General features: G+C 40.1%; 2 protein-coding genes, 3 long non-coding RNA genes and 1 pseudogene across 6 annotated transcripts; all 6 read left to right on the plus strand.

Annotated features, from left to right (window-relative positions):
* Positions 1–9,000: 9,000 nt before the first annotated feature.
* Positions 9,001–10,820, plus strand: LOC131736196 (uncharacterized). Its single transcript, XR_009328000.1, has 3 exons — positions 9,001–9,407; positions 9,509–9,605; positions 10,048–10,820. It is a non-coding gene; the product is annotated as an uncharacterized LOC131736196 (long non-coding RNA).
* A 22,074-nt stretch (positions 10,821–32,894) lies between these two features.
* On the plus strand, positions 32,895–38,793 carry LOC117399991 (TBC1 domain family member 2A-like). Its single transcript, XM_059021830.1, has 5 exons — positions 32,895–33,125; positions 33,738–34,012; positions 36,522–36,911; positions 38,369–38,479; positions 38,722–38,793. The coding sequence occupies exons 1-5, from the start codon at positions 32,915–32,917 to the stop codon at positions 38,725–38,727; spliced, it is 993 nt and encodes a 330-aa protein (XP_058877813.1). The 5' UTR covers positions 32,895–32,914; the 3' UTR covers positions 38,728–38,793.
* On the plus strand, positions 38,720–100,564 carry LOC117408671 (TBC1 domain family member 2A-like; annotated as a pseudogene).
* LOC131736193 (TBC1 domain family member 2A-like) lies at positions 43,468–46,836 on the plus strand. Its single transcript, XM_059021831.1, has 4 exons — positions 43,468–44,626; positions 44,856–45,041; positions 45,413–45,535; positions 46,796–46,836. Exons 1-3 carry the CDS (start codon positions 44,411–44,413, stop codon positions 45,527–45,529), a joined length of 519 nt encoding a protein of 172 aa, XP_058877814.1. The 5' UTR covers positions 43,468–44,410; the 3' UTR covers positions 45,530–45,535; positions 46,796–46,836.
* On the plus strand, positions 56,725–64,358 carry LOC131736194 (uncharacterized). 2 transcript variants are annotated; one of them, XR_009327998.1, is made up of 4 exons: positions 56,725–56,988; positions 61,528–61,703; positions 62,123–62,224; positions 62,507–64,358. It is a non-coding gene; the product is annotated as an uncharacterized LOC131736194 (long non-coding RNA). The 2 variants fall into 2 exon arrangements; XR_009327997.1 differs by lacking the exon at positions 56,725–56,988 and adding an exon at positions 60,957–61,256.
* A 32,783-nt stretch (positions 100,565–133,347) lies between the features above and the next one.
* On the plus strand, positions 133,348–138,232 carry LOC131736195 (uncharacterized). The gene is made up of 4 exons (XR_009327999.1): positions 133,348–133,492; positions 133,664–133,848; positions 136,981–137,100; positions 138,015–138,232. It is a non-coding gene; the product is annotated as an uncharacterized LOC131736195 (long non-coding RNA).
* The last annotated feature ends 5,947 nt before the right edge of the window (positions 138,233–144,179 follow it).

Below are 144,179 nucleotides of genomic sequence, written 5' to 3' on the forward strand. Positions count from 1 at the left end.
GATCCCAAGCACAATAGAAAGAAAGAAATGCTGATGTACAGGTAAGTAAGCTGGGCTGGGTTGAGTGGGGGACGGAGGGGGGTCATGCTGGGACGCCAGACTCACCGTCGAGCCCTCTTGAAGTGTCGTGGGCTAGTCGGCGAAACACTGAGGATGGAAGGTGCCCACTTGATAACCCCAGAGATGTACCCTACTTAGCTCAATCCAGACGGTTGTCATGCTGATGCGCTGGGGAGGCCGCACTTTGGTTGATCCCCGGAGCCAGCATCGCAGCCGTCGTGTGTGCTGATGCGCCAGGGAGGCAAAATAAGATGATCCCTGGAGCCAGCATTACACTTCAGCCATTTACACTTTCTTTAACCACTGGACCACACAGCCTCCTCAGCAAGTAAATGTTGTCCATTCATTCTCAGACCAATTTTTGTATCAAGATGGAAGGGGTTTCCCCAGATAATGACAGGTGTGGGAGTTGTAGGGTCCTTAAAAAATAAAAAATAAAAAAATAAAAAACAGAAAAATAAATCACTTACACTGTATTTTAAAAATAAAATGCTGACGCAGCATCTTACGTTATATTGTGATCATCTTTATTTGCATATTCCCATTCCCTTAATTCTTCAATTTCAACACCATCCCTCTCCCCTGATGTAATAATTTATAGCTGTTAGTTTTTAATACTTTTCATGTATTGTATTTGATGCCATGGGCTAGAAGAATTGGAGGTAATTCTATTTATAAATTCACTGTTTGGCAACAGCAGTTCAAAAAATATATATATATATATATTCCGAATGTTTTCGTTAGAGACAAAAATCCAAAGTTTTTAATACAGGTGATTTATTTATTTACTTATTTATTTATTTATTAATCATTTTCAGCATCTTTAAACAGCTTGTTCAGTGGTAACCACGCACTGGATACTGAAGTAAACTGCAGCTACGTTCCAGCATGAATGAGACACGGACAGTGCGCCACGTTCAACCTTGACCTCTGTACACCAGAAGCAGTTTAAAGTAGATTTATGTACATTTAAAGCAACATTGTCTTTGTTCATGATGATATATGATAAGTGTATTAGTTTGGTTCTCAAACAAACAAACAAAAAAATCCTTGCATGTTTTTTGCCCCGCCCCAAGTGTAAAAACAAATATTCTCTGACAGCATATAGACAGTACGTGTTTTCCGCAGCAAACAGATTCTTACGGTCTCTGTTCATGATGACAAAGAGTTTAACTGAGTGCATTGTTTCGATATGTTTGATTGGTCTCGCAGCAGTATGGGTAAAAATAGACTGAATGGCCTTGCCCTGCTAATATGTGCGGACATGTCCCAGGAGGAAGTGTTACAGCGTTTCGATAGATCAGGCCATAGGAGGATTAGCAAACCCTGATTTAAAGTAAAGTCTTCTAAATCAGTTTTTAATTGTGGCATCATACAGTCTCAGCAGTCCGATCAGTCTTAGCATTAGTATCAGCAATCTTACCAGTCCCAGCAGTGTCAGCACCGGTCTTACCAGTTTCAGCACCAGTCTTACCAGTCCCAGCAGTAGCAGCACCAGTCCCAGCAGTGGCAGCACCAGTCTTACCAGTCCCAGCAGTGGCAGCACCAGTCTTACCAGTTCCAGCAGTAGAAGCACCACTCTTACCAGTCCCAGCAGTAGCAGCACCAGTCTTACCAGTCCCAGCAGCACCAGTCTTACCAGTTTCAGCAGTAGCAGCACCAGTCTTACCAGTCCCAGCAGTAGCAGAACCACTTACCAGTCCCAGCAGCACCAGTCTTACCAGTTCCAGCAGTAGCAGCACCTGTCTTACCAGTTCCAGCAGTAGCAGCACCAGTCTTACCAGTTCCAGCAGTAGGAGCACCAGTCTTACCAGTTCCAGCAGTAGCAGCACCAGTCCTGCCAGTCCCAGCAGTGTCAGCATCAGTTCCAGAAGTAGCAGCACCAGTCTTACCAGCTCCAGTTGTAGCATCAGTGTCATCAGTGTCAGCATTAACTTCAATAGCAGTGAACCAAACGCATGTCTCTCAATGAAGGTATAAACCCATCTACGTGTTCATATCTATAACTTCTATTCTTCTTGTCCTTTTAATATCACATATTTCTAACAGTGTGAATAGGGTAATTTTAGGAATTTGTTGTATCGCTTTGCAGTTTGCATTAATAGTCTCCAGGCTTTAAAATATGATAAATTTCACCTTCGTAACATGAACAGGATATGCACAGGGTTTTGTTTTTTTTTTTAGACAAAAATTTGATTTTTGCCTCAGTAAAAATCTATTCCTAGCTAAGCCCCTGGTAACATTAAACTGGTAAGATGGACCATGTCTAGGCAAAATGATCACATGCTTGACATGATAAAACAAGCCCCACCTTGCCCAGACTTAGAGCCAAAGGATTGTATGAACATGTGCCCATACTCACCTTGCCCAGTCAAGCAAAAGGATCAGCTGTTTAATATCATACAGCATAATGCATCTTGACCAAACAACATGGTCAATAAAGTCTGCTATGTGAGCCAATTAATATATATATATATATATATATATATATATATATATATATATATATATATATATATTATATATGTTTCTCTACAGCAGTTGAATTGACAGTAGAAAGTTATGTAAAATAGTTTTTGAAAGAAAACCTTTTTTTCATGAAAGAATATTTGTCTGTTAGTTAAAAGGACGGCTTGAAATTGTGTTTAGTTTTTCCTGAAGCTTACAGTACTCCCGAAAACATTTGTGGATCACTCACTTTTTTCCTTTGCACTTTAAGATATATGCTGTTTGTTGGCAACTGAAACTGCCCCTCCTCTAAAGTGATCAGATTGATTAGAGGTACAGTATTTATAATGTATTTATGTATTTATGTATTTATTTATTTATGTTGTATTGTGTTGTGCAGGGGAGTTTTCCCTTCTCGTCGGGTCAGGCAGCATCCTCTGGCTGCTGGGCAACGTAGAGAGGGAGACATGAGAAGAGCAAAGGATTAGATATAAACACTTTCCGCCGGGTCAGACAGCATCCTCCGACTGCTGGGTGACGTAAAAGTGAGAGAGAGAGCAAAGTTTAGACATATAACATACAACAAACTGACTCTCGCTCCCGACGGGTCAGGCAGCATCCTCTGGCTGCTGGGCGTTTAGTGGAGCAAGAGACAGGAAGGGGACGAACAGGACAAAAGGACAGATCCTTCGCAACTCAGTGCAGCATCCTCAGGCAGCTAAGCTGGCAGCTGGGCGGCGTGGAGAGCTTAGGAAAAAGTGTCTCGGGTCCGTTTAGGAGAGACGAAAACAGAGAACCCCCCCCCCCCCTCGGTCGGGGCCCGCTCGGCAGGTGGAGGCACGGCCTACTGCATGAGGGGGCTGAAATGGTCCTGGACCTGAAATAGAAGAGAGGAGATGGGACAGCAAGGTTGAGGCCTGGAAGGCTTAGCGCATAAGCAGCAGAAGAATAGGATGTGGCCGGGGGTCCCCTCAGGCCGGCGAGGAACAGCCGGGCGGCAGTGGTTGAGACGAGAGGCCGACCCGGACAGCCGGGGGAGTGAGACTCACTTCCCCCCCTGAGGGAGTCCTGTACGGACAGTGCGATATGGAAAGGAGCAGAGGTGGGGAGGAGGAGGAACAAAAAACAAACACAGACAAGGAAGCGGAAATAGTGCTGGGTTAAAGTAGAAAAAGAGAGCGAGATAGACAGGAGGGGCAGCCAATAACACATATGTGGAGCAGTGCTGGCCATGCCCTAATAATTGACGAGGCGAGCGCTGCATTGTGCGATTGGCTGGAAATACTAAATGAGGCTGAACTGGGATCAGCTTCCACCCGGAAGAGATCGCGGACGCTACCGGGCAGGATGCCACGGAGGGAAGGTAAGATAGGCTAAAGAAAAGGAAATAGGATAAGAAGAAAAAAGGAGCGCAAAGCGGGAGAGCGCCCTCTACGACATCCCCCGAATTACGCCTAAAGGCTAACATTAAACTACAATACACATGTTATACATACATATACTATTATAAATTCTATTTAAATATTTGGCAAAATATTATCTGCCCTTTGATTTCCTCTCAATACCGTGTACACAATTATAACCATTTATGGTGTTTACCTTTTTATGACAGACTTTTTCTCTCATCATGTATTGTGTATTAAAAATTGCGATTTGCACATCAATATTGTAGAGCACAATTTACAATGTATTGATATAAAGAGTTCTAAGATTAACCCTTTGCAATATTATATTAGACACAGCAACCAGAGGTTCCCAAACGAACCCTTACTGTGAAAAAAAACTTGCAATAGAACCCTAAGGTTCCCTGAGGAACCCTCAAAGAACCCTTACTTTTTAGAGTGTAGTTTTGAATGTTATTTCCGAATCTCTCCATTAACATGTCTGAAGGGGACACTGTATTACTTAAACGTGAATTAACGTATTAAAACGTGTTAACAGTGAGCAGTTACCTTGGGATTACACACCAGGTTCAGACGCATTGATTGGACTAATGGTATCCGCAGGCGACCTAAGACTCACCGTTTCCACGGTGTCAGTAGTGCTCAACAGAAAATAATGCATACAGAAAAATATTGTATACTGGCCATGGGCTTTGGTTTTGCCCAGCGCCGTAACTAAGCATTTAGCTACAGGGGCATCCAAATATATATATATATATATATATATAAATTGCATGCACCTCCGGAATGAAGCAACCGGAGGTGGATGGAAAGACTCCATATTGTAGCTACCGGGGCATGCAAGACTCCATATCGTAGATACCGGGGCATGCAATTATATATATATATATAGTATTGTTATTTTTTTTCTTTTTTCTTTTTTTTTTTTGATGTTAAGAGTTAGGATTGTATTTACTCGCACATAGTTTTGAATGTTATTTCCGAATCTCTCCTTTAACATCTCTGAAGGGGACACTGTATTAATAAAAACGTGAATTAACGTCTTAAAACGTGTTAACAGTGAGCAGTTACCTTGGGATTACACACTAGGTTCAGACGCATTGATTGGATTAATGTATCCGCAGGCGACCTAAGACTCACCGTTTCAACGGTGTCAGTAGTGCTCAACAGAAAATAATGCATACAGAAAAATATTGTATACTGGCCATGGGCTTTGGTTTTGCCCAGAGCCGTAACTAAGCATTTAGCTACCGGGGCATGCAAATACATATATGTGTTGTTCGTAACATTCTGAACTACAGAAGAGTCAGGTTCGGTTTCTGTTGATGTCTCTGGCGTTGGAGGTTTAGCTTTTTTGTTGTAGAAAAACTCCAAACGTAGCTGTCTTTTTGCCATTTTAACAGGGCTCAAATTCACTCCGTTTTAGCACATATTTTCGCTGACTGAAAAAGTGAAAGTCTCACACGAGAACAAATATAACGGTGAAGGGTCTTAGACACTCTTTGTTATGTTATTATGTTTTGAAAGTTTGAAATAAACTGCGCATTTTTAAATAATAAACCCTGGCAACAGTGGCGTAGACAGGATTTTTTTTCGGGAGAGGGTGGCAATGGTAACTTTTTTAAGGTGAATAGTCACAGTGGTGAAATTGGCAACCTGATTTCTTATTAGTGCATTGACGTTTTATTGTCGAAAACTAAAGAACTTTTTTTTAAAAAAAAGAAGATCCAATAACCAAATACACTGTTGTGCAAAATAGTTAAAAAGAGAGATTCAGTTCAGAACACTTCCGTTTAAAAACAAAAAAGGAAATACGAAGCAAAGGACTTGAACTTTTAACATGCGCATCAGATTTCAATTTCACATTTTGATAATAAGTAACTATATATAATTTCATTCGTACTTATGGTTGTTTATTTCACATTTGGTGTTCAAAGCAAAGCAACCCATTTTATTTAATTTCACAAATCCTGACTAATGTAATTACTCTTTGACTGACGCAGGACTGCCGATGGTACCTAATCTTCTGGAGGTTCGGGAGAGGAGGGACTTGTGCACACAGTTGCATTAACTACATTGTATAACTACAGCGCCTTTAAACACAAAAAAAAATGTACAAACAGCTGATCCAACAAAAAAACTTGGGTTGATTGACAGCAAATCCAACCACTCTTTTTTTTTTTGGTATCACACTGCACTGACATTCGCTGACGGACACGTTGTAGCCTAAACAAATAATCAGAATGAAAACAAGTAGGTAACCGAACTCAGGAATTGAAACAGTTTTGCCGGTTTTCTCTCAGCAGCGTCCAGAACTGTTTTCATTCTGATTTATTTCTTTAGTTATTCAATTAATAACAGGTTGTACATTTACCACCACTCCATCTCCAAGACCTGGATGGACTTGGTTACCGTCCCTTGATGAAGCTGGCTGCACAATCCGTGAAAAATGATAATCTTATTAGTAGGCTGGCTGCTGGAGAGGTCAGCTGGCAATAAGATATGTCATGAGGCGAGTGCATTCTATGTAAATACATAGGCTACTCATTACAAAGTAGATGTCCTCTACCACATCTATATGTGTAGTAGCTAGGCTACATAGCATATACAGTAATCATAGCCTATATGTTTCATGCATCTGTGTTTGGGGTTGAGCAAGTACAGCTTGCTTATGTATTCTCATTGGTTGATAGCAACGCGGTAAATAAAAAGTTCTTTCCGTGAGCGAAAAGAAAAATCAGCGCCGCCCATGCCACGTCCGCCCCGCTATAATGGGAAGCGAAAAATATAACAATATTGGAATTTCTTACACATGTTTCAGTGTGAACGATCCTAACACAGTGGCTAAGCCACTGCCTGGCAGAAATCTGGGGGGGCACGTGACCAGGCGTGCCCCCCCTATGCGTCGCCACTGGTACTGGGAACGAGACTGAAGAGAAATCGGGACGTGAGGAGTTGAAGACGACCAGCTGAGCGGCGTTGGTTGGAGAGAAGTGAAAAGCACGAGCATTTTGAGAGAGAGAGAGCTGCCCGAGACGCTGGATTGGGAGTTGTGGGTCGTCATCCATCAGCTAAGTGTTTTGTTGTGGTGCATTATGCTTGAACTATAGTAGTTACACACCTTCTCATTGAGTTATTGTTACTTTTTATTATAACTTATCAGCGGAGTCTTTTCCCTGTTCCCTGCTTTACATTACAGCCAGAATTAAACTGATGCAGGGCTGTATTTTACTGCTACAAATGCTGGTAGATTATACTTGGCTGCTACACTAGACAATGCTGCTAAATTGTATCTGCTGCTAAAAATATATAACGTTTCAGGACTGTATCTGTTGCTAAACTACATAAAGCTGCTAGGTTGTATATGCTATTAGGTTATATCTGTTGCTAGATTATACTGTGCATTTATATATAGATCTAGATATCTGTGTATTGGCATATGGTTATAGATATGTGTTTGTGATTAATTTTAACTAGTAATTTGTTTAATAGTAACCTCTCTGGTTTTATTATACTATTTTAATTTGTTGGATAAAGCAGTAGATGAATTGGAATGTCTTGAAGTGCACTGATCTTTTGCTTTATTTTTATTAGGAAACCTGTGTCGTGTGCAATATCTTTTAGATCGAGACTGGAGGCCTTGCTCGGTTGCAGATTGAAACGTTCTTTCTCCATTCAATTGATTCTGGGGAAGGCTTGGTGCTATTAGTCTGTTGGCTTGGACTCGGTGGTGGAGTGGCGCCCCCTGTTGGGAAAGGGATAATTGAGCAGTTTTGAAATTTGGGGTGGCAGGAGATTGGAACCACGTCCCCTACCGACAATCCAGCCAGGGCAAGTGCAATATTGAATAAGGACTGGTCATGCACATTTTACTGTATTACTTTGACTTTTCTTGTTGGTGACGAGGTGTGCTATATTAATGCCAAGTTTTGACTATTTCCTGTTTTTAATAAAGAATTGCATATTGCTACTTCTCTGTGTTCTTTGATGTGGGCTAGTTGCTGTCCCCCTTTGTTGATAATTCGAACCTGTGTCAATGAAAGTAGAAGGTAATTTATAATAGAACAGAATTCCTTATTTTCTTTAAACATAAGGTGGCGTAGTCTGGCTATATTTATTTCGGGGGCGCGACACATGCCCCGGTAGCTGCGATATGGAGTCTTTCCATCCACCTCCGGTTGCTTCAACCAGAGGTGCATGCAATTTATATATATATATATATATATATCTATATTTGCATGCCCCGTTAGCTAAATGCTTAGTTATGGCTCTGGGCAAAACCAAAGCCCATGGCCAGTATACAATATTTTTCTGTATACATTATTTTCTGTTGAGCACTACTGACACCGTTGAAACGGTGAGTCAGGTCGCCTGCGGATACATTAGTCCAATCAGTGCGTCTAAACCTGGGGTGTAATCCCAAGGTAACTGCTCACTGTTAACAGGTTTGAAGACGTTAACTCACGTTTTAAGTAATAGTGTCCCCTTCATACATGTTAAAGGAGAGATTCGGAAATAACATTCAAAACTATGCGCGAGTAAATACCATCCTAACTCCTAATATCCCCCAAAAAATAAAAAAAACTGCTTTTGCTCCACAGATCTTGACACTGACAGTTGGAGTTCGTTGGCGCCATCATACAATTGTAATCAAATCATTTTTCTTTTTACAGTACAAATTTGTAATACTGTGTTTTTTCCCCCTCAGAAAACTACATTTATCAATCGATATGGATAACTTGAGAGCGGTATATCGCTACCTCAGCACAGGTGAGTATCCTGAAAAAGCCACCAAAGAAGAGAAGAGGGGTATCAGAAAGAAAGCCATTACATTCGTTTTTGAAAGGTAAAAAAAAAGAAATAAATATCGAAAATTAATATTAATACATTATAAGTTATTGAAGCCGTCCTGTATTTTTGAAGATGTACATAGACATTTAAATAAATGATAAACGTGTGTGTGTAACATTATATATATATATATATATATATATATATATATATATATATATATATATATGAAAGAAAAAGGTTTAAAAGATTAAAACATCTCTCTATATAACTAATAGCAGAAATGTGAGTACCAGAAAACAGAATTTGCATTAAATAAGAATATATATATATATGTAACTTAAGAGTCTAAGAAATGACCATTATAAAGGGCAGAGACAGTTTTCCACATGTCAGTATTGTCAGTGGTTCTGATTCTTTTGAATAGGTTTTAGCTCATTCTTTTTAAAAACATTCATTTAAAAACCTCCACTCATTGAAGTATTTATTGTAGTATTATCTTTACTTTTGTTTTATCTGTCAGGTAAGTACCTGTATGTCCCTGAGAAGAATGGAGAGTGTTTCCGTAGGGTTGTGACCGATGAAGAGGAGAAGACTGCCATTCGCAATGAAGTTCACACAGGACACTTTGGGATGAAGAGAATGATGGGGAAAATCATTCAACGATTTTACTGGAAAGGGATTGTAAAGGACGTGGAGCAATGGGTACTTTTTTATTTTTTAAAAACCTTATTTTTTTTGCTTTTTGTCGCTTTTCCATTCATGATTTAAGTATTACTTGTTTCATCATTACTGTTTCCCTTAAGATCCTGAATTGTGAAGCATGCCAGAGATTTGAGAGGGTGAAGACTGTTGCCCCAGAACTGAAGCCAATCAAAGTTGTTTCTCCATGGTACATGATCGGTGAGTATTACATCATTAAACTTTTATAGTGAGGTCAGACAAAGAATGGAAGAACAAACAGAATTTAAACACAGTCTGTAATATGTAGAAAACTAAGAGCTTAGTCTGGTAACAAACTTTCTTGATAGCCAGTTAAACAGATTGTAAGCACGTGCTCTCAAAACATCATTTGACAACAGGTTGCAGTTTACAGACTAATTAGAGCTAGTGTCACATTGTCACATGACATCCATCTGTAATGTGATTAATGTGTCATCCACAGGGGGTGGAAATCTGCTATGTTTTGTACAGATAGGTGCATCAGGACAATTTCCAGTACAAAAAGATGCAACACCCATTGACAACAATGACTGCCCCCCCCCCCCCCCCAAAAAAAAGGGTGCCCCATTTAAATGTGTTTGACTCTTTGGGAATTAATAATAACCATGATTTCTGTTCCCAGGTTGTATCACTGCTGCAGTACAGTGGAAAGACAGTTTGGATCGTGTGGCCACATGTACAGCAGCAGCAGGGATGTAGTGACTGTGGACTGTTTACCATCGCAAACAGCCTCGCACTCTGCATGGGTGAAGAGCCAGGTAAGTTATGTTATGATCAAAAGCAAATTCGTGATCATCTTTTTTCTTGTTTTGTAGCTGGATCTCTTACTCCTTTCCCGAGCTGTGAGAGAACTCCCCTCCCAGAGGTACATTTCTGTGATGTGGAGGTCTACTGCACATGCAGGAGACCATACAGGATTGGACTGGAGCTGCTGGTGGAATGCGGGAGGTGTGGCGAATGGTTCCATGGCCAGTGTGAAGATCTACAGCGAGATGACCTCATCAGTATGGAGGAGTATATGTGCTCCATTTGCAGAGTTACACACATGGGTAAGCATGGTAAGTAAAGGTGAAACAGATTTATTATTTTGTTTTTTACTATATGTTTTTTTGAACATTTTATACTAAGCATTCCAGCTTAGTATATTATACTAACACTAAAATTTGGTAATGCCTGTCATAATTTATAGCTATTTACATATGTACAGTAGGGCATTGTTAATAAGGCTCATTGTCTTCAGTGTTTATTTTTCATGAGCACACAACTACTTATTTTGAAGACTTTTTTTTTTCAGGAGACCTTGATTCTATATTGAGACGTTTTTATTTGGAGAAATATTGCAGATGCTTTTGCACTTTCATTTTTAATTGGTATGGTAGTCTTAGTTCCCTTTCAAGTCGAAAATAACCATCAAGGTATGGGACATTGCCGTCAGGCAGTAGGGATTGGCTGAGCTTTATGTCAAAGCTGCCGATAGGCCTCCGCGCAAGCTGCCGTGTAAGCCCGCCCCCTTGGGAGCTTACTATACGCAGCGCGCGGAGAGTCACTTCCTCTTTTGCCTTCAGCATCAGTAGCGGTAGGACTTAGAGCTAATTTAACTGATTGTACTCACTAAGCTTAGGCTTGAGAAGCTGGTTTATCCCCTTCTCCGAGTTTATTTCAGTTATTATTGTTATTATTGTGTATTTGTATTATTTTAGGATATATTTTGTGTTTACATTATATATTCCTTTTCGCTTTGCTTCGGCATTGCGTTCTTCGTGGTCTCCCCGTCTTTCCTCTGTTCTTTTATTATTTACTGTGTGGTTTTTTTTTATATATATATTCTATATATATTGTATTATTGTGTAATTATATATTTATTATATATTACATTGTGTGTCGGACGCGTGTTGCGTTGGCCTTGGCCACGCGCAATTGCATCCTCGGTCAAGCTTAGGCTATACCGTGTGTGTGTGCGGGTAGTCTGCTCTGCAGTCGTCCCCCCCCCCCCCCGCGGCGCGTTCCCGCCACGTGGTATTGCACTACACTCCCTTTCCCTTTGCAGCGTCCACAAGAAAAAAAAAAAAAAAAAAAAAAAAGTTTTTCCCTTCACTATACAAAGGAAGACAACCACCAACGTGCAAAATCCCCAGCACCTTCAGGTAGGTATTGCACAGCACCAGACACTGTACCAGCACTTTGCGTCTCCGCTTGGCGGGTCAGCTGACGCTTAGGCGTCTGTGCTTGCGTTCCACGCTCGGTACTCGCGCTTCGGCGCTCGCGCTCCGGCGCTTTTGGTGTCAGCGCTTGTGCGCTTGGTGCAGCGCTTCGGCGCTTTGTGCAGCGCTTCTGCGCTTGGTGCTTAGTGCTTCTGCACTTGGGGCTCAGTGCTCGACGCTTCGGCGCTCGGTGCTCGACGCTCGGTGCACGTTTCCATCAACGTCGGTGCTCGACGCTCGGTGCTCGACGCTCGACGCTCGGTGCACGCACCCTCGACGCACCTCGGTGCTCGACGCTCGGTGCTCGACGCTCGACGCTTCGGCGCTCGACGCTCGGTGCTCGGCGCTTGGCGCCTCGACGCACGCACCCTCGACACTCGACGCACGCGCCTCGACGCTCGGCGCTCGACGCTCGGTGCACGCACCCTCGACACTCGGTGCTCGGTGCTCGACGCTCGACGCTTCGACGCTCGACGCTCGACGCTTCGGCGCTCGACGCTCGACGCTCGACGCTTCGGCGCTCGACGCTCGACGCTCGGCGCTCGACGCCTCAACGCGCGCACCCTTGACGTCGACGCACGCACCTCGGTGCTTGACGCTTCGGCGCTCGGTGCTCGACGCACGCACCCTCGACGCCTCGGCACTCGATGCGGCGGCGCTCGACGCACGCACATCAGGTGCTTGACGCTTGGTGCCCAGCGCTTCGGCGCTCGACGACGCGCACCTCGCTCTCGTCTTTGACGTCAATATGTCTGGGTTCCACCGTTGTGTGACCTGTCAGGCCAAGTTGCCTGCCAGCGACCCTCATGAGGACTGTGTCGCATGTTTAGGGCCGGACCATGCAGCATCTGCCCTGGCAGACAGGGCATACTGCCAGCTATGTGCGGGGTTTCAAACACGCACCCTACGCCAGAGAGCTAGGAAGGCGGTGGGAGGTCGTTCCCCATCTTCGGGCTCGTCCCACACCGTCTCGGCCCCACCATCGTCTATCGTGTCGCTGCCGGCGACGTCTCAGCCTATGAGCCCATCTTCCCAGCTTACAGCTGGTCAAAGGTCTCCAATTAGGCGTGCTCGGGAACGTTCCCGCAGCCCCTCCTCTCGCGGGGCTCGCCCCCGTCGAGAGTCGCGATCCAGATCTCGATCGCCTCGCCGGAGAAGACACTCCCGCTCCCCTCGAAGGGGTAGACGGCATCAAGACACATCTGGGGTGGCTGAGCTCACCTCCAAGATGTCGCAGTTCATGGAGCTCATGATGGGACAACAATCCCTCCTCATGACTCTAGCGAACGTGGTGCCTCGGGCCCCAGAGATGGTTACCGGACCCAGCGCTAGTCAGCCGATGGTTCCTCCACCAGTTCCCCAGGAAGTAGAGTGGGACGCCGATGCTGTCTCAAGGGACGCATCTGATGCAGACCCGCTCTTTGAAGACACAGAGCCTGAGGTGGCATCCCAGCACTCTGGGCAGGACGACCCCGAAGTGCTGGATACTAATGACCCTATCTGGTCAGTGGTGGAGAGGGCAGCCCGCCATCTAGGCGTGGACTGGCCCGCATCAGAGCCAACACGTCGCTCTCTGTTTGAATTGCCATCGGCTCCGCCCCTTCAGTCCAGGATGCTCCCGGCATTCAAGGATTTTATTAAGGAGGTGCAGTCCACCTGGGGAGCACCGGCCTCCGCCCCTGCGACTTCTCGCAAGGCTTCGGCCTTCACCATGCACGGGGCGAGCGAAGCTGGGCTGGCGTTGTTTCTGCCAGTGGGCGCCGCGTTCGCCGCACTAGTAAAGACGCCGACACTTTCGGGGCTGGCTAAGGACCCTTCCTGCCCTAACAGGCAGTGTAGGATTACGGAGGCCCACCTAAAAAAGGGTTATGCCGCGGCTACAGAGGCAGTTAGACTGTCCAACGTGGCCAGCCTCCTGACAGTCTACCAGGCAGCGCTGATTCGCGACCTGCCTGAGTCCCCACCCGTCGGGCTCAGGACCGAGCTGGGTGCAGTTGCACAGCTTTTGGTCAGGCTGGCTCAGCTAAATGCGCGAGCACAGGGCAGGAGCATTGCTTCCCTAGTAGTAGCAAGGAGGCAGCTATGGCTCTCACAGGCCAGGGTACAGGAGCCTGATAAGGCCCCGTTGTTAGATGCTCCTATATCCCCGGGGCACACGTTTGGCCCAGCGGTGGAGGAGATGCTGCAACGCTCCGTCAAGGCGCGTGAGGCGTCGCAGCAGTTGGCTAAGATGTGGCCAAGCAAGCCTTTCCAGCCAAGGCGGCCGCAGGAGCGCCAATGGCGCAGGGCGCCGCCGCAGCAGCAGGCGCACCCACAGGCGCACCCACAGGGCAGTAAAACCGCCCCCTCGGGGGTTGCAGCACGCAGCCAACCCGCATTTGCGAGACCGCAGCGCGGAGGGTGGCGCCCCAGAGGAGGTAGCAGACCACGTCCTCGTGGCTCTGCTCAGGCCCCTCGTGAGCGAGCGCAGCCTAAGCAGCCCTGAGAAACCCCGGCAGCCGTTAACCCACCCCTACACTGTTCCACAGCTCCTGTTCTGGCAACAATGCACCAACGACATCTGGGTGCGCAAAACTATAATCACCGGGTACACCCTTCAATTCCGGTTAAACCCCCCCCCCCTTCAGGGGAGTGGTGGTAACTGCAGTGAAGGACTCGGTTCAGTCCTCAGCTCTAAATGCAGAAATACAGGCATTGCTCAAGAAGCGTGCCATTCAACTAGTAGACCCTGCTCTGACCGACCAGGGGTTCTACTCCAAATACTTCCTTGTGCCAAAGAAGGACGGCGGGCTCCGCCCTATTCTAGACCTGCGTGTACTGAACAAATACCTACGGGTGTTGTCGTTCAAGATGCTTACGCACAGGCACATTGTCCAGTCTGTCCGGCAGGGCGACTGGTTTACCACCGTAGACCTCACAGATGCGTACTTTCACGTTCCCATCTGTCCGGGTCACAGGAAGTACCTACGTTTCGCATTTCAGAGCAGGGTCTACGAGTTTTGTGTCCTGCCATTCGGCCTGTCTCTAGCTCCTCGAACCTTTTCGAAGTGTATGGACGCCATTTTAGCCCCCTTGCGGGTTCAAGGCGTTCGACTGCGACTGGCTCGTCTGCGCGCAGTCAAAGGAGCAGTTGGCACAGCACACAGTGATGGTTACAGACCATCTTCAGCGGCTAGGTCTGAAGGTCAATCCAGACAAGAGCCGCCTCGTGCCCAGCCAACAGACCGAGTTTTTGGGTCTGCATCTGGACTCAGTGTCCATGGAAGCGACCCTATCGACACAAAGAGTTGCCTCATTAGAGCGGTGTCTCTCCCTATTCAGGTTGAGAGAAACAGTCAGCATGGAGCTCTGTCAGCGCATGCTGGGGTTGATGGCTGCCGCCTCGCAAGCCCTTCCTTTGGGCTTACTACACCAGAGACCTCTGCAGGCCTGGTTCAATGCCTTCGCGTTGCACCCGCGGAGAGACAAGCACCGCAGGCTGAGGGTATCCCGAACCTGCTGGGAAGCATTACGCTGGTGGAGAGTTCAGTCGAACATCCGCCAGGGTGTGCGCTTGGGTCCCATCTTCCGAAGGGAAGTTATCACAACCGACGCTTCCAACCAAGGTTGGGGAGCAGTCTGGAACGGGACAGGGACCCGTGGAGTGTGGTCAGGACCCTGGAGGTCAGCCCACATCAACGCTCTGGAACTCAGAGCAGTGGACCTCGCCCTTCGGCACTTCTTGCCAGTGCTTCTAGACAAGCACGTGTTAGTGCGGTCAGACAACACCACAGTAGTGGCGTATATCAATCGCCAGGGCGGATTGCGGTCCCCAGGTCTTCACCGGATGGTAACGCGGCTGTTGCTCTGGGCTCAACCGCGGTTAGCCTCTCTGTGTGCAGTTCATCTGCCGGGCAGAGTCAATTACGCAGCGGATCTCCTGTCCAGAGGAGGTCCTCTTGCGGGCGAATGGCGTCTTCACCCTCGGGTGGTAGAGCGCATTTGGGACTGGTTCGGCACAGCGCAAGTCGATCTCTTCGCTTCGCGAGAGACCACGCACTGCCCCCTATGGTTCTCGGTGAAGGACCTCGACAGCCCCCTAGGAGTCGATGCACTGGCTCACGAATGGCCGCCAGGGCTCCTGTACGCATTTCCACCGATTTCGATGCTCCCCGCCTTCTTGGAGAAGGTCAGGGTAGAGCAAGCGACAGTGATTCTGATCGCTCCTCTGTGGCCTCGGAGGATTTGGTTCCCGAGTCTGGTGCAGTTGTTGCACGGTCGCCCGAGGGAGCTCCCTCTGCGAGCGGACCTGTTGTCCCAAGCCCAAGGAGGGCTATGGCATCCGAACCCCAAGCTCATGCAGCTATGGGCTTGGCCCCTGAGCGGGAGCGCCTGTCAGCCTTAGGGCTTTCGACGGCGGTTATATCGACCATTCAAAGTGCGAGGGCGCCCTCCACTCGGTCGCAATATACGTATAAGTGGCAATTATTTCAGAGTTGGTGTCTGGCTGAGGGCCATGACCCGGTCTCCTGCCCTATGGCAGTGATATTACAGTTTCTGCAGAAGCTGTTAGACGAGGGTAAGTCTCCCTCTACACTTAAAGTGTATTTGGCCGCTATTTCGGCTTGCCACGTACGCATTGACGGGTTATCACCTGGTTGCCATTTTTTGGCATCTCAGTTTCTGAAAGGCGCAAGACGCTTGCGGCCTCCAAGAACGACCAGTTTACCGTCGTGGAGCCTTGATGTGGTGCTGGAAGCCCTTGCCAAGGCGCCGTTTGAGCCTCTCCACAGCGTGGATATGAAGCTCATATCTATTAAGACTGCGTTTTTGCTGGCTGTGGTATCAGCAAAACGCGTGAGCGAGTTACATGCACTGTCAGTGCATCCTTCTTGTACTCGTTTTGCAGGAGACGGTTCTAAGGTCTCCATGCGCCCTAATCCGGCCTTTTTACCAAAGGTTATATCCCCGTTCCACATGAACCAGTCAGTCGAGTTGATGGCGTTCCATCCTCCTCCTTTTTCTTCCCCAGAGGAAGAGCGGTTACACATGCTCTGCCCTGTGAGGGCATTGAGGTGTTATATTGACCGCACAAGGACTGTGAGGCAGACAGAACAGTTGTTCATATGCCATGGTTCTAGATCTTTGGGTCAGCCGCTGTCTAAACAGCGCCTTTCCCACTGGATAGTGGATGCTATTAAATTAGCGTATGAATCTGCAGGCCTTCCTCCACCAGGGCAGTTGAAGGCGCATTCTACCAGGGGTATGGCGACATCCTGGGCCCTCTTTCGAGGGGTGCCGGTGTCTGATATTTGCGCGGCAGCCAGTTGGGCTACGCCGCATACTTTCATGAGGTTTTACAGGCTAAATGTGCTGGAATCCTCTGCTCCGTCATTTGGAGCATCTGTGTTGCACTCTATGACGCCTCAGGTTGCGGACGTCTAGAGTAGGTACAATATGGTGTGACTATTCCACCTTGGGACAGGTGTCATTGCGAGCATAGACGCTGAGGCGCAGCTCCGCATATGTGTAGATGTACTGCCTACGCAGTTGCGTTATGACGTAAGTCTGTCCTACTGCCGAGAATCCTCCCTCGCGACGGCTTGGGTACACTGTTCCCATACCTTGATGGTTATTTTCGACTTGAAAGGGAACGATAGGTTGCGGATGCAACCCCGGTTCCCTGAAAGAGAAAATAACCATCAAGCCGTGAGGTCGCTCTGGAGGCCTTCACGGCCTGAAGGGCAAAAGAGGAAGTGACTCTCCGCGCGCTGCGTATAGTAAGCTCCCAAGGGGGCGGGCTTACACGGCAGCTTGCGCGGAGGCCTATCGGCAGCTTTGACATAAAGCTCAGCCAATCCCTACTGCCTGACGGCAATGTCCCATACCTTGATGGTTATTTTCTCTTTCAGGGAACCGGGGTTGCATCCGCAACCTATCGTTTCTGAGCTACTGAATTATTGCCTGACTTGAGTATTTCCAGGGCAGAGATATCCAAAGTAAACTGGATGTCAGTTCTAACACCCACCTTGTTTAATGTAGTTATTGTGAACTAGCTGGGGAGGGGTTGATTCACTGTATTGAAGTGAAATTGTGCCAAATAAGGTGGGTGTAACATGATATAAAAGTACAGTAAATGTAATTCTGAAGTAATAAACAATTTCACATTTTACATGTACATGTTTCAGACAGTACATGTAATGCTTCAATTTCAAATTCAATTTCCATTCCTATTAAATGATATTAGACAATTACATACTATACAAGTTAACAGTATGAAATATCATTTTTAGACAGACAGCCTCTTTAAAGTCCTTCTTTTTTTGTGTATTATGTGAGAAGGCATTTTAAAGTTCTGTTAAACCTGCTCCTAACACCCCACTCCATAGGTCAGGACCTTGAAGTGGTGAGTGGGCTTTTTACCAAAGCTGACCTACAGTATAGCTTTTTTTTTTTTTTTTTCACCACTGCTTACGCATTAAGTCCTGGATAGCACTTTACAATGGAAATATGCAATCTGATCATGTACTGATCATGTTTTATTGTGAAGAATACAGAAAATAAAGTTTGTTACATTTTTCAACATGTTGTGCCTTTTTTTGTGAATGTCTTTCTGGTTCTGACTACTACAACTGATACACAACTCACTAAATGATTGAGTTCAGATTTCTGCTCGCCATGCAGTGCTCTGTTAAGGGTTCACCAGCACTAAGACTGGACAACTCGGATCTAGATTGACTTCTACTCTAGCATTTACACAAATCTGACATCCTCTATGCTTCATTAGTTAAGAGCCTGAATTATAGACACTAAAGTCAGGGACAATATGTAGTGGTTAACAATCACATTGCTTCTAGTTCCAAATTTGTACTTTTGAGTGTTCGAAGTTATGGAAGAAACATTCTTATTTTATAGCATATGATATAATTTGGCTTCATACATATTTAACAAATGCATATACAGTATTACTCATAACAAAGGAACAACAACCAATCTGCAGACCTGCTTTGAGAAATGATAGGCTCCATTCCAGGATGATGCCAATGATCTGACAAACACTGTAGGAAGTGGCAACACATACAATGAGGGTGTATTACTTCATTTTTTTATGACAAGTTATATGGTTAAACTAAGAGAAATTTGTTTGCAGATTTAGTGCAAGACCATGCATGAATAATGCTAAATATTAAACCTTTTGACCTGTTAATTCCTTTAATTTTTAACATCCCCTAAATATATCTCACAATATACACTGAAGCTACTGTATAACCTATATTAATCATACTGCCTTATTGGAGTAAATAACAATATTTGTTGATCACAAACTTATTGGCACATTTTCAATTAAAGTATGTAAGTTAAGGTTAGTCTTAATTGAGTTAGTCACTATTAACACAATGCATCAATTAGAAACCACTACTTATCAATTTAGCAATATTATTAAAAAAAAAAAAAAAAACATTAGCTGTAAAACACGCACAGAAACTGAAGCAAAATAGTTTGTGCACTTAGCACAGCATGGTCAAAACAAAGGAGCTGGATCTAGATGTGAGAAAAGCACTTGTTACAGTAACTACTACAGCAGAAGGGGAATCGATAAAGAGCGTTGTGGATAAAAAAAATCGTAATATAAAAATCCACAATAATCAAGAATTATTTGAAGACTAATTCAACTGAAACGATGGAAAGAAGTGGACGTCCCAGGAAAATTACGACTATAGCATAAAGAATTGTTCGAGCAGCTCGCAAAAATCCACCATTAACAGCCAAGGATTTAAAGAAACATCTGGTATAGCAGTGTATGAAATAACTATACAAAGTCATCTAAACACAAAAGGCTTATACGCGACCTTAATGGTAACCACATTTGACAACAATTCAAATAAAAAAAATAAAAAAATAAAAAGCTTCTTGAATGATCTTTAGTTAAGGGTGTCAATAATTTTGTCTGCAACTGTATGTAATCATGACAACTCCCTGATTGTGATCCATAAGTATAGCAAGACTAAACATCAACATGACTACCCACTAATGTGTAGAAATTATTACCAGTCTATACTTCTAACTTATTGTTTGTTATAAACATTTTATTTGAAAAGTTACAATTTTAATATAACGTTTGCGTTACAGTTGTGATCATTTAAGCTGCTCTACTTTATTATTATTATTTATTAGCATATATATATGTAATTAAACAATATTTAATGTATGTTATATTTACTGTAAAAGCTCTTATGTAATCACGTGAAGAGCAATCAAATAAAATACAACCATTTATGATACAAAAACATTGTTAAATATTAAAAATAATTATAATAATAATACGAATAAATGTAAAAAAAAAAACACGCAAACGTAATTTTCAGTAAGTAAAACAAAAGCAATCAAATTAAATACAACCATTTATGATACAAAAAACATTGATAAATATAAAAAAATAAATATAATACGAATAAATGCCAATAAAAAGCAAACGTAACTTTCAGTAAGTAAAATGCCGAGATGTTTTACCCTATCCTCCCTTCGCATCGCGAAACTTAATCGTCACGTGACTCGTACGCTAATATGTCACATGACTCAGGGGGGGGACAAATTTGGCTGGGGGGCGAAATTTGCCATGACACCTGTCGCTGCGATATGGAGTCTTTCCATCCACCTCCGGTTGCTTCAACCAGAGGTGCATGCAATTTATATATATATATAAATTTTGCATGCCCCGGTAGCTAAATGCTTAGTTACGGCTCTGGGCAAAACCAAAGCCCATGGCCAGTATACAATATTTTTCTGTATACATTATTTTCTGTTGAGCACTACTGACACCGTTGAAACGGTGAGTCTTAGGTCGCCTGCGGATACATTAGTCCAATCAATGCGTCTGAACCTGGGGTGTAATCCCAAGGTAACTGCTCACTGTTAACAGGTTTGAAGACGTTAACTCACGTTTTAAGTAATACAGTGTCCCCTTCAGACATGTTAAAGGAGAGATTCGGAAATAACATTCAAAACTATGCGCGAGTAAATACCATCCTAACTCCTAATATCCCCAAAAAAAGAAAAAAAAAAACATTTTATGCCCCGGTAGCTGCGATATGGAGTCTTTCCTTCCACCTCCGTTTGCTTCAACCGGAGGTGCATGCAATTTATATATATATATATATATATATATATATATATATATATATATTTGCATGCCCCGGTAGCTAAATGCTTAGTTACGGCTCAGGGCAAAACCAAAGCCCATGGCCAGTATAAAAATATTTTTCTGTATGCATTCTTTTCTGTTGAGCACTACTGACACCGTTGAAACGGTGAGTCTTAGGTCGCCTGCGGATACATTAGTCCAATCAATGCGTTGAACCTGGTGTGTAATCCCAAAGTAACTGCTCACTGTTAACACGTTTGAAGATGTTAATTCACGTTTTAAGTAATACAGTGTCCCTTCAGACATGTTAAAGGAGAGATTCGGAAATAACATTCAAAACTATGCGCGAGTAAATACCATCCTAAATCCTAACATCCAAAAAAAAAAAAAGAAAAAAAAATAACATTTTATGCCCCGGTAGCTGCGATATTGTGTCTTTCAATCCACCTCCGGTTGCTTCAACCAGAGGTGCATGCAATATATATATATATATATATATATATATATATATATATATATATATATATATATATATATATATATATATATATATATATATATATATATATATATGCATGCATGCCCCGGTAGCTAAATGCTTAGTTACGGCTCTGGTAGCTAAATGCTTAGTTACGGCTCTGGGCAAAACCAAAGCCCATGGCCAGTATACAATATTTTTCTGTATGCATTCTTTTCTGTTGAGCACTACTGACACCGTTGAAACGGTGAGTCTTAGGTCGCCTGCGGATACATTAGTCCAATCAATGCGTCTGAACCTGGGGTGTAATCCCAAGGTAAGTGCACACTCTTAACAGGTTTGAAGACGTTAATTCACGTTTTAGGAATACAGTGGCCCCTTCAGACATGTTAAAGGAGAGATTCGGAAATAACATTCAAAACTATGCGCGAGTAAATACCATCCTAACTCCTAACATCCAAAAAAAAAAAGAAAAAAAGAAAAAAAAAAAACATTTCATTTCCCTGTAGCTGCGATATGGAGTCTTGCATGCCCCTGTAGCTGCGATATGGAGTCTTTCCATCCACCTCCGTTTGCTTCAACCGGAGGCGCATGCAATTTATATATATATATATATATATATATATATATATATATATATATATATATATATATATATATATATATATATATATTTGCATGCCCCGGTAGCTAAATGCTTAGTCAAGGCTCTGGGCAAAACCAAAGCCCATGGCCAGTATACAATATTTTTCTATATGCATTCTTTTCTGTTGAGCACTACTGACACCGTTGAAACGGTGAGTCTTAGGTCGCCTGCGGATACATTAGTCCAATCAATGCGTCTGAACCTGGGGTGTAATCCCAAGGTAACTGCTCACTGTTAACAGGTTTGAGGACGTTAATTCACGTTTTTATTAATACAGTGTCCCCTTCAGACTTGTTAAAGGAGAGATTCGGAAATAACATTCAAAACTATGCGCTAGTAAATACCATCCTAACTCCTAACATCCAAAAAAAAAAAGAAAAAAAGAAAAAAAAAATAACATTTCATTTCCCTGTAGCTGCGATATGGAGTCTTGCATGCCCCTGTAGCTGCGATATGGAGTCTTTCCATCCACCTCCGTTTGCTTCAACCGGAGGCGCATGCAATTTATATATATATATATATATATATATATATATATATATATATATATATATATATATATATATATATTTGCATGACCCGGTAGCTAAATGCTTAGTTACGGCTCTGGTAGCTAAATGCTTAGTTACGGCTCTGGGCAAAACCAAAGCCCATGGCCAGTATACAATATTTTTCTGTATGCATTCTTTTCTGTTGAGCACTACTGACACCGTTGAAACGGTGAGTCTTAGGTCGCCTGCGGATACATTAGACCAATCAATGCGTCTGAACCTGGGGTGTAATCCCAAGGTAAGTGCTCACTCTTAACAGGTTTGAAGACGTTAATTCACGTTTTAGTAATACAGTGGCCCCTTCAGACATGTTAAAGGAGAGATTCGGAAATAACATTCAAAACTATGCGCGAGTAAATACCATCCTAACTCCTAACATCCAAAAAAAAAAAGAAAAAAAAATAACATTTCATTTCCCTGTAGCTGCGATATGGAGTCTTGCATGCCCCTGTAGCTGCGATATGGAGTCTTTCCATCCACCTCCGTTTGCTTCAACCGGAGGCGCATGCAATTTTTATATATATATATATATATATATATATATATATATATGTATATATATATATATATATATATATATATATATATATATATATTTGCATGCCCCGGTAGCTAAATGCTTAGTTACGGCTCTGGGCATAACCAAAGCCCATGGCCAGTATACAATATTTTTCTGTATGCATTCTTTTCTGTGGAGCACTACTGACACCGTTGAAACGGTGAGTCTTAGGTCGCCTGCGGATACATTAGTCCAATCAATGCGTCTGAACCTGGGGTGTAATCCCAAGGTAAGTGCTCACTCTTAACAGGTTTGAAGACGTTAATTCACGTTTTAGTAATACAGTGGCCCCTTCAGACATGTTAAAGGAGAGATTCGGAAATAACATTCAAAACTATGCGCGAGTAAATACCATCCTAACTTCTAATATCCCCAAAAACAGAAAAAAAAATAACATTTTATGCCCCGGTAGCTGCGATATGGAGTCTTGCATGCCCCGGTAGCTGCGATATGGAGTCTTTCCTTCCACCTCCGTTTGCTTCAACCGGAGGTGCATGCAATTTATATATATATATATATATATATATATATATATATATATATATATATATATATATATATATATATATATATATTTGCATGTCCCGGTAGCTAAATGCTTAGTTACGGCTCAGGGCAAAACCAAAGCCCATGGCCAGTATACAATATTTTTCTGTATGCATTCTTTTCTGTTGAGCACTACTGACACCTTTGAAACGGTGAGTCTTAGGTCGCCTGCGGATACATTAGTCCAATCAATGCGTCTGAACCTGGGGTGTAATCCCAAGGTAACTGCTCACTGTTATCAGGTTTGAAGACGTTAATTCACGTTTTTATTAATACAGTGTCCCCTTCAGACTTGTTAAAGGAGAGATTCGGAAATAACATTCAAAACTATGCGCGAGTAAATACCATCCTAAATCCTAACATCCAAAAAAAAAAAAAAAGAAAAAAAAATAACATTTTATGCCCCGGTAGCTGCGATATTGTGTCTTTCAATCCACCTCCGGTTGCTTCAACCAGAGGTGCATGCAATATATATATATATATATATATATATATATATATATAATATATATATATATATATATATATATATATATATTTATATATATATATATATATGTGCATGCCCCGGTAGATAAATGCTTAGTTACGGCTCTGGGCTAAACCATCCTAACTCCTAATATCCCAAAAAAAAAAAAAAAAAAAAACATTTTATGCCCCGGTAGCAGCGATTTGGAGTCTTTCCATCCACCTCCGTTTGCTTCAACCGGAGGCGCATGCAATTTATATATATATAGCAATTTATATATATATAGCAATTTATATATATATATATATATATATATATATATATATATATATATATATATATATATATATATATATATATATATATATGTATGTATTTGCATGACCCGGTAGCTAAATGCTTAGTTACGGCTCTGGTAGCTAAATGCTTAGTTACGGCTCTGGGCAAAACCAAAGCCCATGGCCAGTATACAATATTTTTCTGTATGCATTCTTTTCTGTTGAGCACTACTGACACCGTTGAAACGGTGAGTCTTAGGTCGCCTGCGGATACATTAGTCCAATCAATGCGTCTGAACCTGGGGTGTAATCCCAAGGTAAGTGCTCACTCTTAACAGGTTTGAAGACGTTAATTCACGTTTTTATTAATACAGTGTCCCCTTCAGACTTGTTAAAGGAGAGATTCGGAAATAACATTCAAAACTATGCGCGAGTAAATACCATCCTAACTCCTAACATCCAAAAAAAAAAAAGAAAAAAAGAAAAAAAAATAACATTTCATTTCCCTGTAGCTGCGATATGGAGTCTTGCATGCCCCTGTAGCTGCGATATGGAGTCTTTCCATCCACCTCCGTTTGCTTCAACCGGAGGCGCATGCAATTTATATATATATATATATATATATATATATATATATATATATATATATATATATATATATATATATATATTTGCATGCCCCGGTAGCTAAATGCTTAGTTACGGCTCTGGGCAAAACCAAAGCCCATGGCCAGTATACAATATTTTTCTGTATGCATTCTTTTCTGTTGAGCACTACTGACACCGTTGAAACGGTGAGTCTTAGGTCGCCTGCGGATACATTAGTCCAATCAATGCGTCTGAACCTGGGGTGTAATCCCAAGGTAAGTGCTCACTCTTAACAGGTTTGAAGACGTTAATTCACGTTTTTATTAATACAGTGTCCCCTTCAGACTTGTTAAAGGAGAGATTCGGAAATAACATTCAAAACTATGCGCGAGTAAATACCATCCTAACTCCTAACATCCAAAAAAAAAAAAGAAAAAAAGAAAAAAAAAATAACATTTCATTTCCCTGTAGCTGCGATATGGAGTCTTGCATGCCCCTGTAGCTGCGATATGGAGTCTTTCCATCCACCTCCGTTTGCTTCAACCGGAGGCGCATGCAATTTATATATATATATATATATATATATATATATATATATATATATATATATATATATATATATATATATATATTTGCATTGCCCCGGTAGCTAAATGCTTAGTTACGGCCTCTGGGCAAAACCAAAGCCCATGGCCAGTATACAATATTTTTCTGTATGCATTCTTTTCTGTTGAGCACTACTGACACCGTTGAAACGGTGAGTCTTAGGTCGCCTGCGGATACATTAGTCCAATCAATGCGTCTGAACCTGGGGTGTAATCCCAAGGTAAGTGCTCACTCTTAACAGGTTTGAAGACGTTAATTCACGTTTTAGTAATACAGTGGCCCCTTCAGACATGTTAAAGGAGAGATTCGGAAATAACTTTCAAAACTATGCGCGAGTAAATACCATCCTAACTCCTAATATCCCCAAAAAAAGAAAAAAAAAAATAACATTTTATGCCCCGGTAGCTGCGATATGGAGTCTTGCATGCCCCGGTAGCTGCGATATGGAGTCTTTCCTTCCACCTCCGCTTGCTTCAACCGGAGGTGCATGCAATTTATTAATATATATATATATATATATATATATATATATATATATATATATATATATATATATATATACATATATATATATATATATATATACATATATATATATATATATATATATATATATATATATATATATATATATATATATATATATATATATATATATATTATATATATTTGCATGCCCCGGTAGCTAAATGCTTAGTTACGGCTAAGGGCAAAACCAAAGCCCATGGCCAGTATACAATATTTTTCTGTATGCATCCTTTTCTGTTGAGCACTACTGACACCGTTGAAACGGTGAGTCTTAGGTCGCCTGCGGATACATTAGTCCAATCAATGCGTCTGAACCTGGTGTGTAATCCCAAAGTAACTGCTCACTGTTAACACGTTTGAAGATGTTAATTCACGTTTTAAGTAATACAGTGTCCCCTTCAGACATGTTAAAGGAGAGATTCGGAAATAACATTCAAAACTATGCGCGAGTAAATACCATCCTAACTCCTAATATCCCAAAAAAAGAAAAAAAAAAAAAAAAAATAACATTTTATGCCCCGGTAGCTGCGATATGGAGTCTTGCATGCCCCGGTAGCTGCGATATGGAGTCTTTCCTTCCACCTCCGCTTGCTTCAACCGGAGGTGCATGCAATTTATATATATATATATATATATATATATATATATATATATATATATATATATATATATATATATATATATGCATGCCCCGGTAGCTAAATGCTTAGTTACGGCTAAGGGCAAAAACCAAAGCCCATGGCCAGTATAACAATATTTTTCTGTATGCATTCTTTTCTGTTGAGCACTACTGACACCGTTGAAACGGTGAGTCTTAGGTCGCCTGCGGATACATTAGTCCAATCAATGCGTCTGAACCTGGTGTGTAATCCCAAAGTAACTGCTCACTGTTAACACGTTTGAAGATGTTAATTCACGTTTTAAGTAATACATTGTCCCTTCAGACATGTTAAAGGAGAGATTCGGAAATAACATTCAAAACTATGCGCGAGTAAATACCATCCTAAATCCTAACATCCAAAAAAAAAAAAAGAAAAAAAAATAACATTTTATGCCCCGGTAGCTGCGATATTGTGTCTTTCAATCCACCTCCGGTTGCTTCAACCAGAGGTGCATGCAATATATATATAATATATATATATATATATATATATATATATATATATATATATATATATATATATATATATATATATATATATATGTATATATATATATATATATGCATGCCCCGGTAGCTAAATGCTTAGTTACGGCTCTGGGCTAAACCATCCTAACTCCTAATATCCCAAAAAAAGAAAAAAAAAACATTTTATGCCCCGGTAGCTGCGATTTGGAGTCTTTCCATCCACCTCCGTTGCTTCAACCGGAGGCGCATGCAATTTATATATATATATATATATATATATATATATATATATATATATATATATATATATATATATATATATATATATGTATTTGCATGACCCGGTAGCTAAATGCTTAGTTACGGCTCTGGTAGCTAAATGCTTAGTTGCGGCTCTGGGCAAAACCAAAGCCCATGGCCAGTATACAATATTTTTCTGTATGCATTCTTTTCTGTTGAGCACTACTGACACCGTTGAAACGGTGAGTCTTAGGTCGCCTGCGGATACATTAGTCCAATCAATGCGTCTGAACGTGGGGTGTAATCCCAAGGTAACTGCTCACTGTTACCAGGTTTGAAGACGTTAATTCACGTCTTCACAGACGTTAATTCACAGACTTGTTAAAGGAGAGATTCGGAAATAACATTCAAAACTATGCGCGGGTAAATACCATCCTAACTCCTAACATCCAAAAAAAAAAAGAAAAAAAGAAAAAAAAATAACATTTCATTTCCCTGTAGCTGCGATATGGAGTCTTGCATGCCCCTGTAGCTGAGATATGGAGTCTTTCCCATCCACGCATGCCCCGGTAGCTAAATGCTTAGTTACGGCTCTGGGCAAAACCAAAGCCCATGGCCAGTATACAATATTTTTCTGTATGCATTCTTTTCTGTTGAGCACTACTGACACCGTTGAAACGGTGAGTCTTCGGTCGCCTGAGAATACATTATTCCAATCAATGCGTCTGAACCTGGTGTGTAATACCAAGGTAACGGCTCACTGTTAATACGTATGAAGACGTTAATTCACGTTTTATGTAATACAGTGTCCCCCTTCAGACATGTTAAAGGAGAGATTCGGAAATAACATTCAAAACTATGCGCGAGTAAATACCATCCTAACTCCTAATATCCCAAAAAAAGAAAAAAAGAAAAAAAAAATAACATTTTATGCCTCGGTAGCTGCGATATGGAGTCTTTCATGCCCCGGTAGCTGCGATATGGAGTCTTTCCATCCACCTCCGGTTGCTTCAACCGGAGGTGCATGCAATTTATATATATATATATATATATATATATAAATTATTTATATATATATATATATATATATATATATATATATATATATATATATATATATATATATATATATTTGCAAGCCCCGGTAGCTAAATGCTTAGTTACGGCTCTGGGCAAAACCAAAGCCCATGGCCAGTATACAATATTTTTCTGTATGCATTCTTTTCTGTTGAGCACTACTGACACCGTTGAAACGGTGAGTCTTAGGTCGTCTGCGGATACATTAGACCAATCAATGCGTCTGAACCTGGTGTGTAATCCTAAGGTAACTGCTCACTCCTTAACATGTTTGAAGACGTTAATTCACGTTTTAAGTAATACAGTGTCCCCTTCAGACATGTTAAAGGTATATATACAGACGTGCTCAAATCTGTTGGTACCCTTACAGCTCTTTGAAATAATGCTTCATTCCTCCTGAAAAGTGATGAAATTAAAAGCTATTTTATCATGTATACTTGCATGACTTTGGTGTGTCATAGAAGCAAAGAAGTTGTGAAAAGAGATGAATTATTGCCTATTCTACAAAGATATTCTAAAATGGCCTGGACACATTTGTTGGTACCCCTTAGAAAAGATAATAAATAATTGGATTATAGTGATATTTCAAACTAATTAGTTTATTTAATTAGTGTCACACATGTCTCCAATCTTGTAATCAGTCATTCAGCCTATTTAAATGGAGAAAAGTAGTCACTGTGCTGTTTGGTATCATTGTGTGCACCACACTGAACATGGACCAGAGAAAGCAAAGGAGAGAGTTGCCTGAGGAGATTCAGAAAAAAAATAATAGACAAGCATTGTAAAGGTAAAGGCTACAAGATCATCTCCAAGCAGCTTGATGTTCCTGTGACAACAGTTGCAAATATTATTAAGAAGTTTAAGGTCCATGGAACTGTAGCCAACCTCCCTGGGCGCGGCCGCAAGAGGAAAATCGACCCCAGATTGAACAGAAGGATAGTGCGAATGGTAGAAAAAGAACCAAGGATAACTGCCAAAGAGATACAAGCTGAACTCCAAGGTGAAGGTACGTCAGTTTGTGATCGCACCATCCGTCGCTTTTGAGCGATAGTGGGCTCCATGGAAGAACACCCAGGAGGACTCCACTTTTGAAAGAAAAACATAAAAAAGCCAGACTGGAATTTGCTAAAATGCATATTGACAAGCCACAATCCTTCTGGGAGAATGTCCTTTGGACAGATGAGTTAAAACTGGAGCTTTTTGGCAAGTCACATCAGCTCTATGTTCACAGATGAAAAAATGAAGCTTTCAAAGAAAAGAACACTGTACCTACAGTGAAACATGGAGGAGGCTCGGTTATGTTTTTGGGGCTGCTTTGCTGCGCCTGGCACAGGGTGCCATGAATCTGTGCAGGGCACAATGAAATCTCAAGACTATCAAGTCATTCTGGAGCGAAATGTACTGCCCAGTGTCAGAAAGCTCTGTCTCAGTCGCAGATCATGGGTCCTCTAACAGGATAAATGACCTAAAACACACAGCTAAAAGCACCCAAGAATGGATAAGAACAAAACATTGGACTATTCTGAAGTGGCCTTCTATGAGTCCTGATCTGAATCCTATCGAACATCAATGGAAAGAGTTGAAACTTGCAGTCTGGAGAAGGCACCCATCAAACCTGAGACAGCTGGAGCAGTTTGCTCAGGAAGAGTGGGCCAAACTACCTGTTAACAGGTGCAGAAGTCTCATTGAGAGCTACAGAAAACATTTGATTGCAGTGATTGCCTCTAAAGGTTGTGCAACAAAATATTAGGTTAGCGGTCCCATCATTTTTGTCCATGCCATTTTCATTTGTTTTATTATTTACAATATTATGTTGAATAAAAAATCAAAAGCAAAGTCTGATTTCTATTAAATATGGAATAAACAATAGTGGATGCCAATTACTTTTGTCAGTTTCAAGTTATTTCAGAGAAAATTGTGCATTCTTCGTTTTTTGTGGAGGGGTACCAACCAATTTGAGCACGTCTGTATATAAATGTAATTTATACACACATACAATTCCATTAAATTAGCCATTGTATGGTCTCATGTTATGCTTTACCTAAAATAAATACATTCATCCTAAACTGGTATAGAAATGTATTCCCTGTATCTACTGGCATACATTTCATCAAATGCTCTTGTCAAATGCTCTTGTCAAATGCTCTTGGTTGTGAACACAAAAATAAGCATTACTGTTCTAGCTTTGTTGTTCTCAGTCTTTAAAATGTATATTAACAATCTAACAGCTTGCAGCTAACATGCTTAACACTGTGCGTAATAATGATCTACGGTTAAGCTTGATCAATTATGAAAGAGATTGTTGAATTAATTTGAAGCAGTAGCAATTTTATATATAATATATGTTCCGTTCTAATATCCCAGTATATAGTCACTTATAAGTTACGTTGCAGTACTCCACACCATTCTTCCCATGGCCTGAACTCAGAATAAACTGTCCAGCTAACAAGTTAGAAATTGTTCATTGGCTATGAAAGAAGGGTGTTCTTACTAACTTTTCACTTGTAATCTTAAATGAGCATCATCCAGCCAGTTGTGCAAGAAAAGGCTCTGATTGTTGTATGATAATGTGGGGGAGGAATGTATCCAAAGAAAAGACAAAAACCTAGTGTATGGTGTATTGAGGGTTTAGTAAGTTGAAGGTAAAAGATTAAACTTCAAAGTATATTGAATTTGGTATTTGACTGCATTGTGACCACTTTAAAATCCACAGCCTTCCTTTATAGTTTGAGTTAAGCGAACAGAGCAAGGCTATCATTTTAATCTTTTTTTTTCTTATAAAGCTATAAAATAGCAGCTCTGTAAGTGTTTGCTGTAAAAAGGTTGTCAGTATAACAAAGGGGATCCTTTTCAGATGCTGCTTTGATAATACACAATAGCATCCCCCAAGCAGGTTTACCTACATCTAAAATTTTTGCAATGATAAAAATGGATTACTGTGAAGGAATGGTTTGCAGTGTGCAGGTGTAGTGATGATGCAGTGCTCCAGAACAAACACACACAAGACAGTTCACAATTAACAGCTCTTTATTTTCAGCTGGGTTGCGTGCCAACAACACTTTAAATAATAAGCATGGGCTCTACACATCAATGTGTATTGTGCCATGCAAAAGGAGGGTTACAGTCCCGAAATAATAAAAACACTTTTTAAACACACAATACACAGACACAGACATGTCTCCTGACAGTGGGTGCTCTAGTGCAAGTGAATGGTGAAAGACAAACACAGAGGTAACAGTAGGTCAGTGTAGTCCGGGGTTTGGTGCTGGCGTGCAGCGACAGCTCCCGGTTCGTGTTAGCTGTCTAGCCAAACAAACAATGACAGTTAGCTGACAAACAAACAAAACACAAAACACTCACAGTACTTTTAATTCTCCTGTGCATACGGTCCTTATAGTTTAACCATCAAAACTAAGGAACAGATCACTGGGGCCACTTCCCCTTAAAACCCTCCGTCATGCCCTCTTTCGGTGGCGCGGCCAATCACGTCTCCTCCAATCCGTGACTAGAGCATATGGAATCTTCCTCTACTTCTCTGCTATTCAAATCTGAAATCAAAACAGAAATAACTTTTAACAATCAAGAGATACAGTTGTTTTAGTAACCTCATCAACTAAAATTTGACCACTTTCCCAACAAGTTAGACAACTACTTAGAGCAAATGAAATCTTCCTCTACTTCTCAGCTATTCAAATATGAAATCAAAACAGGAATGGCGTCTACCATTCAAGAGGTACAGCTGTTTTAGTAACCGCGTCAACTTCTTTCAGTAGGCTACTTCCCACTGTTGAATTAACTGTCATAGAACTTTGAGAAATATCAAATTCTAGCACATTCTAAGCATGAGACAATTAATAAACAATGTGACTTTTGACACAAATCAGCTACTTTGACCACTTTCCCAATAAAGCAAGCCCCACAACTTGTAAAGTTACCATCTAGTTTGTTTTGTTTTTGTTTTACAGGCATTAAACAGCCAAACCATGCTGTATTGGTTGCAGCAGCTGCAAATAAAACGGTGGCAGCACAATACCAGCCTGGTGAAAATACCTGCAGAGCCCTCCACTACCTCCACACAGCTCTGCCAGCTGCCTTCTGCACCTTGGGAAGGTAAGCTCACTGACAGCCCAGTTTTAATTCTAGCTCAAGTCGACCAAATTGTGTGTGGGGTGGGGTTCTTCAGTTTGTGATCTGATGGAGAAAAGGGTTCCAGGGTAGGTGTTGTGTGCATGCAAAACAAAACAGCTGAACCGGAATAACCCAATTTAAATTATTTATTCTAAACGCTTACAAAGTGTTGCTATACTCTTGTAACCACCACATATTTTTTCATGTTCTGCCCTTTAACCTGTTATGTAAACTAGTCAGCCCTATCCAGGCAGCTGCCTGTAAGCAAGAGAAGCAACCAGTTGAGCTTTGGATTTTGTTATTTGTTGTGTACTACTTTAGTTTGTGTGTGTGTGTTTGTTTCTATGCATTTAGTTTCGTTTTCTCTGTACTTTGCCTTCAGAAGTCAGTTTGTGTTTCCTCTGCCTTGCCCTTACAGGAACACAGTCCTCAATATCTGTGGAAACAAGCCAGCTCAGGAGCTGAGGCGGAGTGTGTTCAACTTTGACAAGATTCAGCAGTCGGAAGACTGTCCCTGTGAGGATCCTGTGACACAGAAACTGGGGGAAACAACAGGTGCGTCCTTCAGTTGACAGGAAACTGCCCTGCAAAGTCTGTGTCTCTGCTTAGTTCATGTCTGGATCAGTTCAATGCAGGGACCACCACAGTGGCTCTGAAACTATTACATTCTTCTCATGCAGGGTAAGAACTCTTTCTGCTGTTATAAATGTGCAGAGGTTTCCTGTTCCTAAAAGGTGAACCATGCAGGAGTAAAGCTTGTTAATAAGATAAAGAATGAGTGTCAATAAAGCCTTTTTTAAAGAAATTTCTAGAAAACTCACTAGATAGCTCACAATTTCACCTTTCATTGAAAACAACAGCTCTTTTTAACAACTATTTTCTTTTGCAGCAAATTGTAGTTTTGGCTAGGCACCCTAGAATTAACATCGGTACTATGGGTTCTATGATGATTTTTGTGTGTATAACAAATTTGAATTCCAGAAATAATCATTATTTTCTTTTTTTTGTTTAATGATTATGAAGGGTATATTGTCAGGTAGGTGGCTCCAGAATAAAATAAAGAACCAGCAAGTTTAAGAAAAAAAAAAAAATATATATATATATATATATATATTAAATAAATATTCATGCATTTCAAATGCTTTCTTTGCTTGCTCTCTTTCCTAGCACCTCCAGCACCGCCTGTACCTCTGACACCCCCAGCACCTACAGTCCTTTCAGCTCCTTCAGTTTCTTCAGTTACAAACGAGTCTGCGCAGGAAGCAAAGACTGGAGGAAAGAGTTCTCCATCAAGCAGCATGAACAAGAGGGAGAAGAAAATGACCAGTTCTCTTCAGCCTTCTGGGGAGAAGGTGTCAGGAAAGGAGGGGAGCCCCGTGGACAAACTATCCAGACTCCAGCACGAGGTGTTCACGCTCACTGAGGGGCTCAAGTCACAAAAGGTATATGTTTGGTTTGGGTGACTGAAGTATATTTAAGCACATAACAACTGATAACTGAGTTATTAAATAATATGTCTTGTGAGGCACTTGTACAATGAATGATTGAACCTTATAAATGTTTCCCATAGTAAAATCATAAAGCATAGTGGTACAGCATAGGTCAGCATTGTAAAGACCAGCTAGGTATGGTAAAGCATATTAATAAACATGGAAAGCCAGGGTACACTGTGGGAAAATAACAGTCTAATCACAGGGAAAGCATGGGAAAACTGTAAAAAATACTGTGCAAAAACACAGTGGTAAACCTTTATAAAGTTGTATGATAGTATTTAAATATGATGTTGTATCTATAATAAGCATGGTATGAACGATCATAAGACAGAAACAGTGGATTAAGTCAAGCAGTTACATGAAGTAATACAAACTCAAATCCAAGACCAGCAATAATTTTGCCTAAACTGATTAAAGTACTGATCTACTGTATTGACTGTGTGATGTCTTAACTCTTTTTCTATGCAAGTCAGAAACCTGCATGCTGACCACAAATTGGTTGCTTTACTGTGCATTTTCTTTCCTCTTTGGCTAAGGTGTCACTGGGTGTGAAGGCAAACGCATTTAGCAGAATAACTCATGCATTACCTAACAGGAGAGCTGATTGCTGATAATCCAAATTGTTATAAACATGGTGGTATGATGTTCTATAGTAGCTGTGTATGTAAAATAGGGTTGAAGGGCACTTCTGAAACAGTGAAGAGAGTCTGTTGTTGCTTCATTGTCTGTAACTGAAACTCTTGTGCTGTACTACTGTTCCTATGAATCCATAAAGGTTACAATGTAGATTTTTTTTTTATTATTTTGTCATCAACACATAGAGTACAAGTGTATTAAAATACAAAATCTCTGGGGCCCCCGAAGGGCTCAGCTGGTAAAGGCATGAGTGCATGGTGTGCAGGGTGAGTCAGGAAGTCAAGGGTAATTTTGTGCCCTGTGCAGGGACTGTTTCTGCAGGGCTAGATCTAAACAGTCACAATAGAGCTCCTGAATGCAATTCTGGGTTTTCGCTCATGACTCCTCTGTATCTTATGATGATAAAAAGACAGCTTACATTTTTGCCTGTATGGTCACAAAACTTTCTTTTACATTTTTATGAGCTTCAATAAGCATATTTTATTGCTTCCCAAACATAAACTTTAATCTTGCATCGCCGCCTTCTTGTTTCCTGTTAGTAACCCATACAACTTTTAACGCGGTGCTCAAATGCACCTGATCTGCAACATGCAAGAGTTTGTAGCTAATTGTATATTTGATCTAAAATTAGACCAACAGACACAATCTTTATTTGTGCACAGAATTTATTGTGCATGTGCATTTTGACTTATTTTATCATTAGTTTTTGTGTCTTGATTAAAGACACGGTTATCCTGGACCTTATGAAACCACTTTACAAGACACCATTGCTCATTATTATTGTAATACTGGGACAGTATTTCCAGTGTTTGGTACTTTTATTGCATTATCATTGTTTTCTTCTTTCAGAGTACAAAGAACAGAGCTGCAAAAACAAGGTCTTTTTTGAGCCTGTTAAAAACACACAAGTTAAGCTGATCTCCTGAATGGTTTGAAAAATGACCACCAGCAGGCAGTGTGCAGGATTTTCAGTCATTTTGCTGGTCTTTTCTAAAAACACTTCACTGAATTCATCTTTTATAATTGGTTAAAAAAAGGACATTGTTATTGAAATAGTAGGCTGTGTGGTCCAGTGGTTAAAGAAAAGGGCTTGTAATCAGGAGGTCCCCGTCTCAGATTCCAGTTCAGCCACTGAGTCACTGTGTGACCCTGAGCAAGTCACTTAAACTCCTTGTGGTCCGTCTTTCAGGTGGGACGTTGTTGTAAGTGACTCTGCAGCTGATGTATAGTTCACACACCCTAGTCTCTGTAAGTCGCCTTGGATAAAGGTGTCTGCAAAATAAACAAAATAGTAATAATAATAATGTCTGATAATTGGTTTTAAGGCCACTGACGTATAATATAGGGCAGAGCTTCAGAGCCTTTTCTCATATGCACTACTAATAAATACTGCAACAGGCTGTTTTTTAGGGAAAATTGCATTGTACAGTAGACTATTGCATTGTACAGTAGACTATTTGAATTTACCTGTAGCCATAACTGTAATTAAATGCATGGTGTTAACAGCTGTTCTTACATGATAAGTAAAACAGTATTTTTTTATTCAAAGGGATATTACAGATTTTTCAGGAAATGCAAGAATCAAAAACCTAAAACAAATACTATACCAGGCATTTTTAGTATGGTACAGTTTATTATCAGTACTCTAAACAAATCACTAATCTGAACAGGTCTGATCCCACCTGGTTCAGATTACAAAGAAAGTACAGGTGCATTATTCAGGGACCACCTACAGTATAATTTATTTACGGGACCTCCAACACAGCTCATGAAGCTTCACCTTTAAGAGTAAATGACCATAGTGTTTTTGTTTTGAAATCAGGAGCTGGTGCAACTCCTTCACAAGGCCCTGGAGGCAGCAAAGCAGGAGAAGAGGACCAGCAAACAGTTCCTGGCAGCAGCAGGGGAGCAGGAGCGGCTGGAACTGGTGCGGCACAAAGAGAGGTGTATCGCGGACCTGGACGGCCGCCTGGAGGCCCTGCTCAAAGACAAGGAGGAGCTGGAGCAGCGGCTGGCCATGCAGGACTGCCAAGTGAATGAGCTGCAGCAGCACGTGCAGCTCATGATGGAGAAGAACAACGCCAAGCAGGAAGTCATCCTCAAGCTCTCCGAGCAGGTGGCCGCCTGCATGGCTGACCCCCAGCGTACCGTAGCCAACTCCATGGGCACAGAGACCTTCTGCAGGCTGCAGGAGAAGATTGAGCACCTCAAGGTTATTTTAAAAGTTACTTTTACATTACAGCCATGGGAAGTACGTCAACTCTTGTTTCAAGAAACACGGATAAAACCACACTCTTTTTTTGGTTTTGTTTGACCACCATGTAATCCTGCATGATGTGAAAAAGCAGTAAAGTAACTGATCCATATTTTCACTGCTGGGGTGTCACATACGGTATTCTGCACCTTCTCTGCATCCAATAAGCATTACAAACATGACATCTTAACTAGCTTTTATTAGCATTGGAGCAGACACACAATTACTGTTTGCCACTCCAGTCTAAGAATGATTCATTTATAGTAGAACCGGTCCAGGGGTCCAGTGAATATATACTAATATTGTATCTCAGAGGAAGTCGTTTTAGTATATTGTAGTTTCTTTATTAACGTCGGGGCATTATAAATGAACAACGTCAGGTACATCAGTGTGCCTAAAACACCAAAGTATGACACAGCATGTATTCTATACAAAAAAATCTGTGAAAATGACTGCACAAGCACTGAAGTACAGTATTTCTCAGTTTACAAAACAGCATTCCAAACAGTTCTTAACGTGCTTTCTCAGTGTATGCCAAAGTAATCTGACAGGTTTTTTTTTTACATTGTGTGTGTGTTAACCTGAGACATAAACAACAACAAGGATGCACACTTTTTAACAGTACATTAATTTTATGAATCCTTTACTTTTCTTTTATTTACTATGGTTAAACTGGGCAGTTATGTGAAGTGACAGCGTGTACAAATTCTGACCTGCTAAGAGCTGAATTTACTGTTTTAGACCCATAATAAAATGTGCATTGGTCAGTTTCCATCAGCACCATTCAGTTGGTAGCAGCATATGTAAGTCACACATGGCACAGGTCCATTGGGTAATGATGGTGTCATATCTTACAGGATCAGATACGACAGGTTCGACTGTACTTTGTATCACATTACTGTGATTTTGTACTCTATAGGTCAGGCTTGCACAGTGTTAAATTATTATAATAACATAAACATACTGTATAAAAAAAAAAGATCCCTGTGTAACCCCAGGCTACTAGGCATGAGGGGGTACACTGCTCTCTGATAAAAGTTAGGAGACCAGTTATCTGCTTATTAGCAAAACTTAAATCCACTAATATAAAGTCAAATAATAATTCCAGACACGTGATCAGTTGGCCAACTATTTTTTTCTTCTATTTCTTTGTTATTAGAACAAAACAAGTATATTGTTTTTGTACAGTGTATTAATTGACATTAGTTAGCCACACTTTTTTTTTATGTATCCCAGCGATTTTCAAACAGTGTTTTATAGGGTACAAATGAGTACAATTATGAAAGCAAAGAAAAGCAGTGATCAGTCAGGACTAGGTCAAACCTGTGCTCTTAATAAATAGAGCTCACAGTAGAAATGTTTTAAGTACAACCACAGATTGTGTTCTGATTTCATTCGTTTACTCTGTTTACTAGGACGATATAGAGGCGCACAAGATGCAAAACAAGTTCCTCAACTCTGAAATCTACCAGCTTACTAAGCTGTGGAGGAACAGTTCAGAAGAGGAGAAGGGCCTCCTGATGAAGGTATGTGCTTTACAGCTTGCTGTGTGACAGATCTGTACCCATTTAACCATTGTGAAAAAACATATATGTTCAAAAAATATATTATCCTTACCTACAAGTCTTTAATGCAGTATCGTCACTGTGTAAGGCTAATATATAAGTGACTTTATTTAATACTAAACATCTTATTTTCAGCTTTTATAGCGTAGGCCCCAGATTAATAGTAATAGTAATGAGTTTCGTTTATTTCTTTTTTCCTATAGCTTTAACCACAAAACCACAATGAGATCTGTGATTTCGCCTAGAGACATCTCTGTCTGCACTAAGAAGCCAAAGTAAATTAAAGAACAACTAGCATGCTGGTACATTATGATAAAGCAAACTGCTTAGTGACACATGGATTGCAAGTGGTTCTAATGTAGTGACGCAAGCTGGTGACCTACTGGGCACTATTCTTACACAGTCGAACGCAAAAAACAAAACAAAATAAAAAAAACAACTTTAGATTCACTTTGTATCATTTTCACATCCTGGTAACTTTTTAAAAGTTTAAAGCATTCATTTGGCCTCCTGTTTAACCACAGTATTTCTGCAGTTTTACCCATGCTTTTCCCATGGTTATACAATGCATTTATAATAATTTACCTGGGTTTACCATGTTTATTAATATACTTTTATTATTAATTATTTCTTAGCAGACACCCTTATCTAGGGCGACTTACAATTGTTACAAGATATCACATTATTTTTACATACAATTACCCATTTATACAGTTGGGTTTTTACTGGAGCAATCGAGGTAAAGTACCTTGCTCAAGGGTACAGCAGCAGTGTTCCCCAGCTGGGATTGAACCCACGACCCTCGGGTCAAGAGTCCAGAGCCCTAACCACTCCTCCACATACCTTCTTACCTTGTTATTGTAGTCTAGTATCTGCATAAATAAAGACATAGGCAGTCAGTATTTTTGGTCAATGATTTGCTTTTTTTGCAGAGATACTTCCTCTGTTATGTTTCTCTTTAGTAATTTGTGGTTTTTCTTTTTTCATTTTATACTGTACTTCCCTTATTTTTATAATTTTCTTTGTACTCCTACTTGGTTTCACTCCTTGTTTCTTCTTCTTAGTTGACTGTCATAGTAGTTCTGACTGGCTGGCTGTTAGCCTGGTCAGCAACCTCGGGTGTGTTCATGCATTACTAATTAAAACCACAGAGAAGTTAGCAACTGAGCCAGCTCCAGTCTCCCAGAATGAACAGATCAGACTGACTGGGATGTTTCCCTTTCATCTCCAAATTTAGGTCTTCTCTAGATGCAGAAAGCAAATTGGAAAGATATGTAGTGAATTCTAAATACAAGTACAGTGCTGTGAATGTAGGGCACTGTTCACAAAAACACAAATGCCTGGTTTGCAAATTAAATTAATGTTTAATCTTGTTGACCCCAATGTGTTCTTTGGGGTGGGTCAAGTTGTAGCTGTTTCTGTATCAGCTTGATCTGTCCTAGTGCCTGCGTCATGGCTCCATATAGTGATATCCCCTGAGTGCACTGTGCAATGAAACAGCTACTGGCTGGTATGATTGCAGCAAATTAGATGTTTTATCTATCTGGTCTGATTGGCAATGGTTTTAAATTATTTTAGATATATTTAGGATCAGACCATTTTTGTGACATGAAAAACTATTGTACTACAGTAGAGATGTTTCAGGATTTCTGGGAGCACTTGAATTAATAGGTATCACATTTGATACCAGGGTGACTCTGGTTTAAAGAAGAACCAAATGGCAAAAATTGTAAAAATAAATAAATAAATATAATTACAGTTGCAGGTTATGCTAAAACTGCTAAAATTGCCAAAAACATAAACGCTTTGATTTCCGAATCGTAATCGAAAAAAAAAACATGTATTGTACACAACAGTTTAACTTTCAAAGAAATGACCCTTCACAGCCACAGTGTCCATAAGCACTCGGGTGACACACATATTGCACTGTAGGAAATAGCAGTCTTTTAATTAATATAAGCAGCACAAGGGAACAAGTGAACACTGCAGCGAAGAGGATTTTTAAATAAAATTAATTTAAGGAGCAGAAGCAAGATTATAATTGGAATGGCTCCATCAGAACTGTAAAATTAGTTATTTGGAAATGTACTAGGTTCATTTTTACATTTTAATAAACAAGTTCAACCCAGTTAAAAAGTAACAGGGTGTAGAAACCCTCTGCCTTTGGACTGCCCTGTCTTGGAAATGAGTGGGAGGTTGTGGGAGGGTTACTGCTTTCACCAGCTGCTGTGTTTTGTTTTAATCCTAACCCTAAACCTCTCTTTTGTGTTGCAGTGTGCCTACCTGGAGGCCAAAAACTGCCAGATTGAGAGCAAGTACCTGGTCGTGCTATGCAGGCTGCAGGAGAGCAAAGGGCTGGACAGCAGTCAGCAGGAGATGGTGAAAAGGCTCATTGAGGACGCACTGCAGGGAGACAAGAAGGATGTCTTTAAACTCAACCCTGTCAGGTAAGACAGTACTGACATTTCCATACCGGGGTTTCACAGCGAAAACTTTTTTCCCCCGGTTACTTTCTTGTTTTTTTTGTTACTAAGTATATTCAAATATTTAAAATGCAATTCTATTGCTAAACTGATGATGTGATTGCAAGCTACACCAGTTCCATTTTCATATAATACCCTCATATCCCGAACTGAAATACCAAAACAAGCAAAGGATCAAAATGTTAATGTTGGTTTGTTGCAATTGTGATCTAATAGGTGCGCAAATGAAAAGCCAAAAAAGAGCTGGAACTTACAGTAGTTTCTGGGCTTTGCTGTCTATGATTTTCTATGTCATGTGCCCTGCTCTTTTAATGTGATAATTTAATAATTGAAAAAAATACATATTTTGTTTATGTCACTTCTTTAAAACAAAACAAAACAAAAACTCTTTTTATAGTATTGATTGTAAATTGAACAGAAAATGTTTGTTCTGCTGTTCGAGCGATTGATGCAAGCAGCTGAAATGAGCTTGCTGTTAACTGTATAGTAATCCACATCACAATACCACTGCACACCTTAGCAGGCAAAAAGAAAGGTCAAAGATTGGATTGACATTGAACTGCTCCCTAACCAACCACATAAAGAGCAATGTGCGTCAATAAACACTGCAATTCCAGGACCATATATAAGGATTGATGTTAGGCAGTGAAGGTGTATATATGCCCAAAAAGCAGTCAGAGGCTGCAGCAAGTCTACAGTTTATTTAGAAAACTCCAGGATCCTTTGTTCATACATAAGGCCCTGTGAAAATAGTGTGTTTTTTTTTATTTTTATTTTTTAATTCAAGGCAGTATCACGGGTAGTGTCTTATTTTGCAGATTGTGCACAGAACTATTTTATAAATTATGTGTACAGATTATTATTATTTTTTATACAGCAAATAGATTGATAAATGCACTGACATCTTCAAAATCAACATCAAAGTTATTCAAGCACTTTACAATAGCTTGTGAAACGGTGTTGTCATTAACAGCCTGTAGGTAAAGTGTATCTGCAAGGACAGCTTTCAGTTCTATGTTCACCATTTAGGCCCTGCAAAACAAATACAATGTGAAACACATATTGCTATTGGGCATCAGTCGACTCGTCAGTGACCATTGACAAGCAACCATACTGTTTTACTAATTTAATAATCTCCTGCTTGTGATAGGCAACTTTAGGTAAGTATTCACGTCTCAGCTGGGCTGATGAAGGAATCACTCCACCATTTGCTACACTCAGTATGAAGAAATTATGTAACTTTTGGTTGTCCAGTTTTTCAAGAGGGATATTTGCGCAAACAAACATCCCTGTCAGGTCAAAATTTAATGTGTTTCGTGCTTCACGGTTTTCAGTGGACTTTTGGAACATGGAAGTTCACGTTTTTGGTTTCTTGGATTTCCGCCTTTCTCTTTCAGTGAATACTTGAATCTAAATGCCTGTCAAGAGATGATTTGCAGTAACATTGCAGGACATACAGAATAGCTTACCTCCATCGTATGAAATACAAATAATAATTATAAGAATATTGAAAAAGTTCGCAATTTCTGTGCAGTTCGTGAAATCTCGATTTACACAGGGCCTTATACATAACCCTAGGCAGGTTAGTTTCAGGCACATATACCATTTACACATAACCCTTTCCTGGTTCTTGTACTGGCTTCCAAACACATTTACCTCCTCCTAACCGTCAAACTTCAGCCCACTCCCTTCTCTCCCTTTGTCTCTCTCCGCCAACTGTTCCAACTCAACTAACTAACTCAATGCTCTCCTGCAGCGATGGGGAGGAATACGCTGGCAGAGGGGACTGATTAGAAATATAACAGTACAACTTAACATAGAGGTTCATTACACATAACTAAATCACAAAAACCTGGACCATGCACCTACTATACAATGTTGTATGATAATTTAGGGAATATGTGAATACTGCATGTTACCAACATCCTTGTTTAACTTTCTGTTCCGTCCCAGTGAGTACGACGACTATGGATTCAAGACCATTCCTGATTATGAAGTAGAGGACGTGAAGCTCCTGGCCAAAATCCAGGCCCTGGAGATCCGTTCCAACAACCTGCGCAACAATGAGATGGTGGACAAGCCTTTGCGGACCAGGTGGGCTAACTACCTGGCCAGCCGTCCCTTGGACCAGCTGGCTCCATCCCCGGAGCTGAAGGGCCTGATCCGGTGTGGGATCCCTGTGGAGTACCGGGAGCAGGTGTGGCGCTGGATCGTGAGGACACGGACGCAGGTCTATAGGAAGCGGAATCCCAATCACTACCAGGAGCTGAGGAAGCACTGCGAGGTGTCGGAGCACCCGGCCTCGCGGCAGATCAGGCTGGACCTGCACCGCACCCTCACCAGCAATAAGCACTTCTCCTCGCCCACCTCTGACGCAGTCCAAAAGCTGCAGCGCATTCTGCTAGCCTTCTCCTGGCATAACCCCACCATCGGCTACTGCCAGGGCCTCAACCGGTACAGTACCTTTTGTATTGAAAGTTCTTAATGCCATTCGCTCATTTTAAGTAGTAAAAGGTGTTGCCAAAAAAGACAAAACACTTTCTTGTACTTCTTGGACATGGACTAGCATAACTTATCCTTTTCTAAAACAGAGAATAATGCCTATTACCGGTAAGCAGTGCCACAGGTAATGGCAGCATTACCGGTGTTTAACATTTTAGAGCACTTCGTTGGAGGTAGCTATGCCAGGACACTATACTAGAGCAATGTGTTGTTGTATTATAAATAGCAATAAGAATACACATGCAAACAGTGTTTATTTATTAATTTGAGAAATTATGACACCTAGTGGTTGTTAACTGTGTTGTGTATTCTTAGCTACTCATCCCTCCCCTGTACAATATATCTTTTTCTGGAATCACAAATATACTGGCCCAGATATGTTCTTTAATATTCTACACAACTGTAAAGACAACTGTGGTGGAAAGCACGAGTGGCCATATTCAGGCAGATTAAAAATAATTCCGGCGCCTCCTCAAGACTCACCTCTTCAGACAGCACCTGTAGAAACTCCTCTTTTCCATCTGGACACTTATCACTCTTCCTTAAATGCACTTTACTTGCTCTTATCTGCTCCCTATTTTACTGCATTTAACCCTGTACTTTAGAGTACTGTAATCTGTCGAGTGTCATTTAATCTGTAGTATTTTGTATTTAATTATATCCTGATGTAACTATCACTGACACTGTTATCTGTTCCGTTATTGAATCGTAATCGTATTAATACTTATACTGATTCTTGAAATGTATTTTTGTCTACGACTGTAAGTCACCCTGGATAAGGGTGTCTGCTAAGAAATAAAATAATAATAAATACAAATAAGTGTATAATTTACATAATTTCTTGCTAGTTTCATACATCAAATTCCTCTGAAAATTTATTTCAAAATAGGGCCTAAAATGTGTAAAAATGTGGCTTGGCACACCTATGTGTCCCCCTTTTCTTCTGAATATTAGCAGCACACTTCCAGTGGAGTCATGTGGTATGTGTGTTTCCTCTTGCAGGTTGGCAGCTATTGCACTTTTAGTTCTGAAGGATGAAGAGGATGCCTTCTGGTGTCTGGTGGCTGTTGTTGAAATCATAATGCCACAAGACTACTACAGCAAAACCCTCACTGCCTCTCAGGTTCCTGTTATGGAAATTGGCTAATTTGTCCATGTCTCTCCGTTATTACTAAGAAAATGTTAAAATATTTGTGACATTGCTTGTCAGCCTATAGCTGAGTTTTAATGCTATCCCCTTTGCTTCACCAGTAAGTACTGTGGATGTGTTAATTCAGGCAGTCATAGTCCCTATTTGTTCTAACAGCTGAGCAACTCATGCTGCTCTAAGCAGAGCTCTTTGTTCCTTGCAGGCTGATCAGAGGGTGTTCCGTGACTTTCTTGCTGAGAAGATGCCTCGCCTGACGGCCCACTTCAAGGAGCACAGCATCGATCATTCCCTCATCACCTTCAACTGGTTCCTGGTGGTCTTCGTGGAAAGTCTGGTCAGCGACATCCTGCTCAGAGTGTGGGACGCTTTCCTCTATGAGGGCACAAAGGTACAGCGCTGGCTGTGTTAGTAATTGATCCTTTAATACCCACCCCCCCACCACCAACACCACCCACACCACCCACACTTACCCAACTGTGTTGAAACGTGCTTAATACATTTTTCAGCACAAATTGTTGAGAAAAATTGTCTTAACTTGCAAACATGTGCACAGTATGTCACACTTACATTGTAACAGCTTATCCAATTATTTTAAATTATAGTAATGACATTTTAGAGAGTTATAGAGAGTAAAAATGAAAAACATGGAAATAAGTTAAATATAATTAATTATAAAAGGGCTCAGTCCAGTGACGACTTGATGAGCGAAAGTATCCTTCTTTTTTAACCTGAACAGTATTTCCTTCTTTCTGTTTCCAGGTGATATTTCGCTATGCACTGGCCCTCTTTAAGTACAATGAAGAGGACATTCTAAAAATTCACGACAATCTGGAAATCTACCAATACCTCCGTTTTTTCACCAAAAACTATCTCTGATGGCAGGTGAGGCAGAATGAGGATGATGATAAGACGCATCAGACCAGTTGCTGTCAATCACAGACTGTATAAACAGTTCACACTCATCTCACTCACTCCAGTGACCATGCTTTTAACCACTAGTAAAGTTAGTGATTTCAATAAACTGTCTTGTACCATTTTGATGATGGTAAATGTGAACAGTGATTTTGCAGTTTACTGAGCTTTACCATGCATCCACTATGAAACCGTAAGTCCTTCTTTACCATTCACTTCCTACAGGTAATGGAGCCCCCACCTCACAGACCCACATAATGTCCTCTTTGCAGCTTAGAAAACAGATGTACTGTATGTATAGCTGTTTAATGAACAGTTTGCAAGCAGATTATTAAAGTGTTGAACAATTTAACTGGTAGGTCAATTGGCTGGTTTCACAGGCCCTGATTAGCACTAATCCTGGACTACCTATTGTTATCTTAGGTAAGGTAGTCCAAAATTAGTACTAATTGTAGTTTGTGAAACCAGCCGTTTAAGATCCTATTAAAAACAGAATTTTCTTGCCATTAGGTCTTAGTAGTAAAAATAAGTTATCCTAAGGATGAATAATTCTAAGGTTCTGTTGCCTTTTATTTACTGAAAACATTTATTTTCTGTTATCCTGTAGCACGGAACTGGATCAATCAGTCTGCTTCTCTTGATTTTCAGTGAAATAACTGGGATTATATGATAATAATTTGGCAGAGCTTTCTCACAATGACTGTAAAGCAGCAGAAATATGTTTCCATTTAGTTCTCAAAGCCTTTTCATTGGAATTATTGATCCAATCACCATGTTTCTCCTCTGTCCAGCCACTAAACCTGAAATACAAACACATTTATTTAGATGCAGCCATTCATGCTTCAGTATTAGACAAGAATCCAGGCAGTGCCGGCTGTGCAGAGACAGGGGGCCATTGACTGATTTGGACCACCTGAAGATTGATACACTGTAGAAGTTAATGGGTTCAATATCTAAACAATTATGTTAGAAAATTAGCAAGCAACAACTTTGTATGTCAGACTTACATTTTTTGTTCCTGTTAGAACTGTGCATTGTTTCTCAAGTGTGTATGTTTGTCTTTTTGTGTCTTTTTATGAATTTAATTTTGGCAGGCCCATATGTTGTTGTTTATTTATTTATTTATTTATGTATTTTTTGAAAGGGAAAAATGCAGAGTTCCCAGGTCCTTTTAACTTTGCAGTTGTTTCATCAGTGGCATTTTGTTTTCTCTGTATCTTCTGTCATTAGGAAACTAATGAACATAGCATTTAATGATATGAATCCCTTCCCTATGAAGCTGCTGAAGAACAGACGAGAGTTTCACATGTAGAGCCTGACAGCCGAGCTGCTGGAGCTGGAGAGGATACAGAAGGAATTTGTGAAAGAACAACAAGTGGAGCGCAAAGACAAGGACCTGGACACTGCTGTCAGCGAAGACGAAGAAGTAATACAGACTGCAGTTACCTTGCATCACACGTCCTGACGTTATTGAAAAATTACACATCACTGATACTATTTAAACTAATTTGTTTGCCTTATTATTCCCTGCTGTGGAATATAGTGGGGCTTACATACTGTGTATGTCACACATACATCTAACTGTTATCCTTTGTCTGTTGTTGAGTATATAGGTATGTCAGACTTACATTTTTACATGTACAGTTCGGCTCTTATTTTGTAATGGCGCGTGATGTACCGACATACTTGTTTTAGAGTCAACAAATTAAGTTTACCAAACCTGTCAAAATGCAGAATATTAATGGAAATAGGTGTGTTGGTAATACACACACACTACATCTCTGAATGCTTGACTTCAAATCCAGTTTTAGTCACACATGAAAGGAGTATGGTGGTCCTAAGCCCTCGGCTTCCACAAACACAAAACCAACACACAGTGCAGCACAATTGGCACAAAGGGCAAACCTGTTTCTTATCTCATAAAACAGCCTTTTACTATAACTGTCATCTGTCAGTCTCTGAATTTCTTCAATCAGCAGTTCCATTCCACTCAGATCAATTTAGTAAATTAATTATTTTGTAGTTTCCCAAGAAAACAAAAACTCATTAGAGATCTTGAAAATTAATGTCTTGAAATGTGATTAATTTAGGCCAGGCTAATCTGAACAAGTACAGAGATTCCAGTTATTTTTCAGACCGGCAACCAGATTCCAGATTTTCTAAACGAGACTATCTCTGAAATAAACTTATTTTTTATGCATTGGTTGTTTGTTTATATTCCTGTAAATTGCATAGTTCAGTTATTGCTAAGTTAAGAGAAAGATGTTGCTTTGTTTAATTATGTTAAATTGTATGGCAATCCTTCATGATTTGCATGAATTCACTTAGGTTTAGAGGTACAGTTTTAATTCATGGCCCTCTGATAAACCTAAACTAAGTGACGAAAGCAAAAACACAAACGTTTTTTTACTGAAGCTTGAAAAGAAAAAAAAAGATGAATACAGTGCTATATATACTGTGTGTGTGTGTGTGTGTGTGTGTGTGTGTGTGTGTATGTATATATATATATATATATAATTGATCGCTACATATAGATTTTTCAATGCTGGTAAAATGTTGAATTCAGTAATGATTTTAAAAATGTTTATTTTTTAATTTTTTAGGGATGCAAGACATGTAACAACTACGTGTCTAAAGTTTTTAAATACCAACTGTTAAATAAATAGAATTATGGATATTAATATGTTGATAGTAGGGATAGCTTTTGTTACTGGAGCATGGCTGCATTGTCTATTGCGCTGAATTTTAACCAATTTTAACAGATTGTTCCCATTATTCTTATTTTTTATTTTAGCTTTTCTCTTCAAATATTTTTTAGAAAACAAAAAAGCACAAACAAAATTTCAACGCGTTTCGTCTTATTCATGAGTAGACTTAATTTGATACAGAGGAACATCCCTTTTTTATTTTCCACAGGTGATTAATCACCTTTTAAGAGATGGCTCACAACAAACAACACAAACAACTCTTGAGAAGGGAAACTTTTGTGATATTTTTTTTAATTCTGTTCCACCACATGGCCTTAATGAAGACTTTAAATATGGGTATTTTTTGTAGAATGTATGTTTGTATGTATACAGTATATACCTCTGTTCATTATTCAAGTTGCAGAGTAAAAAGAAAAAAGTAACTTAGTAAAAGAATATTTAGTGGTATGAAACGTACAGATTGAGTGTTTAAAATAATATAAAAAAAGTATGGTCTTCTGCCTTCTGTTGTCATTTCTGTACCTAATTACTTATTAATTTCAGTTGTTTTTGATTGTTCTGATTGTCAATTGAAGGTTTGTGACGTAAGGTGATTAATCGCCTGTGGAGAATTGAGTGTAAAAAAAAAGGGGTGTTCCTCTGTATCAAATTATGTTTATTCATGATTAAGACTCTGTCGAAACACGATTTTGTTTGTGCTTTTTTTGTTTACTAAAAAATGTGAAGAGAAAAGCTATAATAAAAAATAAGAATAATGGAAAAATGTGTTAAAATAAATTATTTTAGTGAAGAATGGGTTGTCTTTTGCACTCGAATCAATGTATAAGGGCCTGTTGGCAACCAATACAAGCTGCCTTTATTTTCTCAGGTGTTGCCAGGTTGATTACCTGGTCAAAGACTAAACACATACATATAAAACATTTAGAACATATTTGTATTCTGTATTTGTATATTATGATATTTGATTGGATTTTATATGTACGTATTATTGCACAATAGGGAGAATTAACGAGAACATTTCTAATATTTAGGCGTTCATTTTTGTATTGCTGTTTTATAATGTGATAGCAATCTGAACTATAGTCAAAGTCTCTCAAAGTGAATTATTATTTTAGGAAAGTATTACGGCACAAGCACTTATATATTACCAGTGTCACTCTCCTCACAAGGTTAAACTGTGAAACCCAGAACATACTTTAACTGGCTGAGATGAGCCCTTTTCAAGGCATTTTCTCTGCTGTATAATATAACAGAACTTGTTTTTTGATGAAATGGTGTGCATTTTTTTTGCATCCTTTGTGTAAGGTATTTGAACTGAATAAACATCAAATACTGGTATTATCATTGTGTTGTTTTAGATTTGTTAAACAAAATCTTATTCTACTGAAAATATTTTTATTTTGTTTCTATAAAGGTTTATATAAATACAGTAATAACATTTGCTGACACTGCAGTGGAGAAACACTTCATTTATTAATTTGTCCCACAGCAAATTCAGAAAAGATTGTTCTACAACAGTGTTAATATCTCCCTTTAGTTTACTGATAATAAATGTTAATAAAAAACATTAACTAATATTAAACTGCTGAAACGTCTGTATTTCTTTTCCCCAATATATTTCTGTTTTACTCAATGACATTCCAGTTAATTATTCAACAGCCAAGCTTTTATGTTGTATATCCGGATGCAGTCAACATTTTAAAATCATAATTTTTTCATCTATGTTTGGAAAAGGAGACCGTATAGAAAAAAGGTAGTCGAGGATCAAATGATGATATATGAGCCTCTAATACAATCACTAATAATATATATTGTAGCAAAAGGCTGTCACTGGGACTTTGTGCATGCGTCTGTGCTTGAAGTGCTTTGCAGAGCAAAGTTGCATGGTCTGCGAGCGTGCTTCCCATGCGTAGGAGCGCTTACCCTGCTGCAGACACTGTTCTCCTATACTGGATTATTGGTGCAACCTTGCAGGATCATTATATGTACCTTGCAGGAGCCAGGGGGAGTGGGGCTGATATTGGCCACTGATTGGTCGTGGTTAACCTACAATGTTGTACGGGTTGTGGGCTGTAAGAGGCAGCTTGCATGCTAGACAGGAGTGGAGAGTTGGAGAAGTAACCTGTCTTGCTAAGAAGTATGTAGCCTGTTCTTTAATGCAAAATAAAAGTGATTGCTGCTTTTGAAGAACGCCTGTTTCACACTTCCATTCTTACCAAGTCATTACAATATATATATATATATATATATATATATATGTTCTAGTGCACTGATGGTGAATTAGGATCACTAACCACATTGTCATACAGGTTATACAGCAATAACGATCCATGATGTGGTACGGAACAGAAAAGCCAGCGCTCTTCCTGCAGTGATTTAGAGGACAGATCTCAAACCCCAGTGCACTAGAGCGACCATTTTTAAAAGAGCTTTGAAACAGACTTTAAAGTTATAAGTGTAAAAAGTTGTCAGGATGTTAACAATGAAAACAAAAATTAGAGGTACCTTATTTAAACAGTTGTAGCAACAAGTGGGGACATATTTTTTCGGAATACAGTTACTCTTTAAGATTGAGCTTTATGTTAATTAGCCATGAGGTTTTTGAATGCTCTGTACTCCCAACACAGAAGCACATGTGTGTGCAAATATATTTTTCTTATGTGTTTACTTTTCTACCTTAATAGAAAAGTGTGTAATGTGTAAATGTGAAATGATCTTCAATGACCAATTGAAAGGTATTGTTTTTTCTGATATTCATTTATTATACCAGTATTTTTTTTTCTTTACATGGCCCCAGACATCGTTTAAATGGTGCTGTTGAGTTTACCACAGGTTATATGCACCTTTACAAAAGAAAATGTAAAAGTAGCAGCCTTAATATAGAGAGGAGTGTTCTCATTAATGGTTTAAGATTGAGTACTTAGTTTTGGTTTGTATAAACAGGGTGCAAAACGTACAAAAAGATCTGAGACCTGGGTGCTGATTTTGATACTTGTGAGGGAGACGGTATTCAGTTCTGGGCACATATTGTATCAAAGATCCCTTCTATGGGCCGTTTCTATTTTTATCCCCCCCCCCCCACCCCCCCTTTGAGTCGACCAAGGTTCAGCTAATTGGTACATGAACAAAGCACAATCTCGTTGGAGATAATTGCTTCAAATTACAGTCACAGAATCTAATAAGTAAATCACTCCCTACCCTAGTCTTAAACATCTGGTATAAAGAAAAACTTCAAAATGAAATATGAATGCCTCACAGTCAAGGGCACTGTATATTGGTCCTAATTCAAATTCCTTTTGCCTCTCTTACTAAATGACATTCTTCATTACATGTGACATCTTGGCCACTCATTAATGAGGGCATTTAACAGCTCTTTCAAGAGAAGAATGGCCGAAGGGTTACCTACATAGTTTCAGAAACAAAGGTCAAACGAGGGTTAAAGGATTTTGCATTATAGCAAGGAAGTGGACCAATCTTACTTTCTAATAAGGAGATTTTTTTTTTTACTATACATTTTCCCAACATACAATTCCACTTCATAAACAGTGCTAATGTGGCACATCTTTTCTTTCATAGCTTTCAAAACGGATGCAACTAATTGCAGAGTACCAAAATGTAAGGAGCCTCCACCCATGCCAGGTTTCTGTCTCCAGTGAATTGAGTATTGAAAAATTATGCAGTAGGTCTAAAGTATTACTCATTTCTGCCAAGGCCACACCATATAGACTGCAGATCTCCCTAAAGTTTTTATTTTTTTTTATTTTGATTACAGCTACAGATTACAACGGCGTCTACTTGTCCCGTTATGAAAAGATTCTTTAAGTATTTCAGTGAGTGACATCACAATAGAGGCATCTCATGTTACAATACTACATTTATAATTCTAAGTTCATTATGCAAAGCGCCATACCATGATCAATGGGTAGGTATTCCATTGAAATGGACGGGTAGCTGGGAAAGTGTAGGGCATCAACAAATCTTCTTCACAGGCACCTGGAGAGCAATCGTGAATATGAATTGCAGAATATGAATATGAATTACAGATTGTAATACTTCATTAATACTTAGAAACAACAGCCATCATAGAATCAATAAGGGACAGGGCCGCCATGGGCAGCCAGGATGACATTGGACCATCCACAATGATTAGTTGAAGTTCTTGAGGAAAGCTGGTGGTGAAAATCTACTGGTCCTGAATGACTCATCATTTTTTTTTTTTTCAGTTTAGTAGTCACCAATTGTTTTTATTTTTTTCTCCCCAATTTGGAATAGCCAATTATTTTTAGGCTCAGCCCACCGCTTTCTCCACCGCGCTGACTCGGGAGCGGCGAAGACGAACACACGCTGTTCTCCGAAGCGTGTGCCATCAGCCGACCGCTTCTTTTACACACTGCAGGCCCACCATGCAGCCACCTCAGAACTACAGCGTCAGAGGACAATGCGGCTCTGGGGAGCTTACTGGCAAGCCCGCAGGCGCCCGGCCAGACCCAAGCCCTCCCCCGGGCGGTGCTCTGTTAATTGTGCGTCGCCCCCTGGGAGCTCCTGTCCACGGTCGGCAGTGGAATAGCCTGGACTCGAATCGGCGACGTCCAGGCTATAGGGCGCATCCTGCACTCCACGCGGAGCGCCTTTATCAGATGCGCCACTCAGGAGCCCAAAAATGACTCATCATTTCTGAGACTTCCTTATGAAACATAAACTTGTGCAGTCTTTGGAATATAATTGCCTGCCAGTTAAATACTTGTTCTCAGGCCTCTATCAAAGTCACTGACATGTATTATGTATGAAAGCAAACCACCATAGTATTAAACCACCGTACTTTCATTTCTGAAACCTTTTCTTTCAACACACTAAGCCCAATTAAAAGTGAAAATTATATTTATTTTCCCCAACAATAAGGTGAGATTAAATATTGTAATGTCCACTAGGTGGAGACATAATTCAGTTTCTAACACACCAGAACGTTCTTTTTATACAGTATGCACAGTCTTAAACATAAATAATGTTATCTGCAAAAGTGGATTACCATTGTGATATCGTAATCAATATTTCTTAATGAAACTGTTCTTGTTATAAAGTGTATTCTAATAATATTTGTACTTCTTTTTCACATTTTGTATTGTACTATGTTTAGTATTAGATAGTAACTTTGCCTTTGCCACTTGTGTGATATTAGGCTAGTCTTGAGTGATAGTATTATTCCATAATGAACCATGCAGTATCTGCTGTTTATTTTATAGATACTACTTGGGTAATAATATAATTTATTGAACAACTAGGGGACACATCTTTTGTCAAACAAAGCAAACTCACACATAGTGGAACACTACAGCCACCAGCTGCTACTGGGAGCGACTAAGCTGTAGCATGCACTGTAGATAATGGCTGTTCCAGGTTTCCCCCTGATTTGGGATTCTTGGGATATAAAAAAGTCATTTTTAGTCACAATGAGCAAGGCTTATCTGACAGCCTGCTAGAGGCGGATAGGCGCTTAGTTGGCAGGTGCTTCTGCATGGTGTTTCACAGAGAGCAGTTTCAAATGTGCTGACTCTGGAGAACACACTTTACTGCAGATTTCCAACTCTCAACTTCCCTTCCCTTGAAAACAATTTAATTATCTTCACCACAGTAGACCCTATTGACAGTATTGTAGTGTTTCAACAGGAGGCAGAAAACAGGAGAGGCACGCTTGGTTCTTGGTTCGATGCTTTTATTTCCAGACGCTATCTCACACCTACCAGAGTCCACTGCTCTGTCCGCTTCTCTGCATTCTGCTAAATTATTATTATTATTATTATTATTATTATTATTATTATTATTATTATTATTATTATTATTATTGTTATTATTATTTATTTCTTAGCAGACGCTACATTATTTTTTTTTACATACAATTACCCATTTATACAGTTGGGTTTTTACTGGAGCAATCTAGGTAAAGTACCTTGCTCAAGGGTACAGCAGCAGTGTCCCCCACTGGGGATTGAACCCACAACCCTCCAGTCAAGAGTCCAGAGCCCTAGCCACTACTTCACACTGCTGCCCTATACTCCACACTGCTAAATCACCCCAGCCCCCCGCATCTCCTGGATAATCCCCGCAGCCACCTTGTGTCGGAACAGGGGCAGCCGGTGGGGTGGTTCCCGACTGGGTGGGGATCGGCCAGTGTCGATCTGGTGTTGGACCATCCCAGTCCGTCCCCCATCCTCCGGTCTGACTGCAAAGAGGTGCTCAAACTCCTTCTTTCACCCCTCTGTGTTCTGCTCTCGGATCGCGCCCATTGCAGGAGCCCTTGAAAGGGCTGGCATTTACCAGGGTTCCTGCAGTGACTGTTGCGCTGGGGATGGTAATGGTCATCTAGGAGGAGAGACGGCCCAGCCCCGGTCACTGTCCCTGTCGTCCGTTGAAGGAAGTTGAGCCCCAGGATGCACTGATCCTGGACCCAGACCTCCTGGTCGAAGGCGGTCTCACCCAGGTTATGGTAGCTGCCCATCTCTTCCTTGACCAGGTTCAACAGCACCATCTGGGCACCCCCTCTCAGTGCCACCGTCAGTTGCTGTGCCTTGTCGCCCTCGCTCCACTTGCACAGCTTACCCAGCACAGTTAGTTGAGCGTGGAAGGCCTCTCAGTTCGTGGTGCCATCAAAGCTGGGCAACTTTGCGCTCTGCCGTCCTGCTGTACCACCAGCTGGGCCCCATGTGCTCTACAGCTGGTGACCACCGTCTTTTTTGGTGACTCGTCTCTCCTCACTGAACCTGGCCTGTTCCTCCATCAGGCCGAGCTCCTTCTTGCACTGGAGCAGCCGCTCCAGCTCATGGTACATCTCTCCATCTTTTAACCTCTCCTGCTTGATGCTCGGGGGTTCCATCTCAAATCCCGCTCTGACTGTAGCGTTTCAACAGGAGGCAGAAAACAGGAGACACGCTTGGTTCTTGGTTCAATGCTTTTATTTTCGGACGCTAGCTCGCACCCACCAGAGTCCACTGCTCTGTCTGCTTCTCTGCATTCAACCACTTTACTCCATACAACAACAAGATGGTGTCGCAGCGCCTTCTTATAACATTAGCAGCATCCCCCTTATGCAAATAGGGTATCAGGGCTCAGGCACATATCCCATTGGCCCTCATCCACACACTAGGATCAATGGGGACAGACTAATAAAAAACAATCTTAACAGACCAGGGAAGACAAACAGACAGGTTACATTATCATAGGAACACATACACTAAAGGTAAACAAAGCAGCTGAGGAATACAGCGGGAGGGAATAAACACACGTAAACATAGACAGCGGGGATTACAGAACACAAACACAACTGCACGGACCGCTCCGCAGTGGTGGAATGACCTTCCTACAGATGTCAGGACTGCCCAGTCCCTGACCATTTTCCGGCGCCTCCTTAAGACTCACCTCTTCAGACAGCACCTGTAGAACTCCTCTGTTTTTCCCCTTTAAATGTGCTTTACTTGCTCTTATCTGCCCCCTATTTTACTGCATTTAATCCTATACTTCAGAGTACTGTAATCTGCCAAGTGTTTAATCTGTAGTATTTTGTATTTAATCATATCCTGATGTAACTATCACTGACACTGTTATCTGTTGTATTATTGAATTGTATTTTGTCACACTTGTACTTGCTTGAACCAAAGTCATTGTATTTATCTTGCTCTTAATTGTATTATTACTTGTACTGTGATACTTGAAATGTATTTGCTTACGATTGTAAGTCGCCCTGGATAAGGGCGTCTGCTGAGAAATAAATAATAATAATAATAAAAGTATAGCAGGGATTCTGTCCTATCCCTGTGTGATTTATACACAATATACCTACATCATATCTACAATATATTTTGGGACACTTTGGGGACAGACAGATAGACACAGACAGACAGACAGACAGACAGACAGACAAATAACTAGATAGATAGATAACATATAAATATAATAACAGAATAAAGAAATATTGCAGTTATTGAATTCCAGCCATCATTAATTCATGTATTAATAAGCACATCGTATATTTCAATAAAGTGAACACTAAAGTCGCGTACGCCATTACAAACTGTAATTTGCCTTTTAGTCATATGAATTGGTTGTGTATAAATATTACAAAATCCCGGCCGTGTACATGAATAATACATTCAACAATTATTATACGATAATAAAATAAAATATACGATATACAATCTAAAATGACCTTTATTCATATAAAATGATCGAGTCGCAATATAAAAGCAATATTAATCCTAAATAGACTCTAGTTAAGCAAAACGCTATCAGTATGGCTAATTATTAATCAAAAGCCCAAACATATTGCACCCCCTAAACCCCAGAGACACACAAAGAGAATCTTTCTTTCTTTCTCTCTCCTGCTGTTGGTCGGCCCCTCCTTTCTATGCACCCCCCTCCATTCGCATAGTGCAGCGCCAGCCCTTTTCTGAGTCACGGCGGTGTCTAACCAAACCCACCTTGCTGGCTGCTCTATTTTTTTACTCATCCACTCTGCCTCAGAAAACCCTGTCATGACTTATGAATGAATAGTACACCCCTGACACCTAATACCCCCATTGGATAATTTAGCCACCCAAGGAAACATCACGTTCGTTTAACACGTCTTCCACTTGAGAGTGTTACTATTCACTCTCTGCAGCAGATTGTACTTTTCACGACAAACGCTGATTTTCACCTGGAAAACATCCTTTATGATCATCAAAGGTAGGAAAAACAAACAGCAAAGTCAATGTCAGTGGCTGTGCGTTTCAGAAGTGAGCGCTTGTAAGGTAGCATCGTATTAAAACTGTTTTTGCATCATGTTCCTGGGGAAGCTACAGTTAAATCTGTAAGTTCCTATTAGAAATAATTACGCTTGCCTGACGTTCAAAGCAAAAACTACCCTTTCTAAGTATTAGTGTTTTCCGCGTTTGTAACCCGTACGTTATGTATACCTCAGATAAAATGGCTTGTTTAAACTGTTTTTAAGTCCTTTTTATTTGTGTTTATTTTCTGTTTACTTTTTGGAGTCAGACTACCTGCTGTTTTATTGGTTTAAAATACCTTTGTTACGACGTTTTCCAACATAAATTAGAAGCCTACCATAGACTACATTTTAACGACGTATTCATTAAAAAGTATTGATATAGTAATGCCTGGCGGCTATGGTTTAACTGTTTGTTGTATGTGAACAAAGTTGTGAGAAGTACTTTTCCGGTCACTTTCTGTTTAAGACCGGGGACCAAGTAACCAACATTTTTGTCACACTAGTGAAGCATGCGTTTGTGATGTATTTTCAAACTCGTGGTGCTGTCAGTACGTGTTTGCAGCCACCGGTGTATTTTTAAAATACCCTGTTCTCATCTAAAGCTTTTTGTTTCCTTGGTGTTCTGAGGTATCACTTTCACAGCCTTGTTGCTCAGCCCCACTAATTGTACGTTATGTGGCTTGTGTCAGAACAAACGGTTTGTGTAGACGGTATGGCGATTGGAATCGGAGCGGCCGTGCTGCTGCCGTTGCCTCTCATGCATAGATTTCAGTAATTATACACACAGGAGAGAAGTTTGCCCCTAACTTCGACTGGCAGGCAGGTCTGCCTATTAGGCAGATAATAAAACACCTCTCTGCGAAAACCCGCCTCCTCAGTTACATCACAAAGGAAACACGCCTTCTAAGGGCAAAAGCTGCCTGTTTCCACGCCCTCACATTCAAACTGAAAACTGCGCGCCAAGGTTTTGCAGCAGAACAGAGTTGGAATGAAAAAGGTAGGATGTTTTATTCATCTTCTCAAAATACACCGTTTTTAGCAGAACGTATGCACACAAAGGCATTGAAATATGTTGAGTTACGCCTTAAATATGAATATGAATATCTTCTTCTGTTAAGTTGTATTATATGGAACGTTTCTGGATCTCATCACTTGAAGACTCTGCGCAAGGAGTCTGACGCACGTGTGCAGAGAACGATACATATTGTAAAACGAGATTCAAGAGAGGATTTTATGCAAAATCACTTGACATGTCTTAAGGAGAATGGAACTGGCACATTTGTAGCTATCAAAAAAAGAGGTGAATATCACTTTCAGTGGCAATGTGAAAGGTCCAATAAACCAAAAGGTAAATCCTCAGGAGCACCTTCAATAACTCGTGCCAATAGATGTGCAGCGTACGTTTCTTTTACATTTGTGAGCAACAATTCTACACATGGGCGCAACTCAGTATGGTTTTGCATTTTATGCTGTGCTAGTGAAGAGCAACCAAGGCCGAGGAATACCTGTAGCATTTTTTATTGTGAGTGAGGAATCCAGTGACGACATCTTGTCACTGTCTGAAAAAAGTTCAGGAAGCTGTTGGAGAGTTTCAGCCAAGATATGTTTTAAAATTCATAGTTGAAGTTTATGTATGAAATGCAAAGGATAAACAGATTAAGATGAGTAACTTACATGGCAATGGTATTTCATGATTGCATAATTTACAGCTTATACTGTAGAATGTTTCGGGTGGTAATGTGTCCTTTGATATAAAAATTATTATGAACATAAAATGTGATATTTGAAACAACATAATGCCAATATAGGGTTTAATTTAAAACCGAGTTTAATCTGGTTTATATAGTTATCTTATTATGTAGAATTTTGTTTAAAAGAAGAATTAAATTAGCAGCCCATCCAGTAAAACTACAAGTATGGCAGCAATCAACCACTCCTCCCATCTCACGCTACCCGATTTGGCAGCCTTGTAGCGGTACAATCAGCTTTGTATGCAGCTCTCTTAATTTACAAAGTGATAGACAGATTAAGTACTACTTCCTTTTTATATTTCCCTTTGCAGATGTGTCATGGTAGATAGGGACATGAAAGAAATCAATGCAGTACACACAGTGTTTCCTTATGCAAAGGTGTTGCTGTGCTGGTTCCATGTACTTCAGGTAAAAAACCAAAACCACTTTCGGTTAGGGGTCATTCCGGGTTGATTGCAGTGTAGCAATGACTTTGGTCCATACCAAGTGGACTAAAATGCAGTCTAGCAAATGCTGCAAATTAGACCCGATTGCACCGTACCAAAACCAAATAGTTAATCATGTGAATTGGTTCAGCTGATGTGAACATGCAGAACACGTTAGACCGCCCATGTGGACCAATATCAGAAGCAATGCAGAAGATAAGTCACATCAAACTTTTAACAGTTTAAAAACCCTTCAGTAGAATAAATGTCATCTAAAAGAGTTCCAAAATTTTCCATAGAGGAAAAGATGTATTTAGTACACCTAATTAAAAACTACATTAACAAAGCTTACAGCACCAGCAAAGAAAACGAGAATGTTGTATTACGTAAAATGGCATCGAAAAATATTGAACAGAATTTCAATGCTAACCTTTTGGGGCGGCCGCAAATTTTTCAGAATAGAGGTGTACAGTACTAACTGTAGTCCAAGCACATGGACTAAACCTCCTCATTCCACTAGTTCAGGGGTGGCCAACCCTGGTACTGGAGAGCCACAATCCTGCAGGTTTTATAGGTCTCTCTAAATCATCAAACACTAATCAACTGGCACCCATGGGAATTTTGACCAATTAAGACCAATTAATAATGTCAATTAAGTTATCAAGGGCTCGGTTAAAACAAAAACCAGAAGACCCTGTGGCTCTCAAGGACCAGGGTTAGCCAGTCCTGCACTAGTTAGATGAATCAAGTGGACTAACTGGTACAGTGCAATCGACCCTCAATGACTAATTACTTAAATATATCTACAGATAACCTACTGATTTCAATTGCACTTAGTATAAAAGTACTTGAGAGTGGGTATTTATATCCATAATGTAGAATTCACATACAAGGTCTTAAAGCCTTATATCAGGGGTAGGCGACCCTGGTCCTGGAGTGCCACAATCCTGCAGAGTTTGTAGGTATCTCTTAATCATCAATTATTAAATCCCTGGAACAAATGGTAATTCTGATAAATTAAGCTAATCATTGAGTCAATTAATTTATTAAGGGTCTTGGGGTAAACAAAAAACTGAAGTGTTTGTGGCAGTGGTTCCCAACCCTGGTCCTGGAGGACCACCTACCCTGCTGTTTTTTGTTCCAACGAGCTCTCAATTACTTAATTGAACCCTTAATTTAAGTAATAGTTTAAACTGGACTTTTTAAATCATGTAACTTATAAAAAGTTGGAGAATTCAAGTTCCTTATACAATTTTACACCTAACTTGGAACCCCAACTGTTTAAAAGAATTAAAAGGCTCTGATTAGGCAAATTATTAGTTCGATTAAGTAATTGCAAGCTCGGTTGGAACAAAAACCAGCAGGTTAGGGGGTCCTCCAGGACCTCCAGGGTTGGGAATCACTGGTCTGTGGCACTCCAGGACCAGGGGTGTCTACCCCTGCCTTATATATTCAGAAAAATATCTGCCTCCTCCCAGACCAGCTTTTGGCAAAATGACAGAATGCAAACTTGTGTGCATTATAAATTTAAAAAAAAGATTTTATGGTAGAAATGTGGTATCTCCTAAGTCTGAAGGTTACAGGAAGGGAATTGAATGACAATCTGATTGATAAAAAATGAAAATATTGTTCCTTAATGTGATCTAACAAAAGTGAAACAAAGTAGCAGAGTCAGAAAACTGTTCATTCCAATTGCATTTTACATGTGTCTTCATACTTAGATTTGATTATACTTGATTTATTATAATGATCATATTTGTTATGTAATTTACACAATCCATGATACATAGCAAATTCAAAACTAATTAAAAAACTAATATACAATAAGTTTTAAAAAATCAGTGTACAATAGTTACAATTTTGAAAGCAAACAAAAAACAGACCATGTGCTATAGTACTTTCTAACACAGACTTAGACAGTGATAATTATCAACGTTTAGTTTTTTGGTACACTGATGGATTGTCCGACGTGATGGAGGATGCAGTCAGAATCTGTCTGCAAAAAATGAAGTGATTAGGTCTATGATTGCCTTAAAACAATGCAGTACAGTAAGTTTATTTTTCTTTCTTTCTTCCACGTTAGCAAATGTCATAAGGTGCTGATCTTTATTGATGAGTTCAAAGTTTGTTTTTTAATTTCCTTCTCACCACAATAATGACATACTGTTGCTTATTCATGGATAATCCATTTACCATAATTATACTACCCATCTTTTTAATAGAATTTGTATATTGACAAACGTGTATTTTTTGAAAAAAAATTATTTGGTATGCATGTCTTTCTGTTAACATTTTTTATATTTATTTTCATTCATTTTAGGCTGCCGAGTTTGAAAAGATGTCAAAGGAAGTGATTGTCAAAACAGACAGAGAAACTGGCAGTTCAGTAATTTCACAGTATCTACAGGACCATTGGTTTCGAAATGCAGACATGTGGGCCAATTTTGGACGGAGAGTTTACCACCAAGACAGTGAAACGAACAACCTTGTTGAGAGGTATGCATTATTTAAAAATAGTGATTAAAACAAAAACATAAGTTGCAGCACTATAGGCAAGAGACAGACTTGTCTCGAATCCTGCCTATGCCATTGCCAGCTTTGGCCAGGAGTTCTGAGAGGGTGGCGCACAATTGACCTGGCGCCTGCAGGTTCAGGGCATTGGAATTTCTAGCTGCATCGACTCCTCCAAACGATGTGTTCGCTAGGGGGTGGGAGCTCTGGGCTTGTAGTGCGAAAAATAGCATATGGCTTTGACAGTGCTCGTATCGGAGGGCGCATGCTTTGTCTCATCCCTCCTGAGGAGGCGGGGAGTTGTTGCGGTCAGCCAAGTTGAATTGCTGATAAAGGGAAAAAAATTGGTGATACTAAATAAAAAAAAATAAAAAATTGCTTTTGCTTTTCTTTTTTTCCCATAGATTTTTTTTCAGCATGAAGTATCAGTTTCTTCATGGCTATGCAAACAGACGAGTTGATGAACTACTTCTACTACTTAATACCAAGGTGGTCACTTACTAGAGGTTTGTGTAACATTTCCAATACTAGCATTTTTATGTGGTCTAGTGTTGCAAATGAGTGTTGAATTTCAAAAAATAAATACATTATACTTTATATTTGTAATTTTCTAGAACATAAAGTTGTTGTGTACATTTATTTCAGTATCTGTACAAATAAGGAGATAGTGTACCACAGGTAAATGCATTTTTGTCATGTATATAATTTACACAACCCATAACTTTTTTTAGCATGTGAATAATAGAATAATGCTCTACTAATTGTATTCTGTCTTGTATATGGTGCAGGTATCTGGAAGGTCTTCATGGTGCTCAGAGGATTTCTGATTCCAAAACACAGGATACTGCAGAATCTGCATTACGTACGAAGAACAAAGGCCTTCAAAATAAATTTGTTTACAAATCAGGTGGCCATTGCACAGTGCCTTCAGAAGCAGATAAAGCAAAATGTTATGCTGTGGATTTAATTAGCATGAAATGTGAATGCGCCGTTTCTGAAAGGGGTAATTTGTGCAAGCATATTGAGTTTGCAAAAATGATGTGCAAAGAACAGGGGATTGATATTGATGGAATTCGAAAAGAATTAGCCAGTTCACTAACTGAACAGCATTGCTATGAGTGGGATGGAAAACATTTAATTGTACATTGTGCTGGTAGTTTTGGAGTAGTACATGTGCAAAACCAACAGTGTACCTGTCTTGCCAATAGTCTTGGAGAAATATGTGTCTGTCTAAGACTTTCTGAGATAATTGGTACACAGAACCCTAACCAAGAGGTAACGGACTGCTTTGTGAATACCACAGCAAATTGTCAATCACACAATAAACAGTTGTGTGTAAAGAAAATGATTTCAGACTTAAAGGAGTGGTGTGACAGCAGTGATTATAAGGAATCTCCAGAGTTGAATGCTGTAGTAAAACGTGCACACCAACTAGCATTTGGACATGTGGCAAAGTGCCCCGCCCCTGTGTGCATTTGTGTGATCTGTGTATGTATATGCGTGCGTATGTTAATGTTGGTGTATAGATTGGTACACGGGATATAAACGGGTCTGTGTTTCACGTGTGTTTAAAGTGTATAATTATATTTAGGCACGAGGATGGCACATCACTTCACGTGCAGATAAAATGTGTATAATGTGTGGCACGGGGTTGCACGTAATGAATTCACGTGCTGGGATTCAAGTGAGTAATTAATTAGTAATTGAATCCCAGCACAACAGTATATATAGAGACACATTTTCACTCACTGGGGGTTGGTGTTCGGTGAGTGGAGAACGGGAGAGAGAGAAGGAGAAAAGAAAGTCTAAAGTAAAGTAATTAGTGTTATCTGCTCACCGTGTTTGTCCGTTTGTCTGTTCACTGTTTAGTCCGTTTTGTTTATATGTTTCTTTTGGCGTCAAGTGCCGTGTCCCGTGTTTTTGTGTTTCAAACCTTTTATTTTCTGTTTATTAAATGCTGAGCGCGATCACGCGCCCAGCTTATACCAAACTCCAAGTCTCTCTGTATTCCTTCCTGCTTCTGGTCTGACGCCACCCACTCTGGCCGTCTTTGTGACACGTGGTGTCATCGTGGGATAACAGCGCCTCCAAGCGTCAGACCAGGAGAGGGGGTTTTGTGTTTAAAAAAAAAAAAAAAAAAAAAAAAAAAAACCACAGGACTGGTTTCAAAAAAAAAAAAAAGTGAAAATGGAAGGCTGGAGAGACGGCTGCCGGGACCTGGAGGACCTCCTCGGGGGCCTCGAGGACCAAGGCTGGTGCATGGCCTGTGGAGTCTACGGACACACGGTGGCGATCTGCCCCTTCCAAGGTGAGGAGGAGGAGGAACCGGATAAAGAGGTGAAGGACAGGGAGGAGGAGTGCCGCCTAAGGGCCAGGCATCCACGGCGATGTAACAAGCCATCGCCGGGGTGCCTCCTCTGCGACCAGGATCACCTGTTCGCCCACTGTCCCTTCCGCAGCTATGGGGAGGAGCCTGAGCGTCCACAGACCAAGCGGGAGGAGCCTGAGCGTCCACAGCCCAAATGGGAGGAGCCTGAACGTCCTACGCCTGAGTGGGAGGAGCCCGAACGTCCTACGCCTGAGTGGGAGGAGCCCGAACGTCCTACGCCTGAGTGGGAGGAGCCCGAACGTCCTACGCCTGAGTGGGAGGAGCCCGAACGTCCTACGCCTGAGTGGGGGGAGCCCGAACGTCCACAGCCCAAGAGGGGGGAGTCGGTGCGTCCACAGCCCAAAAGGGAGGAGTCGGTGCGTCCACAGCCCAAAAGGGAGGAGTCGGTGCGTCCACAGCCCAAAAGGGAGGAGTCGGTGCGTCCACAGCCCAAAGGGAGGCAAGTCGGGGCTTCCACAGCCCTGGGACCCAAGCCACCAGCAGAGGGAAAATGCCTGCTGGTTCAGCCCCAAGGGCCGGAAGGGGAGGAGTTACAGGCCCAACCCCCTGGAAATTTTTGGGGGGGAGAGGGGCAGGAGGCTGGTGTCCCCCAGCAGCCTCTATTCATGCTGCTGAAGGCAGCACGGCGCGCACCAGCCCAGCCGCCACAGCGGAGGGAGCCAGCGCCGCCAGGAGCAGAGGAGCTGCCTCTGCCTCCGCCACCTCCACCGCTTCCTCCACTAGGAGCAGAGGAGCAGGAGCTGCCTCTGCCTCCACCACCACCAGGAGCAGAGGAGCAGGAGCTGCCTCTGCCTCCGCCACCTCCACCGCTTCCTCCACTAGGAGCAGAGGAGCAGGAGCTGCCTCTGCCTCCACCACCGCCAGGAGCAGAGGAGCAGGAGCTGCCTCTGCCTCCACCACTTCCAGGAGCAGAGGAGCAGGAGCTGCCTCTGCCTCCACCACCTCCAGGAGCAGAGGAGCAGGAGCTGCCTCTGCCTCCACCACCTCCAGGAGCAGAGGAGCAGGAGCTGCCTCTGCCTCCACCACCTCCAGGAGCAGAGGAGCTGGAGCTGCCTCTGCCTCCACCACCGCCAGGAGCAGAGGAGCTGGAGCTGCCTCTGCCTCCACCACCTCCAGGAGCAGAGGAGCTGGAGCTGCCTCTGCCTCCACCACCGCCAGGAGCGGAGGAGCTGGAGCTGCCTCTGCCTCCGCCACCGCCCGGAGCAGAGGAGCAGGAGCTGCCTCTGCTGCCCGTACCTCCGCAGGGAGTACGGTGGCCGGAGCCCCAGAAAGGGGAGCTGCCGGCCACGAAGAAGGGGGACGAGGTCTGGAGACCACTTTCCCCAGCAGCAGTTTCGCTGCAGGAGTTCTTGTGGCCGGAGCCCCACAGGAGGGAGCTGCCGGCTACGAAGAAGGGGGAGGTCGGGGGACCACCTGCCCCCGCAGCTTTTTCGCTGCAGGATGGGACCAACAGGCTGTCAGCCGTGCCACTACCGGCAGGGGTGCTGACAGCATTGCCAGCCAAGGGCCCACTGAAGCCTCCCTTCCCAGCCCGAGACTTTGTTCTGGACTGCTGGGTTTTTAAGGGGGGAGGTGGCCGTTGAGGCCATGTGTGCTGCGCACAAGGGGGGGTATATGTGGCAAAGTGCCCCGCCCCTGTGTGCATTTGTGTGATCTGTGTATGTATATGCGTGCGTATGTTAATGTTGGTGTATAGATTGGTACACGGGATATAAACGGGTCTGTGTTTCACGTGTGTTTAAAGTGTATAATTATATTTAGGCACGAGGATGGCACATCACTTCACGTGCAGATAAAATGTGTATAATGTGTGGCACGGGGTTGCACGTAATGAATTCACGTGCTGGGATTCAAGTGAGTAATTAATTAGTAATTGAATCCCAGCACAACAGTATATATAGAGACACATTTTCACTCACTGGGGGTTGGTGTTCGGTGAGTGGAGAACGGGAGAGAGAGAAGGAGAAAAGAAAGTCTAAAGTAAAGTAATTAGTGTTATCTGCTCACCGTGTTTGTCCGTTTGTCTGTTCACTGTTTAGTCCGTTTTGTTTATATGTTTCTTTTGGCGTCAAGTGCCGTGTCCTGTTTTTTGTACTGTTAAACCCTTTTATTTGTTAAATAAACGCTGAGTGCAGCCATTGCACTCAGCTCCTCATCACCACCGTCTCTGTCTGTGTATTCCTGTCTGGTCTGACGCCACCCACTCTGGCCGTCTTTGTGACAGGACAGTATAGCATGGCCAGCAATAAAATAAAAATTATAAGGCTGCATGCTTACAGAAAACGCATTGAAAGAGCAAGAAGCCATGCTATAGACATGCATTCATATCAGCTCAAAGAACCCCTTAATCGAGCTTTATATACCCATAGACCTGATTCCAAATTCAAAGTCTGTTCCTTTAGAAAAAGAATAATTGGTAGCAGAGCAAAGAATCAGATACTAAAATCGAGCTGAACGTGTGCTGTTATGAGCCCACGCCTTTATTTTTAAATTACAGAATGCACACAAAACTGGACAAAGTATAGAGGTTAATTACAACTGTTAAGGACCTCAAAGGTCTCTTCAAGTAAGAGTGAAATAGCTATTTATATGTATAGTGGCAGCATGTTATCAAAAATAAAATATATGTTGCATAGTTCTAATTGCTGATGATTGTATTCTGGCCAAGTTGGTCGATATTTGATATGGTATGTCTCCCTTTTCTCTCTTAATCAGATTACTTAAATAACACTTAAATGTGCATTATTGTAACACTTTGTAAAGAAGTTGTAAAAATATGATTTCTAGTAAATAGAAAGTGCAATCTTTAAGTAGCGAGTAGTGTAAAAGCAAATTGTTAACATAAAAATCTAAGCCTGAACTGAATTTCTTTCAAAGGGGGGACATGTCAGGGGGTCATTAGAGCTGAGAAGTGGGGAGGAGGGTTCTTCTGTACAGCACTTTTTTCCACAATTGGGTCCAGTACTTTGTATTGCTCTGTATCAGTCTGTTGAAGCATGTATGTGCAGTTTTACATTTTAATACTGCTAATATTTAAATCATAAACAAATAAAACAAGAAACTATAAATATGAGATGTTGTACAGTACCTTTATTTATGTATGTTTATGGTACATTTTTAAATATATATTTAAGAGGTTGTATAAAAAAGAAAATGCCTTACATAAAATGCTATTTTAGGTTTTCTTTGCTTAGAAATGTTCTTAATGTTTTGAACAAGCCCTTTTTTAAAATAATGAACATATATGCAAAGGATGCCTTATTTTCAGTGTCATCTAAAACTACACATTCTGCAGTTTTTCTATCTGGGAATCGGCACATTTTTGAAGTACAGAACTGTAAACATCAAGCATTTGAAAGCCCAGTCCATCAGTAGCCATGTCAAAGTCCGTAGCACTTTCTTTAATTTGGTCTGTTGTATTCTTGATGCCATCGAGAAATAAATTTAAAAAAAAAAAAATATATATATATATATATATATATACAGTACTGTGCAAAAGTTTTAGGCAGGTGTGAAAAAATGCTGTAAAGTAAGAATGCTTTCAAAAATAGACATGTTAATAGTTTATATTTATCAATTAACAAAATGCAAAGTGAGTGAACAGAAGAAAAATCTACATCAAATCAATATTTGGTGTGACCACCCTTTGTCTTCAAAACAACATCAATTCTTCTAGGTACACTTGCACACAGTTTTTGAAGGAACTCGGCAGGTAGGTTGGCCCAAACATCTTGGAGAGCTAACCACAGTTCTTCTGTGGATTTAGGCAGCCTCAGTTGCTTCTCTCTCTTCATGTAATCCCAGACAGACTCGATGATGTTGAGATCAGGGCTCTGTGGGGGCCATACCATCACTTCCAGGACTCCTTGTTCTTCTTTACGCTGAAGATAGTTCTTAATGACTTTTGCTGTATGTTTGGGGTCGTTGTCATGCTGCAGAATAAATTTGGGGCCAATCAAATGCCTCCCTGATGATATTGCATGATGGATAAGTATCTGCCTGTACTTTTCAGCATTGAGGATACCTTTAATTCTGACCAAATCCCCAACTCCATTTGCAGAAATGCAGCCCCAAACTTGCAAGGAACCTTCACTGTTGCCTGCAGACACTCATTCGTGTACCACTCTCCAGCCCTTCGGCGAACAAACTGCCTTCTGCTACAGCCAAATATTTCAAATTTTGACTCATCAGTCCAGAGCACCTGCTGCCATTTTTCTACACCCCATGGTGTACGACTTTTGACAGTAAACTGTCTTCAGCAACCTCACCTTGTTAGCTGAGTTTGGCTGTTCCTCACCCAGTTTTATTCCTCCTTGTGGCAATGCGCCCCGCCCCTGTGTGCATTTGTGTGTTGTGTGTTGCGTGCGTGTGTTAATGTTGGTGTATAGATTGGTACACGGGATATAAACGGGTCTGTGTTTCACGTGTGTTTAAATTGTATATTTGTATTTAGGCATGGGATTGCACATCACGCACGTGCATTTAAAATATAATATGTGAACACGGGGTTTCACGTAATGAATTCACGTGCTGGGATTCAAGTGAGTAATTAATTAGTAATTGAATCCCAGCACAACAGTATATATAGATGCACGTTTCTGTCACTCAGGGTTGGGTGTTCGGAAGAGGAGAACGGGTGAGAGAGAGAGAGAGAGAGAGAGAGAGAGAGAGAGAGAGAGAGAGAGAGAGAGAGAGAGAGAAATAAGTAAGATCGTAAACGTAAAGTGTTTGTTCTCACCGTGTCTGTTTGTCTGTCCGTGCACCGTTTGTTTAGTGTTAGTCCGTTTTGTATGTCTGTTTATTTTGGCGCAAGTGCCGTGTCCTGTTTTTGTGCTGTTTACAACCCTTTTATTTGTTAATAAACGCTGAGTGCAGCCATTGCACTCAGCTCATCACCATCACCGTCTGTCTGTGTTTGAATTCCTTCCTGCTTCCGGTCTGACGCCACCCACTCTGGCCGTCTTTGTGACACTCCTACACAGCTGTTTCTGTTTCAGTTAATGATTGTGTTTCAACCTACATATTGAATTGATAATCATTAGCACCTGTTTGATATAATTGTTTAATCATACACCTGACTATATGCCTACAAAATCCCTGACTTTGTGCATTCTTACTTTACAGCATTTTTTCACACCTGCCTAAAACTTTTGCACAGTACTGTATGTATATATATATATATATATATATATATATATATATATATATATATATATATATATATATATATATATATATTTTTTTTTAAATAATGAATAATACAATTAGTACTGCAATACTCAATAAACCAGGCATGTGGTTTTATGTAAGCTGCTTTTAGCCTCAGACACTGATTTTACCCAATATTTAATGAGGATTGTTTTTAGCTCCTAACATTTTATCTTGTAATGGTATGTAAATAAAAACAAAAAAAATATTGAGATGCCCAGCAGAAAAAATCACCCTGAGAAAATCTGCAAGTCTATTTAGAAGTTTTAAAGTGTACCTTTACACTTTAAAAATAATAATGTGTGGCTCACAAGTGGCATAGCGGGTAAAGGCAGAGTGCAAATCCTGCCTTCTATATTTAATATGATATAATTGTGCTTCCACAAAATGAGTGCCATGCATAAAAAACTGGAGAGGTAAAATATATAGTTTAATTAAGTCTTCTGTTGACTTTATTTTTACAATTTCGCACATTTGATTGCAATCATATCTTTCTCTGATTGACCCCTCTTTCTAACTTTATTGTTTTGTACATAGGAAATATTTTGGTCTGATTTTACTTTTTCTATATTTCATATTCATCGTGTATTTTTTGTTACAGATTTGATGTAATTTAACGTTTTGGTTACAGTACACCTGCGTTTTTCATCACTAGTGTAAAAGAGTAAAGAAACATACTTAAATTCATGAAGCTTTCCAATGGCAACATCTTTGGTTGTGATCGAGCCCTCCAAAACTGCGATCCTGTCAAAAGGAATCATCCTTACTGCCAACTTGCCGATGCCCACACCTAAATCTCAGGCTTCTCCTGAAGACAGAAAAGTGTTACTATTATTGTAACAATCAACTTTTAACGTACAATAAGACTGACATTACATTTTCTATATTCACAAATAATGGATTTATTTAATGATAAATATAATGTTTACTGTTTGCATGTTACATTTGACTTAAGCTGGTGCCTGAATGCAAGACAACTTAGAATGGAAACATATAATTAGATTGTTAGGTTTTAAAAACAAGGCTACCCACACTACACTGTTAAGATAAGGTATTTTGAAGCTGTTGAATGCAGTGGTCTGTATATTGTACCATGTGTTATACTACTAATTGATATGTTTTAGTGTGTTGACATTGCACTGGACATTTACTAATGTACCCTCAGTCAGTTTGGAACACAGGGAAGTTACAGTGGTTGTTGGGCCAGGACTAATGCCAACTGTCTCTTCAATCTTCTTTTTAAGCTCACTCTTTTTACTTTTATCTACCCTTAGATATGCAACCAGGGAATTGGCTGACACATTCTCAGGTGGACCTATCCTTTTCCTGATCTCCTCTGCTGTCACACTGTATCTTTGGGGGAAAAGGTATAAGAATAATAAGATACAAAATATGGCCAACATTGCAAAATTGATACACAAATGTAAATTTAATGAAACCATAAAAAGGTATTTACTTAATTCAGAATTAATTTAATTCTGCATTAAGCCTTTGGAATGAACTTGAGAATACTTAAATTATGGAATGTTCCAATATCACATTAATCTGTTTATTTATGTTATATTACCTTTTCTTTCTCTTGTTGAAAGAAAGAGGGAGAAGGCTCTCGACTTCAGCAAATTCTTGTGGTGTAGCCATGCTGTCGGGTATTACAGCTGGGCAAGCCACAGCCAGTGATACAGGTGGATGCTGAAGTGACACAGCGACTGTGCTGGAGGAAGGAGGGCATGCCTGTGGCAGTGGGGAAGCAGTGTCGCTTTCTGAACAAGCAGCAGGGGTTGCTGATGTAGCATGAGCTTTTTCTGCATGATTTTTCACTGAAGGAAAAAAATACACCACCTTACTTGTAAATAACACTACGTTACTTGTTTTAAGAGCAACTATCGTAGGTTGTAGAAAATGTTGGTATATGGTCTAATGTGTTGTTATATGGTCTCATGTTTGGTATATGGCCTAATGTGTTAGTCCAACTGCATCAGTAAAGTATCTGATTTTTTCTCTTTCATTGTTAACATCCTGACACAGATCCTAATGTGTTGGTATGACTCTCAATAAAGTATCTGATATTTTCACTTTCATTGTTAACATCCTTTCTAACAACTTATAACACTTTAAAATGTATGCGCCAAAGTGCTGTCCATGAGCAGCAATCCTGAAGACATTATTGTGGAGTGTACATTTTAAAGTGTTATAAGTTGTTAGAAAAAAAAAAAAATCAGATACTTTACTGACAGTCATACACATTAGGCCATATAACATTTTCTACAAACTACGATAGTGGCTCTATACATAAACTATTCAGTAATTTGATAAAATATAATTATTTATTCACAAACAATAATTCATACTTACCAGTGACCGAAGTACACTTCCTACGCTTTCTGGGAGGCATTTCTCTGAGAAAAAAATATCAGAATGAAATTATGATAATGGCAAGCTACAGCATATTTTTTTTTTTTCAATCACAATTTTTTTTTAATCAGCCTGCCAGATATGTCCACATTATAAACCAGCCTGCCAGGCACGTGCACATTATAAACCAGCCTGCCAGGCACGTGCACATTATAAACCAGCCTGCCAGGCACGTACCCATTATAAACCAGCCTGACAGGCACGTACCCATTATAAACCAGCCTGCCAGGCACGTGCCCAATATAAACCAGCCTTCCAGGCATGTGCCCAATATAAACCAGCCTTCCAGGCATGTGCCCAATATAAACCAGCCTGTCAGGCATGTGCCCAATATAAACCAGCCTTCCAGGCATGTGCCCAATATAAACCAGCCTGCCAGGCATGTGCCAAATATAAACCAGCCTTCCAGGCATGTGCCCAATATAAACCAGCCTTCCAGGCATGTGCCCAATATAAACCAGCCTGCCAGGCATGTGCCCATTATAAACCATCCTTCCAGGCATGTGCCCAATATAAACCAGCCTGCCAGGCATGTGCCCATTATAAACCAGCCTGCCAGGCATGTGCCCAATATAAACCAGCCTGTCAGGCATGTGCCCATTATAAACCAGCCTGCCAGGCATGTGCCTATAATAAACCTGCCTTCCAGGCCTCTGTGTTTTAACTAGGGGCAGTAGTGTGGAGTAGTGGTTAGGGCTCTGGACTCTTGACCGGAGGGTTGTGGGTTCAATCCCCAGTGGGGGACACTGCTGTTTTACCCTTGAGCAAGGTACTTTACCTAGATTGTTCCAGTAAAAAAATAAAAACAACTATATAAATGGGTAATTGTATGTAAAAATAATGTGATATCTTGTAACAATTGTAAGTCGCCCTGGATAAGGGCGTCTGCTAAGAAATAATAATAACTACAGTAGTCTTACCAGCTGGTAAATTAATAATTTAGTTTAGAGTAACCAACCTTGTTATTCTGTTACCAATATTTGCTTAAGACATAGGACATTAGCATAACTTCAGCTGACATGCCTGGTAAGTTTATTATATTTTGTATTATCATTTTTAACTGCAAATCAATTATAAATTATGTGTAACTGAATGTTGTGGATCACTGTGAACAACTTGCACACACAGTACAGCATAAATACTATGCTGCACATGAAGTGAATAAGTAAAATATACGTTGGAATATATATATTTGCATGCCCAGGTAGCTAAATGCTTAGTTACGGCTCTGGGCAAAACCAAAGCCCATGGCCAGTATACAATATTTTTCTGTATGCATTCTTTTCTATTGAGCACTACTGACACCGTTGAAACGGTGAGTCTTAGGTCGCCTGCTGATACATTAGTCCAATCAATGCGTCTGAACATGGGGTGTAATCCCAAGGTAAAGGCTCACTGTTAACAGGTTTGAAGACGTTAACTCACGTTTTAAGTAATACAGTGTCCCCTTCAGACATGTTAAAGGAGAGATTCGGAAATAACATTCAAAACTATGCGCGAGTAAATACCATCCTAACTCCTAACATCGAAATAAAAAATAAAAAAATTAAAAAAAAATAACATTTTATGCCCCTGTAGCTGCGATATGGAGTCTTGCATGCCCCTGGAGCTGCGATATGGAGTCTTTCCATCCACCTCCGTTTGCTTCAACCGGAGGCGCATGCAATTTATATATATATATATATATATATATATATATATATGTCACGGGACACTTTTGGGGTTAAAATTCAAACAGTAGCCAACTACGCCACCTAGTGACTAAATATATGGGGCACTAGGACCCTAGCAACACTAAAACACAGGTTCGTAATTATGACCAGTTGGAACTCAGAACAGATCGACCATGACAAGAAAGGCAGACAGTTGTACCATTTCGCAATAAACAATGTTTATTATCCTTATAAAATCATTAAAATATGATAATACAATTTCGATAATACCAGGGGTTACCAAAAATAAAAATAAAAAAAAAACACAAGGCACACACCAATTTACTAGTGCACAAAGTATCAAAAGAAAATAATAAAAGCACCCACTACTTTGCTAGGGTGCAAAAGTATACAAAAGAAATGAATTTCGGCCAAAGTCACAATAGACACCACTGGATCCTCATCAACCGCTCCAGGAAAAAGGTGCAGCTAGTGACCCCCCCCACACTGGTGCCAAGCTCCTCCCTGGATATGGCAGGCACCCCCCCTGGAGACAGAGGAAAAAAAGCAACAGCACTGAGTGACTCACAATTATGCAGTATACAGAACACCCCAACAGAGATTAAAATATATTTCTTTATAGTTAACTATACCAATCCATATATTTAAGAGCACAACCTATAGCCACAAGTAATTTAAAAAGCAACACCCCAAAATACCACTCTCTATCATAGATATTTATATCAATAGAACAGGTGCAAGAACCATAAATTACAAGTTACAGGCAAATACCACATATTGGGTTTATCTCCTTTTAAAAACACAGGTATCACTCTAGCAGAGAAAATATAAAAGTGCACTAGGGTCCCTAAACAGCAAGCGGGTCATAAACCCTATTAGGCAATGTACTAATCATTAAAAGTGGTCAGGCTACTTCCCTTTTAAACTGCACTCGTTTAGTCCTGAATCAACTCTCCAGTACAGCCTGCTTGTTCTACTAATACATTTAGTCCTGAAGATTCCTCTTGGATCCCGGTCTCTGTTCTCCACGTCTCTGCTCTCTCAGGGACTCCTGTGGCTCTTGCAGCTCTCCTCTGCCGTCTCTCTGGTTCTCTGGCTCTCTTCTGTGGCACACTCCCTGTCTCTCGCAGTCCTCCCCGTTGTCTCTGTCTCCGCTCTTTTATATGCATCAAACTCCTCCCTTAACTATCCAGAGCGAATCAATTGGCAAGACCCATTAACAGTATTTGTACAAACTACATTTCCCAGCATCATTGCGGAAATTACTTAAAACCTCCCACTGGAAGTGACATCACTCGCTCTCAGCTCCTTCCCAGCCTAACGCCGTCCCACACCAAAACACAAGGTAAGACCAAATTTAATAATAAAAACGTGTACATACTATCATAATAAAAAAAATATAATACATACAATTCACTCCAAATAAAGCAAAATCAAACTTAAATACCAAACCAATAACATTTTATAAAACGTGCTCAAAACAACTCTCAAATAACTCGTGCAGTCTTACTGTGTGTACCTCTAGCAGCTGCAAAAACGGTTAACAAACATTCAATCATATCGTGAAAGTCTTCCAAAACATTTAAATATTATAAACGTAGTTGTTATTTGCAATCAAATGGTTCCTAAACTTTCATTTCCTTTAATATACAACTAATACAGTAATCTTATAAAGGTGCTTTAAGATACCTAGAATAAAAGTGCAAACAAACAAAAAAATAAGTTATAAACATTAAGTCACCCTGTGACATATATATATATATATATATATATATTTGCATGCCCCGGTAGCTAAATGCTTAGTTACGGCTCTGGGCTAAACCATCCTAACTCCTAATATCCCAAAAAAAAAAAAAAAAAAAAATTATGCCCCGGTAGCTGCGATTTGGAGTCTTTCCATCCACCTCCGTTTGCTTCAACCGGAGGCGCATGCAATTTATATACATATATATATATATATATATATATATATATATATATATATATATATATATATATTTGCATGCCCCGGTAGCTAAATGCTTAGTTACGGCTCTGGTAGCTAAATGCTTAGTTACGGCTCTGGGCTAAACCATCCTAACTCCTAATATCCCAAAAAAAAAAAAAAAAAAAAATTATGCCCCGGTAGCTGCGATTTGGAGTCTTTCCATCCACCTCCGTTTGCTTCAACCGGAGGCGCATGCAATTTATATACATATATATATATATATATATATAATTTGCATGACCCGGTAGCTAAATGCTTAGTTACGGCTCTGGTAGCTAAATGCTTAGTTACGGCTCTGGGGAAAACCAAAGCCCATGGCCAGTATACAATATTTTTCTGTATGCATTCTTTTCTGTTGAGCACTACTGACACCGTTGAAACGGTGAGTCTTAGGTCGCCTGCGGATACATTAGTCCAATCAATGCGTCTGAACCTGGGGTGTAATCCCAAGGTAACTGCTCACTGTTACCAGGTTTGAAGACGTTAATTCACGTTTTAATTAATAGTGTCTCCTTCAGACTTGTTAAAGGAGAGATTCGGAAATAACATTCAAAACTATGCGCGAGTAAATACCATCCTAACTCCTAACATCCAAAAAAAAAAAGAAAAAAAGAAAAAAAAATAACATTTCATTTCCCTGTAGCTGCGATATGGAGTCTTTCATGCCCCGGTAGCTGCGATATGGAGTCTTTCCATCCACCTCCGGTTGCTTCAACCGGAGGTGCATGCAATTTATATATATATATATATATATATATATATATATATATATAAATTATTTATATATATATATATATAATGATTTCCATTACACGAGAGTAGATGTTAAAACTTCATGCTGATTTGAACTCGGCTCTCGCCAAGATAAGCACCAACTAAGACGTAGCTTTACAGTAAACTAATGTGATCCATATGCGTCTCCATCCATTTACGTTTCCTTCCATATGATGATGTAGATATCCTTCTGTCTGGTGTTAATGGCTGAAGTGTAATGCTGGCTCCAGGGATCAGCTTATTTTGCCTCCCTGGCGCATCAGCACACACAACGGCTGCGATGCTGGCTCCTGGGATCAACCAAAGTGCGGCCTCCCCAGCGCATCAGCATGACAACCGTCTGGATTGAGCTAAGTAGGGTACATCTCTGGGGTTTTCAAGTGGGCACCTTCCATCCTCAGTGTTTCGTCGACTAGCCCACGACACCTCAAGAGGGCTCGACGGTGATTCTGGCGTCCCAGCATCACCCCCCTCCGTCCCCCACTCAACTCAGCCCAGCTTACTTACCTGTCCCCAGCCAGAATCTTTCTGTCTCAACCACAGCCAGTTGCTGCTCCTCTCTGCTGCTTCAGATAAGTTCTTCACTGTGCGACGCAACTCTTGGCCACTGAATCCGACATCTCTGAGAAACCGGGTTGTAGAGTGTGCCACAAATCCTCGACAACCCACTTCCACTGGGTAAACCCGAACTCTCCATCCTCGCTGTTCCGCTTCAGTGGCTAGTTGAGCATACCGCAGTTTCTTCCTCTCATACGCCTCATCTACAGCGTCCTCCCATGGCACTGTTAACTCTACCAGGTGAACAAGGCGTGCTGATCCAGACCACAAGACAATATCTGGTCGAAGGTTAGTGGTGGCAATCTCAGGTGGAAAAATAAGCCGTTGACCAACATCTGCCAGCATATTCCAGTCTCTAGCAGCTTCCAGTTGTCCTGGGCGAGGATTGGTTTTAACACCTTTTCTTGGTGGTTGCTCTCCTGGGCGGAGGAATGTTGTCTTTTGTGTGTAATGTTTTGATGGAACAGGTGGCAACTTATTGGTCATGTTACGCTTGTCTTCCAATGCTAAGGCCAAACATCGCAGCACCTGGTCATGGCGCCAAGTAAACCGTCCTTGGCTAAGAGCCACCTTACATCCTGTCAAAATGTGCCTTAATGTTGCAGGTGATGAACACAAAGGACATGAGGGATCCTCTCCTACCCAGAGGTTTAGGTTCTGTGGTGATGGGAGAACATCATATGTTGACCTGATGAGGAAACTGATCCTGCTCTGTTCCATTGACCATAGGTCTTGCCAGCCAATCTTGCGTTGTTCCACACTCTCCCATCTCATCCATTCTCCCTGTTTGGCCTGAGAAATGGCCTTTATACACCTCATCCTCTCCTCCTGCTTTTGCACCTCGTTGACTACCAGCTTCCTTCTTTGAGCTGGGGCCGCCTTGTGCCATGTAGGAGGAGTTGAACTGAAACCAAGACCCCCTCTTCCATGCTGAACTTGCCCCATGATATCACCAATTCGAAGGGCAGCCTTTGCATCTTCCACAGCTTTCTTTGCCGCCCACTTTCTTCCAGTTTTCAACACAGGTGCTGCCTCCCTTACGCATTTATCGCGTGACTCTACTAATGTCATTTCCAGTCTGACCTTGGCGCACTTAAACTCCTCGGTTAGAGCAGAGACTGGTAGCTGCAGTATTCCTTTACCATAAAGTCCCACTCTGCTGAGGCAGCGTGGAACTCCCAACCATTTCCTGATGTATGAACTGATTAAAGCTTCCAGCTTCTCTACTGTTGTCAAAGAAACCTCGTACACAGTCAGTGGCCACAGCAACCTCGGCAGTAGACCAAACTGAAAGCACCAGAGTTTTAGTTTACCTGGTAGAGCGCAGCTGTCTATGCTCTTCAACCCTTCCACTGCTTGTTGTCCAACTTCTCCCACACGAACTGTGTCCTTTAGATCCCCGTCGTACCATCTCCCAAGACTCTTCACTGGCTTCTCAGACACTGTTGGTATTGCCTCACCATTAATGAAGAATGTTTTATCTACTACTTTGCCTTTAATTATAGAGATGCTCCTTGATTTAGTGGGCTTGAATTGCATTCGTGCCCATTCAATGTTATTGGTTAATTTGCCCAATAATCGATTAGTGCAGGCTACTGTTGTAGTCATGGTTGTCATGTCATCCATGTATGCTCGAATTGGTGGTAGTCGCATTCCAGAAGCCAAGCGCTCTCCTCCTACTACCCATTTTGATGCCCTAATGATTACTTCCATTGCCATGGTAAAAGCCAGTGGAGAAATGGTGCATCCTGCCATTATTCCAACCTCTAGGCATTGCCATGTAGTGCTGAATTCTGAAGTTGAAAAACTGAATTGCAAATCTCCAAAATAGGCTTTCACTAAATTTGTTATTGTCATCGGTACACTGAAAAAATCAAATGCTGCCCAAAGTAGTTCATGTGCCACTGAACCATATGCATTAGCCAAATCCAGGAATGTCACATGGAGCTCCTTCCTCTCCTTTTTAGCTGATTGAATTTGTTGCCAGATCACATTGATGTGTTCTAAGCAACCTGGGAAACCTGGAATGCCCGCTTTTTGTATTGAAGTGTCAATGAAGCAGTTCTTTAATAGGTAAGCTGCCAATCTCTGAGCAATAATGCTGAAGAAAATCTTGCCTTCTACGTTTAATAGGGAAATGGGACGAAACTGACTGATGCTTGTAGAATCTTTTTCTTTAGGTATAAAGACTCCACCTGCTCGGCGCCATGCTCTTGGTACAACCTGTTTTTCCCATGCCACTTTCATCAATTTCCACAGAATTCGTAGTAGAACTCCTGAAGCACTCTTGTACACTCTGTACGGAACTCCATTAGGCCCTGGAGATGATGAAGCCCTTGCTTTTTTCACAGCTTGCTCTATTTCTTTCCACTTAGGTGCACAGTCCTCCATTTGGTATTCTGGTGGATTGATAGGTGGGATGTCTGACGGAATTGACATAGGCTCCTGCCTTTTTGAATCTGTATGTGTTTCCTCCAAATATCTCTCCAGCTCAACCTTAGATGCTTTTAGTGTGCCATTCTTCTCACTGGTGAATAACTTCTTTACAAATTTGAATGGGTCTTTATAAAAGTTAGCTCTCGCACGCTCCTTCTTTTTGTAGCGTTTCCGTAGGCGCTCAGCTCTGCGCAATGTTGCAAGCTTATCTTTTATGACCCTTTGTAAGAGATTGAGTCCCTCCTTCTGACTTTGTTCTGCTCTTCTCCATTGGTTCCTCAGCTGTCTCCTTTCTCTAACTAAGCGTTCAATCTCCTGCTGCCGTCTAGACTTTCCAGGAATAGTTTGTACTTTTTCCTTCCTTTTTTCAACTCCAAACCTCTCACTTCCATATGCGTAGATGATGTCCCCAAATTTATCCAGCTTCTTTTCAACTGTTCCACTTAAACTTTCCAATGCAACGCAGAGATCTGTGTTTACTGTGTCCCATGCAGTTTTCTCACAAGCTCTTGGCCATTTAACTCCAGGCTTGTGCCCGTTGAGGTTCTTTTCTCTCTTATGCTGGTTTGTCTGACCGGGTTCACAAGGATCATTAGGTTCATCACTAACTGTGTCCATGCAAGTCCTCCTCACATCTATGACAGGGGTGCTGATATCCTGCGAACTGTGGTTTGCTTCCTGTCGCTGGATTTCATTCGACTGACTTGACTGACTTCGTAAGAAGTACTGATCAATGCGAGGCCCTTGTCCCTTCTCCCTCAAGCATTTCATTCTCCCTTGATGAATCTTCAAACCCCTGACCGTTGTCGCCTTGCTCCAGCCGCAGACACAAACCTGGAGTTCCATGTCTTTGTTAACTGCAGATCTTGAACTAGTCTTTTGTGAAGTACTCTCCATACTCATATCCGTTTCCGTTCCTAAGTCGTTAACCGTGTTGTCCAACGTTGAGTCATCTTCCGCCCCCGCTCTCGCAGACTCTAGGGGTATTTTTCTCTTTAATTTCTTAGAAGCCTTGGGCGGGTGTCTCCAGCATCCTGTAAACACAGAGCTGGATACTGCCGACAAGGGTAGCTAACCCTTACCAGCCCCAATGGGGTCTCTTTCCTCCTGTCAGCTGTCTCTCCAGGCTGTCACAAGGTCTTTCCCTTGTTGCCAGCTGCACTATTCACAGCAGTCACTGGACGTATCCAGATAGAATATATATATATATATATATATATATATATTTATATTTGCATGCCCCGGTAGCTAAATGCTTAGTTACGGCTCTGGGCAAAACCAAAGCCCATGGCCAGTATACAATATTTTTCTGTATGCATTCTTTTCTGTTGAGCACTACTGACACCGTTGAAACGGTGAGTCTTAGGTCGCCTGCGGATACATTAGACCAATCAATGCGTCTGAACCTGGTGTGTAATCCCAAGGTAACTGCTCACTCTTAACATGTTTGAAGACGTTAATTCACGTTTTAAGTAATACAGTGTCCCCTTCAGACATGTTAAAGGTATATATACAGACGTGCTCAAATCTGTTGGTACCCTTACAGCTCTTTGAAATAATGCTTCATTCCTCCTGAAAAGTGATGAAATTAAAAGCTATTTTATCATGTATACTTGCATGACTTTGGTATGTCATAGAAGCAAAGAAGTTGTGAAAAGAGATGAATTATTGCCTATTCTACAAAGATATTCTAAAATGGCCTGGACACATTTGTTGGTACCCCTTAGAAAAGATAATAAATAATTGGATTATAGTGATATTTCAAACTAATTAGTTTATTTAATTAGTATCACACATGTCTCCAATCTTGTAATCAGTCATTCAGCCTATTTAAATGGAGAAAAGTAGTCACTGTGCTGTTTGGTATCATTGTGTGCACCACACTGAACATGGACCAGAGAAAGCAAAGGAGAGAGTTGCCTGAGGAGATTCAGAAAAAAAATAATAGACAAGCATGGTAAAGGTAAAGGCTACAAGATCATCTCCAAGCAGCTTGATGTTCCTGTGACAACAGTTGCAAATATTATTAAGAAGTTTAAGGTCCATGGAACTGTAGCCAACCTCCCTGGGCGCGGCCGCAAGAGGAAAATCGACCCCAGATTGAACAGAAGGATAGTGCGAATGGTAGAAAAAGAACCAAGGATAACTGCCAAAGAGATACAAGCTGAACTCCAAGGTGAAGGTACGTCAGTTTGTGATCGCACCATCCGTCGCTTTTTGAGCGATAGTGGGCTCCATGGAAGAACACCCAGGAGGACTCCACTTTTGAAAGAAAAACATAAAAAAGCCAGACTGGAATTTGCTAAAATGCATATTGACAAGCCACAATCCTTCTGGGAGAATGTCCTTTGGACAGATGAGTTAAAACTGGAGCTTTTTGGCAAGTCACATCAGCTCTATGTTCACAGATGAAAAAATGAAGCTTTCAAAGAAAAGAACACTGTACCTACAGTGAAACATGGAGGAGGCTCGGTTATGTTTTGGGGCTGCTTTGCTGCGCCTGGCACAGGGTGCCATGAATCTGTGCAGGGCACAATGAAATCTCAAGACTATCAAGTCATTCTGGAGCGAAATGTACTGCCCAGTGTCAGAAAGCTCTGTCTCAGTCGCAGATCATGGGTCCTCCAACAGGATAATGACCCAAAACACACAGCTAAAAGCACCCAAGAATGGATAAGAACAAAACATTGGACTATTCTGAAGTGGCCTTCTATGAGTCCTGATCTGAATCCTATCGAACATCAATGGAAAGAGTTGAAACTTGCAGTCTGGAGAAGGCACCCATCAAACCTGAGACAGCTGGAGCAGTTTGCTCAGGAAGAGTGGGCCAAACTACCTGTTAACAGGTGCAGAAGTCTCATTGAGAGCTACAGAAAACATTTGATTGCAGTCATTGCCTCTAAAGGTTGTGCAACAAAATATTAGGTTAGCGGTCCCATCATTTTTGTCCATGCCATTTTCATTTGTTTTATTATTTACAATATTATGTTGAATAAAAAATCAAAAGCAAAGTCTGATTTCTATTAAATATGGAATAAACAATAGTGGATGCCAATTACTTTTGTCAGTTTCAAGTTATTTCAGAGAAAATTGTGCATTCTTCGTTTTTTGTGGAGGGGTACCAACCAATTTGAGCACGTCTGTATATAAATGTAATTTATACACACATACAATTCCATTAAATTAGCCATTGTATGGTCTCATGTTATGCTTTACCTAAAATAAATACATTCATCCTAAACTGGTATAGAAATGTATTCCCTGTATCTACTGGCATACATTTCATCAAATGCTCTTGTCAAAAGCTCTTGTCAAATGCTCTTGTCAAATGCTCTTGGTTGTGAACACAAAAATAAGCATTACTGTTCTAGCTTTGTTGTTCTCAGTCTTTAAAATGTATATTAACAATCTAACAGCTTGCAGCTAACATGCTTAACACTGTGCGTAATAATGATCTACGGTTAAGCTTGATCAATTATGAAAGAGATTGTTGAATTAATTTGAAGCAGTAGCAATTTTATATATAATATATGTTCCGTTCTAATATCCCAGTATATAGTCACTTATAAGTTACGTTGCAGTACTCCACACCATTCTTCCCATGGCCTGAACTCAGAATAAACTGTCCAGCTAACAAGTTATAAATTGTTCATTGGCTATGAAAGAAGGTGTTCTTACTAACTTTTCACTTGTAATCTTAAATGAGCATCATCCAGCCAGTTGTGCAAGAAAAGGCTCTGATTGTTGTATGATAATGTGGGGGAGGAATGTATCCAAAGAAAAGACAAAAACTTAGTGTATGGTGTATTGAGGGTTTAGTAAGTTGAAGGTAAAAGATTAAACTTCAAAGTATATTGAATTTGGTATTTGACTGCATTGTGACCACTTTAAAATCCACAGCCTTCCTTTATAGTTTGAGTTAAGCGAACAGAGCAAGGCTATCATTTTAATCTTTTTTTTTCTTATAAATCTATAAAATAGCAGCTCTGTAAGTGTTTGCTGTAAAAAGGTTGTCAGTATAACAAAGGGGATCCTTTTCAGATGCTGCTTTGATAATACACAATAGCATCCCCCAAGCAGGTTTCCCTACATCTAAAATTTTTGCAATGATAAAAATGGATTACTGTGAAGGAATGGTTTGCAGTGTGCAGGTGTAGTGATGAGGCCGTGCTCCAGAACAAACACACACAAGACAGTTCACAATTAACAGCTCTTTATTTTCAGCTGGGTTGCGTGCCAACAACACTTTAAATAATAAGCATGGGCTCTACACATCAATGTGTATTGTGCCATGCAAAAGGAGGGTTACAGTCCCGAAATAATAAAAACACTTTTTAAACACACAATACACAGACACAGACATGTCTCCTGACAGTGGGTGCTCTAGTGCAAGTGAATGGTGAAAGACAAACACAGAGGTAACAGTAGGTCAGTGTAGTCCGGGGTTTGGTGCTGGCGTGCAGCGACAGCTCCCGGTTCGTGTTAGCTGTCTAGCCAAACAAACAATGACAGTTAGCTGACAAACAAACAAAACACAAAACACTCACAGTACTTTTAATTCTCCTGTGCATACGGTCCTTATAGTTTAACCATCAAAACTAAGGAACAGATCACTGGGGCCACTTCCCCTTAAAACCCTCCGTCATGCCCTCTTTCGGTGGCGCGGCCAATCACGTCTCCTCCAATCCGTGACTGACACATCACCTACCGCATTAAGGCGCTGACTTCAGGTATCGTGGCCCCACCCCCTTCCCGAATGTCCGGCTTCCGACTGACCCTGGAATGAACTGCAAAAACATCCATTCTGGGGCACTCTGTTCTGGTTATACAGCGCCCTCAGAGATTGAGAGGGAGATTGTTGACGAGGATTCATTCATTCTCTGTCACAATTACCAACCATTTTTATTAGTGGGGCTTGCGAAGCAAGAGTCCCCACTTTAAATCTTCAACGTACTTCTTCTTATTCTTATTCTTTGGCACGCTACTCCTCTTACACCGTTTAAGCTAGAAACGTCGTTCAAACTTTAAAACGTGTAGACCGGTCTGGAATAGTGTGCTTGTATACAACTTTTTGATATCTTTTCTACTTTTTAAACTATTAAGCTTTTTATCCTTTTTTTTGTCCATCTTCATTCACTTTAATGGGACTTTTTTCAACATTCTAAAGCTCCCCATTGTTTAAAAACTCCCAGACTTCCAACATACTGTAAACGATGTAACTTTTGACACAAATCAGCTACTTTGACCACTTTCCCAACAAGTAAGACAAAAAGTTAGAGCATATGGAATGTTCCTCTACTTCTCTGCTATTCAAATTTGAAATCAAAACATAAATAACTTTTACCAATCAAGAGGTACAGCTGTTTTAGTAACCGCGTCAACTTCTTTCAGTAGGCTACTTCCCACTGTTGAATTAACTGTCATAGAACTTTGAGAAATATCAAATTCTAGCACATTCTAAGCATTAGACAATTAATAAACAATGTGACTTTTGACACAAATCAGCTACTTTGACCACTTTCCCAATAAAGCAAGCCCCACAACTTGTAAAGTTACCATCTAGTTTGTTTTGTTTTTGTTTTACAGGCATTAAACAGCCAAGCCATGCTGTATTGGTTGCAGCAGCTGCAAATAAAACGGTGGCAGCACAATACCAGCCTGGTGAAAATACCTGCAGAGCCCTCCACTACCTCCACACAGCTCTGCCAGCTGCCTTCTGCACCTTGGGAAGGTAAGCTCACTGACAGCCCAGTTTTAATTCTAGCTCAAGTCGACCAAATTGTGTGTGGGGTGGGGTTCTTCAGTTTGTGATCTGATGGAGAAAAGGGTTCCAGGGTAGGTGTTGTGTGCATGCAAAACAAAACAGCTGAACCGGAATAACCCAATTTAAATGATTTATTCTAAACGCTTACAAAGTGTTGCTATACTCTTGTAACCACCACATATTTTTTCATGTTCTGCCCTTTAACCTGTTATGTAAACTAGTCAGCCCTATCCAGGCAGCTGCCTGTAAGCAAGAGAAGCAACCAGTTGAGCTTTGGATTTTGTTATTTGTTGTGTACTACTTTAGTTTGTGTGTGTGTTTGTTTCTATGCATTTAGTTTTGTTTTCTCTGTACTTTGCCTTCAGAAGTCAGTTTGTGTTTCCTCTGCCTTGCCCTTACAGGAACACAGTCCTCAATATCTGTGGAAACAAGCCAGCTCAGGAGCTGAGGCGGAGTGTGTTCAACTTTGACAAGATTCAGCAATCGGAAGACTGTCCCTGTGAGGATCCTGTGACACAGATACTGGGGGAAACAACAGGTGTGTCCTTCAGTTGACAGGAAACTGCCCTGCAAAGTCTGTGTCTCTGCTTAGTTCATGTCTGGATCAGTTCAATGCGGGGACCACCACAGTGGCTCTGAAACTATTACATTCTTCTCATGCAGGGTAAGAACTCTTTCTGCTGTTATAAATGTGCAGAGGTTTCCTGTTCCTAAAAGGTGAACCATGCAGGAGTAAAGCTTGTTAATAAGATAAAGAATGAGTGTCAATAAAGCCTTTTTTAAAGAAATTTCTAGAAAACTCACTAGATAGCTCACAATTTCACCTTTCATTGAAAACAACAGCTCTTTTTAACAACTATTTTCTTTTGCAGCAAATTGTAGTTTTGGCTAGGCACCCTAGAATTAACATCGGTACTATGGGTTCTATGATGATTTTTGTGTGTATAACAAATTTGAATTCCAGAAATAATCATTATTTTCTTTTTTTTGTTTAATGATTATGAAGGGTATATTGTCAGGTAGGTGGCTCCAGAATAAAATAAAGAACCAGCAAGTTTAAGAAAAAAAAAAAAATATATATATATATATATATATATTAAATAAATATTCATGCATTTCAAATGCTTTCTTTGCTTGCTCTCTTTCCTAGCACCTCCAGCACCGCCTGTACCTCTGACACCCCCAGCACCTACAGTCCTTTCAGCTCCTTCAGTTTCTTCAGTTACAAACGAGTCTGCGCAGGAAGCAAAGACTGGAGGAAAGAGTTCTCCATCAAGCAGCATGAACAAGAGGGAGAAGAAAATGACCAGTTCTCTTCAGCCTTCTGGGGAGAAGGTGTCAGGAAAGGAGGGGAGCCCCGTGGACAAACTATCCAGACTCCAGCACGAGGTGTTCACGCTCACTGAGGGGCTCAAGTCACAAAAGGTATATGTTTGGTTTGGGTGACTGAAGTATATTTAAGCACATAACAACTGATAACTGAGTTATTAAATAATATGTCTTGTGAGGCACTTGTACAATGAATGATTGAACCTTATAAATGTTTCCCATAGTAAAATCATAAAGCATAGTGGTACAGCATAGGTCAGCATTGTAAAGACCAGCTAGGTATGGTAAAGCATATTAATAAACATGGAAAGCCAGGGTACACTGTGGGAAAATAACAGTCTAATCACAGGGAAAGCATGGGAAAACTGTAAAAAATACTGTGCAAAAACACAGTGGTAAACCTTTATAAAGTTGTATGATAGTATTTAAATATGATGTTGTATCTATAATAAGCATGGTATGAACGATCATAAGACAGAAACAGTGGATTAAGTCAAGCAGTTACATGAAGTAATACAAACTCAAATCCAAGACCAGCAATAATTTTGCCTAAACTGATTAAAGTACTGATCTACTGTATTGACTGTGTGATGTCTTAACTCTTTTTCTATGCAAGTCAGAAACCTGCATGCTGACCACAAATTGGTTGCTTTACTGTGCATTTTCTTTCCTCTTTGGCTAAGGTGTCACTGGGTGTGAAGGCAAACGCATTTAGCAGAATAACTCATGCATTACCTAACAGGAGAGCTTTTTAAAAGTGTGATAACTGTATTGCTGATAATCCAAATTGTTATAAACATGGTGGTATGATGTTCTATAGTAGCTGTGTATGTAAAATAGGGTTGAAGGGCACTTCTGAAACAGTGAAGAGAGTCTGTTGTTGCTTCATTGTCTGTAACTGAAACTCTTGTGCTGTACTACTGTTCCTATGAATCCATAAAGGTTACAATGTAGATTTTTTTTTTATTATTTTGTCATCAACACATAGAGTACAAGTGTATTAAAATACAAAATCTCTGGGGCCCCCGAAGGGCTCAGCTGGTAAAGGCATGAGTGCATGGTGTGCAGGGTGAGTCAGGAAGTCAAGGGTAATTTTGTGCCCTGTGCAGGGACTGTTTCTGCAGGGCTAGATCTAAACAGTCACAATAGAGCTCCTGAATGCAATTCTGGGTTTTCGCTCATGACTCCTCTGTATCTTATGATGATAAAAAGACAGCTTACATTTTTGCCTGTATGGTCACAAAACTTTCTTTTACATTTTTATGAGCTTCAATAAGCATATTTTATTGCTTCCCAAACATAAACTTTAATCTTGCATCGCCGCCTTCTTGTTTCCTGTTAGTAACCCATACAACTTTTAACGCGGTGCTCAAATGCACCTGATCTGCAACATGCAAGAGTTTGTAGCTAATTGTATATTTGATCTAAAATTAGACCAACAGACACAATCTTTATTTGTGCACAGAATTTATTGTGCATGTGCATTTTGACTTATTTTATCATTAGTTTTTGTGTCTTGATTAAAGACACGGTTATCCTGGACCTTATGAAACCACTTTACAAGACACCATTGCTCATTATTATTGTAATACTGGGACAGTATTTCCAGTGTTTGGTACTTTTATTGCATTATCATTGTTTTCTTCTTTCAGAGTACAAAGAACAGAGCTGCAAAAACAAGGTCTTTTTTGAGCCTGTTAAAAACACACAAGTTAAGCTGATCTCCTGAATGGTTTGAAAAATGACCACCAGCAGGCAGTGTGCAGAATTTTCAGTCATTTTGCTGGTCTTTTCTAAAAACACTTCACTGAATTCATCTTTTATAATTGGTTAAAAAAAGGACATTGTTATTGAAATAGTAGGCTGTGTGGTCCAGTGGTTAAAGAAAAGGGCTTGTAATCAGGAGGTCCCCGTCTCAGATTCCAGTTCAGCCACTGAGTCACTGTGTGACCCTGAGCAAGTCACTTAAACTCCTTGTGGTCCGTCTTTCAGGTGGGACGTTGTTGTAAGTGACTCTGCAGCTGATGTATAGTTCACACACCCTAGTCTCTGTAAGTCGCCTTGGATAAAGGTGTCTGCAAAATAAACAAAATAGTAATAATAATAATGTCTGATAATTGGTTTTAAGGCCACTGACGTATAATATAGGGCAGAGCTTCAGAGCCTTTTCTCATATGCACTACTAATAAATACTGCAACAGGCTGTTTTTTAGGGAAAATTGCATTGTACAGTAGACTATTGCATTGTACAGTAGACTATTTGAATTTACCTGTAGCCATAACTGTAATTAAATGCATGGTGTTAACAGCTGTTCTTACATGATAAGTAAAACAGTATTTTTTTATTCAAAGGGATATTACAGATTTTTCAGGAAATGCAAGAATCAAAAACCTAAAACAAATACTATACCAGGCATTTTTAGTATGGTACAGTTTATTATCAGTACTCTAAACAAATCACTAATCTGAACAGGTCTGATCCCACCTGGTTCAGATTACAAAGAAAGTACAGGTGCATTGTTCAGGGACCACCTACAGTATAATTTATTTACGTGACCTCCAACACAGCTCATGAAGCTTCACCTTTAAGAGTAAATGACCATAGTGTTTTTGTTTTGAAATCAGGAGCTGGTGCAACTCCTTCACAAGGCCCTGGAGGCAGCAAAGCAGGAGAAGAGGACCAGCAAACAGTTCCTGGCAGCAGCAGGGGAGCAGGAGCGGCTGGAACTGGTGCGGCACAAAGAGAGGTGTATCGCGGACCTGGACGGCTGCCTGGAGGCCCTGCTCAAAGACAAGGAGGAGCTGGAGCAGCGGCTGGCCATGCAGGACTGCCAAGTGAATGAGCTGCAGCAGCACGTGCAGCTCATGATGGAGAAGAACAACGCCAAGCAGGAAGTCATCCCCAAGCTCTCCGAGCAGGTGGCCGTCTGCATGGCTGACCCCCAGCGTACCGTAGCCAACTCCATGGGCACAGAGACCTTCTGCAGGCTGCAGGAGAAGATTGAGCACCTCAAGGTTATTTTAAAAGTTACTTTTACATTACAGCCATGGGAAGTACGTCAACTCTTGTTTCAAGAAACACGGATAAAACCACACTCTTTTTTTGGTTTTGTTTGACCACCATGTAATCCTGCATGATGTGAAAAAGCAGTAAAGTAACTGATCCATATTTTCACTGCTGGGGTGTCACATACGGTATTCTGCACCTTCTCTGCATCCAATAAGCATTACAAACATGACATCTTAACTAGCTTTTATTAGCATTGGAGCAGACACACAATTACTGTTTGCCACTCCAGTCTAAGAATGATTCATTTATAGTAGAACCGGTCCAGGGGTCCAGTGAATATATACTAATATTGTATCTCAGAGGAAGTCGTTTTAGTATATTGTAGTTTCTTTATTAACGTCGGGGCATTATAAATGAACAACGTCAGGTACATCAGTGTGCCTAAAACACCAAAGTATGACACAGCATGTATTCTATACAAAAAAATCTGTGAAAATGACTGCACAAGCACTGAAGTACAGTATTTCTCAGTTTACAAAACAGCATTCCAAACAGTTCTTAACGTGCTTTCTCAGTGTATGCCAAAGTAATCTGACAGGTTTTTTTTTTACATTGTGTGTGTGTTAACCTGAGACATAAACAACAACAAGGATGCACACTTTTTAACAGTACATTAATTTTATGAATCCTTTACTTTTCTTTTATTTACTATGGTTAAACTGGGCAGTTATGTGAAGTGACAGCGTGTACAAATTCTGACCTGCTAAGAGCTGAATTTACTGTTTTAGACCCATAATAAAATGTGCATTGGTCAGTTTCCATCAGCACCATTCAGTTGGTAGCAGCATATGTAAGTCACACATGGCACAGGTCCATTGGGTAATGATGGTGTCATATCTTACAGGATCAGATACGACAGGTTCGACTGTACTTTGTATCACATTACTGTGATTTTGTACTCTATAGGTCAGGCTTGCACAGTGTTAAATTATTATAATAACATAAACATACTGTATAAAAAAAAAAGATCCCTGTGTAACCCCAGGCTACTAGGCATGAGGGGGTACACTGCTCTCTGATAAAAGTTAGGAGACCAGTTATCTGCTTATTAGCAAAACTTAAATCCACTAATATAAAGTCAAATAATAATTCCAGACACGTGATCAGTTGGCCAACTATTTTTTTCTTCTATTTCTTTGTTATTAGAACAAAACAAGTATATTGTTTTTGTACAGTGTATTAATTGACATTAGTTAGCCACACTTTTTTTTTATGTATCCCAGCGATTTTCAAACAGTGTTTTATAGGGTACAAATGAGTACAATTATGAAAGCAAAGAAAAGCAGTGATCAGTCAGGACTAGGTCAAACCTGTGCTCTTAATAAATAGAGCTCACAGTAGAAATGTTTTAAGTACAACCACAGATTGTGTTCTGATTTCATTCGTTTACTCTGTTTACTAGGACGATATAGAGGCGCACAAGATGCAAAACAAGTTCCTCAACTCTGAAATCTACCAGCTTACTAAGCTGTGGAGGAACAGTTCAGAAGAGGAGAAGGGCCTCCTGATGAAGGTATGTGCTTTACAGCTTGCTGTGTGACAGATCTGTACCCATTTAACCATTGTGAAAAAACATATATGTTCAAAAAATATATTATCCTTACCTACAAGTCTTTAATGCAGTATCGTCACTGTGTAAGGCTAATATATAAGTGACTTTATTTAATACTAAACATCTTATTTTCAGCTTTTATAGCGTAGGCCCCAGATTAATAGTAATAGTAATGAGTTTCGTTTATTTCTTTTTTCCTATAGCTTTAACCACAAAACCACAATGAAATCTGTGATTTCGCCTAGAGACATCTCTGTCTGCACTAAGAAGCCAAAGTAAATTAAAGAACAACTAGCATGCTGGTACATTATGATAAAGCAAACTGCTTAGTGACACATGGATTGCAAGTGGTTCTAATGTAGTGACGCAAGCTGGTGACCTACTGGGCACTATTCTTACACAGTCGAACGCAAAAAACAAAACAAAATAAAAAAAACAACTTTAGATTCACTTTGTATCATTTTCACATCCTGGTAACTTTTTAAAAGTTTAAAGCATTCATTTGGCCTCCTGTTTAACCACAGTATTTCTGCAGTTTTACCCATGCTTTTCCCATGGTTATACAATGCATTTATAATAATTTACCTGGGTTTACCATGTTTATTAATATACTTTTATTATTAATTATTTCTTAGCAGACACCCTTATCTAGGGCGACTTACAATTGTTACAAGATATCACATTATTTTTACATACAATTACCCATTTATACAGTTGGGTTTTTACTGGAGCAATCGAGGTAAAGTACCTTGCTCAAGGGTACAGCAGCAGTGTTCCCCAGCTGGGATTGAACCCACGACCCTCGGGTCAAGAGTCCAGAGCCCTAACCACTCCTCCACATACCTTCTTACCTTGTTATTGTAGTCTAGTATCTGCATAAATAAAGACATAGGCAGTCAGTATTTTTGGTCAATGATTTGCTTTTTTTGCAGAGATACTTCCTCTGTTATGTTTCTCTTTAGTAATTTGTGGTTTTTCTTTTTTCATTTTATACTGTACTTCCCTTATTTTTATAATTTTCTTTGTACTCCTACTTGGTTTCACTCCTTGTTTCTTCTTCTTAGTTGACTGTCATAGTAGTTCTGACTGGCTGGCTGTTAGCCTGGTCAGCAACCTCGGGTGTGTTCATGCATTACTAATTAAAACCACAGAGAAGTTAGCAACTGAGCCAGCTCCAGTCTCCCAGAATGAACAGATCAGACTGACTGGGATGTTTCCCTTTCATCTCCAAATTTAGGTCTTCTCTAGATGCAGAAAGCAAATTGGAAAGATATGTAGTGAATTCTAAATACAAGTACAGTGCTGTGAATGTAGGGCACTGTTCACAAAAACACAAATGCCTGGTTTGCAAATTAAATTAATGTTTAATCTTGTTGACCCCAATGTGTTCTTTGGGGTGGGTCAAGTTGTAGCTGTTTCTGTATCAGCTTGATCTGTCCTAGTGCCTGCGTCATGGCTCCATATAGTGATATCCCCTGAGTGCACTGTGCAATGAAACAGCTACTGGCTGGTATGATTGCAGCAAATTAGATGTTTTATCTATCTGGTCTGATTGGCAATGGTTTTAAATTATTTTAGATATATTTAGGATCAGACCATTTTTGTGACATGAAAAACTATTGTACTACAGTAGAGATGTTTCAGGATTTCTGGGAGCACTTGAATTAATAGGTATCACATTTGATACCAGGGTGACTCTGGTTTAAAGAAGAACCAAATGGCAAAAATTGTAAAAATAAATAAATAAATATAATTACAGTTGCAGGTTATGCTAAAACTGCTAAAATTGCCAAAAACATAAACGCTTTGATTTCCGAATCGTAATCGAAAAAAAAAACATGTATTGTACACAACAGTTTAACTTTCAAAGAAATGACCCTTCACAGCCACAGTGTCCATAAGCACTCGGGTGACACACATATTGCACTGTAGGAAATAGCAGTCTTTTAATTAATATAAGCAGCACAAGGGAACAAGTGAACACTGCAGCGAAGAGGATTTTTAAATAAAATTAATTTAAGGAGCAGAAGCAAGATTATAATTGGAATGGCTCCATCAGAACTGTAAAATTAGTTATTTGGAAATGTACTAGGTTCATTTTTACATTTTAATAAACAAGTTCAACCCAGTTAAAAAGTAACAGGGTGTAGAAACCCTCTGCCTTTGGACTGCCCTGTCTTGGAAATGAGTGGGAGGTTGTGGGAGGGTTACTGCTTTCACCAGCTGCTGTGTTTTGTTTTAATCCTAACCCTAAACCTCTCTTTTGTGTTGCAGTGTGCCTACCTGGAGGCCAAAAACTGCCAGATTGAGAGCAAGTACCTGGTCGTGCTATGCAGGCTGCAGGAGAGCAAAGGGCTGGACAGCAGTCAGCAGGAGATGGTGAAAAGGCTCATTGAGGACGCACTGCAGGGAGACAAGAAGGATGTCTTTAAACTCAACCCTGTCAGGTAAGACAGTACTGACATTTCCATACCGGGGTTTCACAGCGAAAACTTTTTTCCCCCGGTTACTTTCTTGTTTTTTTTGTTACTAAGTATATTCAAATATTTAAAATGCAATTCTATTGCTAAACTGATGATGTGATTGCAAGCTACACCAGTTCCATTTTCATATAATACCCTCATATCCCGAACTGAAATACCAAAACAAGCAAAGGATCAAAATGTTAATGTTGGTTTGTTGCAATTGTGATCTAATAGGTGCGCAAATGAAAAGCCAAAAAAGAGCTGGAACTTACAGTAGTTTCTGGGCTTTGCTGTCTATGATTTTCTATGTCATGTGCCCTGCTCTTTTAATGTGATAATTTAATAATTGAAAAAAATACATATTTTGTTTATGTCACTTCTTTAAAACAAAACAAAACAAAAACTCTTTTTATAGTATTGATTGTAAATTGAACAGAAAATGTTTGTTCTGCTGTTCGAGCGATTGATGCAAGCAGCTGAAATGAGCTTGCTGTTAACTGTATAGTAATCCACATCACAATACCACTGCACACCTTAGCAGGCAAAAAGAAAGGTCAAAGATTGGATTGACATTGAACTGCTCCCTAACCAACCACATAAAGAGCAATGTGCGTCAATAAACACTGCAATTCCAGGACCATATATAAGGATTGATGTTAGGCAGTGAAGGTGTATATATGCCCAAAAAGCAGTCAGAGGCTGCAGCAAGTCTACAGTTTATTTAGAAAACTCCAGGATCCTTTGTTCATACATAAGGCCCTGTGAAAATAGTGTGTTTTTTTTTTATTTTTATTTTTTAATTCAAGGCAGTATCACGGGTAGTGTCTTATTTTGCAGATTGTGCACAGAACTATTTTATAAATTATGTGTACAGATTATTATTATTTTTTATACAGCAAATAGATTGATAAATGCACTGACATCTTCAAAATCAACATCAAAGTTATTCAAGCACTTTACAATAGCTTGTGAAACGGTGTTGTCATTAACAGCCTGTAGGTAAAGTGTATCTGCAAGGACAGCTTTCAGTTCTATGTCAGATGCATGTTCACCATTTAGGCCCTGCAAAACAAATACAATGTGAAACACATATTGCTATTGGGCATCAGTCGACTCGTCAGTGACCATTGACAAGCAACCATACTGTTTTACTAATTTAATAATCTCCTGCTTGTGATAGGCAACTTTAGGTAAGTATTCACGTCTCAGCTGGGCTGATGAAGGAATCACTCCACCATTTGCTACACTCAGTATGAAGAAATTATGTAACTTTTGGTTGTCCAGTTTTTCAAGAGGGATATTTGCGCAAACAAACATCCCTGTCAGGTCAAAATTTAATGTGTTTCGTGCTTCACGGTTTTCAGTGGACTTTTGGAACATGGAAGTTCACGTTTTTGGTTTCTTGGATTTCCGCCTTTCTCTTTCAGTGAATACTTGAATCTAAATGCCTGTCAAGAGATGATTTGCAGTAACATTGCAGGACATACAGAATAGCTTACCTCCATCGTATGAAATACAAATAATAATTATAAGAATATTGAAAAAGTTCGCAATTTCTGTGCAGTTCGTGAAATCTCGATTTACACAGGGCCTTATACATAACCCTAGGCAGGTTAGTTTCAGGCACATATACCATTTACACATAACCCTTTCCTGGTTCTTGTACTGGCTTCCAAACACATTTACCTCCTCCTAACCGTCAAACTTCAGCCCACTCCCTTCTCTCCCTTTGTCTCTCTCCGCCAACTGTTCCAACTCAACTAACTAACTCAATGCTCTCCTGCAGCGATGGGGAGGAATACGCTGGCAGAGGGGACTGATTAGAAATATAACAGTACAACTTAACATAGAGGTTCATTACACATAACTAAATCACAAAAACCTGGACCATGCACCTACTATACAATGTTGTATGATAATTTAGGGAATATGTGAATACTGCATGTTACCAACATCCTTGTTTAACTTTCTGTTCCGTCCCAGTGAGTACGACGACTATGGATTCAAGACCATTCCTGATTATGAAGTAGAGGACGTGAAGCTCCTGGCCAAAATCCAGGCCCTGGAGATCCGTTCCAACAACCTGCGCAACAATGAGATGGTGGACAAGCCTTTGCGGACCAGGTGGGCTAACTACCTGGCCAGCCGTCCCTTGGACCAGCTGGCTCCATCCCCGGAGCTGAAGGGCCTGATCCGGTGTGGGATCCCTGTGGAGTACCGGGAGCAGGTGTGGCGCTGGATCGTGAGGACACGGACGCAGGTCTATAGGAAGCGGAATCCCAATCACTACCAGGAGCTGAGGAAGCACTGCGAGGTGTCGGAGCACCCGGCCTCGCGGCAGATCAGGCTGGACCTGCACCGCACCCTCACCAGCAATAAGCACTTCTCCTCGCCCACCTCTGATGCAGTCCAAAAGCTGCAGCGCATTCTGCTAGCCTTCTCCTGGCATAACCCCACCATCGGCTACTGCCAGGGCCTCAACCGGTACAGTACCTTTTGTATTGAAAGTTCTTAATGCCATTCGCTCATTTTAAGTAGTAAAAGGTGTTGCCAAAAAAGACAAAACACTTTCTTGTACTTCTTGGACATGGACTAGCATAACTTATCCTTTTCTAAAACAGAGAATAATGCCTATTACCGGTAAGCAGTGCCACAGGTAATGGCAGCATTACCGGTGTTTAACATTTTAGAGCACTTCGTTGGAGGTAGCTATGCCAGGACACTATACTAGAGCAATGTGTTGTTGTATTATAAATAGCAATAAGAATACACATGCAAACAGTGTTTATTTATTAATTTGAGAAATTATGACACCTAGTGGTTGTTAACTGTGTTGTGTATTCTTAGCTACTCATCCCTCCCCTGTACAATATATCTTTTTCTGGAATCACAAATATACTGGCCCAGATATGTTCTTTAATATTCTACACAACTGTAAAGACAACTGTGGTGGAAAGCACGAGTGGCCATATTCAGGCAGATTAAAAATAATTCCGGCGCCTCCTCAAGACTCACCTCTTCAGACAGCACCTGTAGAAACTCCTCTTTTCCATCTGGACACTTATCACTCTTCCTTAAATGCACTTTACTTGCTCTTATCTGCTCCCTATTTTACTGCATTTAACCCTGTACTTTAGAGTACTGTAATCTGTCGAGTGTCATTTAATCTGTAGTATTTTGTATTTAATTATATCCTGATGTAACTATCACTGACACTGTTATCTGTTCCGTTATTGAATCGTAATCGTATTAATACTTATACTGATTCTTGAAATGTATTTTTGTCTACGACTGTAAGTCACCCTGGATAAGGGTGTCTGCTAAGAAATAAAATAATAATAAATACAAATAAGTGTATAATTTACATAATTTCTTGCTAGTTTCATACATCAAATTCCTCTGAAAATTTATTTCAAAATAGGGCCTAAAATGTGTAAAAATGTGGCTTGGCACACCTATGTGTCCCCCTTTTCTTCTGAATATTAGCAGCACACTTCCAGTGGAGTCATGTGGTATGTGTGTTTCCTCTTGCAGGTTGGCAGCTATTGCACTTTTAGTTCTGAAGGATGAAGAGGATGCCTTCTGGTGTCTGGTGGCTGTTGTTGAAATCATAATGCCACAAGACTACTACAGCAAAACCCTCACTGCCTCTCAGGTTCCTGTTATGGAAATTGGCTAATTTGTCCATGTCTCTCCGTTATTACTAAGAAAATGTTAAAATATTTGTGACATTGCTTGTCAGCCTATAGCTGAGTTTTAATGCTATCCCCTTTGCTTCACCAGTAAGTACTGTGGATGTGTTAATTCAGGCAGTCATAGTCCCTATTTGTTCTAACAGCTGAGCAACTCATGCTGCTCTAAGCAGAGCTCTTTGTTCCTTGCAGGCTGATCAGAGGGTGTTCCGTGACTTTCTTGCTGAGAAGATGCCTCGCCTGACGGCCCACTTCAAGGAGCACAGCATCGATCATTCCCTCATCACCTTCAACTGGTTCCTGGTGGTCTTCGTGGAAAGTCTGGTCAGCGACATCCTGCTCAGAGTGTGGGACGCTTTCCTCTATGAGGGCACAAAGGTACAGCGCTGGCTGTGTTAGTAATTGATCCTTTAATACCCACCCCCCCACCACCAACACCACCCACACCACCCACACTTACCCAACTGTGTTGAAACGTGCTTAATACATTTTTCAGCACAAATTGTTGAGAAAAATTGTCTTAACTTGCAAACATGTGCACAGTATGTCACACTTACATTGTAACAGCTTATCCAATTATTTTAAATTATAGTAATGACATTTTAGAGAGTTATAGAGAGTAAAAATGAAAAACATGGAAATAAGTTAAATATAATTAATTATAAAAGGGCTCAGTCCAGTGACGACTTGATGAGCGAAAGTATCCTTCTTTTTTAACCTGAACAGTATTTCCTTCTTTCTGTTTCCAGGTGATATTTCGCTATGCACTGGCCCTCTTTAAGTACAATGAAGAGGACATTCTAAAAATTCACGACAATCTGGAAATCTACCAATACCTCCGTTTTTTCACCAAAAACTATCTCTGATGGCAGGTGAGGCAGAATGAGGATGATGATAATGTACAGCAGACGCATCAGACCAGTTGCTGTCAATCACAGACTGTATAAACAGTTCACACTCATCTCACTCACTCCAGTGACCATGCTTTTAACCACTAGTAAAGTTAGTGATTTCAATAAACTGTCTTGTACCATTTTGATGATGGTAAATGTGAACAGTGATTTTGCAGTTTACTGAGCTTTACCATGCATCCACTATGAAACCGTAAGTCCTTCTTTACCATTCACTTCCTACAGGTAATGGAGCCCCCACCTCACAGACCCACATAATGTCCTCTTTGCAGCTTAGAAAACAGATGTACTGTATGTATAGCTGTTTAATGAACAGTTTGCAAGCAGATTATTAAAGTGTTGAACAATTTAACTGGTAGGTCAATTGGCTGGTTTCACAGGCCCTGATTAGCACTAATCCTGGACTACCTATTGTTATCTTAGGTAAGGTAGTCCAAAATTAGTACTAATTGTAGTTTGTGAAACCAGCCGTTTAAGATCCTATTAAAAACAGAATTTTCTTGCCATTAGGTCTTAGTAGTAAAAATAAGTTATCCTAAGGATGAATAATTCTAAGGTTCTGTTGCCTTTTATTTACTGAAAACATTTATTTTCTGTTATCCTGTAGCACGGAACTGGATCAATCAGTCTGCTTCTCTTGATTTTCAGTGAAATAACTGGGATTATATGATAATAATTTGGCAGAGCTTTCTCACAATGACTGTAAAGCAGCAGAAATATGTTTCCATTTAGTTCTCAAAGCCTTTTCATTGGAATTATTGATCCAATCACCATGTTTCTCCTCTGTCCAGCCACTAAACCTGAAATACAAACACATTTATTTAGATGCAGCCATTCATGCTTCAGTATTAGACAAGAATCCAGGCAGTGCCGGCTGTGCAGAGACAGGGGGCCATTGACTGATTTGGACCACCTGAAGATTGATACACTGTAGAAGTTAATGGGTTCAATATCTAAACAATTATGTTAGAAAATTAGCAAGCAACAACTTTGTATGTCAGACTTCCATTTTTTGTTCCTGTTAGAACTGTGCATTGTTTCTCAAGTGTGTATGTTTGTCTTTTTGTGTCTTTTTATGAATTTAATTTTGGCAGGCCCATATGTTGTTGTTTATTTATTTATTTATTTATGTATTTTTTGAAAGGGAAAAATGCAGAGTTCCCAGGTCCTTTTAACTTTGCAGTTGTTTCATCAGTGGCATTTTGTTTTCTCTGTATCTTCTGTCATTAGGAAACTAATGAACATAGCATTTAATGATATGAATCCCTTCCCTACGAAGCTGCTGAAGAACAGACGAGAGTTTCACATGTAGAGCCTGACAGCCGAGCTGCTGGAGCTGGAGAGGATACAGAAGGAATTTGTGAAAGAACAACAAGTGGAGCGCAAAGACAAGGACCTGGACACTGCTGTCAGCGAAGACGAAGAAGTAATACAGACTGCAGTTACCTTGCATCACACGTCCTGACGTTATTGAAAAATTACACATCACTGATACTATTTAAACTAATTTGTTTGCCTTATTATTCCCTGCTGTGGAATATAGTGGGGCTTACATACTGTGTATGTCACACATACATCTAACTGTTATCCTTTGTCTGTTGTTGAGTATATAGGTATGTCAGACTTACATTTTTACATGTACAGTTCGGCTCTTATTTTGTAATGGCGCGTGATGTACCGACATACTTGTTTTAGAGTCAACAAATTAAGTTTACCAAACCTGTCAAAATGCAGAATATTAATGGAAATAGGTGTGTTGGTAATACACACACACTACATCTCTGAATGCTTGACTTCAAATCCAGTTTTAGTCACACATGAAAGGAGTATGGTGGTCCTAAGCCCTCGGCTTCCACAAACACAAAACCAACACACAGTGCAGCACAATTGGCACAAAGGGCAAACCTGTTTCTTATCTCATAAAACAGCCTTTTACTATAACTGTCATCTGTCAGTCTCTGAATTTCTTCAATCAGCAGTTCCATTCCACTCAGATCAATTTAGTAAATTAATTATTTTGTAGTTTCCCAAGAAAACAAAAACTCATTAGAGATCTTGAAAATTAATGTCTTGAAATGTGATTAATTTAGGCCAGGCTAATCTGAACAAGTACAGAGATTCCAGTTATTTTTCAGACCGGCAACCAGATTCCAGATTTTCTAAACGAGACTATCTCTGAAATAAACTTATTTTTTATGCATTGGTTGTTTGTTTATATTCCTGTAAATTGCATAGTTCAGTTATTGCTAAGTTAAGAGAAAGATGTTGCTTTGTTTAATTATGTTAAATTGTATGGCAATCCTTCATGATTTGCATGAATTCACTTAGGTTTAGAGGTACAGTTTTAATTCATGGCCCTCTGATAAACCTAAACTAAGTGACGAAAGCAAAAACACAAACGTTTTTTTACTGAAGCTTGAAAAGAAAAAAAAAGATGAATACAGTGCTATATATACTGTGTGTGTGTGTGTGTGTGTGTGTGTGTGTGTGTGTGTGTATGTATATGTATATATATATATATATAATTGATCGCTACATATAGATTTTTCAATGCTGGTAAAATGTTGAATTCAGTAATGATTTTAAAAATGTTTATTTTTTAATTTTTTAGGGATGCAAGACATGTAACAACAACGTGTCTAAAGTTTTTAAATACCAACTGTTAAATAAATAGAATTATGGATATTAATATGTTGATAGTAGGGATAGCTTTTGTTACTGGAGCATGGCTGCATTGTCTATTGCGCTGAATTTTAACCAATTTTAACAGATTGTTCCCATTATTCTTATTTTTTATTTTAGCTTTTCTCTTCAAATATTTTTTAGAAAACAAAAAAGCACAAACAAAATTTCAACGCGTTTCGTCTTATTCATGAGTAGACTTAATTTGATACAGAGGAACATCCCTTTTTTATTTTCCACAGGTGATTAATCACCTTTTAAGAGATGGCTCACAACAAACAACACAAACAACTCTTGAGAAGGGAAACTTTTGTGATATTTTTTTTAATTCTGTTCCACCACATGGCCTTAATGAAGACTTTAAATATGGGTATTTTTTGTAGAATGTATGTTTGTATGTATACAGTATATACCTCTGTTCATTATTCAAGTTGCAGAGTAAAAAGAAAAAAGTAACTTAGTAAAAGAATATTTAGTGGTATGAAACGTACAGATTGAGTGTTTAAAATAATATAAAAAAAGTATGGTCTTCTGCCTTCTGTTGTCATTTCTGTACCTAATTACTTATTAATTTCAGTTGTTTTTGATTGTTCTGATTGTCAATTGAAGGTTTGTGACGTAAGGTGATTAATCGCCTGTGGAGAATTGAGTGTAAAAAAAAAGGGGTGTTCCTCTGTATCAAATTATGTTTATTCATGATTAAGACTCTGTCGAAACACGATTTTGTTTGTGCTTTTTTTGTTTACTAAAAAATGTGAAGAGAAAAGCTATAATAAAAAATAAGAATAATGGAAAAATGTGTTAAAATAAATTATTTTAGTGAAGAATGGGTTGTCTTTTGCACTCGAATCAATGTATAAGGGCCTGTTGGCAACCAATACAAGCTGCCTTTATTTTCTCAGGTGTTGCCAGGTTGATTACCTGGTCAAAGACTAAACACATACATATAAAACATTTAGAACATATTTGTATTCTGTATTTGTATATTATGATATTTGATTGGATTTTATATGTACGTATTATTGCACAATAGGGAGAATTAACGAGAACATTTCTAATATTTAGGCGTTCAGTTTTGTATTGCTGTTTTATAATGTGATAGCAATCTGAACTATAGTCAAAGTCTCTCAAAGTGAATTATTATTTTAGGAAAGTATTACGGCACAAGCACTTATATATTACCAGTGTCACTCTCCTCACAAGGTTAAACTGTGAAACCCAGAACATACTTTAACTGGCTGAGATGAGCCCTTTTCAAGGCATTTTCTCTGCTGTATAATATAACAGAACTTGTTTTTTGATGAAATGGTGTGCATTTTTTTTGCATCCTTTGTGTAAGGTATTTGAACTGAATAAACATCAAATACTGGTATTATCATTGTGTTGTTTTAGATTTGTTAAACAAAATCTTATTCTACTGAAAATATTTTTATTTTGTTTCTATAAAGGTTTATATAAATACAGTAATAACATTTGCTGACACTGCAGTGGAGAAACACTTCATTTATTAATTTGTCCCACAGCAAATTCAGAAAAGATTGTTCTACAACAGTGTTAATATCTCCCTTTAGTTTACTGATAATAAATGTTAATAAAAAACATTAACTAATATTAAACTGCTGAAACGTCTGTATTTCTTTTCCCCAATATATTTCTGTTTTACTCAATGACATTCCAGTTAATTATTCAACAGCCAAGCTTTTATGTTGTATATCCGGATGCAGTCAACATTTTAAAATCATAATTTTTTCATCTATGTTTGGAAAAGGAGACCGTATAGAAAAAAGGTAGTCGAGGATCAAATGATGATATATGAGCCTCTAATACAATCACTAATAATATATATTGTAGCAAAAGGCTGTCACTGGGACTTTGTGCATGCGTCTGTGCTTGAAGTGCTTTGCAGAGCAAAGTTGCATGGTCTGCGAGCGTGCTTCCCATGCGTAGGAGCGCTTACCCTGCTGCAGACACTGTTCTCCTATACTGGATTATTGGTGCAACCTTGCAGGATCATTATATGTACCTTGCAGGAGCCAGGGGGAGTGGGGCTGATATTGGCCACTGATTGGTCGTGGTTAACCTACAATGTTGTACGGGTTGTGGGCTGTAAGAGGCAGCTTGCATGCTAGACAGGAGTGGAGAGTTGGAGAAGTAACCTGTCTTGCTAAGAAGTATGTAGCCTGTTCTTTAATGCAAAATAAAAGTGATTGCTGCTTTTGAAGAACGCCTGTTTCACACTTCCATTCTTACCAAGTCATTACAATATATATATATATATATATATATATATATGTTCTAGTGCACTGATGGTGAATTAGGATCACTAACCACATTGTCATACAGGTTATACAGCAATAACGATCCATGATGTGGTACGGAACAGAAAAGCCAGCGCTCTTCCTGCAGTGATTTAGAGGACAGATCTCAAACCCCAGTGCACTAGAGCGACCATTTTTAAAAGAGCTTTGAAACAGACTTTAAAGTTATAAGTGTAAAAAGTTGTCAGGATGTTAACAATGAAAACAAAAATTAGAGGTACCTTATTTAAACAGTTGTAGCAACAAGTGGGGACATATTTTTTCGGAATACAGTTACTCTTTAAGATTGAGCTTTATGTTAATTAGCCATGAGGTTTTTGAATGCTCTGTACTCCCAACACAGAAGCACATGTGTGTGCAAATATATTTTTCTTATGTGTTTACTTTTCTACCTTAATAGAAAAGTGTGTAATGTGTAAATGTGAAATGATCTTCAATGACCAATTGAAAGGTATTGTTTTTTCTGATATTCATTTATTATACCAGTATTTTTTTTTCTTTACATGGCCCCAGACATCGTTTAAATGGTGCTGTTGAGTTTACCACAGGTTATATGCACCTTTACAAAAGAAAATGTAAAAGTAGCAGCCTTAATATAGAGAGGAGTGTTCTCATTAATGGTTTAAGATTGAGTACTTAGTTTTGGTTTGTATAAACAGGGTGCAAAACGTACAAAAAGATCTGAGACCTGGGTGCTGATTTTGATACTTGTGAGGGAGACGGTATTCAGTTCTGGGCACATATTGTATCAAAGATCCCTTCTATGGGCCGTTTCTATTTTTATCCCCCCCCCCCACCCCCCCTTTGAGTCGACCAAGGTTCAGCTAATTGGTACATGAACAAAGCACAATCTCGTTGGAGATAATTGCTTCAAATTACAGTCACAGAATCTAATAAGTAAATCACTCCCTACCCTAGTCTTAAACATCTGGTATAAAGAAAAACTTCAAAATGAAATATGAATGCCTCACAGTCAAGGGCACTGTATATTGGTCCTAATTCAAATTCCTTTTGCCTCTCTTACTAAATGACATTCTTCATTACATGTGACATCTTGGCCACTCATTAATGAGGGCATTTAACAGCTCTTTCAAGAGAAGAATGGCCGAAGGGTTACCTACATAGTTTCAGAAACAAAGGTCAAACGAGGGTTAAAGGATTTTGCATTATAGCAAGGAAGTGGACCAATCTTACTTTCTAATAAGGAGATTTTTTTTTTTACTATACATTTTCCCAACATACAATTCCACTTCATAAACAGTGCTAATGTGGCACATCTTTTCTTTCATAGCTTTCAAAACGGATGCAACTAATTGCAGAGTACCAAAATGTAAGGAGCCTCCACCCATGCCAGGTTTCTGTCTCCAGTGAATTGAGTATTGAAAAATTATGCAGTAGGTCTAAAGTATTACTCATTTCTGCCAAGGCCACACCATATAGACTGCAGATCTCCCTAAAGTTTTTATTTTTTTTTATTTTGATTACAGCTACAGATTACAACGGCGTCTACTTGTCCCGTTATGAAAAGATTCTTTAAGTATTTCAGTGAGTGACATCACAATAGAGGCATCTCATGTTACAATACTACATTTATAATTCTAAGTTCATTATGCAAAGCGCCATACCATGATCAATGGGTAGGTATTCCATTGAAATGGACGGGTAGCTGGGAAAGTGTAGGGCATCAACAAATCTTCTTCACAGGCACCTGGAGAGCAATCGTGAATATGAATTGCAGAATATGAATATGAATTACAGATTGTAATACTTCATTAATACTTAGAAACAACAGCCATCATAGAATCAATAAGGGACAGGGCCGCCATGGGCAGCCAGGATGACATTGGACCATCCACAATGATTAGTTGAAGTTCTTGAGGAAAGCTGGTGGTGAAAATCTACTGGTCCTGAATGACTCATCATTTTTTTTTTTTTCAGTTTAGTAGTCACCAATTGTTTTTATTTTTTTCTCCCCAATTTGGAATAGCCAATTATTTTTAGGCTCAGCCCACCGCTTTCTCCACCGCGCTGACTCGGGAGCGGCGAAGACGAACACACGCTGTTCTCCGAAGCGTGTGCCATCAGCCGACCGCTTCTTTTACACACTGCAGGCCCACCATGCAGCCACCTCAGAACTACAGCGTCAGAGGACAATGCGGCTCTGGGGAGCTTACTGGCAAGCCCGCAGGCGCCCGGCCAGACCCAAGCCCTCCCCCGGGCGGTGCTCTGTTAATTGTGCGTCGCCCCCTGGGAGCTCCTGTCCACGGTCGGCAGTGGAATAGCCTGGACTCGAATCGGCGACGTCCAGGCTATAGGGCGCATCCTGCACTCCACACGGAGCGCCTTTATCAGATGCGCCACTCAGGAGCCCAAAAATGACTCATCATTTCTGAGACTTCCTTATGAAACATAAACTTGTGCAGTCTTTGGAATATAATTGCCTGCCAGTTAAATACTTGTTCTCAGGCCTCTATCAAAGTCACTGACATGTATTATGTATGAAAGCAAACCACCATAGTATTAAACCACCGTACTTTCATTTCTGAAACCTTTTCTTTCAACACACTAAGCCCAATTAAAAGTGAAAATTATATTTATTTTCCCCAACAATAAGGTGAGATTAAATATTGTAATGTCCACTAGGCGGAGACATAATTCAGTTTCTAACACACCAGAACGTTCTTTTTATACAGTATGCACAGTCTTAAACATAAATAATGTTATCTGCAAAAGTGGATTACCATTGTGATATCGTAATCAATATTTCTTAATGAAACTGTTCTTGTTATAAAGTGTATTCTAATAATATTTGTACTTCTTTTTCACATTTTGTATTGTACTATGTTTAGTATTAGATAGTAACTTTGCCTTTGCCACTTGTGTGATATTAGGCTAGTCTTGAGTGATAGTATTATTCCATAATGAACCATGCAGTATCTGCTGTTTATTTTATAGATACTACTTGGGTAATAATATAATTTATTGAACAACTAGGGGACACATCTTTTGTCAAACAAAGCAAACTCACACATAGTGGAACACTACAGCCACCAGCTGCTACTGGGAGCGACTAAGCTGTAGCATGCACTGTAGATAATGGCTGTTCCAGGTTTCCCCCTGATTTGGGATTCTTGGGATATAAAAAAGTCATTTTTAGTCACAATGAGCAGGCTTATCTGACAGCCTGCTAGAGGCGGATAGGCGCTTAGTTGGCAGGTGCTTCTGCATGGTGTTTCACAGAGAGCAGTTTCAAATGTGCTGACTCTGGAGAACACACTTTAATGCAGATTTCCAACTCTCAACTTCCCTTCCCTTGAAAACAATTTAATTATCTTCACCACAGTAGACCCTATTGACAGTATTGTAGTGTTTCAACAGGAGGCAGAAAACAGGAGAGGCACGCTTGGTTCTTGGTTCGATGCTTTTATTTCCAGACGCTATCTCACACCTACCAGAGTCCACTGCTCTGTCCGCTTCTCTGCATTCTGCTAAATTATTATTATTATTATTATTATTATTATTATTATTATTATTATTATTATTATTATTATTATTATTATTATTGTTATTATTATTTATTTCTTAGCAGACGCTACATTATTTTTTTTTACATACAATTACCCATTTATACAGTTGGGTTTTTACTGGAGCAATCTAGGTAAAGTACCTTGCTCAAGGGTACAGCAGCAGTGTCCCCCACTGGGGATTGAACCCACAACCCTCCAGTCAAGAGTCCAGAGCCCTAGCCACTACTTCACACTGCTGCCCTATACTCCACACTGCTAAATCACCCCAGCCCCCCGCATCTCCTGGATAATCCCCGCAGCCACCTTGTGTCGGAACAGGGGCAGCCGGTGGGGTGGTTCCCGACTGGGTGGGGATCGGCCAGTGTCGATCTGGTGTTGGACCATCCCAGTCCGTCCCCCATCCTCCGGTCTGACTGCAAAGAGGTGCTCAAACTCCTTCTTTCACCCCTCTGTGTTCTGCTCTCGGATCGCGCCCATTGCAGGAGCCCTTGAAAGGGCTGGCATTTACCAGGGTTCCTGCAGTGACTGTTGCGCTGGGGATGGTAATGGTCATCTAGGAGGAGAGACGGCCCAGCCCCGGTCACTGTCCCTGTCGTCCGTTGAAGGAAGTTGAGCCCCAGGATGCACTGATCCTGGACCCAGACCTCCTGGTCGAAGGCGGTCTCACCCAGGTTATGGTAGCTGCCCATCTCTTCCTTGACCAGGTTCAACAGCACCATCTGGGCACCCCCTCTCAGTGCCACCGTCAGTTGCTGTGCCTTGTCGCCCTCGCTCCACTTGCACAGCTTACCCAGCACAGTTAGTTGAGCGTGGAAGGCCTCTCAGTTCGTGGTGCCATCAAAGCTGGGCAACTTTGCGCTCTGCCGTCCTGCTGTACCACCAGCTGGGCCCCATGTGCTCTACAGCTGGTGACCACCGTCTTTTTTGGTGACTCGTCTCTCCTCACTGAACCTGGCCTGTTCCTCCATCAGGCCGAGCTCCTTCTTGCACTGGAGCAGCCGCTCCAGCTCATGGTACATCTCTCCATCTTTTAACCTCTCCTGCTTGATGCTCGGGGGTTCCATCTCAAATCCCGCTCTGACTGTAGCGTTTCAACAGGAGGCAGAAAACAGGAGACACGCTTGGTTCTTGGTTCAATGCTTTTATTTTCGGACGCTAGCTCGCACCCACCAGAGTCCACTGCTCTGTCTGCTTCTCTGCATTCAACCACTTTACTCCATACAACAACAAGATGGTGTCGCAGCGCCTTCTTATAACATTAGCAGCATCCCCCTTATGCAAATAGGGTATCAGGGCTCAGGCACATATCCCATTGGCCCTCATCCACACACTAGGATCAATGGGGACAGACTAATAAAAAACAATCTTAACAGACCAGGGAAGACAAACAGACAGGTTACATTATCATAGGAACACATACACTAAAGGTAAACAAAGCAGCTGAGGAATACAGCGGGAGGGAATAAACACACGTAAACATAGACAGCGGGGATTACAGAACACAAACACAACTGCACGGACCGCTCCGCAGTGGTGGAATGACCTTCCTACAGATGTCAGGACTGCCCAGTCCCTGACCATTTTCCGGCGCCTCCTTAAGACTCACCTCTTCAGACAGCACCTGTAGAACTCCTCTGTTTTTCCCCTTTAAATGTGCTTTACTTGCTCTTATCTGCCCCCTATTTTACTGCATTTAATCCTATACTTCAGAGTACTGTAATCTGCCAAGTGTTTAATCTGTAGTATTTTGTATTTAATCATATCCTGATGTAACTATCACTGACACTGTTATCTGTTGTATTATTGAATTGTATTTTGTCACACTTGTACTTGCTTGAACCAAAGTCATTGTATTTATCTTGCTCTTAATTGTATTATTACTTGTACTGTGATACTTGAAATGTATTTGCTTACGATTGTAAGTCGCCCTGGATAAGGGCGTCTGCTGAGAAATAAATAATAATAATAATAAAAGTATAGCAGGGATTCTGTCCTATCCCTGTGTGATTTATACACAATATACCTACATCATATCTACAATATATTTTGGGACACTTTGGGGACAGACAGATAGACACAGACAGACAGACAGACAGACAGACAGACAAATAACTAGATAGATAGATAACATATAAATATAATAACAGAATAAAGAAATATTGCAGTTATTGAATTCCAGCCATCATTAATTCATGTATTAATAAGCACATCGTATATTTCAATAAAGTGAACACTAAAGTCGCGTACGCCATTACAAACTGTAATTTGCCTTTTAGTCATATGAATTGGTTGTGTATAAATATTACAAAATCCCGGCCGTGTACATGAATAATACATTCAACAATTATTATACGATAATAAAATAAAATATACGATATACAATCTAAAATGACCTTTATTCATATAAAATGATCGAGTCGCAATATAAAAGCAATATTAATCCTAAATAGACTCTAGTTAAGCAAAACGCTATCAGTATGGCTAATTATTAATCAAAAGCCCAAACATATTGCACCCCCTAAACCCCAGAGACACACAAAGAGAATCTTTCTTTCTTTCTCTCTCCTGCTGTTGGTCGGCCCCTCCTTTCTATGCACCCCCCTCCATTCGCATAGTGCAGCGCCAGCCCTTTTCTGAGTCACGGCGGTGTCTAACCAAACCCACCTTGCTGGCTGCTCTATTTTTTTACTCATCCACTCTGCCTCAGAAAACCCTGTCATGACTTATGAATGAATAGTACACCCCTGACACCTAATACCCCCATTGGATAATTTAGCCACCCAAGGAAACATCACGTTCGTTTAACACGTCTTCCACTTGAGAGTGTTACTATTCACTCTCTGCAGCAGATTGTACTTTTCACGACAAACGCTGATTTTCACCTGGAAAACATCCTTTATGATCATCAAAGGTAGGAAAAACAAACAGCAAAGTCAATGTCAGTGGCTGTGCGTTTCAGAAGTGAGCGCTTGTAAGGTAGCATCGTATTAAAACTGTTTTTGCATCATGTTCCTGGGGAAGCTACAGTTAAATCTGTAAGTTCCTATTAGAAATAATTACGCTTGCCTGACGTTCAAAGCAAAAACTACCCTTTCTAAGTATTAGTGTTTTCCGCGTTTGTAACCCGTACGTTATGTATACCTCAGATAAAATGGCTTGTTTAAACTGTTTTTAAGTCCTTTTTATTTGTGTTTATTTTCTGTTTACTTTTTGGAGTCAGACTACCTGCTGTTTTATTGGTTTAAAATACCTTTGTTACGACGTTTTCCAACATAAATTAGAAGCCTACCATAGACTACATTTTAACGACGTATTCATTAAAAAGTATTGATATAGTAATGCCTGGCGGCTATGGTTTAACTGTTTGTTGTATGTGAACAAAGTTGTGAGAAGTACTTTTCCGGTCACTTTCTGTTTAAGACCGGGGACCAAGTAACCAACATTTTTGTCACACTAGTGAAGCATGCGTTTGTGATGTATTTTCAAACTCGTGGTGCTGTCAGTACGTGTTTGCAGCCACCGGTGTATTTTTAAAATACCCTGTTCTCATCTAAAGCTTTTTGTTTCCTTGGTGTTCTGAGGTATCACTTTCACAGCCTTGTTGCTCAGCCCCACTAATTGTACGTTATGTGGCTTGTGTCAGAACAAACGGTTTGTGTAGACGGTATGGCGATTGGAATCGGAGCGGCCGTGCTGCTGCCGTTGCCTCTCATGCATAGATTTCAGTAATTATACACACAGGAGAGAAGTTTGCCCCTAACTTCGACTGGCAGGCAGGTCTGCCTATTAGGCAGATAATAAAACACCTCTCTGCGAAAACCCGCCTCCTCAGTTACATCACAAAGGAAACACGCCTTCTAAGGGCAAAAGCTGCCTGTTTCCACGCCCTCACATTCAAACTGAAAACTGCGCGCCAAGGTTTTGCAGCAGAACAGAGTTGGAATGAAAAAGGTAGGATGTTTTATTCATCTTCTCAAAATACACCGTTTTTAGCAGAACGTATGCACACAAAGGCATTGAAATATGTTGAGTTACGCCTTAAATATGAATATGAATATCTTCTTCTGTTAAGTTGTATTATATGGAACGTTTCTGGATCTCATCACTTGAAGACTCTGCGCAAGGAGTCTGACGCACGTGTGCAGAGAACGATACATATTGTAAAACGAGATTCAAGAGAGGATTTTATGCAAAATCACTTGACATGTCTTAAGGAGAATGGAACTGGCACATTTGTAGCTATCAAAAAAAGAGGTGAATATCACTTTCAGTGGCAATGTGAAAGGTCCAATAAACCAAAAGGTAAATCCTCAGGAGCACCTTCAATAACTCGTGCCAATAGATGTGCAGCGTACGTTTCTTTTACATTTGTGAGCAACAATTCTACACATGGGCGCAACTCAGTATGGTTTTGCATTTTATGCTGTGCTAGTGAAGAGCAACCAAGGCCGAGGAATACCTGTAGCATTTTTTATTGTGAGTGAGGAATCCAGTGACGACATCTTGTCACTGTCTGAAAAAAGTTCAGGAAGCTGTTGGAGAGTTTCAGCCAAGATATGTTTTAAAATTCATAGTTGAAGTTTATGTATGAAATGCAAAGGATAAACAGATTAAGATGAGTAACTTACATGGCAATGGTATTTCATGATTGCATAATTTACAGCTTATACTGTAGAATGTTTCGGGTGGTAATGTGTCCTTTGATATAAAAATTATTATGAACATAAAATGTGATATTTGAAACAACATAATGCCAATATAGGGTTTAATTTAAAACCGAGTTTAATCTGGTTTATATAGTTATCTTATTATGTAGAATTTTGTTTAAAAGAAGAATTAAATTAGCAGCCCATCCAGTAAAACTACAAGTATGGCAGCAATCAACCACTCCTCCCATCTCACGCTACCCGATTTGGCAGCCTTGTAGCGGTACAATCAGCTTTGTATGCAGCTCTCTTAATTTACAAAGTGATAGACAGATTAAGTACTACTTCCTTTTTATATTTCCCTTTGCAGATGTGTCATGGTAGATAGGGACATGAAAGAAATCAATGCAGTACACACAGTGTTTCCTTATGCAAAGGTGTTGCTGTGCTGGTTCCATGTACTTCAGGTAAAAAACCAAAACCACTTTCGGTTAGGGGTCATTCCGGGTTGATTGCAGTGTAGCAATGACTTTGGTCCATACCAAGTGGACTAAAATGCAGTCTAGCAAATGCTGCAAATTAGACCCGATTGCACCGTACCAAAACCAAATAGTTAATCATGTGAATTGGTTCAGCTGATGTGAACATGCAGAACACGTTAGACCGCCCATGTGGACCAATATCAGAAGCAATGCAGAAGATAAGTCACATCAAACTTTTAACAGTTTAAAAACCCTTCAGTAGAATAAATGTCATCTAAAAGAGTTCCAAAATTTTCCATAGAGGAAAAGATGTATTTAGTACACCTAATTAAAAACTACATTAACAAAGCTTACAGCACCAGCAAAGAAAACAAGAATGTTGTATTACGTAAAATGGCATCGAAAAATATTGAACAGAATTTCAATGCTAACCTTTTGGGGCGGCCGCAAATTTTTCAGAATAGAGGTGTACAGTACTAACTGTAGTCCAAGCACATGGACTAAACCTCCTCATTCCACTAGTTCAGGGGTGGCCAACCCTGGTACTGGAGAGCCACAATCCTGCAGGTTTTATAGGTCTCTCTAAATCATCAAACACTAATCAACTGGCACCCATGGGAATTTTGACCAATTAAGACCAATTAATAATGTCAATTAAGTTATCAAGGGCTCGGTTAAAACAAAAACCAGAAGACCCTGTGGCTCTCAAGGACCAGGGTTAGCCAGTCCTGCACTAGTTAGATGAATCAAGTGGACTAACTGGTACAGTGCAATCGACCCTCAATGACTAATTACTTAAATATATCTACAGATAACCTACTGATTTCAATTGCACTTAGTATAAAAGTACTTGAGAGTGGGTATTTATATCCATAATGTAGAATTCACATACAAGGTCTTAAAGCCTTATATCAGGGGTAGGCGACCCTGGTCCTGGAGTGCCACAATCCTGCAGAGTTTGTAGGTATCTCTTAATCATCAATTATTAAATCCCTGGAACAAATGGTAATTCTGATAAATTAAGCTAATCATTGAGTCAATTAATTTATTAAGGGTCTTGGGGTAAACAAAAAACTGAAGTGTTTGTGGCAGTGGTTCCCAACCCTGGTCCTGGAGGACCACCTACCCTGCTGTTTTTTGTTCCAACGAGCTCTCAATTACTTAATTGAACCCTTAATTTAAGTAATAGTTTAAACTGGACTTTTTAAATCATGTAACTTATAAAAAGTTGGAGAATTCAAGTTCCTTATACAATTTTACACCTAACTTGGAACCCCAACTGTTTAAAAGAATTAAAAGGCTCTGATTAGGCAAATTATTAGTTCGATTAAGTAATTGCAAGCTCGGTTGGAACAAAAACCAGCAGGTTAGGGGGTCCTCCAGGACCTCCAGGGTTGGGAATCACTGGTCTGTGGCACTCCAGGACCAGGGGTGTCTACCCCTGCCTTATATATTCAGAAAAATATCTGCCTCCTCCCAGACCAGCTTTTGGCAAAATGACAGAATGCAAACTTGTGTGCATTATAAATTAAAAAAAAAGATTTTATGGTAGAAATGTGGTATCTCCTAAGTCTGAAGGTTACAGGAAGGGAATTGAATGACAATCTGATTGATAAAAAATGAAAATATTGTTCCTTAATGTGATCTAACAAAAGTGAAACAAAGTAGCAGAGTCAGAAAACTGTTCATTCCAATTGCATTTTACATGTGTCTTCATACTTAGATTTGATTATTATTATTATTATTATTTATTTCTTAGCAGACGCCCTTATCCAGGGCGACTTACAATCGCAAGCAAATACAAATACATTCAAGTGTTACAATATAAGTCATACAATAAGAACAGGAAATACAATAATTCTCAAGTGTGACAAACCACAATTCAATAATACAGCAGATAATAGTGAAAGTTACATCAGGATATGATTAAGTAGTGATAGTTACATCAGGATATGATTAAGTACAAAATACTACAGATTAAACACTTGGGAGATTACAATATTCTGAGGTACAGGATTAAATGCAGTAAAATAGGGGGCAGATAAGAGCAAAATAAAGCATATTTAAATGAAGGGTGATAGTGTCCCAGGATACAACAGAGGAGTTCTACAGGTGCTGTTTGAAGAGGTGAGTCTTAAGGAGGCGCCGGAATGTGGTCAGGGACTGGGCAGTCCTGATTATACTTGATTTATTATAATGATCATATTTGTTATGTAATTTACACAATCCATGATACATAGCAAATTCAAAACTAATTAAAAAACTAATATACAATAAGTTTTAAAAAATCAGTGTACAATAGTTACAATTTTGAAAGCAAACAAAAAACAGACCATGTGCTATAGTACTTTCTAACACAGACTTAGACAGTGATAATTATCAACGTTTAGTTTTTTGGTACACTGATGGATTGTCCGACGTGATGGAGGATGCAGTCAGAATCTGTCTGCAAAAAATGAAGTGATTAGGTCTATGATTGCCTTAAAACAATGCAGTACAGTAAGTTTATTTTTCTTTCTTTCTTCCACGTTAGCAAATGTCATAAGGTGCTGATCTTTATTGATGAGTTCAAAGTTTGTTTTTTAATTTCCTTCTCACCACAATAATGACATACTGTTGCTTATTCATGGATAATCCATTTACCATAATTATACTACCCATCTTTTTAATAGAATTTGTATATTGACAAACGTGTATTTTTTGAAAAAAAATTATTTGGTATGCATGTCTTTCTGTTAACATTTTTTATATTTATTTTCATTCATTTTAGGCTGCCGAGTTTGAAAAGATGTCAAAGGAAGTGATTGTCAAAACAGACAGAGAAACTGGCAGTTCAGTAATTTCACAGTATCTACAGGACCATTGGTTTCGAAATGCAGACATGTGGGCCAATTTTGGACGGAGAGTTTACCACCAAGACAGTGAAACGAACAACCTTGTTGAGAGGTATGCATTATTTAAAAATAGTGATTAAAACAAAAACATAAGTTGCAGCACTATAGGCAAGAGACAGACTTGTCTCGAATCCTGCCTATGCCATTGCCAGCTTTGGCCAGGAGTTCTGAGAGGGTGGCGCACAATTGACCTGGCGCCTGCAGGTTCAGGGCATTGGAATTTCTAGCTGCATCGACTCCTCCAAACGATGTGTTCGCTAGGGGGTGGGAGCTCTGGGCTTGTAGTGCGAAAAATAGCATATGGCTTTGACAGTGCTCGTATCGGAGGGCGCATGCTTTGTCTCATCCCTCCTGAGGAGGCGGGGAGTTGTTGCGGTCAGCCAAGTTGAATTGCTGATAAAGGGAAAAAAATTGGTGATACTAAATAAAAAAAAATAAAAAATTGCTTTTGCTTTTCTTTTTTTCCCATAGATTTTTTTTCAGCATGAAGTATCAGTTTCTTCATGGCTATGCAAACAGACGAGTTGATGAACTACTTCTACTACTTAATACCAAGGTGGTCACTTACTAGAGGTTTGTGTAACATTTCCAATACTAGCATTTTTATGTGGTCTAGTGTTGCAAATGAGTGTTGAATTTCAAAAAATAAATACATTATACTTTATATTTGTAATTTTCTAGAACATAAAGTTGTTGTGTACATTTATTTCAGTATCTGTACAAATAAGGAGATAGTGTACCACAGGTAAATGCATTTTTGTCATGTATATAATTTACACAACCCATAACTTTTTTTAGCATGTGAATAATAGAATAATGCTCTACTAATTGTATTCTGTCTTGTATATGGTGCAGGTATCTGGAAGGTCTTCATGGTGCTCAGAGGATTTCTGATTCCAAAACACAGGATACTGCAGAATCTGCATTACGTACGAAGAACAAAGGCCTTCAAAATAAATTTGTTTACAAATCAGGTGGCCATTGCACAGTGCCTTCAGAAGCAGATAAAGCAAAATGTTATGCTGTGGATTTAATTAGCATGAAATGTGAATGCGCCGTTTCTGAAAGGGGTAATTTGTGCAAGCATATTGAGTTTGCAAAAATGATGTGCAAAGAACAGGGGATTGATATTGATGGAATTCGAAAAGAATTAGCCAGTTCACTAACTGAACAGCATTGCTATGAGTGGGATGGAAAACATTTAATTGTACATTGTGCTGGTAGTTTTGGAGTAGTACATGTGCAAAACCAACAGTGTACCTGTCTTGCCAATAGTCTTGGAGAAATATGTGTCTGTCTAAGACTTTCTGAGATAATTGGTACACAGAACCCTAACCAAGAGGTAACGGACTGCTTTGTGAATACCACAGCAAATTGTCAATCACACAATAAACAGTTGTGTGTAAAGAAAATGATTTCAGACTTAAAGGAGTGGTGTGACAGCAGTGATTATAAGGAATCTCCAGAGTTGAATGCTGTAGTAAAACGTGCACACCAACTAGCATTTGGACATGTGGCAAAGTGCCCCGCCCCTGTGTGCATTTGTGTGATCTGTGTATGTATATGCGTGCGTATGTTAATGTTGGTGTATAGATTGGTACACGGGATATAAACGGGTCTGTGTTTCACGTGTGTTTAAAGTGTATAATTATATTTAGGCACGAGGATGGCACATCACTTCACGTGCAGATAAAATGTGTATAATGTGTGGCACGGGGTTGCACGTAATGAATTCACGTGCTGGGATTCAAGTGAGTAATTAATTAGTAATTGAATCCCAGCACAACAGTATATATAGAGACACATTTTCACTCACTGGGGGTTGGTGTTCGGTGAGTGGAGAACGGGAGAGAGAGAAGGAGAAAAGAAAGTCTAAAGTAAAGTAATTAGTGTTATCTGCTCACCGTGTTTGTCCGTTTGTCTGTTCACTGTTTAGTCCGTTTTGTTTATATGTTTCTTTTGGCGTCAAGTGCCGTGTCCCGTGTTTTTGTGTTTCAAACCTTTTATTTTCTGTTTATTAAATGCTGAGCGCGATCACGCGCCCAGCTTATACCAAACTCCAAGTCTCTCTGTATTCCTTCCTGCTTCTGGTCTGACGCCACCCACTCTGGCCGTCTTTGTGACACGTGGTGTCATCGTGGGATAACAGCGCCTCCAAGCGTCAGACCAGGAGAGGGGGTTTTGTGTTTAAAAAAAAAAAAAAAAAAAAAAAAAAAACCACAGGACTGGTTTAAAAAAAAAAAAAAAGTGAAAATGGAAGGCTGGAGAGACGGCTGCCGGGACCTGGAGGACCTCCTCGGGGGCCTCGAGGACCAAGGCTGGTGCATGGCCTGTGGAGTCTACGGACACACGGTGGCGATCTGCCCCTTCCAAGGTGAGGAGGAGGAGGAACCGGATAAAGAGGTGAAGGACAGGGAGGAGGAGTGCCGCCTAAGGGCCAGGCATCCACGGCGATGTAACAAGCCATCGCCGGGGTGCCTCCTCTGCGACCAGGATCACCTGTTCGCCCACTGTCCCTTCCGCAGCTATGGGGAGGAGCCTGAGCGTCCACAGACCAAGCGGGAGGAGCCTGAGCGTCCACAGCCCAAATGGGAGGAGCCTGAACGTCCTACGCCTGAGTGGGAGGAGCCCGAACGTCCTACGCCTGAGTGGGAGGAGCCCGAACGTCCTACGCCTGAGTGGGAGGAGCCCGAACGTCCTACGCCTGAGTGGGAGGAGCCCGAACGTCCTACGCCTGAGTGGGGGGAGCCCGAACGTCCACAGCCCAAGAGGGGGGAGTCGGTGCGTCCACAGCCCAAAAGGGAGGAGTCGGTGCGTCCACAGCCCAAAAGGGAGGAGTCGGTGCGTCCACAGCCCAAAAGGGAGGAGTCGGTGCGTCCACAGCCCAAAGGGAGGCAAGTCGGGGCTTCCACAGCCCTGGGACCCAAGCCACCAGCAGAGGGAAAATGCCTGCTGGTTCAGCCCCAAGGGCCGGAAGGGGAGGAGTTACAGGCCCAACCCCCTGGAAATTTTTGGGGGGGAGAGGGGCAGGAGGCTGGTGTCCCCCAGCAGCCTCTATTCATGCTGCTGAAGGCAGCACGGCGCGCACCAGCCCAGCCGCCACAGCGGAGGGAGCCAGCGCCGCCAGGAGCAGAGGAGCTGCCTCTGCCTCCGCCACCTCCACCGCTTCCTCCACTAGGAGCAGAGGAGCAGGAGCTGCCTCTGCCTCCACCACCACCAGGAGCAGAGGAGCAGGAGCTGCCTCTGCCTCCGCCACCTCCACCGCTTCCTCCACTAGGAGCAGAGGAGCAGGAGCTGCCTCTGCCTCCACCACCGCCAGGAGCAGAGGAGCAGGAGCTGCCTCTGCCTCCACCACTTCCAGGAGCAGAGGAGCAGGAGCTGCCTCTGCCTCCACCACCTCCAGGAGCAGAGGAGCAGGAGCTGCCTCTGCCTCCACCACCTCCAGGAGCAGAGGAGCAGGAGCTGCCTCTGCCTCCACCACCTCCAGGAGCAGAGGAGCTGGAGCTGCCTCTGCCTCCACCACCGCCAGGAGCAGAGGAGCTGGAGCTGTCTCTGCCTCCACCACCTCCAGGAGCAGAGGAGCTGGAGCTGCCTCTGCCTCCACCACCGCCAGGAGCAGAGGAGCTGGAGCTGCCTCTGCCTCCGCCACCGCCCGGAGCAGAGGAGCAGGAGCTGCCTCTGCTGCCCGTACCTCCGCAGGGAGTACGGTGGCCGGAGCCCCAGAAAGGGGAGCTGCCGGCCACGAAGAAGGGGGACGAGGTCTGGAGACCACTTTCCCCAGCAGCAGTTTCGCTGCAGGAGTTCTTGTGGCCGGAGCCCCACAGGAGGGAGCTGCCGGCTACGAAGAAGGGGGAGGTCGGGGGACCACCTGCCCCCGCAGCTTTTTCGCTGCAGGATGGGACCAACAGGCTGTCAGCCGTGCCACTACCGGCAGGGGTGCTGACAGCATTGCCAGCCAAGGGCCCACTGAAGCCTCCCTTCCCAGCCCGAGACTTTGTTCTGGACTGCTGGGTTTTTAAGGGGGGAGGTGGCCGTTGAGGCCATGTGTGCTGCGCACAAGGGGGGGTATATGTGGCAAAGTGCCCCGCCCCTGTGTGCATTTGTGTAATCTGTGTATGTATATGCGTGCGTATGTTAATGTTGGTGTATAGATTGGTACACGGGATATAAACGGGTCTGTGTTTCACGTGTGTTTAAAGTGTATAATTATATTTAGGCACGAGGATGGCACATCACTTCACGTGCAGATAAAATGTGTATAATGTGTGGCACGGGGTTGCACGTAATGAATTCACGTGCTGGGATTCAAGTGAGTAATTAATTAGTAATTGAATCCCAGCACAACAGTATATATAGAGACACATTTTCACTCACTGGGGGTTGGTGTTCGGTGAGTGGAGAACGGGAGAGAGAGAAGGAGAAAAGAAAGTCTAAAGTAAAGTAATTAGTGTTATCTGCTCACCGTGTTTGTCCGTTTGTCTGTTCACTGTTTAGTCTGTTTTGTTTATATGTTTCTTTTGGCGTCAAGTGCCGTGTCCTGTTTTTTGTACTGTTAAACCCTTTTATTTGTTAAATAAACGCTGAGTGCAGCCATTGCACTCAGCTCCTCATCACCACCGTCTCTGTCTGTGTATTCCTGTCTGGTCTGACGCCACCCACTCTGGCCGTCTTTGTGACAGGACAGTATAGCATGGCCAGCAATAAAATAAAAATTATAAGGCTGCATGCTTACAGAAAACGCATTGAAAGAGCAAGAAGCCATGCTATAGACATGCATTCATATCAGCTCAAAGAACCCCTTAATCGAGCTTTATATACCCATAGACCTGATTCCAAATTCAAAGTCTGTTCCTTTAGAAAAAGAATAATTGGTAGCAGAGCAAAGAATCAGATACTAAAATCGAGCTGAACGTGTGCTGTTATGAGCCCACGCCTTTATTTTTAAATTACAGAATGCACACAAAACTGGACAAAGTATAGAGGTTAATTACAACTGTTAAGGACCTCAAAGGTCTCTTCAAGTAAGAGTGAAATAGCTATTTATATGTATAGTGGCAGCATGTTATCAAAAATAAAATATATGTTGCATAGTTCTAATTGCTGATGATTGTATTCTGGCCAAGTTGGTCGATATTTGATATGGTATGTCTCCCTTTTCTCTCTTAATCAGATTACTTAAATAACACTTAAATGTGCATTATTGTAACACTTTGTAAAGAAGTTGTAAAAATATGATTTCTAGTAAATAGAAAGTGCAATCTTTAAGTAGCGAGTAGTGTAAAAGCAAATTGTTAACATAAAAATCTAAGCCTGAACTGAATTTCTTTCAAAGGGGGGACATGTCAGGGGGTCATTAGAGCTGAGAAGTGGGGAGGAGGGTTCTTCTGTACAGCACTTTTTTCCACAATTGGGTCCAGTACTTTGTATTGCTCTGTATCAGTCTGTTGAAGCATGTATGTGCAGTTTTACATTTTAATACTGCTAATATTTAAATCATAAACAAATAAAACAAGAAACTATAAATATGAGATGTTGTACAGTACCTTTATTTATGTATGTTTATGGTACATTTTTAAATATATATTTAAGAGGTTGTATAAAAAAGAAAATGCCTTACATAAAATGCTATTTTAGGTTTTCTTTGCTTAGAAATGTTCTTAATGTTTTGAACAAGCCCTTTTTTAAAATAATGAACATATATGCAAAGGATGCCTTATTTTCAGTGTCATCTAAAACTACACATTCTGCAGTTTTTCTATCTGGGAATCGGCACATTTTTGAAGTACAGAACTGTAAACATCAAGCATTTGAAAGCCCAGTCCATCAGTAGCCATGTCAAAGTCCGTAGCACTTTCTTTAATTTGGTCTGTTGTATTCTTGATGCCATCGAGAAATAAATTTAAAAAAAAATATATATATATATATATATATATATATACAGTACTGTGCAAAAGTTTTAGGCAGGTGTGAAAAAATGCTGTAAAGTAAGAATGCTTTCAAAAATAGACATGTTAATAGTTTATATTTATCAATTAACAAAATGCAAAGTGAGTGAACAGAAGAAAAATCTACATCAAATCAATATTTGGTGTGACCACCCTTTGTCTTCAAAACAACATCAATTCTTCTAGGTACACTTGCACACAGTTTTTGAAGGAACTCGGCAGGTAGGTTGGCCCAAACATCTTGGAGAGCTAACCACAGTTCTTCTGTGGATTTAGGCAGCCTCAGTTGCTTCTCTCTCTTCATGTAATCCCAGACAGACTCGATGATGTTGAGATCAGGGCTCTGTGGGGGCCATACCATCACTTCCAGGACTCCTTGTTCTTCTTTACGCTGAAGATAGTTCTTAATGACTTTTGCTGTATGTTTGGGGTCGTTGTCATGCTGCAGAATAAATTTGGGGCCAATCAAATGCCTCCCTGATGATATTGCATGATGGATAAGTATCTGCCTGTGCTTTTCAGCATTGAGGATACCTTTAATTCTGACCAAATCCCCAACTCCATTTGCAGAAATGCAGCCCCAAACTTGCAAGGAACCTTCACTGTTGCCTGCAGACACTCATTCGTGTACCACTCTCCAGCCCTTCGGCGAACAAACTGCCTTCTGCTACAGCCAAATATTTCAAATTTTGACTCATCAGTCCAGAGCACCTGCTGCCATTTTTCTACACCCCATGGTGTACGACTTTTGACAGTAAACTGTCTTCAGCAACCTCACCTTGTTAGCTGAGTTTGGCTGTTCCTCACCCAGTTTTATTCCTCCTTGTGGCAATGCGCCCCGCCCCTGTGTGCATTTGTGTGTTGTGTGTTGCGTGCGTGTGTTAATGTTGGTGTATAGATTGGTACACGGGATATAAACGGGTCTGTGTTTCACGTGTGTTTAAATTGTATATTTGTATTTAGGCATGGGATTGCACATCACGCACGTGCATTTAAAATATAATATGTGAACACGGGGTTTCACGTAATGAATTCACGTGCTGGGATTCAAGTGAGTAATTAATTAGTAATTGAATCCCAGCACAACAGTATATATAGATGCACGTTTCTGTCACTCGGGGTTGGGTGTTCGGAAGAGGAGAACGGGTGAGAGAGAGAGAGAGAGAGAGAGAGAGAGAGAGAGAGAGAGAGAGAGAGAGAGAGAGAGAGAGAGAGAGAAAATAAGTAAGATCGTAAACGTAAAGTGTTTGTTCTCACCGTGTCTGTTTGTCTGTCCGTGCACCGTTTGTTTAGTGTTAGTCCGTTTTGTATGTCTGTTTATTTTGGCGCAAGTGCCGTGTCCTGTTTTTGTGCTGTTTACAACCCTTTTATTTGTTAATAAACGCTGAGTGCAGCCATTGCACTCAGCTCATCACCATCACCGTCTGTCTGTGTTTGAATTCCTTCCTGCTTCCGGTCTGACGCCACCCACTCTGGCCGTCTTTGTGACACTCCTACACAGCTGTTTCTGTTTCAGTTAATGATTGTGTTTCAACCTACATATTGAATTGATAATCATTAGCACCTGTTTGATATAATTGTTTAATCATACACCTGACTATATGCCTACAAAATCCCTGACTTTGTGCATTCTTACTTTACAGCATTTTTTCACACCTGCCTAAAACTTTTGCACAGTACTGTATGTATATATATATATATATATATATATATATATATATATATATATATATATATATATATATATATATATATATATATATATATATTTTTTTTTTTTTTAAATAATGAATAATACAATTAGTACTGCAATACTCAATAAACCAGGCATGTGGTTTTATGTAAGCTGCTTTTAGCCTCAGACACTGATTTTACCCAATATTTAATGAGGATTGTTTTTAGCTCCTAACATTTTATCTTGTAATGGTATGTAAATAAAAACAAAAAAAATATTGAGATGCCCAGCAGAAAAAATCACCCTGAGAAAATCTGCAAGTCTATTTAGAAGTTTTAAAGTGTACCTTTACACTTTAAAAATAATAATTTGTGGCTCACAAGTGGCATAGCGGGTAAAGGCAGAGTGCAAATCCTGCCTTCTATATTTAATATGATATAATTGTGCTTCCACAAAATGAGTGCCATGCATAAAAAACTGGAGAGGTAAAATATATAGTTTAATTAAGTCTTCTGTTGACTTTATTTTTACAATTTCGCACATTTGATTGCAATCATATCTTTCTCTGATTGACCCCTCTTTCTAACTTTATTGTTTTGTACATAGGAAATATTTTGGTCTGATTTTACTTTTTCTATATTTCATATTCATCGTGTATTTTTTGTTACAGATTTGATGTAATTTAACGTTTTGGTTACAGTACACCTGCGTTTTTCATCACTAGTGTAAAAGAGTAAAGAAACATACTTAAATTCATGAAGCTTTCCAATGGCAACATCTTTGGTTGTGATCGAGCCCTCCAAAACTGCGATCCTGTCAAAAGGAATCATCCTTACTGCCAACTTGCCGATGCCCACACCTAAATCTCAGGCTTCTCCTGAAGACAGAAAAGTGTTACTATTATTGTAACAATCAACTTTTAACGTACAATAAGACTGACATTACATTTTCTATATTCACAAATAATGGATTTATTTAATGATAAATATAATGTTTACTGTTTGCATGTTACATTTGACTTAAGCTGGTGCCTGAATGCAAGACAACTTAGAATGGAAACATATAATTAGATTGTTAGGTTTTAAAAACAAGGCTACCCACACTACACTGTTAAGATAAGGTATTTTGAAGCTGTTGAATGCAGTGGTCTGTATATTGTACCATGTGTTATACTACTAATTGATATGTTTTAGTGTGTTGACATTGCACTGGACATTTACTAATGTACCCTCAGTCAGTTTGGAACACAGGGAAGTTACAGTGGTTGTTGGGCCAGGACTAATGCCAACTGTCTCTTCAATCTTCTTTTTAAGCTCACTCTTTTTACTTTTATCTACCCTTAGATATGCAACCAGGGAATTGGCTGACACATTCTCAGGTGGACCTATCCTTTTCCTGATCTCCTCTGCTGTCACACTGTATCTTTGGGGGAAAAGGTATAAGAATAATAAGATACAAAATATGGCCAACATTGCAAAATTGATACACAAATGTAAATTTAATGAAACCATAAAAAGGTATTTACTTAATTCAGAATTAATTTAATTCTGCATTAAGCCTTTGGAATGAACTTGAGAATACTTAAATTATGGAATGTTCCAATATCACATTAATCTGTTTATTTATGTTATATTACCTTTTCTTTCTCTTTTTGAAAGAAAGAGGGAGAAGGCTCTCGACTTCAGCAAATTCTTGTGGTGTAGCCATGCTGTCGGGTATTACAGCTGGGCGAGGCACAGCCAGTGATACAGGTGGATGCTGAAGTGACACAGCGACTGTGCTGGAGGAAGGAGGGCATGCCTGTGGCAGTGGGGAAGCAGTGTCGCTTTCTGAACAAGCAGCAGGGGTTGCTGATGTAGCATGAGCTTTTTCTGCATGATTTTTCACTGAAGGAAAAAAATACACCACCTTACTTGTAAATAACACTACGTTACTTGTTTTAAGAGCAACTATCGTAGGTTGTAGAAAATGTTGGTATATGGTCTAATGTGTTGTTATATGGTCTCATGTTTGGTATATGGCCTAATGTGTTAGTCCAACTGCATCAGTAAAGTATCTGATTTTTTCTCTTTCATTGTTAACATCCTGACACAGATCCTAATGTGTTGGTATGACTCTCAATAAAGTATCTGATATTTTCACTTTCATTGTTAACATCCTTTCTAACAACTTATAACACTTTAAAATGTATGCGCCAAAGTGCTGTCCATGAGCAGCAATCCTAAAGACATTATTGTGGAGTGTACATTTTAAAGTGTTATAAGTTGTTAGAAAAAAAAAAATCAGATACTTTACTGATAGTCATACACATTAGGCCATATAACATTTTCTACAAACTACGATAGTGGCTCTATACATAAACTATTCAGTAATTTGATAAAATATAATTATTTATTCACAAACAATAATTCATACTTACCAGTGACCGAAGTACACTTCCTACGCTTTCTGGGAGGCATTTCTCTGAGAAAAAAATATCAGAATGAAATTATGATAATGGCAAGCTACAGCATATTTTTTTTTTTTCAATCACAATTTTTTTTAATCAGCCTGCCAGGCATGTGCCCATTATAAACCAGCCTGCCAGGCATGTGCCCATTATAAACCAGCCTACCAGATATGTCCACATTATAAACCAGCCTGCCAGGCACGTGCACATTATAAACCAGCCTGCCAGGCACGTGCACATTATAAACCAGCCTGCCAGGCACGTACCCATTATAAACCAGCCTGACAGGCACGTACCCATTATAAACCAGCCTGACAGGCACGTGCCCATTATAAACCAGCCTGCCAGACACGTGCCCATTATAAACCATCCTTCCAGGCATGTGCCAAATATAAACCAGCCTTCCAGGCATGTGCCCAGTATATACCAGCCTGCCAGGCATGTGCCCAATATAAACCAGCCTTCCAGGCATGTGCCCAATATAAACCAGCCTGCCAGGCATGTGCCCAATATAAACCAGCCTTCCAGGCATGTGCCCAATATAAACCAGCCTTCCAGGCATGTGCCCAATATAAACCAGCCTGCCAGGCATGTGCCCAATATAAACCAGCCTTCCAGGCATGTGCCCAATATAAACCATCCTTCCAGGCATGTGCCCAATATAAACCAGCCTGCCAGGCATGTGCCCATTATAAACCAGCCTGCCAGGCATGTGCCCAATATAAACCAGCCTGTCAGGCATGTGCCCATTATAAACCAGCCTGCCAGGCATGTGCCTATAATAAACCAGCCTGCCAGGCATGTGCCCATTATAAACACCCAATGTAAACCTGCCTTCCAGGCCTCTGTGTTTTAACTAGGGGCAGTAGTGTGGAGTAGTGGTTAGGGCTCTGGACTCTTGACCGGAGGGTTGTGGGTTCAATCCCCAGTGGGGGACACTGCTGTTTTACCCTTGAGCAAGGTACTTTACCTAGATTGTTCCAGTAAAAAAACAAAAACAACTATATAAATGGGTAATTGTATGTAAAAATAATGTGATATCTTGTAACAATTGTAAGTCGCCCTGGATAAGGGCGTCTGCTAAGAAATAATAATAACTACAGTAGTCTTACCAGCTGGTAAATTAATAATTTAGTTTAGAGTAACCAACATTGTTATTCTGTTACCAATATTTGCTTAAGACATAGGACATTAGCATAACTTCAGCTGACATGCCTGGTAAGTTTATTATATTTTGTATTATCATTTTTAACTGCAAATCAATTATAAATTATGAGTAAATGAATGTTGTGGATCACTGTGAACAACTTGCACACACAGTACAGCATAAATACTATGCTGCACATAAAGTGAATAATTAAAATATACGTTGGAATATATATATTTGCATGCCCCGGTAGCTAAATGCTTAGTTACGGCTCTGGGCAAAACCAAAGCCCATGGCCAGTATACAATATTTTTCTGTATGCATTCTTTTCTGTTGAGCACTGCTGACACTGTTGAAACGGTGAGTCTTAGGTCGCCTGCGGATACATTAGTCCAATCAATACGTCTGAACCTGGGGTGTAATCCCAAGGTAAAGGCTCACTGTTAACACGTTTGAAGACGTTAATTCACGTTTTATGTAATACAGTGTCCCCTTCAGACATGTTAAAGTAGAGATTCGGAAATAACATTCAAAACTATGCGCGAGTAAATACCATCCTAACTCCTCACATCGAAAAAATAAAAAAGAAAAAAAGAAAAAAAAATAACATTTTATGCCCCTGTAGCTGCGATATGGAGTCTTGCATGCCCCTGGAGCTGCGATATGGAGTCTTTCCATCCACCTCCGTTTGCTTCAACCGGAGGCGCATGCAATTTTTATATATATATATATATATATATATATATATATATATATATATATATATATATATATATATATATATATATATATATGCATGCCCCGGTAGCTAAATGCTTAGTTACGGCTCTGGGCAAAACCAAAGCCCATGGCCAGTATACAATATTTTTCTGTATGCATTCTTTTCTGTTGAGCACTACTGACACCGTTGAAACGGTGAGTCTTAGGTCGCCTGCGGATACATTAGTCCAATCAATTCGTCTGAACCTGGGGTGTAATCCCAAGGTAACTGCTCACTGTTAACAGGTTTGAAGACGTTAACTCACGTTTTAAGTAGTACATTGTCCCCTTCAGACATGTTAAAGGAGAGATTCGGAAATAACATTCAAAACTATGCGCGAGTAAATACCATCCAAACTCCTAACATCCAAAAAAAAAAAAGAAATAAAGAAAAAAAAATAACATTTTATGCCCCTGTAGCTGCGATATGGAGTCTTACATGCCCCTGTAGCTGCGATATGGAGTCTTTCCATCCACCTGTGTTTGCTTCAAACGGAGGCGCATGCAATTTATATATATATATATATATATATATATATATATATATATATATATATATATATATATATATATATATTTGCATGCCCCGGTAGCTAAATTCTCAGTTACGGCTCTGGGGAAAACCAAAGCCCATGGCCAGTATACAATATTTTTCTGTATGCATTATTTTCTGTTGAGCACTACTGACACCGTTGAAACGGTGAGTCTTAGGTCGTCTGCGGATACATTAGTCCAATCAATGAGTCTGAACCTGGTGTGTAATCGCAAGGTAACGGCTCACTGTTAACACGTTTGAAGACGTTAATTCACGTTTTATGTAATACAGTGTCCCCTTCAGACATGTTAAAGGAGAGATTCGGAAATAACATTCAAAACTATGCGCGAGTAAATACCATCCTAACTCCTAATATACACCAAAAAATAAAAAATAAATAACATTTTATGCCCCGGTAGCTGCGATATGGAGTCTTGCATGCACCGGTAGCTGCGATATGGAGTCTTTCCATCCACCTCCGGTTGCTTCAACCAGAGGTGCATGCAATTTATATATATATATATATATATATATATATATATATATATATATATATATCTATATTTGCATGCCCCGTTAGCTAAATGCTTAGTTACGGCTCTGGGCAAAACCAAAGCCCATGGCCAGTATACAATATTTTTCTGTATACATTATTTTCTGTTGAGCACTACTGACACCGTTGAAACGGTGAGTCAGGTCGCCTGCGGATACATTAGTCCAATCAGTGCGTCTAAACCTGGGGTGTAATCCCAAGGTAACTGCTCACTGTTAACAGGTTTGAAGACGTTAACTCACGTTTTAAGTAATACAGTGTCCCCTTCATACATGTTAAAGGAGAGATTCGGAAATAACATTCAAAACTATGCGCGAGTAAATACCATCCTAACTCCTAATATTCCCCAAAAAATAAAAAATAAATAACATTTTATGCCCCGGTAGCTGCGATATGGAGTCTTGCATGTGTCACGGGTGACAAAAGTGTATGTGATTTATTGAATTATATTGTTGTTATTTTTAGAATGTTTTATTTATTTTTCCTTTTTTCACATTGTGGTGTTGGAATGATTTAATTTAAGCACGTTATTGATGTATTGATTTATTTTGTTTTTTACGTTTTCGTACACACGCTGTGTTACCTGTTCCTATGGCAACGTCACCGGTGTCTACAGCTTGAAATCACTGTTTGGATCGCAGGTGTGGACAATAATTTAATCAGCTGTTCACTATAAAGAGGGAGTAAAAAAGAGGATTGAGAGAGACGCAGTTCGAGAGATGCAGTTCAGAAAATGAGTTCAGAAAATAAAGTGAATAAACGAAGTTAGAACAAGGTGGAACGAAAAGAAAAGAAAGAGGAAGAAACAAGATAGGGAGAAAGCAGAATGCGGGGATAGAGAAAAGAACAACACGAATATAAGACTAAAGAAAGCAAGGAGATCGGAGTGTTGCAGGTAGCGGCACGGGACCAGGATGTGAGGAATTTGGGGTGTTGTTGGCAGTAGTACGGGACACTTGGTGTACTGGGCATTGGCGACTCATGGCTTGAAAAACTGGTGGGGCACAGCACCCCCATCACCCCCCCCCCCCCCCCCCCGCAAATTTTTTAAAAAAAAATGCTCAAACCCGATGCCCGATTTTAACCATTTTTATGTAAACATTAAGCTAGCTTTCTAACATTACCAGATATTTCATCACAAACAGTTCTACGCCAGATTGTCACAATCAAGAGAGCTGCAAACAGCACTTTACAGGCAAGAGTCTCTTATCGACAGACATCTACACCTGCACTAACCTGAGCGTTGGAAATGGAAGGATCGTCACACTCTTGTGCTGTTCGTAACATTCTGAACTACAGAAGAGTCAGGTTCGGTTTCTGTTGATGTCTCTGGCGTTGGAGGTTTAGCTTTTTTGTTGTAGAAAAACTCCAAACGTAGCTGTATTTTTGCCATTTTAACAGGGCTCAAATTCACTCCGTTTTAGCACATATTTTCGCTGACTGAAAAAGTGAGTCACACACGAGAACAAATATAACGGTGAAGGGTCTTAGACACTCTTTGTTATGTTATTATGTTTTGAAAGTTTGAAATAAACTGCGCATTTTTAAATAATAAACCCTGGCAACAGTGGCGTAGCCAGGATTTTTTTTCGGGAGAGGGTGGCAATGGTAACTTTTTTAAGGTGAATAGTCACAGTGGTGAAATTGGCAACCTGATTTCTTATTAGTGCATTGACGTTTTATTGTCGAAAAATAAAGAACTTTTTTTTAAAAAAAAGAAGATCCAATAACCAAATACACTGTTGTGCAAAATAGTTAAAAAGAGAGATTCAGTTCAGAACACTTCCGTTTAAAAACAAAAAAGGAAATACGAAGCAAAGGACTTGAACTTTTAACATGCGCATCAAATTTCACATTTTGATAATAAATAACTATATATAATTTCATTCGTACTTATGGTTGTTCATTTCACATTTGGTGTTCAAAGCAAAGCAAACCATTTTATTTAATTTCACAAATCCTGACTAATGTAATTACTCTTTGACTGACGCAGGACTGCCGATGGTACCTAATCTTCTGGAGGTTTGGGAGAGGAGGGACTTGTGCACACAGTTGCATTAACTACATTGTATAACTACAGCGCATTTAAACACACAAAAAAATGTACAAACAGCTGATCCAACAAAAAACTTGGGTTGATTGACAGCAAATCCAACCACTCATTTTTTTTGGTATCACACTGCACTGACATTCGCTGACGGACACGTTGTAGCCTAAACAAATAATCAGAATGAAAACAAGTAGGTAACCGAACTCAGGAATTGAAACAGTTTTGCCGGTTTTCTCTCAGCAGCGTCCAGAACTGCTTTCATTCTGATTTATTTCTTTAGTTTTTCAATTAATAACAGGTTGTACATTTACCACCACTCCATCTCCAAGACCTGGATGGACTTGGTTACCGTCCCTTGATGAAGCTGGCTGCACAATCCGTGAAAAATGATAATCTTATTAGTAGGCTGGCTGCTGGAGAGGTCAGCTGGCAATAAGATATGTCATGAGGCGAGTGCATTCTATGTAAATACATAGGCTACTCATTACATAGTAGATGTCCTCTACCACATCTATGTGTGTAGTAGCTAGGCTACATAGCATATACAGTAATGATAGCATATATGTTTCATGCATCTGTGTTTGGGGTTGAGCAAGTACAGCTTGCTTATGTATTCTCATTGGTTGATAGCAACGCGGTAAATAAAAAGTTCTTTCCGTGAGCGAAAAGAAAAATCAGCGCCGCCCATGCCACGTCCGCCCCGCTATAATGGGAGCGAAAAATATAACAATATTGCAATTTCTTACACCTGTTTCAGTGTGAACGATCCTAACACATTGTTTAAGCCACTGCCTGGCAGAAATCTGGGGGGGCACGTGACCAGGCGTGCCCCCCCTATGCGTCGACACTAACCCCGCCCCATTTAAATGATTTGGTTAGCCCCACCTCTTTAAATTATTTTGTTAACTCCACCCACTTTTAATGATTTGGTTAGCCCCACCCACTTTAAAATAGGCCGTGCATTAATAAAGTAATGCCCCCATACTTGTAACTATGCACTGCTCCAAGTTACTTTTTATTTATAACTCGCTATTAGCAAAAACAACCAGCTGTTGAGAAATTATGCTCTATAATCATCCTCCATTGGGACAATATAGACATGCATTGTTGCCAACCAAAGCACCAACTACATACAGTCAGCATTCGGTTATCTGTTACCCAGATACAGGTTGGTTGCGTTTTACCGCCCTGCATTAAGAATAAAATCAATCCCCATTTTATATATATACTGTATGTAAATAATGTCACAAATGAATGCACTTACCCGTCACACATGATTTCCGACTCCGTCTCCAGTTTTCTGATACAAAGCCCATCTATTCAGTTTTACAATGTACTTGTTATCTGTCACAACCCACTTTTTTTTTCTCCCATGCCAAATCAGTCTGTCTTTATTGTGCAGTTACACAGCACTTCCTCCAATTTCACATGACGAAAATGCAGCAAAAACAAAGTGAACGAGAAGCTACGCTAATGTAAAAGTCATTAAACAGTTTTAGATACTGTGATGCATTTTTATATTTCTTTTTAAATCTGTGATCTTTAGTTGCTTTTGTGCATTTTCATTTGCAAGTGAACTGTGACATTAGGGCCTTATCGAGCACTATGTTCTGCAATTTTAAATACTGGCTTTGGATACTGTTATAATTGTGGAAACTGGTGTTTTTTTTAAAATCTTTTGCTAAATTGCATTGCTTTTTGCCTTTTACGCAGTTCTGTGCATGGGTAACAGTGCCGTTTCTAGGTATAAGCGACATAAGCGACTGCTTAGGGCCCCCTGCCGCTAGGGGCCCCCCTAGCAATAAATAAATAAATAAATATATTTTCTTTTAAATTGATTTTCATAAATAATCACAGTGATCAGTTTTCAAATAATTTACAGATTTTGTTAGTGAGTGAGTCATGCCCAGGGCCATCATGGAATCATGCATCATTCATCAGCCTTTTGAATGAAAACTATTAAGTAGCATACTGTAACGTTAGTCACAATGGCAGAGACAAATGAAGAAGAAGACAATAGGAGGGGATGGGGCGTCCAGTATTTTCATATCTCAAAGTTGGCAACCCTATTCCAGACTTTGTTTTCACTGCCTTTTGTTAATAAAAGATGATGTTGCTGCTAACAGGTCCCTCTTTATTCTTTACGTCTTTATTTGTTCATTGTATGTTTGCTCGTACATATGTGTGCTCATACAAACATTTACAAGACAGTAGGCTTAAGCCTATGTTGGTTTGATGTCGTGCCAAGTGGAGTGGGCTACAGTGAAGGGAGGCCCCCAAATCAAATCCTGCTTAGGGCCCCCAAAAGGCTAGAAACGGCCCTGATGGGTAACATTTTGATATCATTTTGCTGTTGGGCCGTTAATGGGGAAATTTACGTACTGCTACAATACATACCAGATTTCAAAGTATGTACTGTATTACAGTTCACGTGTCCACAGTCATCTCTTTTGGCAAGTGATATTTTCAGAATCATATCATTCTGAATTAAAATACTTCTATTGAAAATATAGTACTGTTCCAACAAAACCAACTACAGTACATCTAAATGGAAGCCTACGTATTTTAAAACACAGTCCTTTCAGCTATGTATTTTTGACATTGTATCTTTTTTGTGTTCCCTGAAAAAACTGACAAGGGTTGGAACGGGCCAAAATAAAATAATCAGATATGTGTCACACTCGTTTAACTGTCACTGAAGTCAAATTTTTATAGGGTCGGATATGTGAGTGTTGACTGCAGGGTTGGCTGATTTAAATCAAGTCGATTGAAGTCACTGATTTAAATCAATAATTAAATCACTTGATTTAAAAACAAAAAACATTCATTTAAATCATTTTTTCATTTCCTACCTATTTTATATAGTTTCTCAAGGAAAATACATGAAAAGTATGTTTTAAAAACCTTTTATTAACAGAAACATCTTAAACTGTTACTGTCTATAAACTAAAACTCTTAGGGCTGTATTCTGATCACAGTGCAAATGCAAGTGCAAACGCAAAAGGAGTTTGCCCCAGATTCTGTGGCGCATAAATGGAGGGAAAATGTAAAAAAATACTACAATGAAATGGTATTCTGAAGACTTGCCTCGTCTTGCCCTGTTATAGAGCGCCTGCCCCATCATTAACATATTCACTGAAGCGATTCTGATGACAGTGCAATGGGGTCCCAAATAGACAATTGAGCACTGTGTTAAGACCCACTGAAACCGGGTTTATTTAGTGGTGCAATCAGGAACTTTAACAATTGAACACACTTGTACTGTAGCTGGTAAATAGAACAGAAGAGCAGCTTCTGAACTCAGGTCAAAGCACCTTAGCACATAGTTATTGAGTAATTGGAACATGAGCCACTCGGAATGATTACAAACATCTCAAAAGGTATTACAATTTCACTTGAAGCTGCTTACATAAATAAGGGACATTACAGGACTTACAAGAAATGTGTGAGATATAAACAAAAAGGATTTTACCCTTTTTAAAGTTGATTTTTAATGATGTGCTGTTTAGTTAGGTCAGATGTGTTATCCGGGATTGTCTCTCGAACACAAGTCAAGGTGATGGGACCTGTTGCTTTAGTAAAACAGCTAGAGTAAATATAAGTCTTGGCTCTCTGTCAAGAAAAGCAAAAACAAAATCAGAATTTAGCAGTCTCATTGGCAGGCATGTCAAGTCTCACTCCTAAAAGAAAGCACATGACCATGTATATTAAAGGCATATTCCTAAATTGTAATCCTCATTTTTTACCTTGACCTCTGCCAAGGACATTATATGACATTTGACACTTAAGCAAGACATCTCACAAGTGCAGACATACCCCCAAAATGTTTTCCGTTTCAGAGGAAAATACAACTGCAGTTCAGAAAAGACATTTGTTCATCCCCCAAAACTAGGTATGTTAACTCATCTTGTAGCCTAGTTGTAGTTTCTGTGCAGTAGGTAAACTGCTGTATATCTGCAATTTGTACTGAACTTTCTCTTTAGTATAATTGCTAGTTTTGTTAAAATAAAAAAAAAAACATGTTACCACCCAGTATTGTACCATAACCTCTATGTTTTGTAAGGTTTCTGACCTTTTGAGAGGAGCCCTAAACTAAGGTGTTATATAACCCCCTGCACCCTGCTTGTGGCTCAGTGTTGAGCTATGAAGATGAGGTCACTGCTGCTTGTCTGCCTGATTGTGGTCACACTGACTGTGGCTATTGCTGCCCCCAAGCAAGAGGGGTCTGAAACGGGCAAAGGAAAAAAGGTTGGTAGAAAGAAAATGTATATTAAAGAAACAGCACAGCTTACAAAAGGCCTGCAATGTTGTTCTTGTCTATTTTGTTTTGTTTTAAATAAATGACTATTATGATACATTAGAAAATATCGCTTTAAACTGTTTGCTGACAGGGTTTTGCTGGGGATGTTAACTAAAGGTTGGCTGTTTAAAAGTAAATGAAGAGTCTTGTTCTTGAAAGGACATTTCACACATTTCTATTGGAATTAAGCTGGGCAAGAGAAGAAAATCCACATTTTTACAGGCTTTATGGTTTATTTGCCATTTCTGAATTTGTCAAACAGAAGTTTAAAAATGCACTTAGTGACCATACTTGGAATACTATGTTGCTTCTGGTCCCTGCACTACAAAAAAGATAATGCGTCCCTAAAGAGATTAATCAGACGGGTCTTATGAAGATCTGTTACAGGAATAATGTAACTGTAGTCACTACTTAAAGCACAGCACTAACACCAGACCAGAGGACACCAATTGGTGGAGACATACTACACAGAGGTTGGTGATGGTATGGAATGGGTTACCGAGACATGTTGTTGATGCTGAATCACTGGGATCCTTTAAGACCAGACCTGACCAGGTTTTGAGATCAATCAGCTACTAGGAACCAGATAAGCACTTGTATATATTTTTGTGTTCAGATTTGAAAGCATAGTAGCACACGGGAAAACGGAAGCATGTCGTACGTGGAGTGGAAATGCATTTTAACAACAGTTTTAAAATGCAGCGGATTGCAGGTGCATTTAATGAGGACTGTAGCAGATCTGTCTAAATACTGCACACGTGCTATATGGTCATCTTCCTTATTCCTTACTTTAACCCAGTTTAGAACAACTGAATAGATCCTGCAGTTTTTACATAAAGCATCTCGAAATGTATTATTGCATAAATAGTAATAACAGGTTGTAGCAATGCAGTGTTACAAAGGGATTTATAATGTCTTTTAATTACTTAATAGTATGACACGAGGCTTGATACTAGTAATGTAAACATTTTGTTTTTCGTAAAAACCGTATTCCTGGATAAGAATTGTCAAAACCTTTAAATTGTAGATGTTTTATAAATTGGTCCTCGAACTAAAGTGTGGCCTACAGTTTTATGTTTGTCTGAAAAAAACAACTACAATTGGTATTTTTAATAATCATTAACATGTTCATTATTTCAATATACAAACATGCAGTATTTTGCAATTATTTAAATCCAATCTTCTCCACTGCAGTTAAACTATGGTTGTTTTTCCTATGCACTTGACAGTGGTGGTGGGTGTTTTTGCCAAAAACTGCTTTAAGTGTGTGATGCAGTGTTGTAAGATTTATTGACATTATGTTGATAATCAGAACAACAGGGTTCACTAACCTCGACTAGGTCAGGGTTAACACAGTTGAGCTCAGATGAAACAGCCCATTTGCAATGTACAGTACTGGGTGGCTATTGGTCATTCAGCAGTGTGATGCAAATACCTGCAGTTACCACAAAGCGCTGACCTGAGCACACTTGCTCATTTGCTATTCTAGTTTTCTCCCTGGGATGCTCGTACTTAAATATTTAATATAAATGGACTTTAGTTGGTATATAGGGGGCTGGTGTCTATAGAGTTAACACAAACTGTTTTACAATTTCTGAAAATGAAATTAATAAGTTGTGAGCGATGGGGATATAAATAGGCCCAATTAATCCCACACCTGCCGCACACCTTCTGTGAATGATGCAATTGTCAGCAAATGATTTACTGACCATCCCAATATAATTTAGGAGCAAAAGAAACATCTGTAATTGGCGTAATTACAGGGATTAATTATAGCATTGTTTCTTTACCGAATATCTCAATCGTCCTGCCTGGGGACAGACGTGAAGTTATGTATATATACATTTAGTGTGCCCAATTATTTTACCCCCGATTTTCTCCCCAATTTGGAATGTCCAATTATTTTTTCTCCTCATCGCAGCAATTCCTTACACAGCTCAGGAGATCCAAAGGTTCAGTGGGCGTCCTCCGATCCCACAACCAAACTATTATCCTCTTTTACACCCAGGAACTCGAGAGCGGATGTCAGCAAGCTACTGACCTCTGGAGGACAAAGGCCAGCCCTGCAGGTGTCCGCTTTTGAGCTCACAGGGCGCCTGGCCAGCAGGGTTCACTGTAGCGCAATGAGGAGAAACAGTCCCTTTTGTTTTTGCTTCCCTAACCCACGGGAGTGCCAGAGCCAATGTTACGCTCCCTTTGGAATTCACAGCGAAGACCGACAACTTTGCACAGCCAGGACGCGAACCTGTGCTGTATGACCACACAACCACGCTTTTACCAGGTGAGCCACTCGAGGACCCCCTGATAGTGTTTTTGAGGTTAAGATTCATTTAAAAGTTATAACTAGCTCTTTATTTTATATATATATATATATATATATATATATATATATATATATATTGCACCAGGATGACTGAACAAAAGGAAAAGTGAAACGAAGAAACTGTAAAAAATGACGACTGGACACCAACCACTAAAAGCTGGTAATTTTAAACTTTAAAGAGATAGTTTATACCCTCTAAGCGGGCAATTTCTAATCTCTTTATTCATGCCACTGTCTGGTGCTCCAAGGGAGACTACAGTTGGATTTTTATACCAGCTCTGTTATCCCCAGCTGGGGATGAAATCCATTGCGAAGGGGATGAAGTGGAGGTGGCTGTACACACACACACACAATTTGTTACAAACTGTTTATCCAATTGACAGGAAACTTAGCATCAACATTATAGAGTATACATTAATGATAATATACAAGATTGTGAATGTCACACAGTTTTACATACATCTGGATAATCCCTCATCAGACTGTGATTAAACATTTCATTGCTAATTCTTATTCTATCCTGTACATACTGTTGATATGTCATGTTCATCGTTTAGAGTTTACGTGGCAGGAGATGTATATGTATACATAAGCATAGGCAAATTGTAAGCATGGCAAATTCTTTGTTGAGATTTAGTAATGTCTTTCTCAAAGAGACCCAAGTGTAAATGTTTGTCGTAAGCACCATGGATAATAGCATTTACATAATGTCCCGTGACAAGAAATTACATCTAAAATACAAATGTATTTTTTTCAGATTTGTAAAAAAAGACCTGCTTCTCCTGGTGTTGTATCCTTGCTGGACGGAGATGGTGAAGATGCTGGAGGCGGCCAAGCCAGCACAGTATGGGGTAGATTTGACAAGGGACAAGAAAAGGTAATTAGAATTACAACGTGATGTTTAGGAACCCGCATTAGAGAGACAGATAGATTCAAATTATTATTTTTCTCTGTCCCCTTACATTTGTATGCTGTTTGAAATCATATTTTTGTAATAATCTGTTTTCAGGATATGCCATAGACCTAGGTTAGATGAGCCAAAATGTCTTTATATCAGTAGTAACTGTGTATAGCCAGGTATACAATCGGAAACTTAATTCACTTTTGAGTTATTGTCTATGTTTGGTACACAGCTTATCTTCCTGATTTTATTTTTATTTTTTTTAACTTAGGTTCCATTACCAGTGCTGTCCCATAAAAATGAACCATTTTCCTGCCACATTGTTTCACCCTCTGGACATATCAATGATTCAGATCTTTTACACATATCCATCTTATATGGATGTTTTGTGTTTTGTTTATAAAAAATGTGTAAATGTGTAAAGGACTAGGGGTTGTGGTGTTTGTCTGAAGTAAGAGAGTGGTGGTGTAACATCAAATCATTTGCAGCACGAATAAGTCACAGTCACTGGCCATGTCATGCACACTTATTTCTAACTCATTGGTTGATCGAAAATAAGTTTAACATGCAATGGAGTAGTTCATTGGTTTTATACGCTCCCTTTAAAGATGTAATAAACAATCTCATCCAGTGGGATCTCTTTTCAGAGTGTGCAGTAGCAGAAGGGGATTGTGGGAATGTGTGGAGCTAAGGAAGGTAGAAGGAGATGCGCAGTAGAAACCCTGGGATATGTTTACACAATGAACTAATTTATGGATGAATATCGTTGGTGTTAATTAAAGTTAATAAGACAAAATATTTTAGTGTAAAATTATACTTGATGGTGGGGTACTGCCTTTTTTAATTTTTACAGAGATGTCATTTTTTAAATCTTATTGCTATCTTACCAGAAGGCCACCTCCCCTCCAGACATTCCGACCAGAGAAAAGAGACAATTCGAAGCCAACCCAAAGAGACGTCCAAGACCTTGTCTGGGCTGCCTATCTGTAATATCAGCTAAAAAGGAGGCTCCTGTAACAGTAAGTTATCTTTCCTGTAGCCATTCCCTAGACTGCAGTGTTATGTGGCACTTCATTACCAAATCAATCAGAAAACATGTCACCTTCAGTTAGTCCATTTTTTTAATTTGTTTTTTAAAAATCAATTAAAAGATATTTAAACTTGTCAGTTTTTGTTTACATTGCATTATTTTGGAACTCTTAATACAATTATTGATAATAGAAACAACTTTGCAAATGCCATTACTATTTTCAGATTCCTAGGATGAAACCGTTGGCCATAGCAACAGGAAAAACTGATTTAGCACACTTTGAAAAACAATATTGAAAATATTAAAACAATCAGCTCTATCACAATGACCTCAGTGAAACCCAGCGTGGTTGCGGGATGATACAAAATCCATTGTAATGAACAATAAGTGAAATGCCGGGGGTCCCGAGTGGCGCATCCAGTAAAGGCACTCCACGTGCAGTGCAGGATGTGCCCTATAGTCTGGACATCGCGAGTTCGAGTCCAGGCTATTCCTTTGCCGACCGAGGATGGGAGCTCCCAGGGGGCGGCGCTCAATTGGCCCACGCTTCGGAGGACAGCGTGTGTTTGTCTTCGCCCTCCAGAGTCAGCCCTGGGGTGGTAGCGGTGAGCTGAGCATAATAAAATAATTGGCCATTCCAAATTGGGGAGAAAATAATAAAAAATAATTGGCAACGACTAAATTTATAAAAAAAAAAAAAAAGTGAAATGCTTCAGTTTTTACAAGCTTGATTAATATGCCCCTATTTACCAGATAGAGGGGTCTACTATTCAATGGTTCTATAGAATGTTGACACACGCTGATGAAAAAATAGCACCATCTAGATTTCTTCCTTATCAAGCAACTAAATCAGACACCATATATCTTGTGATCGTAGCAGATTTTGCCCATTTTGAGGATAAGTGATACCAAACATTAAACAAACTACATGGGAAGTTTTATTAAAAGGATTCTCACCTTTCCCCAGCATACAGCTGATCCTGTCCTAATGTGAAGGTGGATCCAACAAGTGACGTCGTGATCCTGCCAGTCGAAGTGCAGAAAAATCACAGTCAAATGCATGTTGGCCTGATAACCAAATATTGTTCTTTTTTTTTTTTTTTTTTTAATCCTGCGCTAGTAAATCATGTATCTGTGTCAGGATAGCATATACAGCATGCTCATGCCTAAGTAAACAAACATTTTAAGAACATAAGAAAGTTTACAAACGAGAGGAGGCCATTCGGCCCATCTTGCTCTTTTGGTTGTTAGTAGCTTATTGATCCCAGAATCTCATCAAGCAGCTTCTTGAAGGATCCCAGGGTGTCGGCTTCAACAACATTACTGGGGAGCGGGTTCCAGACCCTCACAATTCTCTGTGTAGAAAAGTGCCTCCTATTTTCTGTTCTGAATGCCCCTTTATCTAATCTCCATTTGTGACTCCTGGTCCTTGTCGAAAAAGTCCCCTGGGTCGACATTGTCAATACCTTTTAGCATTTTGAATGCTTGAATCAGATCACCGCGTAGTCTTCTTTGTTCGAGACTGAATAGATTCAATTCTTTTAGCCTGTCTGCATACGACATGCCTTTTAAACCCGGGATAATTCTGGTCGCTCTTCTTTGCACTCTTTCTTGAGCAGCAATATCCTTTTTGTAACGAGGTGACCAGAACTGAACACAATATTCTAGATGAGGTCTTACTAATGCATTGTAAAGTTTTAACATTACTTCCCTTGATTTAAATTCAACACTTATCACAATATATCCGAGCATCTTGTTGGCCTTTTTTATAGCTTCCCCACATTGTCTAGATGAAGACATTTTAATAAAGAACAAAAATAAAAATCACTTTGTTCTTGAGTTTATTTTGGTATCTTTTGAAATTGGTATTCTTCTTGTGTGTGTTTGTGTATATGCATGTGTGTGAAGGATGTGGGTTGGTGGGAGGGTGTTCATTTTAATGGATTTATGTCTTTTTAAGACAGAATGCTTTTGACAGCTGTTTTGTTGTGTTCACAAAGCTTTAACACTTGAATAAGTCCTTGAGAATTTCATGCAATCTTTTAAAGGTTTTCTGACCTGTAAATTAGTCCTACAACCACACAATGTCAGTGGAGTACACCTAATATGTGTAATTAACAATAATTAAACATTACCAATTTTGACATGATGAATTAACACACAGAAAGGGCTAATGACTAATCAAGCTTTAAATCCAATTTCTTAAAGGCTTAAAAAAATTAGAGTGGTTATCTTCTTTCTTGGATTTGGGATTTCTATTATAATATTTTTATTTAAGTATTTCTTCAAGATATAGGCAGTGCCATTTACAGTGTGGCCCTGAATCTTGGATTACTAGCCTCCTTGAGGATCTTTAAAATACATATTCCTGCTCGAGCAATATTTTAAAAAAATATATCTCTGGTTGCAATTTGGTTTTTAACATCAGGGAAATTATTCATCTATATGCTAAGGGTTGCAACTTTAAGATCTCTTTTTTCAGTAATTTCAAATGTCTGTCTACTAAAGCCTTTCTATAATGTTCTAAAGATAAATGGCAGATTATGAAAAATATATTGTCGTCACAGTGCATGACTGCAAATGGGTACTGATGTACATTTTGTAATCTGGCACAGTCATGTTTTTTTTCTTTTTCTAAAACCAAAAGCCTTGATTGCCTCAATTTCTATAGCTATAATTACTCATTAGCCAATAGTTAATGTGTTAATAACTTATTTATTCTTTAGATCAGTTTATGGGGAATTTGTATTTGGTCATGTGGACATCTGGAGGTTATAGGACGGACTGACTTATCATTATATATATATATATATATATATATATATATATATATATATATATATATATATATATATATACACAGTGACACTCAAAAGTATTCACCCCCCTTGGACTTTTCCACATTTTATTGTGTTACAAATGGAATCAAAATGGATTTAATTAGGAGTTTTTGCTACTGATCAACACAAAAAGTGAAAAGTGAAAAATAAAATCTACAAATTGTTCTAAATTAATTACAAATATAAAACTGAAAATAATTGATTGCATAAGTATTCACTCCCTTTGCTATGACACACCTAAATAAGCTCTGGTGCAACCAATTGTCTTTAGAAGTCACATAATTAGTTGAATGGTGTCCACCTGTGTGCAATTAAGGTGTTTCACATGATTTCAGGTTAAATACACCTGTCTCTGGGAGGTCCCACAGTTGGTTAGTACATTTCCTAACAAAAACTACATCATGAAGATGAAGGAACATTCAAAGCAAATCCGGAATAAGGTTCTTCAAAAGCACCAATCGGGTAGGATATAAGAACATTTCCAAGGCATTGAATATCCCCCGGAGCACAGTAAAGTCCATTATTAAGAAATGGAGAGAATATGGCACAACTGTGAATCTGTCTAGAAAAGGCTGTCCTCAAAAACTGAGTATCCGGGCGAGAAGGGCACTAGCCAGGGAGGCCACCAAGAGGCCTATGGCAACTCTAAAGGAGTTACAGTCTTCCACGGCTGAGCTGGGAGACACTGTGCATACGGCAACAATAGCCCGGGTGCTTTACAAAACTGGCCTTTATGGGAGAGTGGCAAAAAGAAAGCCATTGTTGAAAAAAACTTGCATCAAATCTCGGCTAGAGTTTGCCAGAAGGCATGTGGGAGACTCTGAGACCAAGTGGAAGAAGATTTTATGGTGTGATGAGACCAAAATAGAGCTTTTTGGCCACAACGCTAAGCGCTATGTTTGGCGCAAGCCTAACACCGCACATCATCCTGAGAACACCATCCCTACCGTGAAGCATGGTGGTGGCAGCATCATGCTATGGGGATGCTTCTCTGCGTCAGGGCCTGGAAAGCTCGTGAAGATGCAAAAATTGCAGTGTCCAGATGTGCAAAGCTGGTAGAGACTTATACAAATAGACTCGTGGCTGTAATTGCTGCCAAAGGTGCCTCTACCAAATATTGACTCAAGGGGGTGAATACTTATGCAATCAATTATTTTCTGTTTTGTATTTGTAATTAATTTAGAACAATTTGTAGATTTTATTTTTCACTTTGACATTATGGACTTTTTTGTGTTGTTCAGTGGCAAAAACTCATAATTAAATCCATTATGCAGCTGATGCATAGTTCACTCACCCTAGTCTCTGTAAGTCCAGAAGTTACATAAATATTAAGTATTATTTAATCCATCAATACTTCAACATTCGTAAAAGATCTTCACTCCAAATCTCACTTTATAGGCTTTACAGTACACCAAACTGCTATATCATTCTCTTGCTGTTTTGTGAGGTTTTTGAAATTGAGAGGAGCCCTAAGCTAAACTGCTATATAACATCCTGCAACATGCTTGTGGTTCAGTGTTGAGCTCTGAAGATGAGGTCACTGCTGCTTGTCTGCCTGCTTGTGGTCACACTGACTGTGGCTATTCCTGCCCCTATGTAGAGGGGTCTGAAACAGACAAAACAATGAAGGTTGGTAGAAATAGATAAAATTGTATTCTTAAAACTATGTATTTATTTGCATTACTTATTATTTAAACTGAACAAAATTAACTCTAATGAAACTCGTATTTCTAACTTGAGACATAGTATCCATTGAAAGTTAATTTCTGCAAATATATGGTAGTTCCATTCAAGGTGAAACAACTTCTAACGTAAGAAAGAAAAACATTTTACTCACTTGCAGGCAATATTCCCATATTCTAGATATTTATCTTCTAGGGTAAAACCACAAGAAACTAATCCAGGTAGACCAGAATTTTAACTGAAGTCCTTATCAACCTTGCCTATATGTTGCTGCAGGTCTTCAAAGGATGTTGGGTAATGATTACTGTGAAAAACGTTTTCTCATTTCACAGGAAGAGCAATTCCATTCTACCCAGTGTAGGGACTGTGAGCATGTGTTAATGCCATTCATGCAATCTTATTAGGTGTGGCTGAAACACTGAAATAATAAGGAACTTGCAGCACTCTCCTCTCCCAGATCACCAAAGATGTTTTACTTTCTTTTTTTGTGTGTGTGCTGAAAGTCAATTTCAATTTCTTATGTATATTATACTGTATCTGGATAATCATTTAAACAAATCTTGTTATATCATGATATTTTAATATATTTTATATAAATGTTGTATTAGGCTGTGTGGTCCAGTGGTTAAAGAACAGGGCTTGTAACCAGGTTCCCGGTTCAAATCCCACCTCAGCCACTGACTCATTGTGTGATCCTGAGCAAGTCACTTAACCTCCTTGTGCTCTGTCTTTTGGGTGAGACGTAATTGTAAGTGACTCTGCAGCTGATGCATAGTTCACACACCCTAGTCTCTGTAAGTCGCCTTGGATAAAGGCGTCTGCTAAAATAAACAAATAATAATACTATTCTTTTCTTACCCAAGTGTGAACTATTTAAATAATATCCCTGATACCGATATAGTAAATGGAAGTGCACAACAAGTAAGGTTTATGAAATGATGTGGTTAGCCCCACCCACTTTAAATTATTTGGTTAACCCCGCCCATTGGCGACTCATGGCTTGAAAAACTGGTGGGGCACAGCACCCCCATCACCACCGCCCCCCCCCCCCCCCCGAAACAAAAAAATGCTCAAACCCGATGCCCGAATTTAACCATTTTTATGTAAACATTAAGCTAGCTTTCTAAGATTACCAGATATTTCATCACAAACAGTTCTACGCCAGATTGTCACAATCAAGAGAGCTGCAAACAACACTTTACAGGCAAGAGTCTCTTATCGACAGACATCTACACCTGCACTAACCTGAGCGTTTGAAATGGAAGGATCGTCACACTCTTGTGCTGTTCGTAACATTCTGAACTACAGAAGAGTCAGGTTCGGTTTCTGTTGATGTCTCTGGCGTTGGAGGTTTAGCTTTTTTGTTGTAGAAAAACTTCAAACGTAGCTGTATTTTTGCCATTTTAACAGGGCTCAAATTCACTCCGTTTTAGCACATATTTTCGCTGACTGAAAAAGTGAAAGTCTCACACGAGAACAAATATAACGGTGAAGGGTCTTAG

This window comes from Acipenser ruthenus, unplaced genomic scaffold (assembly GCF_902713425.1).
Source record: "Acipenser ruthenus unplaced genomic scaffold, fAciRut3.2 maternal haplotype, whole genome shotgun sequence".
Taxonomy (NCBI): domain Eukaryota; kingdom Metazoa; phylum Chordata; class Actinopteri; order Acipenseriformes; family Acipenseridae; genus Acipenser; species Acipenser ruthenus.

Excerpts from the sequence above, each read along its gene's own strand:
- LOC117399991 (XM_059021830.1), top strand. The coding sequence starts at position 32,915 with ATGCATTTAGTTTCGTTTTCTCTGTACTTTGCCTTCAGAAGTCAGTTT. Across the intron at positions 33,126-33,737 it reads GAAACTGGGGGAAACAACAG|CACCTCCAGCACCGCCTGTA; the intron begins GTGCGTCCTTCA and ends TCTCTTTCCTAG. Across the intron at positions 36,912-38,368 it reads AGAAGATTGAGCACCTCAAG|GACGATATAGAGGCGCACAA; the intron begins GTTATTTTAAAA and ends TCTGTTTACTAG.
- LOC131736193 (XM_059021831.1), top strand. The coding sequence starts at position 44,411 with ATGTGGCTTGGCACACCTATGTGTCCCCCTTTTCTTCTGAATATTAGC. Across the intron at positions 44,627-44,855 it reads AAACCCTCACTGCCTCTCAG|GCTGATCAGAGGGTGTTCCG; the intron begins GTTCCTGTTATG and ends TGTTCCTTGCAG. Across the intron at positions 45,042-45,412 it reads TCCTCTATGAGGGCACAAAG|GTGATATTTCGCTATGCACT; the intron begins GTACAGCGCTGG and ends TTCTGTTTCCAG.